This window comes from Aythya marila (genome assembly GCF_965140915.1).
Source record: "Aythya marila genome assembly, chromosome: 2".
Lineage (NCBI taxonomy): Eukaryota > Metazoa > Chordata > Aves > Anseriformes > Anatidae > Aythya > Aythya marila.
Window position 1 is genome coordinate 94,601,533 of NC_139043.1, and position 144,179 is coordinate 94,745,711.

Genomic DNA, 144,179 nt, shown 5'->3' on the forward strand with positions numbered 1-144,179 from the left:
AATCATTGAATAAGTTTAAATAAAGTTTTTTCTGTTACTACTTACATGGAAGAAAGAGAACGTTGCTGAAGCAGTTGAAAAACATAGGTGTACAAATGAAAATTACTAGAGAACACCTGATCATTCAATCAAAACATATGTACAGAAGTCCATGGGACCAAGAATTTAAAGGAATCAGCAAATGTCATTGTGAAGCCACTGTGCCATCTTTGAGAGCTTAATGGCGACTGAGGAAGGTTAATAAGAACTTGAATATGAGAACTAGAACAAGGTTAACAAGAACCTCTAGAAATTCAACGGGAGTGAATGTAAAGTCTTGTGCCTGGTACAGAATAACCCACACACACCTGTGTAGGATGGGGGCCAACTGTCTGGTAAATAGCTCTGCAGAAAAGAATCTGGAGGTCACAGTGGGCAGCAAATTGAACATAAATCACCAGTACAGAAGCAAAGATGCAGCACAGAAGACCAGCTACATCCTGGGCTGTATTAGAAAGAGTGCAGACAGCAGAAGCAGAGAAGTGATACTACCCCCATTATTTGTTATTTGTTAAGAATGTAACTAGAGTACTTTACTGAGTTCTGGTCTCCCCAGTACAATAAAATTGTTGACTTAATGGAACCAGTCTGTTGGAGGGCTAGAGCATGGGACAGATGAGGAGAGGCTAAGAGAATTGTGTCTGCCCAGCCTGAAGAAGAGTAGATTAAAGGGAGACTTTAGTGTAATCTGTAACTACCTCAATCAGAGGATACACAGAAAAGAGCAAAATTTCCTCAGAGGTGCACCATGACAGTCCACAGGCCAAAGACACAAGCTGAAACATGGAAAAATCTGATTAGGTATAAGGAAAGAATATTTTATTTTTAGGGAGGTTAAATGCTGGAACAGGGTGCCAGGAGGGGCTGTGGAGTATCCTTCCTCGTAGGTGTTCAAGACTCAACAGAATATGGTCCTGAGCAACCTATACCAAATTAGACCTGCTCTGAGCAGGCAGCTGGATTAGGTAACCTCTGGAGGTCCCTACTAACTTAAATTATTCTATGATTCTAAAGCTATATTTGAAATAACAAGGACACCATTTCAAGCACAAGGTTACATATTCAGAATCATCAATGAACTAGTTGTTAGTCCCATCACAAATTTTCTAAACCCTTCATAGATTTATAGATACAATCCCTATCCTTCTCATAACTTGATGATAGGTCCAAGGATGATTATCTGGCCAACTCTTTTTGATGAAATTAGAAATATTGACACCACAGTCATGTGACCGTGCTCATTCTCCAGAAATCTCAGTTTTCCCATTAACTGTTCATAATATTCATTCTGCTCATTTCATTTCAGTTTTATATTAATGTCACTAAAGAGGCCATGAATGTGAAGTATAAGATTAGAACTTAGAAAATATATACCCTGGTCCAGCTCTGTAACTGATTTGTCTGTGACTTCTTCCAACTCACAACATATTACTTGTTCACCTAACCTGAAAAAAAAAAAAAATATATATATATACTGCTTATCCACTTTTAAGCTATAATTATATATATTATATATTTATATAATATATAGGTATATATAATGTATAATATATATTATATAATATATAATATCTTATATATGTGTAAATATATACATATATATGTATTTATATATTTTAATATACATGTAATATATATATTGTTATGTATATTGTTATTTACAATATGTTATTGTAAATATATGTATTTATGTATATTTTAATATATTATATATATATATTGAGATCTAGTGGTGATTTTTTCAAGTTTTTGAAATATTTTTATTGTTTATAGACAACAAGAAAAAGGATACACATGTGAAGATGCTATTGTCACAACCAGTCTGTGACTTTGCCTCTCGAAGTATTCAAAAATAAGTATAAAAGGCACATGTAAGTCAAGATGAAGTTTTAGACAAAGACATACACGTGACTACCTATACACACAAAACAAAATAGTTCCTAAATTCTTAAATGCTGCATTCCTTTGATAGCATAACCATAGTTAATGTTGTGTCAGGCTTTCCACTATAAACCCTCTCTTTTATAACTAAGCAATAAAATTTTACCCCAGGCATGAAGTACCAGGTCTCAGTACAGTGGCTGACATTTTTATATACATACATTTTCACACACTTAAAAAAAAAAACAAAAAAAAAAAAACAGTTTAGCTACTTTAATACGTGCAGGTATAGTACAAGTATAAAAAAGTTTAGGATTTGTGTTGAAAATATATAATAGACGCACACACACATGCATGTTTATGTTTATGTGTATATAGCTCAAAACGGTTTCTCCTTGTAATTGAAAGGATAGTGGAGAAAGATAATAAAGAATCTTCAACTAAGAAACATGCATTCAGGACTTATACCTAAAGAAATAATTGTATATGACCAGATATTTGATTGAAAGTCACTTCGTTCAAGGAAACACACAAGCCCTACCACATGGCTCTGCCCCCCACGCCAACAGCAGTCCCCTCACCCCCAACATGATACACTTCATTAAACACAGAAGTGCTTTGTTGCATTAGGGGCTTTAAGGGAAGTGGAAAGGTAGGCTCCCTGCACTTCCTATGAGAAATGAGCATTGACTTCCTCTAAAGAAAATGTAAATGGATTTGCTTAATTGGACTTGGGGCACTGGAGCAATTAATAATAGATTGTGTCATAGTAAGGGCTTTGTTTATATTTAAAGCAATAAATTACAAGTATTAAGTTTATATTTATTCCAAGTTAAACTCATTTGTAATTGACATGTTACTTAGCCCAAGGCTTTTAAGATCTCTTAGTATAATTAAATTAATAGAGAGTTATAGATCACTGCATGATAAACAAACAGCACAGACTTTAATATGACAGATATACAGAGAACAGGCCATGTAAGTAGATCATTATTATCGGTTTTACCTTCAGCAAAAATACAACTGAAACTGCAGTAAAAGATTCAGTGCAAACAATGGTAAGCACAAGGATGGTTTGTAATAAATCTTTTCCTTTCCTAACTTGATGGTTAACAAACACATTTACTTGTGCAAGGGAATGAGTAAGTAAAGTGAACTTCTGAAAACTGTGTTGCTATCCCAGGTTTATTGGCAGGTTTATTGGCAACTTATTTCAACATCTAATAATCCTTTTTTTTTTTTTTTTTTTTTTTTTTTTTTAATCTAACCAAAATTACTTGGTAAATAGAGTCTGTTTCTTCCTGGTCTGTTCACAGAGAATAAGGAGAACATACAATTCTGTTTCTCTTCCAATGGCCTATTAAGGTATGATTCAAAAGCTCTCCCTATCTTTTTATTTTGTGAAAACACACAGAACAGTGGATTATTCAGCCCATCCACACAGGAGCTGCTTTTCAGATCTCTTGACCACTCTCTTTCTCTCCTACGGATTTCTCTTTAACGTCACCCTCAACTCCACTGAAGTGCCCACAGAAGCACACAGTGCTGTTCCTGATCTCTTACAAATGCAAAGAAAAGCAAAAAGATATACCATATGTATATCTTTTATTCACTTTACCCCTTTTTATTCACTTTACCCCTTTTAATCTGCCCAGGACTGCATTTATCTTTTTCTCAGTGGCATGACATTATTGTGTTCCACCTGTGATCTACCTTTAAATTCCCATCTCCTGGCCAGTTGTTTAGACAGTTTTTCAAGATCCTGAATTTGTGCAGGTGATCAGGCCTGTCTGTGCTGTGTTCCTTGTACCTTTCGAATTGCATTTCGGTTTGCTTCAGACTCTTGTCTCAATTTGTCAAGATCCTTTTGAATTCGAATCATGGCCATCAATACAGTGCCTTCTACCCCAGTGTAGATATATTTTGGAGCAGATTCTTTATTTAGGAAACTATTTGTCACCATGTTTTATAGATCAAATGGAGACAAAGAAGTTAGATTTGTCAGTGTTTGCATAAATCTCTGCTCCTTGGTAAAGCAAAGAATTCAACCATTGTCCTGAAGATGTCTTCCCTTCCAAGAATTAACAAAATGTTGTTTTCTCTTCTTGTTCTTCTTGTTCTTCTTGTTCTTCTTCTTCTTGTTTATGAGCCTTTCTCCTTTCCAGCTTCTCTCACTTTTTCTAACTGAAAGATATCTTATTCCACATTGACCAAAAAAAAAATAAATATATATATATATATGGATTACCAAATTCATTCTTATGTATATATGTATGTTTATTAAAATATATATTTTATGTGTAAATGTACAGGTTACATGCATATATACATATATTGACTTACATATATACTAATATAAATTATTTTGTTGTCCTGTTTTGCTATTATGAACACCCCTTTGTACAGCTAGTACCATGTGAATAGTTCTTTATTTGATTTTTCTACTGTGGAGCACAGTTTAATTATGCTGTGGTCACCGTGTAAGTACATCATTTTGTGAATTAATCCCAGAACTGAGAAAGTCCTTGTCTTTTTTGGTACTTTCTGTCCCAAGTAGTGATAATTCAAGGAAGGGAAAACTACCTTTCTGTGTTATTTTTCTTTCCGATCAGTTAATCAATTCCTAAGAAGAGAAATTACATATAATTACTTTTACAACAGCTTCATTTGTCTAGATCTTTGCTCTATGCCTTTTGTATTATTATTATTTTCTTTTGTCATAGTTGTTGTCACTGTGTTTTGCAGTTTTTGTTTTTAATTATTAGTAGTATTAAATAGCTGTCTAATGATACATTTATACAAATCTTTTGTGTAGTCTTCTCTGGTCATATTTTTTAACCCAGACCCACTGAAATTTTATCAGTATTACATAATATATAGGTTATATAGATATATTACATTATAGACATGTGTGATTTAAAATCCAATTCCTACTACATTTAGAACTAGGTATTATAGTACCTTATTGATTTTTGTTATTGATATTTGTCATTGACAATAGTATAATAAGGTGTTCCATCCTCAGACATTATAGTATTCTGAGTGTGAAATTTTTAATATTACAAAACAGATTTGAGAATGTTTGATCAAAAATTCATAGCAGTGACAGACTGTGAACTCAGAGCCTATTTTAAATATATAATCATTATTCAATCACTTTATTTTGGGGTAAAAATGGAAAAAGACTAAAAGTTCAGAATATCAATAACTTGCTCTGTGAGAAGATGCAAAACAAGCAGGTAAAATACCTACACTCTGTGACTAGGCAATAATAGAACAGAATTTTTATTTATTTTTTTTTTTTAATGTAAAGTGTCTTTGCTATCATAGGTTTCTCTTACAACACTTACAACATTACTGAAAGTGAATGTCTGAATATTCTTTATTCTTTTTTCTTTGTTTACACAGCTTTACTTGCAAAGGTGAGAAAAAAAAAAAAAAAAAAAAAAAAAAAAGGGACTTGGAAGTAACGAGAATTATCCTGGTAGATTTGTCAGCTCCACTCGTCATGTTGAACATCCATGTGCACTTTTAATTTTCTTACGCATGATAGCTTTCCTGCACATGAGGTCTCTAAATATTACCAGCACAGAGAATAAGTACCCCCTTCTGGGATACACTTACAACATTCCATCATAGATTGTTGTCACATGCAATAATTTCATATAATGAAATTCACACAGAAATTACAGATTAAATTAATTACTTCACTTGTGCCATAGACACAAGTGTAAATTAAATAACTTCTGAATAAAAAGAAACCTAGCTTTTTAAAAAGAAAATCCAGTAATAACAAATTGCACTTGTCATACTCAGAAGTAAAGATAATTTTTCTGCTCACTCAGTCCCAAATTTTTTTAATTTCTTTACCTGCTATGCTTAAGGCATTTATGTCACTGAAATATTCTCCAGGCAATCCTTTATTTTCAAATCAAGAGAGCTGATAACTGATATGAGCATCAGTCTAGAATTTTCTTCCATCATCACCTCTTTAAGAGACAAGTACTGCAAATACTTCCTAGTATTTAATTTGTCCAAGCAACTACTGTATTTTGTCTGTTTGGCTAGCTAACCTTTCCTGTATCTTTTAGGCAGTTAAATAATTATTTTAGATGAATCTCACTTTAGACTCAAAGAAAGACTCAACTCAGTCTTTCACTGATATAGGTTTAAAAGCAAGCTGTGGCTCATTTGGTACCTAAATATGCATTTAATGCTTGATTTTGATATCTCAAATTTGAAAACTGTAATCTAAATGACTTTTCCATCCTTATCTTATGATAATTGTTATCTTCCAGCCTTACTAGAAATAGAATAGGAAGAAAAAAAATAAAAATTAAAAATAAAAAAAAAATAAAGCTATCTCAGTATCGCTATATGATAAGTACTGACATGTCTTGTGACTGGTAACTGTGTAAAATCAGTATCATAACTTAAATTAGTTTCAGGGGAAATCCTGATCCCTTCAAAGATAATGAGAGTTTTGCCCTTTTTATTTCTTGTGGATAACAACAGCTCATTCTGACTCTCTGAAATGGAGATGTAGACAGAGTTATGTTTTTCAAAAATTTGTCAAGAGCACATGCTCTATCTCCATTCTCAAAATGATCTTGTCTAAAGACAGGTTCTGACATCAGCCATCATACAGGCCATGAATTAAATTTTTCAAAATGTCATTAATAGCATCAGAAATGTCTTCTCTTTTCTGCATTGGAGTAACCTAAGAAATACCAGATAACTTGATTTAGGAACCTGTGACTTAAAGACGTAATCATCATTCTCAGCTCAGCTCCATTCTCATGATATTGTCTATAAAATTTTGATAGAAACAAAGCCAAGGAAAATGTTTCAGCTGTGATGTTATACATCACTGTCTTCAGCTGGAAATATTTGCATTCATGAAAAATTCCATGTACAACATTACAGGATTACAGTAGTCTACAAAACTCATGTAGTAAATGCTCATTCTTGCACTGAAGTTGCTACATCAAATTTTCTGTTAATATTTTCCCACTAATGTTTTTAATGAAAAGATATTTTTAAAAGCAAGCAGAGAACAAACAAGATGATTTTTCAAAGTGTTGCCAGTATGCTTCTGACTCCATCTTGCAGCAATTTAGTTTTCTAAACAATTTCAGTTGATGTACTCTTTGGAGCAAAACCCTGCAGAGAACAATGGGGTTGATTGTTTTGTTGACTGCAATTGTTTTATGTGTGGGTTGTTTCTCAAACCTCAGTTCTGGGCAGGGAAAGGAGTGGTTCAGAGAATCCCTTCTAATGAATGGGTAACAGATGACTGTAAACCGCAGGTATTAGACCTTTTCAGCATGGAGCTTTAGTGACTCAAAATTAAAAAAAAAAAAAAAAAAAGACAAGAAAAACTGCGAACATGTCCTCAAAGCCCAATGAACTCATTGTCTCAAATTAGGCAATTTGTGGCCAACCTCAGTTTGGATTTTTAACATTTTTGAAAATGTCACTGATTTGCTGTACACAAATAACTATACAATCTAATGTTAAATGCATTTTAATGTTTTTAAGAAGATTCAACTTGCTATGGGGCTAATGAATAGCACAGAATATCAGGATATATGATGATGATTGTAGCATTTGTAGAATTTTACCCATCACTTCCAGTAGCAAAAAAAGTAACTGATAAAACAATAAAAGTTAATTAACATAAGGAGGAACACATTGCAATTAAAGAGTTGCATTAACTCTTAAATGCATCCACTTCTATTCAAAGCTATGCTCAAACTACCTCTTTTGCTTGATTTTCTTGCAGCATGTCCTTACTGGTGTAACCTCATGTGGTAAAGCATTTAATGAAATTCATGCAATTCAACATGATCATGGAAGAGTTTATCCAAATATAGTTCCAAATATACAAATTATAGTTTCAAATATAGTTAGAAATAACGTATCTTCTCTAGTCAGTTACTACCACCCCTGAAACAAATAAACAAACAAAAATACAACAGAACTTTATAGTCACTGCTACTGCTTGAAAATGTCACCTGGGATGGTACTGCCTTTTTGGAACTCTGTTCACAGTTTAGAACTAGTTAGTTTCTACTCTGAAATTGTGTTTCTTTGGCAAGCATGTATATTTCATACTGCTAGAGTATGAAAATCTTAGATTAAAATATTTGGGACAATTGTCCCATCCTACGCATGGGTGTGGAAGCAAGCTCACATTTGGAAGGTCCACATTTACTTTTCTTTCAGACCTTGAAAACCTCATGAGACCAACAATCCATAAAAATGCCACACCTTATTAGCAGACCTGTACATGCAAAATTATTTTTCTTTTTTGTTCATTAAATTCAGAAATACTGAAACGAAGTTTCACTTCAGAAATCAAGGTAATTTATTTTGCAAATCTTGAAACAAAATCTGGGGATTTAAGTTTCTTTCTTTCTTTCTTTCTTTCTTTCTTTCTTTCTTTCTTTCTTTCTTTCTTTCTTTCTTTCTTTCTTTCTCTCTCTCTCTCTCTCTCTCTCTCTCTTCCTCTCTTCCTCTCTTCCTCTCTTCCTCTCTTCCTCTCTTCCTCTCTTTCTTTCCTGTAATTTTCATCAAATAAACAAAGAACCCAAAGAAACCTTTCTCAGTATCTAACATCTAACATCTGTGTCAATCACAGAAAACCCTCTTATGGTTCTTTGCATGGAAGGAAGCATACCCTATCCCCTTCCTAGCTTCAGTGATTAATGAAGTGACTAAAATGTTCAAACATCTTAAGGAATTTGGACACCTAATCTCTAGTTATTTTAAGTCAACTGATATGCCCACAAGGGAGCTTTCAGTTCCCTACATGGTCATAACTTACACATGATCCTTTCCATGTTTTTCTTGATTTCTTTTCCCTGTGAAAACAGAAAGACTAATACCTGGAGAAAACAGCAGGATTTATAGTGCACTGTTTGAAAGGCTACAGCACTACAAGTGTTTCTTTTCTGCTTTACCCTGTTACTGGCTCATAATTGATCAATGGCAGTTTCTGACCCAGTCTCTCTTTGCCTGGCTGCTGTTCTGCCACTTCCCAGGGATTCTGATGTGAACTGCAAAATGTCTGTGGATGAGCTTACAGCCCATTTAAAGTACCCTAATTTTCTCACTGCAAAGTGCACAGTCATTAATTTTTGCAGATCTGAGCTTTATTTTTCATCTTCTGCATTCTCTTGTTGTTTGCAGTATGTCAGTGGTGATTTCTGCACCCAGGCTCACAGCATTCTCTCCAGCGAAGCTGTTTCCCCCATTCCAGAATGACCATGTCAGTGTTTAGCTCCATTCAGCAGAAGTCCACATGTACCTGTGGACCTCATGAATTTGCTTCAGCAACACAGGAAGGTCTCTGTTGCATTTTTAAAGCATGTATACAAAATATACTAAGGCATCTCTTTGCCTCTGTTGATGAATATTTGGCAGGATGACCACTGAAATCTTTGTTTATCATTTCACCTTTTGCGACATATAGGATTTATACATCCATTGAGTGTTCGCTTCTGAGTGGTTTATATACAGGGATATGATCCTAATTCAAAGCTTCCTCCCTTTTTCTTCCACTTTTTCCTTCCTTCTGTTCCCCTTTACCTCACATCTCCACACAATCATACCAAATCTTGCCTTACACAATTAATATATCATTAGCTTAAAATTATTTCCCTTTGAAATTATTATGTCTTTAATTCTCACATCCTGTACTTTAGAAGAAAATAATGTTCTAACTCCTGAGTCTTTAAACAAAAGGGATATCAGTGCTCTGTGGAAGCAGAAATAGAAACTCCACATCCTAAATCTTAATTACAGATTTTATTTGTACAACTAAGTATGATTTCATCATTCCTCTATTTGTTCAGAATCTCTTTATACAGGTTTTCACAGCAAATTAATTTGTATAACACAGGAGGATTTTGCTACAGTTGTGACTAGACTAATGTCATTTTGGATAATCTTCATAATGTCTAAAACATCAATATATCCCTGAGCAGCAGAAGCAGCAGGAAAAAGAGAAACCTCTCTCCCCTGTGGCTTATGGAGTTCTTTTCACTGGTCATATTATGCATTGCAAATAATTTATTTGGTGAAATTAGCCCTTTCTGTTCAAAAGATCAGAAGAGATCACTTTCATGTTTATGGTCTTGTGTTTAGGATGCTGTTCCATAAGTGAAGGATTGGTTAAAAAGGTTTAAATAGAGGGAAAAACAAGAAGTGCACAATTTGGCAAAGCATTTTGAAAATAATATACTGTAAACAGACATTACGGTCTGGATCAGTTACATATCAAGTAGCTTATAGAATGATGGTCCATACTAAGAACTCATTTGACGGGTTAAGTTATACATTTTGTTTATTAATGAGATAACCTAACCTTGACCAATTAATTCCACTTTCAGCTGAATTAAATAACTGGAGCCAAAGGAAACATTACCAATATTTATAAAACCACTAAGATATACTTTGACTGGATTCTGGTGAAATGTTTCAGCTTTTTTTTTTTTTTTTTTTTTTTTTTTTATCAGTTGCTGGTATCTGGTTGGAGTGTCTATCAATTTCATGACCTATTCTGCTCTGAGCACAAATTTGGATTATAATCCTCGTAAGGTTCCTCCAGCACGAATTACACTATGATATTATGAGCTTGTAATAGAATAATATTCTATAATAGTTAATGTATAATATAATATTTTTATAAAGATTAAATGTATCATATCATAGTTACTATTCTGTATTCATGTTTTTTTCTTACTGTTGTTCACAGATTCTGCAGCATTCATGAAAAATAACTATGAAAATAAGCCTCTAATCAGCAGACTTCATTCCCTATACAAAGGTTTTTATCCATACTAAGAATGTGTTAGAGGCCTGCAAGAAGGTTTTAACATAATGAATTATATCAGTCCTGTAGCTTTTAAAAGAAATGTCTGGTAATTGCTTGAGGATTTAAATAGCTTGTTAGGATATCAAGATTTTTAAAGACTGTGGAAATAACCTTCTGCACCCAAATACTGCAATATCATTTATTTTTAAATACATATAATTGGGGTCCACATGAGAAGAGCTCTGTCTACTAGGGACTTCTCAATCCCTCTGAGATTGGTGGCTAAGGAAGACATTTACTGAAAATTAAGTCTAAATCATCAAGATCCTTTTAGAAGTTGTTTCAACGTTGGCCTCTCATTCCTATCTATTACTGATTATTTGGTTTAAGCAATTTTTGTCTTTGAGAGGGAATAGTGATACTGCAATTTTATTCAGAAAGTTCCAAAGCACTGAAGTCCTTTTCAAAGCCACAAAGCTATTTTTATTTTATTTTATTTTATTTTATTTTATTTTATTTTATTTTATTTTATTTTATTTTATTTTATTTTATTTTATTTTATTTTTTCAATCTAAAAAGCTATTCATCTTTTCCTTCTTCTTCTTTTCTCTTCTGGCCCATATCCTCTGCAGTAGCTCCAGTGACTGGGCTGAAGTTAGAAGAATTTAACTAACAGAGTTCAACAAGTTTATGGTGTTAACAACAGGAAACCGCTGAACTAATCTACAGATTGCCTGCCTTTGCATACAGGGCTATTCATGAATTTGTGCTGCTGTTTTCCTTCATTTCAGAACTTCCATTGTTTTATATGGGAGCTTGGAGGCTGGTTTAATTAAAGTGATCTGAATAGAAGTACAGTATGCCAGATGTATGTTATAAATATAGAGTGGGTTATGTAATGGTAAGCCATCAGGAAATATATGGGAATGGTTTGTAACTCATTGTTAACTAAATATAAATCCTAATTTATTTCACTGTTTTAGACTTTTTTTTTTCTTTTTTTTTTTTTTTTTTGAACTAGCACAAATGAACTTTCTTTGTATTTTTTTACTTTTTCCTTTTTTACTACAGATCTCCCATGAGGGAAATCTGCTTCAAATTAGTTCATTCTGGTGAACAGGTACTATTCAGTGTGAATAAGGACTGTAGCATTTAGGCTAGATCCACAAAGAAACTAAGACAGCATTTGGTGCTGCCATTGCTTCTCTCCACAATGAACACATCTTAAAACATGATTCAGCTGCCATCTAATTGGCACAAAGACAGGAAGTACTTTGTTTCGAAATTTAAATTCCCAAGGTATTCAAAGGATATATGTTTGCTCCAAAACATCCACTTTTCATTATGTTGAGCTGTTCAATTCTATTAACTCATGATTCACCAGTTAAGTATCATCCTCTTAATTTATTTATGTGGCCTGATTGATTAAGCATTTTCAACATCCTCTTGACAGCAGAGGCAAGGATAGTGAAGTTCTCATTCTTACTTCTTTTTGTCTTATACTTTCTTTGCTGAAGAGTGCCCTAAAACCATAGTTTTGTTCTCACTTTCCCTTTCTGAAATGGGTCTCTGCATTCAGGGGGATCATCATCCCTTCATGAGATGCCTCTACATCCCAAAGACAAAAAGCTCTGTGCAAGTTTGGCTCAGGACATACAGTACTAGCTTTCACTGGGTTAAAAGGTAGAATGAAAGTATATGTTCTTCAACTACCTATATACTACCGTATAAGCATCTTTGACCCATCATGTCAGTTACCATGTTAGTCATGGGTGCAGGTGCATGTTTCACATATGATTTATTTTTGTCTTTGACAGCCTGTGAGCAACTCATTTAAGTTAAACATTTTCAAATTTGTGAAAATGCTAATTCCTAAACTATGATACCTTTTACACTTGCTTTTAGACCATTTGCTCCACTTTACTAGCAAAGAGGTTTTAAATGTTGAAGTAACTCTTTTTAAGCCACACTTCATATGAAAACTGAAATATTCCTGACAAGAAACATGCTTCTACATATTCATTCAGTGTTTTTCTTGTTTTTCACCTAATTAACAGTTTCACCCGATAGACATATTCAAAGCTGACTGGGCAGGAAGTATAGTGCAGACAAATCCCACTTTTTGCTAATTAATTTCTCTCTTCTTAAGATCACTAAAGGAAAAATCAATGGTCATCTAACATGTGTTCTTTATAACCTGCCAGTAGTTTAACATAATTTGTTGAAAGATTACCTAAACACTATTTGAAAAGAGGTAAAGGTATTTCCTATTAAAAAATCATTTTCATTACAAGCAGAATAGTAAATATTACAAATATCTAAGAGTGGTGTTCAGAATAGTAAATATTACAAATATCTAAGAGTGGTGTTTTCTTTCAGAAGAATTTACACTTCAAAGCAAATGCATAGTCTAGAATTCTGTTGAGAGTTTCCTAATTTTACCCTGCCTTTCAAGGACTTTCTGCATCAAACAGAACCTCCGACTTGCTTGGTGGAGTGAAAATGAAACACAACTCCTCCAGCTTCTCCACCAAATTTACCCCATGATTCCACTTGTTGTAATGAGATAAACTAGAACAAACTGGAATAATAAATCAGCATGGCACGTCTGAGCTGTCTCTCTAAATCCACAACATGACTGAACGTGACTCAAAGTATGATCCAATGGGTATGTTTGGGCAGTGATTTTCAAGTTTCAGATGTCTCTCTACATCATCACCCACACATCTGGTGCCGCTTACTGCAAGAGATTTTGATGTATGATTTTAAATATTTTTCACTAGCTTTGAAAAAACAGCGAAGGATTCTGAAATTAGGCTTAAGAGTTTGCTTTTATTTACATACAGTCTTTTAATACTATGTATGTCCAATTTCCTTAGGCACTTAAATATATATTTATGTCTTTTTTCTTTTATCTGCATATTTTCAATTTTAAGGGGTGGGATGCCTCCATGCATCATAACAGATACAGTGTATGTTGTTTTAAAGTCTTCAGTGAAGCATGGCTGTTCTTTTTGTTTCCTCACAGGCACTTAGCAAAAAGGGAACAAGTGAAGAATTTGATTTTCACAAAACTATAAACATGCTGTTTTAGATAAAGACTGTTTCAGTCATGACTCAAGGCAACTTCAAGGTGGGTTGCAACAGCTCTGCCAAAACAGGACACAGCAAGTTATACCAGCCAAATTCTAAAGGTGTTGACAAATGGGGAATGATGGCCAAGTCTTTCCTGTTCTTCTTATAGCTTTTCATGCCTGGTACTTAGTGCATACACAGGAGGTTGCAGAATAGGAACCTGATAATGTTTATGAGACAGGAAAGGAACATCACCTTCTGGCTACATGATTACTATTATTTTGAATATGGTGTTCATACATAGTAACACATTGAAAATAAATCAGAGATCATTGTGCCATGCGACAGGACACATGGATAGTTCTCAATATGTGTTATCTTGGTGTGTTAGGGACCTTCAGCTACTCAGGTAATGACTGAAGACAGCAGCTGACTCACATTTGTCAGACTCATTCAAATCTTGCCTTAAATATTTTGTCATTTCAAATTAATCCTGGATTTCATCTTTTCTGGCCAGAAAATAAAAAGAATCAATGCTTGGAGAGTGGGAGTCACCTTCTAGGTCCTGGAAGTAGTGTGCAGGAGTCTTACACTCATGTATGACCACACAAGATTCTTGTATTGAGAAAAAGTCAGCCACTTCCACAATGAAATTCTTTACAAGGTAGGAACTGTACTAAGCCTTTCCTCTGCAAACAGGAAGAGAAAGCACACTCCCCAAACTGCTGAAAACTGATTGGAAGTACAGTCATTAGAGATCATGGAGATCTATTCTCTAATGTGCAATCTCTCTGTTTTAGACAACAGACACGAATCTGCAACCTGAGGGTGTACTGTAGGCACTGGCCACTCTGGCAATGTTCTCTGTCACATTGCATAAGTATTTCAACATTCACTGGGACCATGAGGAAAGCCATAATCTCCACAGCCTTCTAAACTGGATCCCACAACTGGAATGAGAGAAACTAGACCTTGAATCCTTACTTTCCAGATATTCATTGAAGTACCATACCCTCTGCAGAAGACCTATAATCTTGGCTATGGTATTCACCTGGTAATGAATAGTCAAGTCTGTGCTCCTATCATCCCATCCTACCAGGGGCACAGGGGCCTGCTTTGGTACTTTGATATCTTTTGAATAGTCAGTTACCTGGCAGAACGGTTCTCTGAGCAAGATCAGATCCAAAGATGCATCCCGAAAATTTTAATTTGATTCCTGCAGAAGTCTGGTTTCCCAGACCAGGCTTCAATGAATCCAAACACATTCAATGTCAGAGATTAAAATCTCACCAGTTCCTCCAAGCTCTGTAGTGGCTGGGGTAAATTACTGTAGCCTAAGTAGCACACAAAACTTCTGAGAACTAGAGAGAGATGCACATTTAAGAGTTGGAGTTTGAAACTCTCTGGTTCTAATATCTGTAAAAGGACTCTGTGGTTATTATCCTCCTTCTCTGAAATCCATGGATTAAAAAGCTATCTAAAATGTAATGATAAATATTAATGAATAATACCAAATGTAAATTGAAGCTGTGAAAAGGCAACCAGGACATACTGTCAATTTAGCAGATGAAAAAGGAATACACATAGCCAAAAGTATTATGTTGCTAGCACTGTTAGAATACTAGTATATATTCTATTTTGTAATTATTGAGCTTTGAATTCCAGATCCCACAAGTTTTTGGAGCAAGTTACACCCACCCTACAATTTTTAATTGAAGAAAAAAGAAGGAAAAAGGCAGTGGTTGTACCCCCAGTACTGTCCACTCTATGATGTGATTGCACAGTCTCATGTCTCACCTACAGCCTCAATATTTGTTCCTCACAGAGGGACAGCAACCAGTTAGAGGTACCTCGTGGGTATGATTGTTGTTAGGTGCATACATCTTCTCAGGAAGGTCACAGGATTATCATACATGTCATCATTTGATTTCGACAGGCACACCACTCCTCCTATAATTAGGAGCTTTGAATATGAATTTCCCAAATTCCCGCATCATCAAGAGGATGAAATTTAATCTCCTTCTATGTTGCAGTGGACTGCATCTGGGATTTGATATGTTAGGAGAATGCTGGACCTTGTGTATTTATAGGCAGAAGGAAATGGCAACATTTCAGTGTAACACTGTACTATGCTTGCCCCTCAGTGGAGGGTTTATATAAAGAGTTTTTCAGTAGCGGAGGGTCATTTTTGAAACTGACAGGGCATTGCTTTCTTTCAGGTCACAGCATCTAGCAAGACCCCAAAGACAGCAGTGAGTCAGTCTCTGATGCTCAGGAACAAAAGACTGCTGGACCAAATCTAGTGACTAGCGGCTGGGGGCAGAAGAAAGGCAACGAGCTAGCAGGATACCCAGCCAGGTGAAAACCTATTGCCTGAGACTAACTATCAGACTCCCAGTTGTCTGCTGTGAAATTGAGGGCTGCAGATTTAAGTAGGAGCAAAAATGAGGGAAGTTAAAGGGAGACATTTCTCGGTTCCATAATAGGGAACTGCTGTCACAATGAAAATAAAAGATACTGAAAAATTGGAGCTCTTATTAACAACTTTTATTAACAACCTCTAATAAGGTGAACTTTTTGTAATTTAACAGGAAAAAAAGTATTCAATTTCATGAACTTTCGAGAGGAAAGTCAGGGTGGGTATTTAACCTGTACTTTGTCAACTCTCTCTACAGAAATTATCTTTCTTCTTTGGGGAGTGAACACTTCGCAGTAGTAAATGACCATGCTATCTTTTTCCACAGTCACATATGTGAAATAGCTATATTTTGCAGATGATTAATGAGATAAGTTCAAATAAAGGTTATGTATTTAACTAAACCTCAGCAGCAGAGTTATGAGACACACATTTAATATTTTTTTCATCAGAAGCTACATGCTGTTCTAATTTGCTGATTGCCACATTATGTCATCCAGCTACAGAATTTTTTTTGTTGATATGCAGGACTACAGAGATGTCTTATTTAAATAGCAAGATAGAGAGAAACTATGTAATATAAAGGAAAAACAATGATCTAAACTACAAAATATGGTTATCAGACATTGCCAATAAATCCCCCTCTTAACTGAATAAATATGATCTGAGGCTACCCATATCATTCTTATATGTAGGACCACAGTTAAATTAATAAATCTCTTACTGGTATAGATTTACTGCATAAACAGGCAGTAGGCTAGAGAGGTTATACAATCTTCACCTTTTTGCTTTATTTGGGAGAACAGTGCATGGGAAGAAACTGTTTCTACTTTTTCTTCTCATTTACTCTCCTTCTTTTTCTCTCTCACACCAGTAGAAAGAGATAACCCAGTCATTTCAATTTTTTGAAAGGCTTGTCAACTCATGTCATTTGTTCAGACATCTTGCTACCAGCTGTAGAATGGATACAATTAAAATATGAGGGGAGTGATAAAACTTTCCCTAAAGAGACTGGAATGCAGTACAAAGGAATCAGCTGAGGGTTTTATGATAATATTTTTTGGCTTATGCCTGCACTGCAGTCTGCAGAGCTGTACAAAGTTACAAGATTTATGTGAAGCTATTGAGCCATGGAAGTACCAAGCCTTGTGGGGGCAAGGTGATAGCAACTCTCTCTCACTCCACACATTGTCCATAACTATATGGAATGTTTCTGGCAGGGCTTCAGTAGGAATTTCAAAAAGCTGGAAAGAGGCTGATGATCCCTTTTCTCACATATTTATGTTTCCCTTTGCTTCTGAAGAAGGGGTGGATTGCAGAGTCCATGGATTTCATGGGTTGCATCAGGCAAGCCATAAATGAAAACAGTATGAACCACAGTCAATAAATGGACAATTATACATTTTGTATATTTGTGTGCATTTGTGTTTTGCACTGCACATTCCTGTGAGCTAAGTATGTTTTGTTTTGTTGTGGTCACAGCCTGTTTAAAGCAAGAAAATTCTGCTTGCTCCATGCAATCCAGAGTCAGAGCTCGGGAATGTGGAAGAAGGATGACTGAAGAGCATCTTAATGTCACTCAGAAAACTTCATGACAGATGAACTGTTTAGGAAGAATGGAGAAATTTGCATCTAATACAAACTTTTCAACCTTGAATCCTTAGGTTTTAAGCACAGAAAATGATATTGGAAGAAACAAAGATGCTTGAAAATACTCTATAAGGTCAGCACAGAAAGCACAGAAAGTATGGTCCTGAAAGACTAAATCAGAAACTTATTTTTTGTTCTTTTTCTCTGATTTCTGATTTTCTCTTGACAAAACTGAACACAATAAAATTCTGAGCACTTTTTAAAATGTGTTGTCTTTTTTCATATCTTTGCATGGAGGGGCATTTGGCACTTAACAAATCTGACTATTCAGCACAGATATTTTAAAACTCAGAAGCCTGAACAATAAAAACCAGAATAACTGCTTTGAAATACTGTGTCGTGCACTGTTTTGTAATCTGTATGTAGTTTGCTAAGCAAGATTTTGTGCTTTTTTATTATTATTTTTTTTAATAACTGTCTTTCCTGTGCAGTAAAGTTTCATAACAAACATTTGCTTCATTACAGGTCAATATGTCTAAACCCAAATCTCAAACATAGTTGAGCAACTGCAACTGTTTGCAATATTGTCATAAAAACTTCATGGAATAACAACCTGAAGACAAAATGTAATAGAATTTTTAAAAATGTCATGCGATGCAATGCTATAAATATTCTATCATTCCTCAGAATATTGATATTTAAAAAGGCATACATAGTCCTCTGAACAAATACAAAATATTTTGTAAACCTATAAACATCATATTAAGTTGTGCCATGCTAGAAATATCCAGCACAATATTTTCACCAAAGCAGGAAAATTAATGACTCAGCTAAAGGCAAAGAGGGAGATGTACACTTGTTAGCTCATATTTCAAATACAAAACTTCAACAGATAGACACATTAAGGATACAATTCCATATATATGTATATAAAACCTTAAATGTCGATTTTCATTATTAGGCATTGTCAGCTCTCAAATGCTTTGTCTAGCTTCTTTTGTCAGTCCCTGCTCACTACTCTTTGAGTATGGAAACAGAAGAAAAACATAGTCATTACACAAGAGCTTAACTTGACAACGGTACTATTCCCATGCATAAAACTGTTAGAATTCCTATTAAACACTGGACTTATTACAAAAACACAGGGCTATGGATTAGCTCAGGGCTTGCATGAAAACAATCATGCACTAATATGTAATTTCTGAAGAAAGAGGAAGCTAAATTAGATTTTTTTTTTCTAGAGAAAATCCTTCACACACACACAAAATAACACGACTTGAAAAAATGTCACATTATCTATTGGAGTAATGAAATTCATTAAGTTTCAAACAACTTCCCCATAAATTTAAATAATCATTGTTCATACAAATGAACAATTTGTATGAAAAAAATCTATTTCAAAATGAAAAAAATCTACTTCAAGTGTATTAACGCAGGTAGCACCATGAAGAACTTATCCCATGTGATTGCTTGAGCAAATATGGGTGAAGCACACTGTGGGTGTGGTTTTTAATTTTATACAACAAAATTTTGTAATATTATGTTATTGTGATGAATGAAAGAGAAAAGGAGCAAAAAAATCCAAGATTAATCTCACTTCACAATTTCATTTGAGTGTAAATAAAAACATGAGTGTGGCAAAGGAATTCTGTGTTTGGTGTTACAGATCAGAAAAAACTTGCTATGACCTATACATTAATTTAGCCTTTTAAACACCTCTCTATAATTTTAATAAAAATTTCTGATTTCTCTTGTTATACACAGGCACATTTTAAGAGATAAAATATTGAAGCAATTTCAATTGAAACTTGATTGAGACATTTGAAAGGGAAGGAGGGAGCTTTAAACTACTAGTTTGGATTGATGTAAATTGATTTGTCCAAGGTTATTTGTTTAGATAATAAAGGTAATAGAAGGAAAGCCCTGTGTCTCACAGAAGTGATGCTCTGAGACGTCCCATCCTGTCATCATGTTCAAAGCAGGTTCACAACAGGGCATACTCCATTTAGGCAGGGAAAATTCAATTAGGATTCTGTGCCATCATTCTGTGGACTTAAGGATCCCAGTGGGGATCAGGATAGGCAATATTCAGATTTCATTGTCTCACTACAATATATGCCAATGAAAGACTTTTTTTTGCTCTGCTTTGTGCTTCCCCTTGCATTTTCCCAAACAGTGTTATTACGATTTTGGTATCAGAAAATAATAATAATAATAATAATAATAATAATAATAATAATAATAATAATAATAATAATAATAATAATATATAATATATAATATATAATAATAATATATAATATATAATAATATATAATATATAATAATATATAATAATAAATAATAATAAATAATATTTATTATTATTATTATTATGGTATATTTTATTAATAAAAATAATTTTTAAATGACCATAATTAACAAAAGACTTGCCAAAACTGTGGAAAATTCTGATTTTGGCACTGCATAATGCCAAAATAAATAAATAAATAAATAAATAAATAAATAATTCCACATACACATAAATGCAAAATAATTAAGGAAGAAGCATCATTAACAAAATGAAACAAATAGTTTAACAAAGTATGTATGTCAGTACAGGTCTGAAAGTCATAGCAATAACTTAGAAAAGCTGGGAAACATTTTAAAAAGACCGTGATTTTAAATAAGCAAGTACGAGAACTGACAACCCTAAAATTCCAAAATCATGACTCAGACATCCAAAATTATGAGACTGGCTAAATAACTGATTAAACGTGTTACTGTTTTTGATCTGTCCTTGTGATTTTTAATGTCTTTATACCCCCAATGTCACTGTTATAGAAATGTCAGTTGTCCAAAACATAAATAAGCTGGTCTTGGTCCACAGAGCAAGAGCTGTTGTAGCCCAATAATCCAGTTCATCTGCTTTTCCTCAATATCAGAATGTTATTAATCAGTCATTACCCCTTGGTCATACTAATACCATTTTCTTATCCAGAATTATTTTCTACCACTGGACATCTTTTCCACAAAAGGATCACACAGGAACAGCAAAGGTATGTATTCAGAGCATCCTTCCTTGAGGTAAAACCCAAATTCATGTGAATCCTATTAGCTCTGTGGTAAAATTCTATGGAGACTTATAAGATGCTGTACTGAACATAACAGATGAAAATTAAAAACACAAAGACAGAGAAGAAAAAGCTTGAAGGACAAATTCCAAGGCATAAAATTAATAAATTCTATTTTAAACACATCAGGAGCAGGAAACTTGCCAAAGCAGATGTAGGGCCAATAAGTACAAAGGTATAGAAGAAACATTCATAAAAGATAAAGTTACAGTAGGAAAGCTCAACAAATGTTTTTCATCTGTGGTCCCTATGGGAAGCATGGGAAGGATTCTCCCAAAGATCCCTTTTTCTATGCAAGATTTATCAGGGTCTTTGTTATACTGTACTGCTGGAAGAAAATGGAACAAAAAGACAAGATTTAAAATAACTTAACTCTACATGCTGCAGAGTTCTAGGAACTCAGGTCTCTGTGCTTCACTCACCTATAGGACTACTTTAAAAAAATGAGGATGATCACTTTATAATAAGGAAATCTGTACAGTATAATCTATCTGGATTTCCAAATCGTCTAAAAGTTGCTAAAGAAATGAAACAGATATTGGGCAATGTGAAGGTCCTAATCTGTGTAAGTAGCAGGTTAAAAATAGATAACACAGGAGGATAGGAGAAAACGAAAATTTTCACAGTGAAGAGAGGTAACCAGTACAGGTCTACAAGAATAAGTGTCAGGATTTGTCCTTAGAGACCCTGTCTCTAAAGAACAAAAAGAAAGATATTATGAGACTGACTGACAACAGTGTAAAAAGGTAAGTGGCATATGAAATTCAAAGTATATAAATGTAATGTGATAGACAAAAAGTGAGAAACTCTAAGAAGGTTTCACTTGGATCTGGTAATTAAGGCAGTTCCATGGAAACTTTAGCTCAATAATGATGCAAACAGAAATTTGGATATTATAATTTTTTAGGAATCAAACAAATAACAAAACAGAGAACATCAATATGGCATTGTACAAATCTTTAGTGTACACACATCTAGAGTATGACTCCAATATTCCAGTGCTCCCAATAAGGAACCAGTAAAATACCACAGATACAAGTGAAATCAAATCTATGGAAAGGATTCTCTACGTAGAACAACTGGAAAGTAGTGGAACAATAGAAAGTAGAAAAACAGTAGAAAAATTAGAAAAGTGGCTGCAGGCTTGAAAAAGAGACAGCTAAAAATCTGTATGCTAGACACTTATGAAATTCTGAGTAGCATGGAGAACAAAATCTGTGAATCAATTGTTTATTGTCTTTTCCAGAGCAAGAAATTGGAGATATCATGGATAGTAAACTAAAAACAAACAGAAAGGGCATTTCTTCAGGCAATGTTTAAATAAACTGTGGAGTTCCACATAGCGTGTTCTTGATGCTAAAGGCTTATATGTGTTCAAAAAGCTGCTGAACAAAATCATTGGAAGATATATCTATCAAAGGCTATTACATGGAGAAATATCACCTCTAGATCCAACAGTTCCTGAGTCACAGATTTCTGGACACTGGGCAAGTATGGTTGTTTTGTCCATAATGTTTTCCTGAGCATTTGGCATTGAGCAAAGTTCAAGACAGGATGCTGGCGTAAGCAAGCATTTTATCTGGCAAATATTCACCTTCATCTGTTTAAAACGTCTGTCATGGAGAATTCAAGAGATCTCTGGTAAGTTCCAGTCATTGTTTATAGGTATGAAATCTATTAAATTTTGTTTAATACTGGTTCATACCTATAGTTTGAGCTTGTCAGAAGACTGGATGCTCTCTAAGTCCTAAAAAAAAATGTATCATCAGATAGGTCTCAGAAATAGACTCCCACGTCAAAACAGAAGAGGTGTGGATTTACTGGGCTCAGGGATGAAAGGCAGTCAGGAAAGCTTTCATCTCAGTCTCTGCATCTGTGCACTGCTGCATCACATCATAAGGTCATGGCTCTGCAGGCCTGTCAATCAGGCAGGCCAGTGTCTGACTTTACCACACACCTCAAGCATGTAGATATGCATTCTACCCAATGGTGGAAACTCTTTATTTTGCCTTTCCCCGAGCCAACAGCTTCCTCCTCAGTTCTGAATTCATAGAATCATAGAATATCCTGAGTTGGAAGGGACCCACAAGGAACATCAAGTCCAGCTCTTGGCTCCACACAGAATCACCCTCAAATCAGACCATACATCTGAGAGTGTTTTCCAAACACTTCCTGAACTCCAGTAGGCTTGGTGCCATGACCACTTCCCTGAGGAGCCTGTCCTAATTGTTTCTCTTGGCTCTCCAGCCAACTGCAGAAGCAACTAACCACGTACTCAGTACTCTTCCTATTTCTATCTGCCTCCAGCTACGTTCCTAAACGCCATCTGCCATTTAACATGCAAATTCTGTCGAAGAACTCTGATAGGACCACAGATGTTTGTATTGCAAACACAATACATAAATCCTGTATTCCTGTATCAGACAGGTCTGCAGAGCCATTAATGGCAGCAAGCAGTGCTTTGATATATGATTCATCATCAACACTAACCCTCTGTCCCCAGATATGCAACACAACACATATAAAAGTAAGGCAAAATATATAAAAATAGAAAATAAAATAGAAAAATATATCTATGCTTTCTTCATAGCTGTAGTTTGCCAGTTTATCATTCAGTTATAAATAAGAATAAAGATGAAGAGTAATCTCTAATACCTCATCTACCTTGTCATTACCATATCCCATTGTTTTTCAAAATGTCATTTGGTAGCTATGGTTTTACCTTAGATTTGTTTAAGTCCATTGATCTACCCTTTGGGAGGACTTTCAAAACACACCAAGATACATTATTCTCTATAATTTAAATGCTTTCAAGCTACATTTTAAGAAGACACCTTAAGTTCTCTGATAGGAGTCTGCACTTGTGATAAAGGTAGGAGCCTTTACTATATAGGTTTCATTCCTGGATGTTGGGTTAATAAGTGAAGAGAACAGAGATAGAGCAGGCAGATAACATTTTGTTTCTGTCAGTATATTGGACCAGCTGGCTGCATAGCAGACTTTGACAAATAAAGAAAACACATTTTGTCCATTGCATTTTAATTATCTGGGAACTAAGAACTGGTCAATATCTCCAACCTGAAGCTTTGCATTCCTCCACCCATACTTGCTTATTTCACAGGATGCTACTTACATGTTTTCTTGTCCTTTGCTTTCATTTTGGAATTTCATTCTAATTTTATTATCTACATATCTTGCTTTAGCAGTCCCAGCTTTCACACTGACTGATTATTGTATGGAGGGATCTCCATACAAGAAGTAAAGATTACCACAATATCATAGGCTTACTCTCTATCAGTTGAAGACATATATACAAAAACACAAATAGAAATACAGTTGCATCTAATTCTTTGCAAGGAAAATTTGTATGAATATATAGTTATATGTACGTGCAGTTAAAATGTACTAATAGTAGTGTGTGCATAATAATAATTCCATGTCCTTTATAGGAATTTGAAATAGTTTTTTCTTTGGCCATGTAAAAATTGGTTGACCTTGGAAGTTACACAGATGTGAATTTTGTGTGCACAGTGGTGCATCATCCTGATTGCATGGACAAATATTTGCATCTGCTGAAAAGAGAAGGAATTTGTGTGACAACACAATGTGGAGTTCCAAAAGGGTGGATAACTGAAAATAAGAAGTCACAGACAGAGTTAATGTAAATAACTGTAAATAAAAATATATATATAAAAAAAAAATGTAAATTATAATAAAAAATGTAAATTGTAAATAAAATGTGGCCACTTCAGAAGGAAGTCAGTAAGAATGAATGAGATGACTGCAATTATTTAATTCAGAGCAAAAATGAATAAAATGGAACAAAATAAGGAATAGTTTAAAAGAGACATACAGGGCACCTCTGTGCAGCCTTTTTCATAATATAAGACCAAGGAGATATTAATTTTTCAACTGAAGATATTTTTAAGTATGACAAATTTGAAGATGAGAAATGGTATTATATTTCCATGGAACATTATTAACTGATGAAATGCAGCCATATGTCAGAAGCTTCACAGTGTACAAAACCATTTATGTGAACAAGCGAATGATGATAAAATGATTTAAACACACGCACACAAAATCCCAATTTCTAAGTTGTTATTCTTACACTGGGTGTTTCTCTTTTGATCATTTTAAATTCTTCATACAATGATAAACCAATCCTGCATTTCTGTATATTTTTTTGAAAAAATAATAATAATAATCTGGAGCTCAGCATGCTAGATGGCATAAGAATTCAAGTAGGTAGACCTGTTTTCTGATCAGTTGTGGCATTCAGAAATCAGGAAAATGGTCTTCAGAGTTACCTGTAGCTTTTTTTCAGTTTGACCCATGATATCTAGGAGGAACCCTTGTTTCTGTTTCTTTCCCCTAGGAACACAACTATGTTTATGTAACCCCAGTTCATTTGTTTATGTGTCTATGGTTAAGATCTCTCACTTTCATAAGACTTTATTCCAACATATCTCTGTCAGTGATATCGGAGATAAAAGTGCAAATATTGAGTGCAGTATGAGGAGATGGGGTTGTTTTACTTTTTTAATTGTTTTACTTTTTTTGTGGGAACAACTGGTGCTTTTTTTCCCCCTCCCTATTAATGTCTTTGATAGGAGAAAAGCAGGTGTGGGGTTCACCCATTTCTGGAGAATTAGAAATTAGCCAAGGCTGTAGAAAAGATAAAACAGTATGCACAACTCCACCTACTTGTATTTGTCTAGTATAGGAACACTTCTGAAATATATATCTAATTCCATGACTGCTTTTCAATGTACAGGACCAAGTATGTATTTTCAGTGTCCTAAGTGATCCCACACCTATGGCTCTCAAGCCCATGTGTGGGCTTGAACAATTGATCCAAATTCAATGCCCATGACAGATAGATTTAAAAAAAAAAATCTTCAAAATAAATAATCAACTCAAATGAATGAAACTCCTCAGTTCTCTGAAGGTAAGTTTATTTGACAATACTATTAGAACAGTATTAGAATTACACAGCATTAGAACTATCCAAGCAATTGGTGAGGAAAAATAATTGACCCCCTGGTGTATTGTCCTGAGCATTTTCTGTTTTGAAGTTGTTTTGCAGCTATGCTTAGTGGTAGTAGCATAGCAAACAGCAGAAGATCAGCGTTCATGATACACTATTCTTTTTTTACTTTAGACAGTCAATATGTTTAATCTTACTTGTTAGAAAATTATGCCTCTATGACTGCCCTGCCTGTTTGTACACCTGGCAAACACTTGTGCCTCCCTCTACAATAAGTTTTGAACCAATTGGCCAAACATTGGACAATTTTAGTCAAATTCAACTCAGAAGTTAAGTCCTCAAAGAATAAATTCCTCCAAATTTCATGAAAACAGACAGAAAATGCAAAGACAAAAACCTAAATTAGTAACATCATCAAAGGAAAAAGTGCACTGTGAGCTGAAATGTTTTGTTTGAGAACATGGAATGCATTTCAGATAGAACTGAAGGAAAGTAGGAAAGTAGGAAAGAAGGAAAGCATAAGTTTAAAAAAAAAAAAAAAAAAAAAGGTTTATCTTGAGAGTCATTTTGTATATGAATTTTAATATTGTCAATAACATAAGGTACATGATGTTTCACATCTAATTCAGACTTTAATTATTGATACTTTCTACAGGGATAATTGCAAATTTGCAACATTTTTGCAATAAGATATTTTTTCATACCCTATACAAACCAATAATGTTCATTTTCTTAATTACATATACAGGTATATAGAGAATTAAGGCATGATGTAGATGCATTTTCTTTGATGAATAAATAATTTGTTATTTGATTAATAAATAATATATTTTTCTTACTGTTTTTCTCAAGCATATAAAAATAAAATAAAATAAAATAAAATAAAATAAAATAAAATAAAATAAAATAAAATAAAATAAAATATAGTAAATAAATAAATAAATAAGGCCTTCCCTGACATTTTTTTCTTGGATATTACCTAACAGCATTCTTTTGGGTTTCAAAAATATTTTTGCCTAAATTTTTCAGCTGGAAAAAGAGGGGCACATGCAAATTTAGAAATATATTTTGCCTCCCTGGTCTCTCTCCTGCAAGTTTCTGTGCATTTTTAGACATGGCGAATAAAAAAAAGAGTAAAGGGAAGGATGCCCAAAATATGAGCATTTGCTTTTTTCCAGGAATGGATTTTTCCAGACAGATTTTATGCATGTAACTGCTGCATTTTGTGATTGTCATTGAGTCATGGCAGCACTACCACAGATGCAAATTTTACTTACAAACAATATTGACGATATGGAAAATCTGACTAGAAGAATCATTGGCAATAATCACTTTCATTGTGCATAGACTGGTGGTCAGGTAATCTCCAGTGCCTCAAGAAAGAGGTCATCTGGAGTCTACCATGACTTCCCTTATGCTCCTTATGACTTGTTTTCCTTCCTACAGTAACTAGGTATTACTGGGGGAGTGCGTAGGGAGACAGTGCAGCCCCAGATATTTCCTTCAAGGTACCATATGTTGTTTACAGTCAGTAAGCAACAAGAATAAAACTTCATTGATGTCTTGTCTTTCATTTTGGTTTGTTTAATTTGTTCCTTAGTCACTGAATTACCTTGCCTTCCTTTTATTGTCTCAGCTCCTCCTAATTTTCCTGACGGTGGTTTTAGAAAGACACCTCTGAAGATGGATTACCATCTTTCCAAATCCTTATAATTTTGAGAAGGAGATATTCTGGAGTTAACTGTAACTGAAATAGAGAAAAATAAATGAGAGTCTTAAATGTCAAAAGATTTACTGAACAGCACAAAAAACTTAGCTTTCGAATAACTCAGAAGAAGCCAGACAGTTAAAAAGCAGCACCTGTTCTTACTCAATTTCTAAATTTATTGACTCAGGATAAGTAAAACAAACAAAAAAAAAAAAACTCCACAAGGATTTTTATTAGACTTAAGTTCTCCTTGGGTTGATATTTGTAAAATTGCTTCATTAGTGAATATACCTTGATCACCCATTTTTTTGCCAGAAATGCTGTTTTGGGGAATTTTAGGAAAGGATCTCAAATTAAAGATGAATACAGTAGCTCCTACTTGTGGAAGGAATGAGTCTGACAGTGTCTTCCATTAAACAGTACTATAAACAAGGCAATGGTTTGATGCTATACTGCTGCTAAATGTTTATAGAACTTCTCACATTGTGAACACCTCAGATACAGGAGATCTTCCATAAACAGAAGCTCTGATAGTGCCTTGCTTAAATGATAATCATAGCATGCAACAAATGGCTTTATTAAACTGCATTAAAAAGCTTTTCTGAACACATTGTTTGAATTCTTCAGCCTTGCTGTGGCTGCTAGAACCTTTACATAATGTCTTTAAATGCAATATTAGAATAAAATAGAAATTTTTCTACAGATCTCAACACAATGAACACAACTTGCATAGCACAAGCAGCTTATATCTTTATTAAAATTGACTACAAATTGTCACAGAAAGCAGTTGTGGATCTTGCTATTGGAGACAGAAATTTAAAGATCTTTAGAAATATTATTTTATTTCTAATATTATATGTGCATTTCAAGCTTCAGCAATACTTTCACTAATTTTAAGCAAACTATTTCAACTACTGCCTGAAATCAGTCTCATGGCAGCAGTATGGAGTTCCATGAAGGCTGATTTACTTTGCCTTGCTAAAGTGTACAGTGCAGGTATAACTTTACTTTTCTGAAGTTTTGGGTACATGATTAAAAAAATATCGTATGCATGTGTGTGTTTATATGCTACTATGTGTATAGCATCATGGTTAAATGTCAGAAAAGTTGCACAGAGTTAGAATTTTGAATAAGATATCTTGCATCAAAAGTGCATTTCCACAGAGAGAAATTATTTTTTTGTTTGTTTATTTCTTTTTGGTAAAGTTTTACAAGCTGCAACAACGAAAGTTCAGCACATAAGGAAATGCAAGAACGCTACCAACACACAAGTGTGTTAATGCAGGGTGTAGTGTTGCTGCTACTATTTGTTTCCTGTCCAATAAACAGGTCACTTCAGAATGGTGATGCAATGCAGTAATATTATTTAAAGAGTAAGGATATGTCATAATTTGATAAATTTAGGGATATCTGAACACCGAATTGTTTGCATAGCACATTTTAAACTTGCATTTTAGAATCACTGTGGGCAGTAACTAGCTGGGAGCAATGTTACTTTGTGTGTAATTCTCAGGAAAAAAAAAAAAAAAAAAGCTGAACTCATTAATTGAGCTACAAAAAAAAAAAAAAAAACAAAAAAAAAACAGCTGCCTTGTGTTTTTTTTTTTAGTATTTTCATAGTAGATTTTCAAAAAGTGTTGACAGTACAGGACTGAATGGCAATATTAATTTCATATTACTGTAAATTTTAACTGATACTATAGAGGACACAACAAAAATGTGCTGAGATTAGACCCAAATTGAAGGGTTTTGAAAGGGTAGGAAAACACCACACTGGTGTGTAGTTTGATTATTTTGCTGTTCAGAGAGAAAAAAAAAAAAAAAAAAAAAAAAAAAGGAGAAAACACCACACCATTCCCAATGAATCCCAACTATTTTCCAGGAGTACTGGAGAGTACATTTGGGAAAATTTGTGAGGGATAAAAACTGAACCTACCAAAATCTAGGACTAACTAATAAAAATAAATAAATGGTTTGCTGGAACAAATAACATCGAATATTATATTAAATATTATTAAATACATACTAATTATCATTAAATATTTTAAATCATATGTAATACATTATTTAAATATAATTAATAAATATATAAATATTAATATATAAATATAAATTTGTGGTAATATATTTACATATTTAATAATATTTAAAGTATTATTAAATACATATTAAAATAAAATGTATGCATTTCCATAATTTTCCGTTCTTAGTATTTGCTGGTATTTTCTAATGCTGGTTTAATAGAACAAATACACTTCAGAAATTCTCAAAGAGCTAATGTGGAGAAAACACCATCAGCAGAAACAGCCTTTCTACTCTTCAGTATCTTTCTTTTACTTTTACTTTTACTTGGTGACTACTAAGATTTTAAAGAGCTGAGATGAGCTAGGCATGTTTTTAGCAGCCAGAAACAACAGCATGGAACTGAAACACTAACAGGTAAAAACAGAAAAAGAAATCATTATCATGTGATTATAGACCAAAAGCTCACATTACTGCCAGACAAACTGTGCCCATGTATTTGTTCTCCTGCTTTCCTCCTGTGTTCATCAGAGCAACCACAATACTAGAAAAAAAAAATCTAATTAATATAAGATTTCCTTGCTCCTGATAATATTTATTCCGTCATCTTTGATCCCTATTGTGCTATGTCATTTCTCTATTTATATTGGATACTCTGATAGAAGAAGTTTCTCCTTTATGTTTGCAGAATGTCGAGTAAAGGCTGGGGGAAGGGGAAGGTAAATTCTTTAAAACAAAAACATTAACAAAGTTGGTATCTCCATTATTTGGTCACAAGAAAAGAAGGAAATTTTTCAAATGAGCTTTCTGTCTTCAACCTATTATTTCTAACCATACTAGTTTCCAAATACAAAACAAAGCCCATTTATGTTTTTCTGTTAACCCTCTTTTGACTAGTGCTTGAATTAATAGGCATATAGTAGTAATATAACACTGGTTACTCTGCAGCTGTGATATTGAGAAAGAAAACAGGAAAAGGTGTGGAATTGCCTGTAAAATAAATAAATAAATAAATAAATAAATAAAACTTTTGGTTTCTTTGAATAGAGAGAAACTCACAACTAAACAGAGAACTGATGGCTCCAAAATTGTCAGTCTCTGTGTCAACCATAGCATCTTCTCAAGCTATGAAAAACATGTAAGTAAACTTTAATGTTAATACTCTGAGTAGTCCCTAAATCATTGATATCCTCCTTCATTGGACCTGACTCTGCACTGAATACCCTTTCTTTTAGAACAGTAACCTGCAGTTTTCCTAGACAATATCTTCCTTTGAAGCTGAGTTACAGGATGGAGCCATGCAAATGTCAGCCCAAAATAATGCTTTCCATCCAAGGACAAGCACAAGCATGGTGTACACAAACTTGGAGCTTCTCAAGGTCATTTATGATCACAAGTATTACTATGTAATTATAACACCTTTCCATCTTTACTATTTTAACACTTAACAGTTATAGTTGAATAAATGTTCACTATTCATGCATACACTATCAGATCTTTCTTCCTTCTTTAATTTTATTTATAATCTAGCATTAGATAAAAGGATTTAAGTAATGACATAATGATATTTGATAGGTCAGAAGGGACACAGCTCAAAGTTTAACTTTTACATCTTTGCTTTGGTTTGTAAGCATCACAGTTTGAAACATTTTCTTTTCCTTCCTGACAGACAAACTTGATCTGACATTTACATAACATGATTAACTTGGAACTGTTTGTTACCATTTTTACAAGGTCACTTTTAGGGTATATCCATACTTTTCTTTAGAATGAACTGCAAGCAGGAGGATGGATATCATATAGTATCTCAAACAAATTAAAAGCATAAAAAGTATAGTTAGAAGTACTATGAGAACATTTTCACAACCAGGAGAGAAACCTTGCATGAGAGGTTCTGAGATACGTTCGTGTGTAAAGACGGAAGTTACAGAGGGGAAAAAAAAATGCTACACTTTTCTTTGTTTTATTTATTACAGTTTTGAATCCTCTAGTTAATAATATTTGATTTTCTTTCTCTCTCCTCCCTACACTCCTTCCTCCCTTTCATCCCCTTCAACTAAATTCAGGCTGCCTGATCAAAACAAATTACAGGACAGCCTTATAAATTAGTTACAGTAGACTAATGTCTAATGGTGACATGTCTGTTTTGCCATGGTGATGCTCATCCTCTAGAGGTAATGTCACCTAGGTTGTCAGACAAGCAACAGCATTTTCATAAATAATCCATGTGATGCTAATACAGGATGATTTGTGATGCGTTATAAAAAGTTTGGTTGGGTTTGATTGAGTTTCTTTCAAGGTACTGTATAGTTAACACTGTGACCTGATCTGACTTGGCTGACTGATTTCTGAAAAGGCTACTCTGAAATATTGGTGTGTAACATGAAGGCACTATGTCAACCAGACACAGATATGAAGATAATACACATAAGACTGTAATATTTGGCATGTATCTCTGATTAGATCAAAAATTCACAAATGCATTAAAATAGAGAATAAAAAAATAAAAATCTGTCTGACATTTTTCAAGCATAGATTAACTAGGTGAGGAGAGAAAACAAAGGGAGTTGAATCTCTTCCCCCCAATTACCATGGCCTAATACAGTTTGCATGCTTCATCTCACATGATCTGTCATTCCACTGCACAGACCTCTCTCACCCTTCCTGCCCAACCAGAAGATGGTTTATCTGGCCCCAGTTTTACCTTTTAAAAATGCAAACATCCAAGTTGGTATCTAAACATCAGCTAAAAAACAGAGAAAAAGAACATAATTCATTTTTGTTAATGTAATGGGGTTATATACCTTATTTGTAGAATAGCACCTCCTTTTCAACTAAAAAGGGCAAAAGTACAAACACACGACTGTCATATAAATGAGTCCTTAACTGCAGTTTACAAATAAGAGATACTCAGTAATATTTGAAAAATGTCAGGATGTTCCACCAGAGATGCTGAACTGGAAACCACCACCAAACTACCCATATTTCCATGCAATGGTTTTTAGTTCTACTGGATGACTGGCTACTTCTAGTTAAGGGCAGCCTGGACTTTTCACATGTGCTGCATTTACTTCTCCCGTTTGTTTAAAAGGGGATGTTCTGCCACATCTTGACATACATCCTGGGAAATTACACCAGCTTCATGCAGAGCTGACCAAACCTGTGAAAACAATGTTGTTCTTGTTTTGAAGAGAGTATTAACCACAAATGTGGTGTTTCTGCAGCACTTTTGAGTATTACTGAGGTGTGGTATGGTTTGACACAACAAATGTAAAGACATTCACTAGGTCTTTAAAAGCCATGACATATTTTCTTGAGGGTCAGAGTGAATGTGTGCATGTGCATGTGAAAATGGAGACACAAACTGAGATGAAAGAAAGAAAGAATGAAGGAAGACAGAGGACTTGAGAACAGAGAGCTCTGTTTAAGAGGAAGAACTTAGTATGGATCAGGTATACCAAGAAATGTGAACTTCACTTGTCAGATTTCCTATATTCTCTGTTTTTCACAAAGTAGTTTATGATGCAAATACTATAGTACTCCCATATAGAAATCAAAAGGCTTATTGAAAAAAAAAAAAAATAATAATAAAATAAATAAATAAATAAAAGGGGGTGGGGAAAATAAAAAGCTCCTCCAGCAGATATGCTCCAGCATACCCCTCACTATATGATCAAAGGCAAAAATATAATGTCAAAATAAGACAATAATTCAATACTGAGATCAAGCTATAGAATAACATCCAAGGATGCAAGGATCAGCACAGCTGTCTATTTAATAAGAAGAGAAAGAGAGTTTTGATATTGTTTCAATTTGATCTCTTGGGCATACTGCTTCCCATGTTAGTAGCATACTTAAGTTCCAGTGCTTCAGTCATGTAATTGCAATTGTTCTGTTTTAGCTCTTACACTCTGCACTAAGCTGGCAGCTCTATCAACTGACAAGCATTTCTGGAGAAATGGAGACTCTCCAAACTGGAACACCTTTGTGTTGGTGACATTTCTTCTCTGAAAACACCAGTGCTTTTTAGAGTCCATGATATTTTTCTCCCAAATGTTTCTGCAGAGATTTGTGGAAACAAATGAAGCCATCTTGGCAAATAAAGTGGATTCCAGTTTTCAAAATTTGGGCTCCATCATGCCTCCTTTATGACATTATTAAGTCATGTGCTCCAAGAGTGCTTACATTTCACAAGGCAATTCACAGGTGAAATCAAAGCAGTTCTGCTCTGCAAAGGGTCACTTCAAATAGACAACATCCACCTCAAAATTAGACTATTAGACGACTTGACTTCTGGTAATTATCCCAAAGGATTAATATAGACACCTACACAGGCTGTTAAGCACACTGTACCTCCAGTTATCAGAGCGTATCTTCAGATTTCAATTAGGACATGTTTATGGCCATAGTGGGAGAGGTCCACAATATACAGGTTGCTCAGGACAGTTTTTGGCACATCAGGAAGCTTCTCTTTCACAGAAGCACAGAATGGCTGCAGAGGGGTTTAGAGCAGCAGTCCTTGGTTTAAGCAATATCTGATACTGTCCCTGCTCATTCATCTAAAGCCACTTATTCTCGGATGACACACTGGCACAACAGAAGAACAGCTGCCAAAGTTTCTTATTTGCCCTCTGTGGTCATGCAGGCTTTAGTTCTTTTATTCACTGGGCTGTTTCACAGCTGTAGACCTCAGTTCTGTTTAGAGGTTTTGAGATACCAGCTTCAAGAGACTGACTGATTTTTCATTAACTGCACATTTGCAATAATAACTTCTCTCTCAAACTCACAATTTGGTACAGCCTGTAACTGCTTCTCCAAACATCATTCCCAGATGGATGTTTGTGGTTTAAGACATTTCAACAAGCACACTGCTGTGGTCCTTTATTCATAAGAGGTTTATTAATATGAAGACCTCATGAAACTGAAATCCTAGTTTGAACTGCTTGAAGAGAAATATTATGCACTAATTAAAGGTATTTTTGAAACTAGATGTGCCCATGTGCCATCCCTGTTCTAGTACAGGTATCTGACTACTACAGGGAAAACAGGTGTCCCATAAATGTCTCATTCTATGATCTTTTAAATGATATCCACCTCTAGGGCAACTACAATGCAAATGGTGAATAACCTGGCAAGATCTCACATTCCACGTACAGTGTCAGACCTCTGACTGTCCCACCTCTGCCCACAGTGGAGAACCAACCCTATTTCAGCTCCTCCCCTGGCACCATAAGTCCCAGCTTTAGCTATGCTGTAGGTGTGCTTTGGAGCTCCATCGCAGCCCCACCTCTGTCTGGCCACAGGTGCCACTGACTCAAACCCTGACACATGGACTGACTTCCTGGCTTGACCTTGGACCTGCCTCATCACCATGGAAGATCTGGATTCTGTGCTGCCCCGGCTATTCCCCAGCCTTCCCTGCTCCCTGGTGGCACGGTGGAACAGGCTGTGGCTCATGAGGTCTAGCCCTACCCACATGCATGGAGACCCCACCACCACTCTCAGCCCCTGGCCACAGGCTCCCACAGGGTGCAGACACAGAGATTTTAATTTCAGTGGAATATTTTGGATCATCTACAGTAGCTGATCTTTAATAGTCACCAGTGTAAGTCTTATACTATAAGCTCTTTCAAATTATTTGGAAACCCAACCAAATATCAAAGCAACAGTTTAAGACTATGATGAAGATACAAAAGTGTTGTCTACAGAGTCATTGTGGCATATATGCCATTAAGCTGAATCAGTAAACTCTGTCTCCCAAAAACAGAACATTAGTTAACTTCTAGAGAAAGAACTGGAGCTCTAGTAAGAAAGGATTTGGGGGATACAAGTCTCAGGGTAGGCTTATTTTCCTGGCAGTAATATACCATAGCTGCTTAGGACCAGAAACTGGAAATTAAGGAAGCACTGTTTCTACAGCAGAAAAAATACGTACCAATATCTGTAACTGGACAACACAGCAACATAGGCAGCAATAGCAATTAACAGGCAGCGTAGCTGTTCTTCTCTAATCAGTGGTTATTGGTAACGGATTGTCTCCCTTATCACATTTTTTTTTTTATTAAAGAAAAGTTAGATATGTTTTCAATGGAATTGTTCAACAGTTCTGCCCTTCATTAGCACCTGTTGATGAGATGCATATTTGCATGTCTCAATATTAGCTCTACCGTGATAAATGCATCAAGTTTCTGTTTTTCCCTGACATAATTTAAATACATGCTAAAGAGCTACTGATATCTTTAAAAAAAAAAAGCTTCAAAAAAGCCTTTCTTGACAACTAATTTAGTGTGCTAGATAGAAGTAAATTGGGATTTTTCTGCATGGCATGTGTATGACATATCCACAGATTTACTCAGATCTTCTTTTTTCCATATCTGGATTACTTTGGATGGGATACTGTTTTCTGATAAACACTTTTTTTTTTTTTTTCAGGCCTTTTTAGGCTGCATTGAATATAAAGGTCCAAGGCACATGAATTATCCAAGAAGTTCATGTCTTTAGAGGAAACACAGAATGTAATTAAGGTACGGTTTACTCAGGAAGAGAATACTGCCTATGTTTCACAGGAAATTCCACTTCAGTAAATTTTATTTTAATTACCTGGTTTCATTTTTTTATGTGAAATGACAGCTGTTCTACAACTAGGAAAGAAAAGCAGAGACGATCCATCAGAGAGTTGGCTAATACAAAACTGCTCAGTTTGGGGAAGAATATAAAGAATCATGTCTTTAGCAGTTCAGTGCTTCAGAAAGCACTGCAGCTAAAATTTCTGAATATTCCCATTCAATTCTGGGACCAGAGACACCCATCGCTGCATTTTACTGATGTTTAGGTGTGAAGATGAATGACTTGTTCTCTTCCTACTAGAGAAGTGAAACCAGTAGTCCTGGATTTTCAAAACACTTTTCTAAGTGGTTCTAAGTGGCTGGGAATGCCAACTTTATGATCATTTTTAAAACTATCAAGCTACACTGCATCTTTTTGTAAGAAATCAAATCAAAATTGAAGAGACATACTGTATTTATTATTTACTTCCTGAGAGGAAAAGAGTTTGATAAACATAAAGGAAATAAACACTAGTTTTTCTTAAATGACATTTTAACCAATCAGAATGTATCCCCTGAACATGGGTTATGACTAGATAAAATTGCTCCAGGCTTCAGGGTTATTGTCATTTGAGAAAGCAACAATAGAAGCCTATTTTCAGTCCGTTGTGAGCCAGTGGTTGTTTCAATGATGTAACCGTATCTTCTATATTCATGAACAAAGATAACTACAGAACATTCCTAATCCTTTAGTGAAAAATATAATATTGCAGTCTCCCTCGTTGTTTTTGTTCATCCCTGCACAAAGGCAGCTACCCCTCAACTATAAGAAGTACAATCTTGTTGTGTTCCTTTTGCATTACAGATGCATTACAGCTCTGCTTAGGCTTCATAATTGAGTTATAGCAGTCATCCACATATTAGATTCTACGCTGAGCTTTGGCAAGACTAAATAATAGATTGAAAAATACAATTATTGCTTACCTACAGAATTCCTTTGCTTGGGAGGTAAAGCATATATATCAGAAAAGTTTTTTTTTCTTTTCCCCAGGCCTATTCAATAAATGAACGTTACACCAGGATTCTTACACAGAGTATCTTTGAAATGGGTTTTGTATTGATTTTTGTAACTACCCTGTTAGATGACGTTATCCCTTAGTGTGTCATGTTTAGATGGGTCTGCCCGGAGCAGGTCACTGAGGTGATAACTGTCATTTGGAGGGACAGAAAAGCAATCATAGCTTTTTCATTACTTACTGTTTTCCCCCTGCAAGTGTGGGATCATTTGACATATTATGGCTTCTGTGATTTAAGCTGCATTCTGAAATTAAGTGCTAGAATATCAAGCTGTGGGTTTAGAAAAATAAACTTCATGTCAGAGGAACCACATGCCCTGTAGGTCATAACTATGATCCAGAAGAAGTAAGAGTCTTCAGCAAAAAGAAAAGGAAAAGAAAAAGGAAAAGAAAAGGAAAAAGGAGAGAAGGGAAAAAAAAAAAAAAAAAAAAGGAAAAGGAAAAGGAACAAATATGTTTTGTAAGAGGCAAAAGGATCCAAAATTGTTAAACTAATTGTTGTGTGGACTGTGCTTCCTGTAGTAAATAAATAAATAAATAAATAAATAAAATATAAGGAATTTATAACCTGAATCTCTTGATTCTCCAAGCTAAAACAAAAACATTGTGAAAACATCACCAGATTTTTAAATAAAACTCAACAAGCCAGTTGAATACTAGGTTACAAAAAGAAGGCAAAGAACTTGCTTTACCAGCCTTCAAAAAAGCTACTGTACTTCCATAGTCTGCAAAGCTTTTCTGAGTATGACCAGCTGTCTAGGAAAACCTAAGGTGAGTTTTAAACCAATCTAAACTCATTATAAAAAAAATCTAAATGCATAGCGTCTGACAGAAAATGCAGAATACGGAAGATATTAACTCGTTCTGATATAGAGCACGGATACTTACTAAACTTAGACTGAACTTTTGTATTTTTTTTAAAATTGATCAGATAAATTCAAAATCATGTTTGTACAAGAATAAATTAATCCTCTATTACAGGTAAATTTTTATATACAATTTTTACAACGTGACATATTTTAAAAAATAAGGCACAAAAACAATTTATCCTTCCCCCAATTAATCTTGTAATTTTCAATGTAAGAACTGTTCATGCCTTTCTGAGATAGCCCTTAAACTCTAAGATTTAAAAAATAAATTAATTTTAAAAAAATAATCATATTTTCAGATCAAAATCACATTTAATTCACAAGTTAGATCATATACATTACATGAAATTTATTTTTGCCATTCTCAGCCTATACTTGTCTGAAAACTCCCCCTACTACAAAACTTTATTACAGAAATGTTTATATATTATATGGTCACTTATGTGGTCACTGGGTAGACTGCACAAACAATCCTGGAAGCAAAGACTAGAAGACAGTGTTGCAAAATATCCCACATATATGCCAAGTTGCAGAATTTGCTCTGACGTATTTTCTCACTCTTTAAACCTGTGAGTATTGAAGATTTTGACATACTGAGAAACAGTTTCAGCCCAAGGCAAGGACTGTAGTCTGGTGTAATATGGTACCCTCTAGGAGCAGAATGTCTTGACCTAAACAACTTTAGGCTGAAGAATCTAGGCCACACCCAAGCTGTGTGAAGGTTTTAACCATGAAGTTATGCTCTTCTACTGTGTTTCAAAGAGTAAGTGTAATCTATTTCTCCAGAAGAAAAAAAAAAAAAAAAAAAAAAAAAAAAAAAGTTTATAATTCTCTTTTATGATTCCAGAGTAGATGAGGTCCCTAGACTCTGGAGAAAGAAACACATATGGTTATGCTCAAGCTTGTCTGTCTAGGCTAGTTCTTAGTAGCTATTGCATTAGTAGTCAATTCGAATCTCATGCTGAAATGTTTAAATTGCCCTACTATCCATGGGGACCACTAAAATGTTGAATACTACCAGACAGGGATAAAATCGTCAACAGGTTAAGAACAAGATTAGTAAATCACACCACCATTCCTCTACGCTTTCACTTTCCCCAAAGTAAGCTAAAAAACTAACATAGCAACAAATTATTTTTTGAAAAAGTAGACAATTATCACATTCATCAGTACTGAAGTAGATATGGATATTTCCTTTCTAAACTCAAAAGTTCAAAAACTGAAAGTCATAAAGCATTCAGTTAGTCTTCATCTATCTTAAAATGTCCCACGATAGATTTTCTATCTAGAAGCTAAAAATAAATGTTTTAATACATGGCATTTTACATGTAGGTCTTGTAAATGATGTTTCTATAAAATTCCTATCTCATCTAGTTAGAAAAAAACTTACCATAAATAAAATCAAGCATTTTCCAAATATGTTCAAAGTACTCTGCTTAGTTGGTGCTAATTAAACATAACTGGCCAGCTGAAAAGAGCCATAAAATATAAGGTGTTCAAGTTACATATTTCTCTTTTTGTTGGATACTTGACTGTTTAAATAACAACAGTATATAAAATCAAAATAATGGATTCTTCCTGAATTGAAAAGTGACCATTTCACAGATCTCATAACCAAAGATATTGAGAAAGAAATTGGTGGAATTAATAGTGAATGCCACCAGTCAATGTATTCAGTAATTCATAAGAACATAAAACTGATGAAGTTTATAGATGACACAAAGATTGATGGACTCAAAAATAATGGTGAGAACAGGTCTCTTATTCATAGAACTCCAGATCATATGGCACCATGGGTACACTCAAGTAATGTGCATTTTAATATATATTTGATACAGTTAGTATTCAGCCAGAGGCATGTTTTGAGAAAGTGCAAACCCAGGTTTCTGATGGAATGCTAGTCACAATCTTATTAATTATAAATTTATTTTTCATTCATATGACAGCTTAAAATTTAACTATTTAAGATTTAAAAGAATTTTGGAATTTCTTTTTCATATTTACAAAAATAACAACTCACCAACAATTACTCAAAAACAGTTGTTTTCATTTAGTGTTTTTATTATTATTATTATTTTATTTTGTATTGATATGCCAAGCCTTATGTTTTCTGGTTGTCATAGAATTCAAGCTGCTGGTACACATTTTTTTCTTGGAAAAAAATGAAATCATTTTAACATTGATTAGTGCACTCATTCTCCAAGATTCTTGAGGAGTTCTGATAATCTAAACTTTTTCAAATTATTTAAATAAACCCTACTAGAAATATCCAATGTTAACTATCAGGAATTAATAAAAGATGCATACTATTCTTTTCAACATTAATATGCTTCCTAATAAAAAAGTAATAGAAAGTAATAGAGTATTGTGAAGGAAACTTTATTGTTCCTACAGAAAGCTATAACTGTGGGTTAACTGTCAAGGAAGTATGACAATACTATCCTTTTCTCACTGACATTATATTGTGAAAACACAGAATATTAAATCAGGATACTATCAGTTATTCTTCCTTACTTAAATTCAAGCTACAAAAGGTAGTGAAAATTGAGTGAAATTGACATTTTTGAACTTCGCAAATCTCTTTAATTATAAAACGAGCCACTCTTTAAATTATTATTATTATTATTTTTATCATCATCATCATCATCATCATCATCATCATCATTCACACTTTCCTTTCTACTTTACTATCATAGACTTGCCAAATAACTTTACATTGTATCATCTTACATATGCATTATTGCCTATCATGTCAACTTATAGAGATATAATTCCAAAACTGTAATAAGGTTATTTAAAATCCATGCATATAATTCCAATATAGAAACACTCTAAGAATCCATTGTAAAAAAAAATCAATTCAACCACAATGTATTTATAGCTTGTCACAGACTATTAATATGCATCATCCCAACAAAGACTCTTATTGTTCCAAACTGAAAGTGGAAGAACTGAGTGAAGCTGGGAGGATTCTTGATCCACAGGCTTCTGTTATTCATTCTTAAGCTAGCATGGCTTCTTTTTCATGGATATACTTATTTACTTTGTCTTCTTTCAGGAATGTAAAAGGAGTTTAAAGTAGCTTTAGCTGGGCTGCAAGATTGGGTTAATAAGATTATAACAAATCTTTTCAATTCTTCAGTCGTCTTGCCTTAGGTTTGAGTATGTGGTCTGAGGAAGCCTTTGAGCCGCTGCTGGAACAACTTTCACATTTCTCAATATGCAAACTTCTTTTTTAACTGCAATCTTCATTAACAGAAGCTAACATTTAGACAGACATTGTATATTCACCATAAAATTATTGCAGATACTTTGCAAGTCTACTCTAGCAGCATGACATATACTGACCAGATGACCCTATTATCTCTAACTGGGTCAAGAAAGAGGCCAGACAGGAAGCATCAGCACAATGTGCTCACATATTTCTATATGTTCCATAAGCTGAAATGGAACTACTTCTGGGAGCCTTGGGCAAAGGTTAAGCCATGCATTTCTTCTTCCTCATGTCCACACGGTGTCTGGCTTACTACCTAATTTGACGTAGCTCCAACCATGTCCCATGCTTTTTCCGCTCCTTGTCAGAAAAATTCTACAATTTTTGACAAAGCACCTGCCCTTTTTAAACATAAACAGACCTTTAAAAAAAGATGAAATATTTTGAGGAAATTAAGTACTTTTACATCATGTTTACCTGACACTGCCAAAGAGGCAAAACTGCCCAATAACCCATAAAGAAAAAAAAATATTATAGAGACCTCTTCAATTTCTAAAGAACACCTCTCTATAATACAGAGACATGTAATTTCTATAAGGTCTTCTATTATAAAAAAAAAAAAAAAAAAGATATTTATTTTATTCTCTCTACACTTTTATTGACAAGACTTTCGACAGAGGGTGCTGGTTTAATGCATGACTTTTTGTAATTAAAACGTTACATTTTAGGAAAAAAAAAAAAAAAAAGATTTGATATAAATAAATGGCATTCAATGCACTCAATAGAAAGGCAAGAAATTAAATTGCCAGGAAGTCAGTAGCAGCCATTCCAAACATTGATTTACACATCTGTTCTTAGCTTATGTTAGTTTTGTCAATAGTTGTGATCCATAATACCAATTTCTAAACAGTATAACTGTTTGTAAACACTATATATATAAATATATATATATATATATATATATATATATATATATATATATGGCCTAAGTGGAGGGAAGGATCTGGAGAACTTCAGATCATGACATACAGTAGTAAAACTGTAAAAAGTGTAAAAGAACAAAAACAGACACAAAAATACATATAATTCAACAAGGAAGAAATAAACTGGAATTCATACAGAAGGTCTGTGCTTACAGTTTATTTCTGATCTCTGTAGGACTGAAGGAGAATATTAGTGAGCACATCTGTTTGACATAATATATTTGGATTTTTAAAAAGTTATCTGCCACATCCTTTGTGATAGGCTACAAAAAAAAAATTAGAATTCCAAGATAAAAGACAAACACCTATTTGTATAACATGAAACAAAGAGGTAGGATAAATAGTGACTCTGTAGAGGTAGGTCAACAACAGAGTCTTGTAGGAACCTGTACTATCATCTGCAATGTTCAGAATTTGCTAATGTTACTAAGTTATTCAAGGAAATTCCTAGTTAGCCATTAAATGTTTCCTCTATTAAGAGGAAAACAGAGAATCAAATAGAACATACTAAAATTTCATTATCCTCCGACTACAGGTGCAGTTCTGGTCCCATAGTGGGTAAAACAGAACAAGAAAAGGTACAGAGAAGATGTGTGACACAGTGTCTACACAAAGAACAGTTATAGAGAGTAAGTTCTACCACCTAGAATAAAGATAAGAAGGATCCATAAATAGATTCATGAGAAAGTAATATAAAACCAAAAGTGGCTCTGGGTGAATCAAAATCATGAAATGGTAGGCTAAAAAGAGGCAGTATTTTTTCATATAATGAACACAAAAAGGAAAAGCAATGACTCCCAGGTATGTTTATGGAAGAAAAATCAGAAAGATACTGCCTCTGACTCACCAAGTCCACATATTGCTTGCAGTCAGAAGGGTACACAGAGGGAATTATCACTGTATGCTTCCCTTGGCTTCTGCTGCTAGTCACCAATGAAGAAAAGAAACTGGGATAAGATGGACTCTTTCATCTGATCCAGCATGGCAGAACTAATGTTTTTATTCAGGAGCCCCTGGCATTACAGAGGCAGAACAATGTTAAATGGCTGATTAGCAGTATCTTGCAACAGGGAAAAACAGATGCTCTTAAACAAAATTGCTTTATTTGGAACGCATACAGAATGAAAGCAGAAGTTCCCACAGAGATCCTGCAAACAGTCCAAATGCAGTGCTTTCACCACAACTCTGTGTCCATCTCGGGAAGGATGAAAGTCAGGATGAGGGAGGGCCGGAGAGGTTATCACATATCTTTTTGATATACCCATCCATACTCTCTGTAGGAGCATCTATTTTATAAGCAAAGCAACCATACAATCCTGGTATTGCTTTTTCTTCTAATTTACTGACACCAAAACCACAAGCTTTTTGAGATCAAGTCTGTCTAACACTTTATAAATGAGAAACAGACAAATGTCAATGTCCACCTCTGTTGCTTTACTGGCTTTAGTAATGTCCTTCATTTATGTTTTTTGTAATTGTAAAAATACTGCTATCCTGCAGAAAAAGCCTCTCACAATCAGATTCAATACGGATCTCCCCTTAGTTATGAAGAAGAGATAATCAGTCAGGAAGAACTAAAAGGAGACAGAAGGAATATAATGACTTTAAAAAAAAAAAAAAAAAAAAACAAACTTTTAAATATAACTTTTATTGCCAGAGCTAGTACTCTATAATCATAAGGTTTGGCTCACTGCCAAGCATCATCAGAGATCAAAGGTGAAGTCTTTGGGGAGGTTGGTACTCCCATATTTTTGGTTTTCTCTTAAATGCAACTTAGCTCTGAATTTCTTTGGTATTTTTACATTATCACTATAATGTTTTATTACCATTAAATGACATGTTCACTTTCAGCTGTAATTGACATTTTCTTGTGTGGTAATGTAGGGTCTGGTTATAGGACTTTAGCTAAGAGCCACAGTTTGTAATTCATAGAGTACTTTAAGATTTGCAAAAAGAGTCTCATAAATCAATTTAAAGAATAATAATGGAAGGCAATGGAATTAAGTTATTAACATTACATTTACACTCACTTTCACTTCAACTGACTTTTCCTTGACATATAAATATGAAGTTCTACAGAAGAGGAAGCTTTTTTCATTGCTTCAGCAAGTAACTGACTGGTATTACAGGCAAAACTTAATATTCCTTATAGAGATTGTGCTAAATGGTGAGTTCTAATCATCTATCTTCTTTGTTGCATTAAGGCATAATCAAGTGGAATAGGAAAGGAAACGTGCTGCATGGGAGTTGTACAAGATGCACTATAATTTAAAGATTACCTCTCAGAGGTCCCCATTGTAAACTGAACACACTTACTGCTGAAGCTCATTATTGTCATGTTCTGTCCAGTTTTGCAATAGTCTCCACAAGACAACTCCTTAAACCAGGAATCACAACATCATCACACAGAAAAATATCCATGTCCAAGAGACATTACCATCTCATGGCCAGATACTGAAATGAATAAAGCTTTTAAAATACTGTTTCTTTTTCTAGTATTCCAGTTCTGCTCCATTGACTAAAAAGAAAATAGAAATTTAGGCTTGCCCCATCATTTCCTTCTGCTATTATAGCTATCATTGGCCCACAGTGGATGAAGCTTTTCCTGTATGAAGAGAAGAGAGACCACAATTCTCCTAGGACCTTGGATAGGAGAGGACATCAGAAAGAGAGGTTTATTCTTTCTTTTGCACTTATGTAAGAATTAGGGGAAACTATACCCAAAGGTGTCAGCAATATACAAAATATATCCCATATTGGTTCAATTTTGAGATTCAAAACCTTTTTTTAACAAAAATAAAACTAAAGCATTTTTCGCACTTCACAACATATTGCAAGCATAGATGGTCCATTTTTAAAGTTAAAAAACATGTAGCCAATGATCTTTTCATCATTAACATGAGTAAAACACTCTGTTTGCACCACTAGCTCTGAATTGTAGAGGCCTGATACTTTCCTGAATCACAGAGCTGGAACGTTGGAATAGAGGGCTACAAGCTTTACAGGAGAGACACGCAGGGAAGGAAGGGTGAGGCTGTTGCCCCCAATGTTAAGAAATTGATAGATTGTGAAAAGTTCCCTCTAAGAAACAGCCAAGAACAGATTGAAAGACTGTGGGTAAAAGTTAAGGACTGGACAAACAAAGGACACCTTGTGCTTGGAGTCTGCTACAGGTTGCCTCTTCAAGAGGAGCCTGTTGATGAGGCCTTCTTGTTCCAACTACAGGAAGCATCAACTACAGGAAGCATAACCATACCCTGGTTGAGTTTGTAATCTCGAGGAATATGGGCCTAGCTAAGAGCATAGTCAGGACCCTGAACTTCAGAAGAGACAACTTCCACCTGTTCAAAGAATTAGTGGATCAGATCCCATGGGACACAATCCTTAGGGAGAGAGGATCTGATCAGAGCTGGCAATTTCGAGGGTAGGAAACCAGCATGGTTGAACAAGGACCTGCTGGTCAAACATGGTAGAAACAATACTATGTGCCTGAGAATAGTACAGAAATGCTGTCCACATGTTCAGGGATGGATTCAGGAAAGCCAAGGCTATGACAGAACTAAACTTAGCTGGGGATGCAAAGAATAACAAGAAGGGGTTCTACAGGTACATTGGCCACAAAAGGAAGACTAAGGAGAGTGAATAACCTGTGTCAAATGAAGATGGGGAATTGGTAATGACAGACGTGGAGAAGGCAGAGGTACTTAACAACTTCTTTACCTCTGTTTTCACTAGTGGTCAGGCTTCCCACACCTCTTGAGTCCACGAACCTCTAGATGGGGGCTTTGATAATCAACAGAACACAGTACTATACATAAGACATCTACAGCTTGTTTTGTTTTGTTCAGAAATAAACCTAAAACTTTTTAAGGTAAAATAATTCTGTATAATTAATAGGTTTTACACATCAGATGCAGTATGTGAATTGCTTACACGTCAAAATGGACAACATTTGGCAACAATTATTATTTACAGTTAATAATCCAACACTTTGAACAACCAGTGTTATTATGGTTTAGGATAAACTCTTGCCATGTCTTAATATTTTTTTTTACTGTCTGCATGTTTTTATCTTATCAATTAAAAATTCTGGCATTCACTTCATTGAGACTGACTTTCCCTAAATTTACAAAAATACCTAGGTACCTAGAGTATCTAGTTGCTATACAACATATACACCTGCCTTTGTTTATTCGTAGCCTCAGAATCAATTTTAACTTATTATCCACTTTTATGCAGTACATAATAATTGTATTTTTACCGTACCCTATTCAGTGCGTTTGCTTTATTACTCATTCCTATACTGCAGTTTCTTTTCATTATATAGTAGGCATTTGAGTTATGAAAAACCACTGCTTGCTTTATTCTTTGCCTAAAGTGGATTCACAGAAATTACATAAATTGCCTTATATTATTCTTCATTATCTTTAGCAGTACAGGTTCCTACTAATCCACTTCACGGATCACTGAAAATGCAGAGGACAGGTGGAATATCCAAAGGACAGTGAAATATCTACTCTGTAGGTGAAAATTCATTCAGTCTCCTCTGTGTTCAGTTCAGTTTTGCTTTACTTCTGATCATACTTCAGATAAAAACAAAAAGTGATTGTCTCTTTGAAACTGACCCTATGTGTGGAATGCTATCATGTATAAAATATATTGTAGGAAGATTCTTATTGATGAGCTTGTTTCACAGTATGCCTTCAGCTTAGTAGAAAATAAGACTAGTTTCAGGCTATTTTGTTTTGTTTTTCATACCAGGCAGCATTATTTCAGTAATGAATTAAGCTAGAGATTCTACAAATAATGGTAATTGCAATTATGATCATGTTAGGTGAAAGCTAACAATTACCAGCTTTTCTGATTATAACCACTGACCATGCTCTCCAGCTTTCTGCTCACCTGTTTTCAGGTTGTATTTATCTCACATAGGAGTCCTTCTAATTTCCCAACCAAATTCTTCTCCAAAGACCTTCTGGGTATTAGAAATGACATTACACTTATGAAAATGTGAATGGTGTAAAATATCAGCTAGCTCAGCAAACCATTCTGTGAACAACTTTTTGTTTTATTTGTAGGGGATATCTATAGACAGAAATACCGAAATAGAATGGAGACAAGCAGGGCATTAGTGACCAAATGACTCTGTTCTGCAGAAATTAGATCTTAGAACTGTTCAGAATATTTTTAGTAGAAATTCATGTCAGAATTAGAGTGACTCTCACCTGAATAGTGAGAACCAAGAACACTGTTATCCAATGCTCAGGAGAGGCCTATGTATGAACCAGTCCCATAGCACAGCTCCTTGTGTGCAGCCAATAGATAGCACATTTTGTACAACAGTGAACAAAGGATAGACCAGAAACCTTTCTGTGTCTAGCATACGCTTTCTTAGCTATGGTGACAATGTGCCGTGCAGCATGGTACCCAGGAGCCACAGGAGAAACTGTCCATTCGTCGTTAGACTCTTGGACCCATACGAAGCTGCAGGAGGATGCAGCTTTGCAAGTCTTGAGCTATAGGGAGTGCCCGGAACCTCTTGATGAGACTGGATCGCATGGTTTTCTAGCCTGCAGGAGGTGTGCAGTTGTTAAGGAGCTGTGCTACCAAGTGAAAGAGTTGCAGGCAAAGTGGCAAGATAGACCAATGGGATGAGAAAGAGATCAACTGAATGTTCTCTGAGACCGAACAGCTTCAAGAGCCTGAGTCTTCAGTTGTAGCAGAGAGACAAGAGCCTGTCCCCGTGAAGTTGGAAAGTGGAAACTTTTTATCATGACAAAATGGGGTAACTGATGACTTCTCACACTAGGAGGAATGCTCATGCTTTACCTGAAGGCTTGCAGTTACAGAATAGGTTTAGTGTCCTTATAGCTGTGAGTGTTATTAAATGGAACATCTTTGGCAGCTGAGCCTGATCTACTCAGGACCACTAGGAAGAACTGGTGAATGATAGTGACAGCAGACTCCCAACTGTGGGGGACAGAAAGCCCCATCTATTGACCAGAGCTGCCTTCTATGGAGATGTGCTGCTTGTGGGGGCCTTGCATTCACTATGTCGTGGAGAGGCTACAAAAGATCATCTGGCCCTCTGACAAGTACCCTTGCTGTTCTTCCATGTAGGCACCAGTCATGATGTTAAGGGTGACTTGGAAAGTCAAGTGTGACTACATGGCTCTGGTGGTCAAGAGCATGGAGGCCCAAGCTGTGTTCTCCTCAATTCTGCCAATGTAAGGGGTAGCCTGACTAGAACTGGATGGATCTTGTGACCATGGAACACCCTTCAAAGGTCAACAATTGCTTGGTATAGACAGGATCCACCTGACTAAGTGGGATTAAAGTATGCTTGCCAACTGGCTGGACAACCTGTGAGGACAGCTTTGAACTAGAAATGATGGAGAAGAGATTCCTCAACAAACAAGTGAGGATGGAGTAAACAAGCCAAGGGCTGGATATGATGGAACTGCAAGACAACAATCTTCAAAACAAGGACAAAGTGAAATCACTTCAAATGTACTCATGTAAAAAAAAATTGCCCCTGGAACAAATTTATGGTGAAAACTCTCAAGCCTATTCTGGGGAATAAGCACACTTGGATGTCTCTCTGAACTGCCTGTACGCAAATCATAGACTCATAGAATCATAGATTCATTAAGGTTGGAAAAGACCTCCAAGATCATCTGGTGCAACCATGCCTCTACTACCACTATCACACCCTAAGTACCACATCCAACCTTACCTTAAACACCCCTCTGGTTTGGAGTGTTTTGTGGTGAAAACTGCCCTCAGGTAGGCAGAGTGAAAATCTGAATCTTTGTTTCACACATCCAAGGCCAGCCTGGTAAGATACATCAGATTGTCTTGAAAGTTTTACTGTTGTTGTTGTTTTACTTCACAACTGTGTTACCTTTCCAGCAATTGCTTCAGGGTAATAATTTTGAAACATTAGAACTTAATGCAAACTGAATCACTGTGTCAGGTCAAAGTAGATTTTGCACAAATAAGATGAGCACCACATCACTTTAGAATCTGCACCATTACAGACCAGATTTATCCCTTGCAATTTTTCCTCTTTTCTTTTTAATCTACATCAACATTTCTTGACCTTCTTACTATAGGTAATTTTTCTACTGTTTTTCCTCTTTCCCTTCTGTAACAATCATCCTAGTTCTTTATGCTGTCTCCAGTCATTTCAAGAAAATTGTCCATGAGAGACCATCCAAAGCATTCATTCTACTTAAACTAAGAAAAAACTACTATGACTATCACAGTCTGACTAAAAATGCTAAAGCATAGTACTATATTTTGTCACTGCATATTTCAATATAAGTGCCTTGTAATTTGGGGGCAACGATACATTTACAAAACATCTTTTGGATTAAAAATACTTTCCTCATATTTTTTCACAGTAATGATGTAGTGGTGAAGACTGCCCAAAACAGTGCACTGAATCATATACCTCAGACACATCAAAAAAAGAAGAGCTTCAACATTATCTACAAATGATGCCAGCACAAAAAGCTTCCCGTAACTGTTTTTCATTTCTGCTAGGAATGCTAAAAAATACTGCTGTCAAACTCCATTTTATTTGATGTATGATGACAGTTTCAAGAAGTACACTAATTTCTCCAAATAAATTAGATTACCACCATATTTAATGAAAAACAAGTCTCTGCTGAAGTTCCTAAAGACAACCTATTGAATAAAGTACCAGCACTGGCTCACATTGTTATCTGCAGCACAGTTTATGAACTGTAAGACAAGAATAAGTTAATCATATCTCTGTTGCCTCAGTAATATGAACTAATCAGGTGTTGAATGGATTGTGAAAGTGAATTTATTCTATTGAAATCACATAATATGTTTGCATGAAAAAGACTGAGAGTCTACTTTTGAAGCCAAAAACAAATTAAAGTTTTAATAACAAAATGCACTGTGGCATCAATCCAATTTAGCATGTAAAATAAATAATCACAGCATACTTTTAAATACGAACCATAACTGTTGCAATACAGTCACCTCTAGACTAGCTGCTGCTCTTCTCTTCTCTTTTCTCTTCTCTTCTCTTCTCTTCTCTTCTCTTCTCTTCTCTTCTCTTCTCTTCTCTTCTCTTCTCTTCTCTTCTCTTCTCTTCTCTTCTCTTCTCTTCTCTTCTCTTCTCTTCTCTTCTCTTCTCTTCTCTTCTCTTCTCTTCTCTTCTCTTCTCTACGCTAATTATCTAGATCAACAGGCGTGCATATGTAGATGTTTGAACTTACTAAATGCACAAACACATATATAAACTAAAGTCAAATGGGATAGTCTGAATTAATTTTAAAAATGGACAGTAGTGAGAAGCAATTTAAAACAGTCTTTTTAAGAGTACGAAGTATATTTTGGAAGCAGAATGGGTAAAATGGCATTAACACAAATGGGAAAGTGTAATGAACCATTAGATGCACAGTGAACAGATTACAGAGTTAAAGACCAGAAGAGTTTGTCAAATTTTCTAGTAGCCTAGATTCTTAAACAAGACAGTTACTTCTGTTATAATCTCCATAGTTTTCATTTTTCACTCATATTCAGTCATCTATGCAAATAGTCTCTTTTTTAAACCAATGTACCTGTTTCATAATACAGCAGTGGTACTATACATTTCCTCAGCAGTTTTTATCTAGTAATGTTCATTTATCTATAATACCTTTTGGTCACATCTAAACACTGTTATTTATCTCCAATATATTACCTTCAGTATTTCACTAGTGATGTTTGCCACTACAAAACAAGTAAATATATATGCCATTACAGGATATAGATTTACAGGCGGGTTCACTTCACCACGTAGAAATAAATTGGCCTATGGCATAGATTTGTTGCAAATTCAGAAATACACTGCTTTCACTTTCTATACTTCACTTAAACAAACAAACAAACAAACAAACAAACAAACAAACTTTAAATTGTTTCATATCAAATCAAGTCTTAATACAAAATTACAATATAGCAAACCATGATTTACATTCAAAGTGGAGTTTGCAGGGATTCCTGCAAGGGAAGTCACTCTGACATAACATGAGACTCATACACATGCTTTTCCCTAAACCCTGTTCATTTGCTAAGAGACAGTTGTATCCAAGCATCTGCAGTATGTTGACATTTTTTATTTTCACTCATTTCAGAATCCATTTACTACAGAGATATAAGCATCTATTTCGATTTTAAGTCATATCAGCTGTATTTGTCCAAATGGGCATATATAAATTCATTTTGTATTATTACTATTAAAATACACATTCTTTTAATTATAATTATACTTCATATATATAATACATGTATATATCTATATTTATATATAGATATATTTAATATGTATACTTTATATATAGAAATATATATCAATATATAATATGTATATACTTTTTATATTATATATAAATATAAAATAATATATAGATTTATATATATTATATATTCATATTTTATATATATTATAATTATATACTTAAAAGAATTCTTACAAGTATTCTTTTATTTAGCTATATCCATAGCCTCCTGCTTCTACTGATGTCACTTTAAAAATCATCTTTGTCAACCACTGGACATAGTAGAACAATAAAATGTTTAAATTCCTTCAGAAATAGGAACTGTTTCTAATTATAGTTAACAGATACTTGTTACGATCAAAATGTCATTTCTGTAATCTTCACCTATAAAAACAGTCATTATTAACTAATAAAATACAGAACAAACATATTTTTCATTGCATGTTTTCATTTATAGGATTAATTTGATTACTCATCTGTATGCAGTGAAAAGTTTATGCAGCCTAATTTGTATTGGGAGTAACTAAGGATCACATTTTGACTTGTCTATACAACATTTATCTTGCATGATAATGACTCAGCTTCCCAACTGAGTAACTGAAGTTTCATAGGCAGATGATTAATATAGAAACAACAGTAATACCTGCATCTGTCCAAAGAACAGTAATTCTCTACAAAACAATATGAACAAAATCTGTGTTGCAGAAATGCCATCATGATCTGACCACTTCACAGTCTTGTGAAAAAGAGCTGTTCATCTGGAAGAGAGTGGTAGACTAGCAACTACTTACTCACCACTTGCCTGAGAACTACAACTTTTTCATCTCCCTATGTGAAGCTGTGAACTCCAGTGGAGAAGTGCCACATGTGTGTTAAGTATTCATTGATTTACATCTACTTACAAAATTAATAAAAATTTGTTTTGAGCAGAGGATGGAAGAGTATCACTTTCTATTCCCCTAATCTGGGATTTACTTTAACAACATTTGCATATTTCTTACATATAGACTACATGGAATTTACCAAAAATCTTTTATCAAATCCTCTGTAGCTCAGTGGTCTGACTCGCATATTAATCCTGCAGTCCCTGTTCCCAGGCAGACACTTCTGAGCAACTTTCCTGTGGTCCCCTTTGAAAGGAAACCCAGGGATGTGTATGAGAAAGGAGTCATTTCAGCTCTCCAATCTGGATGGTCCACAGACAGATGTGCAGTACATGGCATGGTTATCAGCACCACAGTGTACACACGAGTACACAGATACAGCTCTCACTTAATGTTGATGACCAAATGGAAGAAAGAAAAAGTAGACACTGTTTTGCTCTGTACACATTCCAAGATGGTTAGACACAAACTGAAACCCTACGAGTGTATTCAGGTTTCTCTGTAGTCTTACTACACTTTCAGCAGACTGTCTTAGCTCAGATATAGTATGTGGAAACCCTAGAGTCTGGAAGTGGCTGGTGTCAAATAATAGTATAGTATAGTATAGTATAGTATAGTATAGTATAGTATAGTATAGTATAGTATAGTATAGTATATATAACATATATATATGCTTCATTTTTATCAATCAAGCATTTGATTGATAGCAATAAGAATTCCGTTAATGTTTAGCTTCTGTTTGCTTCTAAAAAAGTCATTTTCTTTGAAAAATCATGCATATGAGTAATGAAGCTGACAGGAGATATGCAGCTTTAAACTAGATAAGAAAAAAAAAGTATCCAAAACTAAAAATGCCTCTTCTGATATGCCATTTGCACAGCTGTCCATAATACTTTATTTTCTACACTGTTCTGTCATTATATATAGGCACAGGCACAGATACACACACACAAACAGCTATGTGGATAAATTTCTGATGAGGTATCTTGTGCCTTTACTTTTGATCAAAAGCAATGATGGACACAGTTGATTTTGAGATATGTGCTTTCAGGAAGCATAATGGAAATAACTTTGAGAACATTTTCTTTTTCTTTTTCTACTAATAAAGGAAAAGATTCAAGCCACATCTGTAATGCTGTGTTTCTGAACTAGGTGTGCTTGTTCTACCAAGGATATACCAATAATTCAAGGTAATCAGCAGGGTACATTACAGAGGAAACTCTGAACCAACAAGCTGTACAAACAAAATAGCAATCAGAAGATTTAATGCATTTCTGATGTACGTTTAAGGCATTGACACTGGGCCACAGATGTACATGTGTTGTGTTTTATCTTGTTGAGATATGGCCTGTGAGAACCTATTATAGCACATCATCACCCACAACTACTGGGCCCAGCAAAGGAAAAATTCCATCACACATTACTCCTGCAGATATATTAGAGAAACAAATTGTACTTGGAATTGAAAAGTCACAGGCTTATTCTGTCTTAATAAATTCCTGCCAAAAGGCTAAGTGTAAAACCAGAAATACTTCCCAAATGTTGTTACTGTATTATCATCTTTGACATCTCAAGGGCTGCTCAGAGGATCATCTAGATATCATTTCAGAGTTCTCACAATAAATCTGCTTTTTTTAACCTGTGCTTGGTTTTATGTAGCTCTTTTGAGTTTGCTATACTTGAAATTTAACATCCCCTGAACCAAAAGACAAAGGCTGTTTTATAACAAGAGCTCTGGCACTTTGGTGATCTGATGATACTATACACTTTTCAAAATCATAGATACAACTTCAAATGTTACTTTAACTTTTCCAAAGAGATAGCATAAAATCCTTTAATGCATATGAACAATCTTTATGGATCTGATAGCGTCCCGCACTGCAACCTTTTCTAAATTATGCATTATATTTTGATCATTTTTTATTCTGTTTACAATACTTACCAACACTGTTGAGTGTTTCCTATCACACACACCTTGTAACTTTTCCATATCTCATTGTAGGGTATAGCAATATAGTGAACATCTCAAAAGCATCTATTATTTCTATCTTCTTTTATGTTTTTAATTCTATCTATTATTTCTATCTTCTTTTATGTTTTTAATTCTCTACTTCTATTTAAATACATGAGGAGTTTAAAATATATCAGTATGACAATGACAACATTAAATAGAATGTACTAGGAAAAAGCATAAAAAAGCATATATGCAAAATTATTCCAAGAAAAGCAGTCTTTTATGTCAACCAGCAAAAACATTTTGTCCCATTTTATTTCTGCTTCATCTAAGCAAGGGAAAAAAAAAAAAAAAAAAAAAAAAAAAAAAAAAGGATGTGCCTATGCTGTTTGTTTAATTATACTGTTTCATTTAGAGCTTTTTTTTTTTTTTCCCTTTTTTGACATGCCACACTTCAGACCTGCCAGATATCCTGGGATGGAACAAAGAGGTCTTTAGGCAGAACCCAGGCCTGGTGGAAAATTTAAGTAGGCAGGTACAGGGGCTAGACAGCTTGCTCCTTTGCACAGACCAGTCTGCCAGTCTTATATCCAAAATCATATTCTTACAACCCTCTCTACACATAGTAAATACCCTCAGTATTGTGCTATTAAAACTATTAAATATGGAGTGATGAAAGCCATCCCTGTGATCATCTTGGTTCCAATATAAATACTCATTCTTAAAGACCCTGAAACAAATTTTCTAAGTATCCTAATCCCAGCAAAGAAGAACACTCTAGAAGAAGAAAGTGCCTCAACAAGTGCTTCTTGCTGTCCCAGATGTGGAGCTAGAAACTAGTGCTTCTGAATGTACCCAGGTGGTATGAGAAGATGGTAACATGCTCTCTTAAGGGTGTTTCATGCTCTCATCAGGTTGTTTCACACTGAGGTTTATAAACAGTGCAACCCCAAGTTAAAAATCTCCAAGTGGCTTCCATTCATGTTAGAGTTAGTAAGATCATTAAAGAAAACAGACACATGCAGCAAGTGTGCCATGAGTACACCAGAGAGTCCTACCAGTGTAGATTCAAAGGCCTTTGAAACAGATATCACACAAGAAATTCCCCAGATGTTCCAATGCAGATCAGTCAGACCACTGTTGGAGGAGCTGGCTGTGAGTGGTATGGATGCCAATCACCCTCACTCAGCATACCAGGGAAATTGAATGACTTTGAAGCAATCATAATCATATGGGGGTAGCCAAACAGCAGAAACAACCTCTCATCTGCCTATGCTAAATCTGACAAGGGTCATGAAAGCAAAAGCTGGTGATCTGACATGGCTGCTGTCCCCTTACAGGCAATGCTACCTCACATCTTTCCCACCAGTCATTCATTTTCATCCTTGTCCATGTCTTCATACATTCTTTTGGAGGTGAAGAATTAGAAGGCTACAGCAAGTACTCTGGGTGACCAGTATGCCTTTCCCAGAATCTTGTCTGGGGGATGTCTTTCCTCCTTTCCTTTTGCACAGGTGTCATTTTTCTAACAGCATTAAAGTCAATATGGCTACTACTACTGAGGTTTACATGAGCTCACATGTAGTGTTTCAATGGAGCTTCAAACCTCCCCTTCTGACACCACGCTTAAGGTGTCAGAACACAGTGATCAAAAATTTCTGTCTTTGCTTCAGTGTTTGGCAAAATCAGAACAGCAGATTGCTGCTTGCTGTGTATAGGCTCCTCTGCACAACTTTTTTACATTAGCTATAAACAGGTAGGCTTAGCCAACCACAGATCAAATAGCAACTTGTCATTTCCACTGTGATGAAAGTGATCAAGTGTGGTGTGAGATATGAAAGTGCACTGCAAAGAATGATGTTCCCATTTTTCTGGCATCCAAGCAAGACAAAGAAGACAACTGGGTTTCACAGTTGTGCATCAGTGCCTCGTAGTTTAAAACTTGTTAATATTACCAGGCTCTGGTAAATGAATGAAAAGCAAATTGATCATTAAATGTGTGATAAAATGTACAAACAAGACATCCAGATACCAGGAGCTTTCTACATACTGGATGTACCAGCCCTATAAGCAACAAGCCTACAGTGTACACCTGCAGACCCCACTAAATTGTTTAGATTGCACTCTTTACTGTAGGTCAGGGCTGTTAATCACCAGAACGCCCCAGGGCAGCCACATACAGCCTTATTTATGGGCAAATCAAGAAACTGAAATACTGAACCGTGCCTGATTAGCTGCACTAATATGCTACTTGTGGCTAATTTCTGAGCTGCTTAATTCGCAGGTGTTTGCCCCAGCCAATAAATCATGCTTTCTACCTCCTCTTTGCACTCATGGACCTGCCATGCATATGTGGAGCCTGTTTAAGTGACAAGCAGGAAATAATTGATGGTGCATTAAATCACTCTAGTGTTTAGTGAACTGGTTCCCCTTTGAAACAAGCCTTGCTACGTTCCCACTCCCAGGCTCATTTCAGATGTTATTGTAACCCAAGTCTTCTGTGCCACTGCTTGCAACCTTTCAAAGGTACAATGTGTACATTTCCTCGTTTTTATTTGTTTTACTTGTAGAGCACACTATTTGCATAAGACATCGCTATTAAATTTTCCACAACAGCTAGTCGTCAATGCAGTGAAGCAGAACAAAATTGTACTGACTGAGAAGTTGAAAGGAAATATACCAGGAGCCCTAGCAGCTCCAGCCCTGCAGTTTCCCTTTAAACTTTCTGAAATGAAGCTGTCAATAAATAAGGGTTCTTAGACATGTTTTATATTGATCATCATTAACTTGCTAGTTTTTATTATATTTTTTCTCTGCATTAATGTTTCAAGCAAAAGAAAGTAATCTGAAAGTTGAACTCATGGAAACTCTGAACTCGTAATTCAAAGTCAAAATTGGGTAGATTCATGTTGTTTCTTGTACTTTGACGCAAAGCTGTAGTTTTCTCAAGGGCTGCACAGAGAAGCAGGACAATTTCAAGACTTCAACTGAAAATGCTGTCTACTGTATACTGGAAGGCCTGAAGGGAAGGCCTCACACTTCTTCGTCTGTCTTGCAAGATTTTGCTACATCCCATATTAATATGTGGTTGCCTAAAGCAATTTCTATTGTAGTGGAATCTCCGTTTTTCAGCTTGCATTGTAACCGAGATGGGCACAGTTCCTCAGGGAATTCTGGATGAGTTTCACATATCTTTTTTATATGGATTATGGAGAACCTTTTGGAGCAAAGGATAAGAGCCAGGACCCAACCACTTCTTTCCATTCCAAGGAGTCTGTTATCAATGTCCATGATAGAATTCTTTTGTCAGTATTCTGGGGTCTAAGTAAAATAATCTAAATTAAAATTAATCTAAAGTAAAATAAGTAAAGAATTTCAGCAAATAAGTAAAGATTCTATTTTTATTTTTTTTTTTTTTTAACATTTTTACTGGCTACTTATGCCTTATTCTGAGAACAAACAAATTGAAACATGTGAAATGAGGTTGTCTTCTTATTAGTGTATCACTCAAAAAGAATATATGTGTCCTGCAAGCCAGTGTTTCCAAGTTTTATGGTTATTGCTAAAAGTGGGGATTCCTGTAGAAATGTTTTCTGAAAAGTGATAATATTAACTTAGCAGAATGTCACAGTGTCTGAGGCACATTTACCTCAGGCTTTCTGTCTAGCTGCTGTTAAGAACAGCACTAAAATTTCAGCTTTCCAAAATCAAGGCAGCTAGATAAAATTAAAAGAAATAGCAAAAAGTATAAAATTGCTACAAGTGGTACAGAAAGTTTTTAAAGGGAATGTATTACACTTTCATGACAAATAAGAATCATGCCTGCCATCAAAAAAAAGTGTTTCTCATAGCTCCAGAGGAAACCATATTGTTGAGTAGAAAAGGTAAAGGAGACAATGAAAAATCTGAAATATATACACAGTTAGACATATCACAGTTAGACATATCAAAAGAGTTTTAGGACTAACTTCCTTAAACCATAAAAAAAAAAAAAAAAAAAAAAAAACTGTTTTGTTTTGTTTTGCTTTGTTTCAAAGCAAGAACAAACATGAAGCTTGATATGTAATCTATAAACAGAAGGTCAAAGTTTATAAAGAGAGCTTAAATGCCCTGTACTAGTCACTGGTGAAGATGCAGTACTGATTACGTGGCCTTTTAGCCTGACCTAATAAAATAATTTTATGCTCTTATCATCTGAGGTGATAAAATGAGGTTATAAAATTATTCTGCTGTCAGAGTGCTCATTCTTGTTTTTCCCCACTTTCCTTGGATACCAAGAACAGGATCTGTGAGCTTCTAGAGAAGCTGTAAAGTCATGTTTTGCCATAGACATTCAAAATGGTTAGGTTATGAAATGGATTATAAGACATTTTTTAATACTTTTGTAAATTTTAAATCCAGAATGAGCCAATATGGTTACCCAAAGTATTTTCCTTTGCTATACAGTTATAACATTTTTCCTAATTTTTTCCTGAAATCAAAGGAATTGTTCTTTTCCATTAAGAATTTGTTTAGATTCAGAAACTAGAAACAGTTTGGGATATAAGATTTTTGTTGTTGTTGTTGTTTTTTAATTTGGCATACTTTTTGTTTGTTTGTTTGTTTGTTTGTTTGTTTTTAATTTGGCATTTTTTTTTAGTGGTAATTCAGTTGTAAGAATTATGTGTGAGAATTTGCATTTCAATTTATCTCAGGCACATTAAGAGGTTATTAAAAAGAGTTTCTAACAAACAAAGGTGAGTCATAATGTTTGACCTGAAAAATTTAGGTTGAGATTTTCAAGGTTTTTCTATTTTCATAAACCAGACAGCCAGCCCCAGTTTAAGGAAGCATAAATTTCAGTGAGGGGGAATGAGATTTTTCACCTATTCATTACTCGAGTTTTTTGCTTTCTTTTTAATATCTAGATTGCAAAGATGGATACTCAAGAAAAATAAAATGCATGCATTTAAATTTCAATTAATATCATTTCTATATAACAGAATTATATTTTTGACTAAAAAAAAAAAAAGTATTTTTGGAAGTTTTTGACTCAAAAAAAAAAATCATGGAAGTGAATGTTTTGGTGTTTGTTTGCTTGTTTTTTTTTTTTTTTTAGTTAAAATTGGCTTTTCACTTGTTTATTTAATTTCTTGAAAATTTCACTATCTTTTACTAAGGACTTTTAAAGTGTTTTTTTAGGGATTAGGTTATTGAAACTCATCATCAATACCACACTTTTATGAGAAAGTGTCCTTTTCTATGACATTCAGTGGATACTGAAGGTAAATAGTACTGTTGAATTGAATGACATTTGAAAAAAAAAAAAAAAAGGTACAACAAATTTAAACTTGATAATAATGTCACAAATAAATAACAGTATGACTAAAACAAAGAGAATAAATCTTTACAGAGCTTCAGCTCTTCATTTAGAACTGTTGAAAGAATTTCTAGGAATAACAAATTACCTTTGGGCCAGCTAAAGACCATGAGAAAACTGCAACTCCATTAAATGAGGACAGGGAAAAAATACACATACTCATTGCCAGTATTTCAAATCTGACTTGATATTTTGAATATCTTAATAGTTTTTATGTCAATCTAGAGTAATACTCTAGCTTAATTCTCATTGATGCAGTTCTGAGTACTTTTTAACATCCAAGACCTTGATCACATGATAAACTGAGTACTGAAAGCAGTTCCTGAAACCTAATCTGTATATAGATTTAGTTTTAGGTTCTTGTAAGTAATAAATTCACTAATTTTTAAGGAAAACTACTGAAATATTCGTCAAGATTTTCACATAAGGCTCAGCTCAGGATAATAAATTCACTTAGAAATATCTTTAGACTATCTTGATTTTTAGTTCAGTATAGAGATTCCTCTTAATTTCAAGGGTTATTGAAGACTCCCAAGCCTAAATTACTAAGTATTCACTTTAATGACATTCCAATGTAAAAATAAATAAATAAATAAAAGTTGAAAGAATGTCCTCTAAACAAATATTTCTTAAAATAAAAAGGTTGTGTTTTACAATTGCAAACATTCCAAAAGAATATAAATTCCAAAATTGGATTATTGGATTCCATCTTCAAAAAAAATAAAATAAAATAAAATAAGCACATTCAGGAGTAGAAATCAGAGTTAAGATCATCCAGAAAGCCTTACCCACAAGTATAAGCAGAAAATAAAACAAGCTCCTACTTTAGAAGCTGGTGAGGGGCCTGGAGAACAAGTCCTACGAGGAGCGGCTGAGGGAGCTGGGCTTGTTCAGCCTGGAGAAGAGGAGGCTCAGGGGCGACCTTATCGCTCTTTTTAGGTACCTCAAGGGAGGCTGTAGCGAGGTGGGGGTTGGCCTGTTCTCCCACGTGCCTGGTGACAGGACGAGGGGGAATGGGCTTAAGTTGAGCCAGGGGAGTTTTAGGCTAGATGTTAGGAAGAACTTCTTCACTGAAAGGGTTGTGAGGCACTGGAACAGGCTGCCCAGGGAAGTGGTGGAGTCACCATCCCTGGAAGTCTTCAAAAGACGTTTAGATGTAGAGCTTAGGGATATGGTTTAGTGGAGGGCTGTTAGCGTTAGGTTGAAGGTTGGACTCGATGACCTTGAGGTCTCTTCCAACCTAGAAATTCTGTGATTCTGTGATTTATGCAGTCTTAGAGAGGTTTATTAGGATAAGGAGTAACATTGGCTTGTGATCTTGTGATCACTCCTAGCATTCTGGTCAAGTTCTCTGAAGTTTCACTACGATTCTGAAATAGTGGTGAGGAAAAAGTTAATATTGTTTGGGTTCTCTTAGTTATTCCTCTCCATATTCACGATGCACTGAGTGTTTTACAAAATGAAACCAAACCATGTCATTTTCATGATTTTTGAGAATAATTCTGAGAATACACTCTGAAGAGATCTGTGCTGGAAACAACCAAAAGATATTTGACATTTAAATGCATATTAACAATAATACCTCTTACTATTGAATTTGACTTTTGTTTCCTTCATTCACCTTGAATTATTCTCCCAGCTGAAAACCCACTGTGTATTTCATCACATTCTGGATACACAGCAAAGGAATAATGTATGACAATTCAGGAAAAAAAAAAAAAAAAAAAAAAAGGAAAACAAAAATATATAATGCAACTTAGTAATGCTATGTAATTGTCATATTGATGAAATGTAAGCATTGAAGAAGAATATAGGGACATCAAAAAGTGCAGTTTCTGTATTTAAGAATTAAAGGTGTGCCTGCCCTTACTGTCAGAATACACTTTCAGGAGGCAGCAATGAAAGTTTATATTACAAAGGTCACTCAGAGAAGAAGAATGTCACAAAGTTAAGTATATCCAGGGAAGATCAGATAATAGGGAATATGTTTTTCAAAGCTAAAATGATAGATTGCAAGAATAGTAAAATAGAGCACATGGCAGATAGAAAGGGAAATCAAGACAAGAATAAAATAAAATAAAATAAAATAAAATAAAATAAAATAAAATAAAATAAAATAAAATAAAATAAAATAAAATAAAATAAAATAAAATAAAATAAAATAAAATAAAATAAAATAAAATAGAAGGGTAATACAATATAAGTGAATCTGTAGAAATCATAAAAGAAATGCCTGGAAACAAGAGAGAAACTTATTGAATAAAATAAAATTTATTCAGAGTATTCAGATGGCAAGATTCAGAAAAATAACCAGCAGAGTGGCATCTTAGCTGATTGCAAGATGCTTGACGAATACGTTTTTAAAAAATTGTCATGTGTTTTCATATAACACCATATGAATAATTTAACACCAATGCCAAGATTTATGAAACGAGTATTATCAGTGAAATGTTAATGCCTGAGACAAGAAATTGTGGGGGCTTAGGGTAACTATACAGTTCTAATTTATAAAAACTTACAGCATTAACTACTAACACTAGGACAAGATCTTTTTGGATTACCACAATATTAACAATGATGAAAGCTTGATGATATTTGGAAATTCTATGATAGTTATCATTTAATAAAATATTTGGCAACCAAATATTTTATTAAATATTATTAAATATTATTAAATATTTTATTAATATAAATATTATTAAATATTTTTTGACAGAATAATACTGTCAAAGCAATATTTATAGCAAATAGCAAGCCTAATTATTTTTACTTAACATTCCACTTCCTTTGATGAGCCCATCTTAAAAAAAGTTTCTTTGTGCTGAACAAGAAATTTTATGATGTCATTAAAATGTTACAGACACAGTCATTATGTAATGCCCTTGGAAAATCTGTAAGAAAGGACATGTGCAAACTGATTGATTTGCTCACTTGCATGCCTGGCCACAACATGAGAAAGGCAAAGTATGTTCATTTACTGTGGATGGCATTTGTTGCATCTAGATAATAATAATAATAATAAAAATAATAATAATGATCACCATGTTAGGTTTTCCTGTTACCCATACTATCTGGCCGTGGTCTGGACCATGGGACACCTCCAGTTACAGAAATGAAAAATGTGTCAGCCCAAGAAAATACATCTTGCTGTAGAAATGTTGAATCCCAAATGTTTGAAGATTTTGGGGTCAATGCATCACACCGTAGAAGTGTGAATGTTAGTGTAACAATTGATACTATGCAGGGAGGAACACTGAAACATTACTGTTTTTGTGTTTTTCAGACTGCTGTATATCAGGCTTGACTACCAGTAATAGTCATCTCTGTTTTTCTCTTTCTTTTTCTCTCTCTTTTTTTTTTTTTTTTTTTTTTTTTGGTGGCTTTGAAAAGCAGCTCTTATTTTGAAACAGCAAAGAGATGAAAACTGGTAATAAAAAATAGATAACATATTAATATGTTAGACTTAAACATCACAGTGCAGTATTGGCATACGACAGTAAGGGTGAGATTCAGAGTGATTATCTTATTCTTTGCACTAGTGTGGTATAAACTTAAAACCCCCCCACACACACACACGCATGCACACAATATAATTAGTCTGCAAGGGTTTTTTTTTCTTCTCTGTCTATGACTAGTATTCTAATTTCAGTAGTCATGATTTATTCTCATGATAAAGGAAAATCTGCTGATTTGTTAGCCACAGATTTACTTGGCCATCTGTTCCATAAAGTAATAGGAAAAGGGAAAGGAGGTTGTTTACATAGTCATCTTATTCTTCCACCTGCCCAGGGCCACCTCTGCTTTCATCATTCCTGACAGACACTTGTTAGAAGTCATTTTAAAACTCACATGATGAAGATCCCACAACCTCCATGGCAGAACAATGCACTTGTTACTTTAAGAGAAGTATTTATTTGTTTGTTTTAAAGAATAATGTATATGTCTTTTGGTGAAAAGGAAAAAAAGTTAATTCCCTTCATATACAAAACCAAAGCTATCGTGCTTCTCTTTCTCTAAGCCAAACACAGCTTCAACCAACCCTTACTTATAGGTCATATTTTCTGTATTTCTGATCTTCCCATTCCTCTACTAATTTGATCTACCTCTTTCTAAAAGCATAGTGTTAACAAATCGAATGTGGTATTCCAGCCGGGACCATTCCAACACTGAAAAAGGTAGAAGCATTAGGTCACAGGTCTTTCAGGATATATTCTTGACAGCCCACAGTGGTAGCTGTCTTTTTGCAACACCGTTGACATTATTGACTCAGGATGAGGTCCTCTTACATACACTTCTCCTGACTAGGCAGCTTGTTTTTGTGCAACTCTTTATTCTTATCTAAGCACAGTGTTCTGATTATCTTTATCTTTTCAATTTGTCATAATATATATATATATTAATTCTAATCATGCCAACAACACACTTCAAGCCTAAGCATATATACAAATTCCTTAAATATCCTCTCAAGTCCCAAAGGACACTGTCAATTTCTTCTCTGCTTTCTGCAAGTCTTTTCACTTATCATGTATTTGTTTTGGTATTTGTTTCTCACCATTTCTTGTTGGGTGTTTGTTCTTCTCTGTTATCAATTCTTTGACTATTTGGTGCATTTTTTTTTTCTAGGAACTAAGTTACTGTAACCAGCATATATTTCCTACTTCTTCTTCCTTTTCTTGTTTGCCTCTAAAGACCTGCTTTGCAATTTTCTCTTCTTCTGGAGCTTCTAAAAGGTGTCGGAGAAAATGGCTACTGCCTTGCTTCAGTCAGATCTAGAGTGTCACAGGGTGAAATTTCCTCTGGCTCACATAATTTACACTGCCTGCAGAACTGCTCTCTCACCTGCTCTTTCCCTACTGTTGTCTGATTTTTTTTGCACCCTGACTGTGATAACTGTGTGGTCATAGTCATTACTTGTACTAAAGGTAGTAAGCTGCTGTACTTCCCAGTAGCCTTTGTGTTACAGCACATCCATAATTATTGAAGAGGTAAAAGAATTGCAACAGAGTGAACTGTTGCCAAACTAGCAGACTATGTTTCTCTTTGATTGACAAGCATGTTCTTTTACATTACTGTTTCCTATCTTTTGCCTGATATATTTCTTACAGATAAAGGAAAGCTCTCTCCTCTATCTCTTTCCATAAGTCTGTGTTCTTCCTTTACTTCTTGATCTCTGTCTGTTACTGGGAGTTACAGATCTTGCATGATCTAATGAGATGAATGTTATAAAGTGAGAATGGGAAGCTGTGTGCTTTCACTGAACTAATCTCTACCCTGGTCTAAGGGGCTTATTTGCAGCTGAAAGTCCTGGCAGTCTAGAAGTAAATGCCTCATAAAGAATTATTTAATTTAGTTATTAATGTTTGAATCAAGTCATTCTTCATTTTCCATAAAACTAGAATAGGCTAGAAGTAATTAAATTATTTTTACAAGTACTAATGAATAAAGTAAATGTGTAATTTCCAATAAATTACATAGTTACTTGTGGTGTGAAAAATTGTGCACTCAAAACAAGTAAAAAATGTGTCACTTTTACTTTTATAGTATGTCCTTTAGAAGAGATATTAAAGTACTGTTTACTTTATCCCATGGTACTCTATAGAAAACTGTAGATTAATTTTCCCTCAGAGAAGCCATACAGTATTTCAACCTTGAAAGAAAAAAAAAAAATGCCTCAGAGAGAATCATTCAGGTACCTTGTATAAATTCTTCGGTAATAAGAAATAGGTATTTATGCACTTCACACATAGCCTGTATCTGTTGAGGAAACATATTCTTGCCCCATTAAAGGAAAGATTTGGATTTTTTTCTGAGTCTTTTTGCCCCAGTTCTAATTAAAATGCAAACTGAGGCATAATACTGCCCTCTCAAACAGTGTTTTTCTGTTCTGAAGCATGTGGTTAGACTTTCTTTTCTCTGGGCAATGGATAGGACAGAGGAGTCATGAAAGGAAAACAGGGAATGAAATACCACTCCTGCCATGCACTTCCTTTCTCTCCTGTTTTCCTTCCAAAGCTCAAGAGAATCTCTATGTGTTCATGGAAATGACAGAAGAATTGATTTCATATTCACAAATATAAAAAGAGGCAACTTAAAAGAGTACAGTATTTATAAAAATGTGACTTACTGCAAGCTGGGATCCCTCTTGGCATACGTGCATGCAAGTGCTGTCTGTGAGTAATGCACCCACTGATTGTGCTGGTACACTGGGGGGAAGAGGAAAATACAGAGATTCAGAAAATATGTATCCCAGTAACCATAAATGAAGCAAATCTACTTTAGCTTTACTGTGACCTCCAGGAAGCAGAGCATGAACTACTTTGATTTATCACAAAACTGGAGCTTGCATCCAGAAATGTAAGTGTGAGATCATTTACTTAAAAGCTGTAGTCACCCCCGTAATCTTTAAGGAGCCAGATCCTGAGGCAAGCTGCTGATGTGCTAAGGCCTAGAAAGCAAGTCAGGCTTCCAGGATGCTTTACAAATATGGCAATATTGACAGGCTGTAAATTGGTTTCTTTGTGCATGTTTCCTAGCCAAACAACCCTTAAGGAAAGCATGATAATAGCACAAATCACCAAACACATTTCACTAGGCCTCTATGCCTGAAGATGTAAGTCTTCAGAATAAAATAAACCAGCTATGCTAGTTTTGAAGACAAGGTATTCTTACTTAGTTCTGAAATAAACCACCATGTGGCACAATACAGTCTCCTTCTCTGCAGGAGGCTTTGCCTACAAGACATGAAATCAGTTCCTTCATAGATAACACTAGCTCCAGTGTGGGAGGACAGGCATTGATTTAGTGAAGTACTGGCCACTGAGACAGACCAGAAAAAAACAGTGCCACACATTCAGATATAGACAGAAGGGCAATGGTTTCTAAGACCTCCGAGTTCTACATGTTTCTGTGTTGTAGAGGTGAACATAGTTTTTGCCAGAATTTCTGTAGGTGTAATGACCCTTTGGCCATAGCATTTGCACTTCTGGTAGAGAGAATTTAGATTGTGACCCTGGCCAGCTCCACTGACCATCACCTTTTTACCCATCAACTTTTCCAAGTACCTCTCATTACTGCATTCTCTGCCTTAAAGCAAAATTGCCCAGAGAACTGATAGTAAAACATTAAATAAATTGTTGAATAACTGTTCACATCTTACAATGAATCTCCAGTATCATTCTTTCACTAATCTAAAGACACATAAATTCAAAGCATGCAGTGAACCAGCTTTTACAAAGGAGGCAGGATAACTTAATAGTAAAATAATAATTATATATTTTAAAAAATAGTTTGTTTTTCAGCAACCTGACTCAGAACAGAATCTCCAAAACTAAATAACAAATTAGCAGGTTTTGCACAGTTATATACTAAGAGTCCATAAAATAGTGTTTCTTATTGTTAAAAATGCCTGGAGTACCTTATCTTCTGTAATATGCTAATGGCACATGCTGATTTCCAAAACAGTAACCAGTGTAGGCTAACTGCTGGAAGATACAAAAACATTTACATAGATGAACAAAACTGTGTGTGGTAATGTATTTGTAAATCTATCTTTCAGATGTCATTTCCAGACATACTTGCTCTGTAACTAGCTCTAATTAATTAGGACCCTAAAAAGCTATAACAAATTGCAATCAACATATTTGAAAGCACTTTAGAAAGATATTTCTGAAATTTTCACTCAATATAGAAATGTGATAATTCAGTTATTCATACTCCTCGGATTTGTTTCCATATGCTATATCTGAAATGAACTAAGAAATTATGTTTCCTTCTTAAAAATATCAGAGCTTTCCAAGTTTCCAGTACATATTTACTTTTTAATTTATTTTCCAATGGGGAGAGAAACAGAGCTCCACAGCAATTTTAAATTTATTTTTTCAAAAACCTACAGCAAAGTAAATCAAAATTGAACCACCCCAAACTAAAGGAGTCACTTGCATATCCTATATCCTGCGTATATAGCAAAACATTAAATATTTTGAAAGGAATTCACAAATACCAGAAACTGAACAAGGAAGAACTTGAAGTAGGCTGTAATAAATGGTGAGAAACAAGACAGTCGCAGTCCTGGGCAGAAGGCAGATGACTTCTGGGTACCCACCAGAAGGTTCCCAGCAATTCCCTTCTGCCAATACAGCTCTCTGACCCCTGATATGAAGTCATACACCCTCTTCTTTCCACTTTCTCCAAACCCAAGGATTTTGCATTCATGACTACTCTGTGGTCTGGCTTCAACAACAAAATGGAGAATCGGTCCTTCACGCACAGCCTCACAGAGACTTGGTGGTTATACTGCACATCTATGGGACATGAAAGGTGTGAGCCTGAACAGGCTGAGCCACTTTTTGATCTAGCTCAGTCACTTGTTGTGAAAGCTCAGCCAAGACAACTAAAACAGACCTGGTCAATATACAATAAACCTACGCATCTAAATCATCATACTATAATCTGCTCCTGAAAGGTGTTACTTCATTTCAAAGTGTTTTAGTGCTGAGTCATCTTTTCAGTACCTTTTTTCCTAATAGCAACATATATACAAAACAACGAGTCCCCAGCATCTGTGTTTTTAGAAGATGTTCTATAAATGTTTTCTCAGTTCCTCATATTATGTTCATAGAGCATAATATTTTAGTATGTTATTATTTTTGTTGACTTAAAGTTACAAACATGTAAGTGGCATTTCTGTTAAGTTTTGTGCAGATGTAAATCTTGGCAGGAAAAAGCACAACCAATATGAATGGAACAGTTTTAAACATTTGTTTGACTTTTTTAGAACACAGTTAACCCTAACTTATGAGTGCTTATGAAATCTGACAGTTCTGAATGGAGATACAGAGCAAAATTTCTTTTAGAATAAAGCCATTTTCTTATGGAAATTGGCTCTTTGTATTCCTGAGTTATTCCCTTGGCTTTTTTATGTGAAAGGTTTTTTTAAAAAGTCTTTTATTTTTCCTTTTCTTATGAAGTTGAAAGACTGCTTTGCAAACATTCTGTTTACAAAATCAAAACAACAACAACAAAACAAACAAACAAACAAATAACAACAAAGCTTTATGAACAATGGTCAGGAAAACAGATATGACCATAATTTCAACTCATTTTTTTCACCAAAACATGGTGTAGGCACTTTATTCACTTCAGCACATACCACTTTAGCTAGGGGGAACATAGGCTGAGGACATTTTGTCCAGTGTAGCAATGCCATACTTTGTCATAATATTTAGAAAACAAAAGACAAGCATTACGTAAAAAGCTTGAAAACTATGATATCCTGTTAGAAAGCAAACCAAGAGTCCTACCCACAGGTATGTTGGATGGAAATGGCACTTGGAAGCAGTTCTCACTCTCCTGTCCCCATGTCTGCTATACCCATCTCTCCAGGATTCCTACTTCTTCCACCTGCATGAGCTCTGAGCACCTCCCTCATAAGAAAGCTACATTTGCTGCTTTTGTACTGCTTGGTGAGAAATATTGATCAGAGCCATTAGCTGCACAAGAGTAGAAGAAACAACAGCTCCTAATGCTTCACCTGAAAAAAGAACAGTAGCTCAGTTACGCTACTCAGTGCCCACCTGAGTCAGTTTGGCAAGCAGATTGTTTGGTGATGCTGACTGAGGACTGCTGCCAGCAGGTCAAAGAAGATGATCCTTCTAATGAAGCGGCAATTGAAGTGGTGTGTCCAGTTCTGGGCTCCTCTGTACAAGAAAAATGGAGCCACTGGACAGGGTCCAGCAAAGAGCCACTAAGATGATTAAGGGCCTGAAGCATCTCCCTTTTGAGGAAAGGCTGAGAGAGCTGGGACTATTCAGCCTGGAGAAGCATATAAATACCTGAAGGGAGGGCGTGAAGAAGACAGAGACACACTCTTTTCAGTGCACAGTGACAGGACAAGAGGCAATGGGCACAAACTGGAACACAGAAATTCTGCCTGTGAGGATGAAAAAGCATGGCCACAGTTTGCCCAGAGAGGTATTAAAGAGTCTCCCTTCTTAGAAATATTCAAGTCATTTGGACCTGGTCATGGTCAAGCATCTCTAGGTGGACCTGCTTGAGCACGGGGTTGGACCAACTGGTCCAACCATCCAGAGATCACTCCCAACCTCAACCATTCTGTGATTCTGCAAAATATGCCCTGAGTCAGAAGTAGGGAAAGGTAGCAAAAGCCAAACATTGTAGGTATGTCTCTTGGACTTAGCCAGGAGGTCATCAGGTTATAACATACATGCATACATATATATGGGAAGGAGAGGGAGTGTATCCTCGATTCCCCCTCTCCTGAAGACTTTTCCACACAAGGTTATGTGTTCACTTAGCATTTGACAGAGTTCATTGTTTTATGTCCTTAACAAAGGGACTGTGCTCTCTAAAGACTTCCCTCTATTTCCGAAGGATGTCCCTTCTGAGTTGTTCATCTCATGAATGTCCCCCATGAATAATTTTTCCTCCTAAAGTCAGAATTCCCCCCAAAGGCTGATTCACGGCAAGAAAGTCTTCCTCAAGTTATGCTCTTCAGTGATTGAGGTCCCATGTTTATGGAAAAAAAAAAATCTTTTGAGAGTCTCAGGGCATTGATATCTTGAATCTCAGCAAATTGCCATGGGGTAGAGCATTCTGGTGTTATCTGTTAATACCAGAAGGTGCAGTCTTATAGATTTTTATGTTAAGATGCAAAACAGTGGCACCTGGCGATTCCAGTTCCTTGAACAGAAACAGTATTTTTGTACTGAGTCTGTTCCGTTCCTGTATTCATCAAGTCACTTTGCTGAGCAAGAACAGATCAGTTAATTTTTTGGCCCAGCTTGCTGCATAGCCATATTAATTGGAATTTTCCATGAAGGATTTATAGGGCACAGTTAAAATGAAATATACTTGCTAACACCTCTGCAGAGGAGTTTATATTAGAAAATAGATGAGGACTAACTGGGTTCCCTTTAGAAAACAAATGTACATGTATACACTGCACATTGCAAACCAAGTAACATACATTGTTCAGGGTATGAATTAAACACAGAGTAAAAAAAAAAAAAAAGGGGGGGGAATGAAAAGATCAAGAACTTATATTTTAGAAGCTTCCAGTTGTCTTTTCCCTTTTCTGGAAAAATAATAATGCAAAATATTTTTCTACTTGTTTTTTTTTGCCACAAACCAGCTACCTCTCAGCCACCGGGTGGTAAAGTTTCACTCTAAATAAAGCATTGATGGTATGAAAGAACAGCTGAAAAAAAAAATGACAGTCAATTCTGACTGTCAATCTACACATTTAATGAGAAACTCTGCTCAATTTAATGAATCCTGGTGCTTCAGTCTACCATCACTTTAAGTAGAACCTGCATACACAACTACATGGTGTCAATTTGGGGCACACATTATGGCAGTGCAATACACCTCTGAAAGGAGAACTTCATTTTCTGAACTATTAACCATATAAGCAACTGTTACTAATTTACTGTGAGAAATGTGTCTGAAAATGCATGTGTCCACATGATTGGCTTGGTGAGACAGATAGAAAATGTTTAATCAAGACCGCATAATTCCATGTCTACAGTAGCAGCTAGATTAAAAACAATCAAAAAAAAAAAAAAAAAAGAAAGAAAGAAAAAAGAAAAGCAGCACTATCACTTCACTAGCATGTCAGGGGTGAAAGTCTAATTGGTTTCTAGTTGAAGATAAACTAACTTTGCTGTGAACTGGCAGCAGGAGGGGAGTGTTCATCATCTTGAACTTTATCTTTGACTCCTGAGTCTGATAAAACTTGAAAAGGAGTACTGTTCTTTGGATTGTGTATTTGGGGGAAATGGGGGCACAACACGGAAGAGAATGAGAAAAAAAAAAAAGAAAAGAAAAAAAAAATCTTTTTCAAAGCTGCTATATTTCCTATCAGAACTAATAAGCTGGTAATAACGCCTAGTTCAGGACCTTTCACTCATTGCAACAATATGGGCATAAAGTCACTGGTAACAAACGCCTGAATTTTTGCTCATGTTTATCAGTGTTTATCAGCATAACCAAAACACTCAGCTTGTTTTAGGGAGCCCTCCAAAAGCCTGGCTTTGAAATTCCCCACAGAATCACTGACTTTAACAGTACCTGAGCACTGACTCTGGTGATTGCAGGCCATAAGCAAGCCTGAGCCTCTTCCCCTCCACCCGTGCTCCCTCGCACAAACCCATCCTTGCAGCCTCACAATGGGCTGCAGCCTGGTTCTTCTCTGCGTGAGGCTGAGAACTGGCCAATGCAAATACAAGCTGGAGAATTTAGGTTGTGTCACGTAGCAAAAAACTGTGAGTGGAACAAATGAGTCAAGCAGCTCGGAGAGCTGGAAATCTCTAATTACCAGACCCAGTCAGAGACAAACACTGAAGCTGGGGCGGACTATTTGCACCTAGTGCCACTCAACGAGGGCGACAAGGAATTTATGAAAGGTCAAAGAACTTTCCATATGTAAAACTTCCAGTGGGAACTCACTCGGCCAAGCTGCGAGGCTTTGGCAATGCTGCCACCTACCGACTTCTTGCTCTCTGCTGTTTATTTCAAGGCTCTGCTTTGCTTTTTACCACGCTTAGTTTTTCTGCAGGCAACTTAGGCTGGTTTTGTTCTCCTCACCTGACAGAATCTCCAGTTACTCATTGAGTTTATAAAATTTACTTGAAATTTTCTCTTTATGTCCTTGGGTTGTTGTGGCATTTTCTTCTCTGCCAAGCACCAACTATCCTGCATGCAACCGCAATGTCACCCATGGGAAAGATAAACATAAATATCAGACAGCTATTACTTGCCTTTGTTAAATATAGCCTCCTCTCTTAAACAAAGCTTTCACTCGTATCACTTATATAGCTGTGGACTATGGTATATTCCTTGTCAACATGACCCTTATTGCTTGATTATCTGACTGTTAAAAAACACTTTTCTTTTAAAAATGCCTCTTGCATAAATACAAAAAACAAAACAAACAAAAAAAAAAAACTTCCACATCAAACTCTGTTAACAAAACGTCTATATTAGCAATAAATCTGAGTTATAAAATTTACATAAAAATGGGTATAAATGTATACAAATGCACACATGCAGGGAAATAGGATTAATAAAATGAATTAGAGAAAGAGAGAGAGAGAAAAGGAGGTATAACCTGACCATATGGATGAAATATTTTCTCTGTGATTTGCTGCTTCTGCTTTCGGTGGACATCTAGTTCAATTTAAAAAGTGGTGGTGTTGGTGGTGGGGATAATAATAACAATAATAATAATAATAATAATAATAATAATAATAATAATAAACCACATTGCAACAGTATTCCCACTGCAGGCTACTGTATGTTTGTGTGTAGGATGAGACTCGAGCATCAAGGAGAGAAGACTGGAATTAAGGGACGAGCTGTTCCAGCATTTACTCTTGCTGCCCAGCTGTGTGAGAGAGCAAAGAGTCTGCTGCAACACTGTTGGCCTCACAGGGACATTTGAGAGCTGTGCCTGGACAGCAAGAGGGGCTGCAAGAGCCACTTGGTCAGCACGAGGCAGGAGTGCATCATCTCCATGCTTGTAGAGTCTCATTGTGAAAAACGATCTGATGTAAAAGTCCTTCCAAAGAACTATGTGTGTACTGCAGTCTGCAGCCGAACTCTCAAAATCAATTCAGCAACTGTGCCCTTAAGTGAATATTGCCCCCCTCCAACACACACACATTTTCAGATAGCTGTTGAGAAAATATCACAAGGGATTTTGGAGGAGAGTATGCAGGCCCTTCTCCCTCAAAATCCTTTTTTTTGTTTAATTGTGTGCAATTAATTTTGTTTAATTTATGTTTAATTGTGTGTGAGAGACTGTTTAGGACGATGGCATCCTGTTTTCATTTAGCTCTCTTCTCTGCACTTTCCTACAAATATGTCTGAATTTTCATGTTCATATGTTTCACACACCAGCATCACACTTGCTTGTGCTGCAATTGCATCTGGGCCAGAACCCAGCCACAGAGTGCTTTTGTCTCACAGGAACGGCAGGAGCCAACCCATCTGTGTATCATCGAGTTGGGAATCAACTGCTCTTTTCATCTTGCCCCATCCCAACACCAGCCATGGACCTACAGTGGTAACCCCATGGCCAAACCCTGGAGGCAGCACATACTGGTGGCAACAGCCTCTGACCTTAGGGTGAAACCACCAGCTCTTGAATGCAGGCAGCCCAACACAAGTGCAGTTTTTGTTTCTTTGTTCCCGATTAAGGAATCTGCACCTGAATTTTAATTGTGAGAAAATGTGCCCAATAAAGAGCAAGCGACAGAGAAGTGTGCCCTTGGAGGAACTCCGGCCACAATTATTTGGCCTAAACCCCTACATTTCTTACATTATGTTTAATCATTATAAGACAGATAAACTAAAGGTAATGACTGCAGCAGTGGACAAGCCCTGATGATTAGCTAAGGTACCTAAGGGTGTGCATTAAAATAAATAAATAAATAAATAAATTGCATAATGATGTGACTGTTTAAAAATTACATAACAGTACAATCAAACTGCCAGAGAATGGCACAGTCTAGCTGCCTCAGTTTAGCTGATGTGGTCCTGAATCCCTCCACCAGTTGCTTTCTTTTCTGAACTGCTTGTCCACTTGAAATGTAACAGCACACTTTTCCAAACTCCACCGGATCTCACAGTTTTCACTTACGTATAAAGCCTCTGGTGGGCTGCATGCTGTTTTCTCAGAGAAACAATTCATACCTGTAACACATACTAGCACCTTAAGAGTTACCCCCAAAGGAATATCAGCATTTACAGATCACCTTTATCTGCTGTTATGAAGTTGTAGACTAAATATGGCTCACAAATGTATGTGATAATACAGATTACATAAAGAAGTTTTCTCTTTAAAAAAATCAACACTGCCAACCACCTGCTAAACTCTCAATACATCTTAATGGTTTAATTGAACTGTGGGCTGGACTGTTAAAAAACTGTTACCGCTAATGTGCTCTGCACTTCAGCTTCAGCACTACTATTTATGATTTTAAATCTGCATTTAAATACCAGTCATTAATTATTCATCAATAAATAAAATTAAAGGAAGGCAAATGTAATCATCTACCCATGACTCATAGAATGGAAGATACTGAGCAGCCTGACCAACTCTAAACATTAGGCTTCCTGCAGTCAGTTAAGAGTTATGCAAGACCAATGACAAATGAATCACCAACCAGTGGAGTTCTTTAACAAAAAACTGCAAAAACATGAGGAATTGAGTAAATAAATGATTGTTTTCTAAACAAAAAGTGCTCAATTTCATCCCAGTTTCATTTTGCTAAAAAGAACTTTGCTACCATGAATTCTGAGCTGCTGCCAAGATTATTGTTATGTAGCAGTCATCATTTTGTATTGAAATTGATGTTTTTTCTAGAGAAGCTGCAGATTGGTTCATAAACATCCTTTTACTTTTCTGAACAAATGAATGCAGCTTCTATGACATGTAAGAGGAACATCTTACAATGGATGCATGACAAACTGTCCCTGAGGAGACTTTCTTCAAGCTAAAAAGATAAAGTGGTTCCCACTTGGCAAAAATTCACTATTGTTTTCAAGAAGCAAATGAAGAGGGGAAAATGTATTTTATATTTACTAACCATTTAGTAAAAGAAAATTCTTCTTCAGAAATAAGAAAATACATTACAAGCTGAAAAGCAACCCCCTTCCCCGGCACCACCACCAAGAAAACCAGCAGTTTTTGTTGAGAGTGACATGCCTTCAGCTTATTAGCAGGGTTTACACTATTTACTGTATTTATTACTTGCAAAGACAACAAAGGGAAGAAAGTATGGAGAAGTAGCCTTTTCTCCCAGTAAAACAAATTGTCTAAAGAACATCACTTTTCAGTAGAATGAATATGAAATAAATAGGTCCAGGGACTCCATTAGCATGTAAGCAGACATTTCACATGAAATTTGTGGTGGCAGGTAGATAGAAACACAGAAGAGAAGTATTTGCATTTTTTTAAATCCTGGAAAATAGAAGTATATTATAGCTATGTCATAACCACTGTAATACTACTTTCACACAATAATTTATAAACCAAGCTATTATTAAGTGATCTGTGAGTAGGCTGGTGTATTTTTTCTCAGTGTCAATGTAACTCTTTCCTGAGGAAATGTACATTGCAAATCTAAAATATTTTGTGAGTGAATGAATCACAAAGAATTCTTCGATGGCTGAGGCATACTTTTGCTTCCTCTCGTCTCACACATTTGGTATTTAATCTGTTCTTGAGCACATCAGCCTCATTTTCTCTGCCATGAAGTATCTGTGGAATCTGAAATATGCTGACTCCTCTTATACTTTAACTATGGTCCAATTAAGCTTCTGCTTCCGTAATATTTCCATGGGCCGGAAATTACAGGAAAGAATAGAATGGCATTGTCCCATGGCTCTAATGAGGATAAACACAGGGTAAGGAAGAAAAATACCTTTAGTTGTTAAGAAAAGTACTTCATTTTTTTTGCAAATTGATGTTGGATGCTAAGGACATAGAATGAAACAGATATAATGCTCTAACACACACACATGAAGATTTGTATGCACAATTATCACTCTGAACAACAGGAAGCATTTTAAGAAGGGTGTTTGAATGACTTTTATTCAAACTGAACCATATTATCCCTGTTGAGTAGACAGACTGGAGATAGGTAATTAAAAAGTAACAGTGTTTGAAACAGTTAAAAATGCAGCACTTAATTGTTCATCTCCAATGTATGTAAGGTCGTACCTTATGCGTGGTATCTATTTACTGATTAAAATAAGTTTAAAATAGTACTTTTCTGGAAAGTAGATACAAATGGATTAGTTCTGTTTTGCAGTTATCAAATGTGGGAAAATTAGCAATGATCAAAAATGTTCTTGTTCTGCAAAATACAATGACTTTTTGCAGTGTTTTAAAGTTTGTTTAAATATGCAATGCAAAGAAATCCTATGTATCAACACAGATCTTGCTTCCATTTGAGGTACTGCAAACCACTATTGATTTCAGTGGAGGCAGGATCAGGTTCTTAGAAATGATAACAAACCAATTCTGAATTCTCTTATATTTACCAAAGACGGTTGTCATCTTTGACAGAGATGCAGAAATGGCAAGAATATCTATTCATGTGCTTTAGACAGTGGCTTTTAGCAGCAGGAAAAAAAAGATATCAAAGGGGTCAGCTTTACAAGCATATGCAAGAGTCGTATTATAGATGACTTTTCTGAACAAAGGTTTGCAGGATCAGGCCAAATTACTTGTGAGACTTTCACCAAGCTTTCAGATAGTGAGGAAAAAGGAGAGAAATAGTTATTAAAATGGTATTTTTAAACTTGTTGCAGGGTGGTGACTGGGTTTAAATTAAAGTACAGTCATTAAATATCCTTGAATTAGTACTTTTTATTAACAGACAAAGAGCATTCCATGAAACTTCTGTTTCAAATCACACTATGTGTCACTAAACAATCAGAGCATGTTTTCTCTTTCTTTTGACCTTGGCAATTAACATATAAACTTTCAAAGCACTACACTCAGACCTCTGAAAAGAAATATGATACAGAACACAATTAGTGACATAAAGATGAAGGAGACAAATAAAGGGTATCTAAATATAAAGAAATTTCCTTAAAAGTCTTCCTGAAAATGAGACAGTGTTATTAGAGATTAGACAGTTTAAAGTGAAAAGACATCTGACATTTGCATTGATGCTGTAGTAGTGTAGCTCTGACTTACAGTAGGTGTAATTAGAGCACTCACTCTATGGAGGAAGAAAGGCCTGTCACTCTGCAGCAAAGCACCAAGCAAGGCTAACAATGTCTTGTCCTTAAATTACACTTCTGATTTGAAAAAAAAATAATAAAATAAAATAATAAAAAAATTAGAAAAACAAGGTTTGAATTGGATTGTGTAGTGTTAGTAACTGAACCTTTCTCTGCTTCTCTGTTACAGTAAGTTATTACATATTTTTGAAGCCCAGAGGACAGCTCAAGATTCATCTGCTTGAGCAAATTCACTGATAGGATTATGTTGGAAAAGCATGATGTAAGCAGACTTTTTCTAGTAGAATAAAACCCCTCAAGATACTCATAATTAAATTGATTAATTTGGCTTGTGAAGGTGCACTGTGTCATCTGATTTTGGAGGTAGACAAACATCCAAGAGTTAGAATATCACTGCCTTCTTGTCCCTCCTTTCTTTAGAGATAACATACTGCTGGCTAACATGGGAAACACCTAAGACAAAAGCTTCTTTTCAGCTGAGTTGATTGAACAGAGTTGTAAATTTTAGTTTTCTCAAGGCCTGGACAGGAAATAAGTTCCATGCATTGGAAATAGCTTTGAACATTCTAAAATACATGAAATGCAAACAGTTCAATCCCTGTTCAACCTTGAAGACATCCCCTGAAAACCCCACTGTCCATAAAAAATCACCTCTTCTAAGAGGAGTTTAAACAAAACAGATGAGGTTCTCACTCTTAGATGACCAGGCACAGAGTACATGATACCCACAATGATGCCTTCCTCTTTTCTTGCAACGCTATTGATTTTTCTGTCATCTGCCCTCAGAGATGCACTGGAACTATTTTGTCATTATGTTGCTTGCTGTGAGACATGCGAAGGACAACAAAAAATCTAATGCTGCTCTCTGAAATAGTAATCGTTTTACAAATTTCAAAATGGAAATTGAGACTCCTTGCCAGAGAGTTTCATGAAGGGTAGCTGACTTCCAGGCAATGGCCTCACACCTGCTTTTCAGGCAAGCCATGAAGGTTTTGTTTTCTAAGGATCCCTAAACATTCTCTATTTAGAAGGAGCAATACCTTTCCAAGGAAGTTGAAAACAAAACTAAAAATCATTGACAGTTACAATTTGTAAGGATCCTTTTGGCTATAGCCACAATGAAGAGAATGTTATGGGCTTCACTTGCCAAACTCAAGAAAATCCATAAATGAAATCTATGCCAGCAAATGAAATATAAGGCACATAAGCAAAAACAATACAATATAATGGAAAAATCAGAGCTACTTGGCCAGTAATCAATGTAAGACTACCAGGAAATAAAGCAAACTGGACTATCAAATAAGAGTTTCTGAATAGCTAACCTACTTCTGTTGAGTAGGCATTGCATTAAAGTTGATCGTCATTTGAACTACTTATGAATAATTGATTCAGGAATAATTTCACCAACAAAAATCTCCAAGTTCAATTTGCTACGGTTTGTGGAACATATTTATATCCATTTATAATAATGCTAATCGACAGCAATCCAGACTTTGGAACCCTTAAAAATTAATTGAACATCACAAACTCAAATACAGTCGATCAACATAATCTAATAGAGTGTCTTCAATAGATTACCTAACAAAGATCAATCATAATCACAGGACCCTCAACTATTTCTATTCTCCTGTGGTTATTAAAATAGATGGGATTTGCCAGTATGTCCAGAAGATTAATGAATCAGATTTCTGGTAGATCAGAATGGGAAACTAAATTAGGAACAGGTAGTTCTTCAGAAGAACCCTGATCTGCATGTGAGTCTGTCCTCACATGCAGTTTTTGTCAAGAGTTCCATTTGGAGTATTTGTTGATCACAATAACAGAAGCATGACCCCAAACTGCAGAATATTTAGCACTTCCTAGATTCCTGTAAGAGAACTGTGCCTACAGTTGCTCCCCAAGATGAAAATTAAAAAAAAAAAAAAAAAAAAAAAAAAAAAGTCAAAAGCAATCCTGAAATATTATGTCATCTTAATGAAATAATTTTAATTTTTAATTATTAATAATACTGTATTTATTATTAATTAATGAGATAATATATTTCATTTTTCTTTTTGAATTGATGAGTGAATGCTACAGAAGTAGACTTTTAAGGTCATATTAGTTATGGACATACAGACAGCTAAACAGAAATTGTATGTGCCCTGTAGTCCTACAATGAATGCCTACTTACATACAACAGGAAAGATGAAGCACATTTAACTCACTGCAACAAAAGAATGAAGAGTTATAAGATCTCTGGATTTCATGCATATTTACATGAGAGCACACTAAAAGCAGAGTGGCTTTTCACTTAATACTGTCTAACTTTTTGTTGGCTTGTTATCTATCTCCCTTCCCACCCCAAAGGAAATTACAATTATTTCATTATTATTTTTATTTACATTTACATTTACATGTTTATTACATTTTTATTTACAAGTGTATGTGCCTTGCTATGTAGGACAGCAGCACAATGAAAATAGCATCTCACTTGCAAATCCAGAATAAATATGAGACGAGTCTGCAGTAAACGAAGTGGTTACAGCACAACAAGCTCTGCACAATCAAGAAACATACCCTAGTGTACCTAAGTGATGATGTAGGGTACTACATCTTCTTTCACCTCATAGGTACAAGAGACACAATGTTCAATGACAGCAATGCTCTTCCTCCTCATAGGCCCTTAACATGACGATCAAATTGGTAGCTGGTATAGAGCACCTCTGGCATTGAGATTAAATTTTGGCTACAAAAATCTGACTCTTATAAAAAGTTTTCAAGAAAAGAAATAAATCCCAAAAGAGATATTATTAGAAAAAAAAATGTATTTTTATTCTACTTCTCTACTTCTGTTCAGTTTGCCTTCCTAACCAATTTTTCAGGTTTCCTACACAGCTTTATCCAAGAAACTGATGTTACAAAAAATGACCTGAAGAAAGTTGCCCTATAATCTAAGAAAGTGAAAGCAAGTATTTGGAGATTATGTAGCAAGAGACTAGACCTGCACCTTATAAACTACATAAACAAGGATCCTTAATTTTCCACTATCAATGCAAAGGGAAGACTCATATGTGTTGTGAAGCACACAGACCAGTCTTTCAACACTGAATTCTAATGGCCGTGGTGAGTGGCATCTAAGTAGTGCACTTTGCATTGAAGTAGATTTAGTGCATTGAGTAGAGTTAAGTGTGGTACCACTTTCTCCCCTGCAATGCAATGTCAGTTCCAGTGGAGAAGTAGTCTGGTTCTTGCTTCCTTCAGTGAGCATGCATCATCAGCTAGCAGATTAGTAAACCGCACTCTTCCAAGACTACTAAGGTTAAACCAAACTGTCAGAACAGATTGAGCATTAATTTGTGATATGAAGATACCAAGGAAAATTTGGAAGTTTGATCTTCAGATCCTTTTTTAAGATAGAACATCCTGAGTTCAGGCAAATAATGCTGTTTAGGACTAATACTGACTCAGACATGAGGTTTAAGAAGATTGCCTTTAAAATGACAATTGTATATTGTTGGTATTCTTCCTGTAAGGAGATTCACCATTTCCTTTGGTGATGCTTTGTCGTGGTTTAACCCAGCTGGCAGCTAAATACCACGCAGCCGTTCGCTCACCCTCCCCCCTCCCTCTCTGGGATGGGGGAGAGAAATGGAAAGTGAAGCCCGTGAGTTGAGATAAAGACAGTTTAATAAGACAGGAAAATAATAATAACAAAATAATAATAACAATAATAATAATAAAGTTACAATGGTAATAATAGGAAAGTAATAATAATATGTACAAACAAGTGATGCACAATGCAATTGCTCACCACCCGCTGACCGATGCCCAGTCTAACCCCGAGCAGTCCGGCCCCCTCCCCCCGGCTAGCCACCCCTATATATTGTTTAGCATGACGTCAGGTGGTATGGAATACCCCTTTGGCTAGTTTGGGTCACCTGTCCTGGGTCTGTCCCCTCCCAGCTCTTACTGCACCCCCAGCCTGCCTGTTGGCAGGACAGAGCAAAAGGCTGAGATGTCCTTGGCTTGGTATAAGCACTGCTCTGCAACAATTAAAACATCGGGGTGTTATCAGCACTCTTCTCATCCTAAGCCAAAACACAGCATTCCACCAGCTACTAGGAAGAAAATTAATTCTGTTCTAACTGAAACCAGGACATGCTTGAAATGAACTAGGATCTAGAACCACAACGCCCAGTAACAGAGTGTCGTGAAGCTATTGTATTTATAAAAATACATTTTCTACATACATAAAGAATGCATGACTCAGCACCTACATTTTCTCTTTCCTACTTCATACCACTTCCATTGTCAAGGTCTGGCATAATGGTCTGGTTTAGCAGAACACTGAGAAGGGACAGAGCAGCAGTGAGGTTCCCCCTTCCTAAGAAACTCCAGAGAAGCATCCTGTTGGGAAAAGCAAAATCATAGCAGCTGCTCAAACGTGGTCTGAGCAGAGGGGAGATCAAGCTCACTGGAAAGCAACCACCTCCTTAAGTAGTTCTACAGATAACATGTGAAGGACACACGTTGGAATTTTGCAGCCCCTCTTAAGGGGTCCTTTCCTCATAAATGAGTCTAATAAACAAACAAACAAATAAATAAATAAATAAATAAATAAATAAGAATGGGGCTGATACAGGCTGACAATGAAATATCTTTTTGTCATCTATTTCAAACTGTTCTCCAAAATATTTGGAAGTATATTTTATTTCATGTTCACTCAGTTTTTTTAATGTTATGACAGGCTATGCAGCATACTGGTAGGAGATTCATATTCTCTGTTCGGGGGGGGGGGGGGGGGGGGGTGAACATAGAACTGAACAAGTTACAAGACTTTTATTCAGGGAGTAATATGCATTGTCATTGGAATACCAGGAGAAGACTTGGATTATAGGTTTATCTGTCCCTTTTTATGGGTGACCTTGAAAATGCTTAGAGAAAGCTGGAGAGAAAAGCAATTACATTTTTGAAATTACACACCACTGTTCTCATTCATCTTGATAAGCACTTTTAAGGAATCCAAAAAAGGGCAGAATAATGCTTTTATAACAGTTACAGAGACCTTGGTTCTGCAGAGTCAGTTTTAAAACGAATTTAGATGTACAAAGATGAATTTTTATTTCCTTTGTGTTGCTAAATCGGCCACTAAAAAAAAAAAAAAAAAAAAAAAATGCAATTCTATACTGGGGCAGTTGGAAAGAAAAAAAAAAAAAAAAGTGAAAAAGTGTACAGGATTTTTTTCCTTGTTCTGCAAAGATATACAGCAACTTGTTTTATGTTGTGCAGCCATCCCTAATGCACCACAAGAACCTGCATTCAACCCTTTCTGTGTGTTTAGAATTGTGATTGAAGTGTTGATAGGAAGCTGCATTTATAGAAACAGGATGCTATGCAAACGATAGGCACAAGATCTTAGTTATTCTTATTCCTGCTGTTTAAGCCCCCCCGTGTTCATTTAGGCATGATCTGTCTTCGTGTCTCTTTTGCTCTCGTTATTATCTTGCCTTACCAATTAGGTAAGGTACTGAATGGCCTGTTATTCCAGCTTGGGAGGGCCGAGGGTCAGAAGGAGTCATGCTTAATGCTAAGTAGCTATGAAACGCTAAAGGCTGTAAATTTATCAGGGCAGTTGGCCTGGCCCACTGCAGGGCAATGGGTGTAAGTGCTTTTCTGCTTGAATTACGCATTGAACTGCGCTAGCTTTGAAATGCCAGCTTCCACGCTGAGCTCAGCGAATACTCCACAAGTGCAAAGCTCCAGCCTCTGCTCTAATAGCAGGAGCAATAGGGGTTATATTTGGAAGCTCTTGGCAGCAAGATAGAAAAGGAAACTTCAAAAATCATTCTGCTTCTTTACTGAGGACCCCCTTAGGAGTAGTACTGGGAGGAATTGTGTCGACCTGCCACCGTTAATAGTCACTCAGCAACCCAGCACAACCACCGCTCCAGAATCAATGCACTGCAGCTATTCAGTAGCAGTACCACATCTGATGCTTGAAAGGATGGAAAACACGATATGTGACAGCTGCTTATGAGTGATAGTGATAGTGAACAAAAAGCCTAATGGGTACTGGAGTCTTCCCACCCAGCATACAGAAAAGGCGAGGAAGGGAATGATGACTTTTCCTAGCACGGCTGCACTCTTCAGCAGGCACCGTCCTGTGTGCCAGATTGGCATCTCCAACAGCTCAGCAGCAATTATTCACATGCCACCTCTGAAGCTGTGACTTGCTGCTCTCATAATCTGCACTATATCACATACCAGACTGTACATCAAGAGGTTTTCGTTTCTTGGACAAGAGAATAGGAGACCAACGGACAAATCAGAAAAGGATCAAATCTGTTTGTCTAGATTTGTGCAAGGAAAGCCAGTGTTATATCATAACCAACATGCACAAGGTTAAAATCTAAGCAAAGCTAGGTTCGCTTTAGAAAGGTAGAAAGGTTTTCTGATACACCACAAAAATGGCCAGGCTTTATGATATGGTATTTTTATAACTGGCTTTGTTGGGAACGTGGTTTTATATGCCTTGGCCTGTTTGAAACTTTGTATTTTGAAATATCTAAATAATTTCTGGAATTGCTGATTGCTTCCTGAAATCCCATAATCCTCAAATTTTATGTACAGCAATGCATTTTCTGTGGTAGCTTTGCTTATGTCTACTATATGGCTTAGCATAACGAACTTTTAACTCCACATCTGAATAGATACTTGTTGCACCTTACTTCAGTGCACTTCACTCTTCACTGTGTGTGCATAACTATGATTGGTATTCAGGTAAAAATAGTCACTTGTTCTGAGAGGGAAGCACATTTGTTAACTTGACTGAAACTTTTCAAAACATGCCTTAAAACAAATGTCAGAAGTTATTCATTGTGACAAGTTCCTATAGAAAGTCTTTGGTGTAAAACAATAACACATTTCTAACATGCAGAATGGCATAGAAGGAAAAATATATATATATATATCATCAGGAGATAACCTATTTATTAAAGACATTATAAAAGCAGAGGTGACAATAAAGTTGGGGTAAAAAAATGAGTTTTATCAAAAGTCTAGGTCACTCACCTGTCTGTACAAGAAAATCCTACACACAGTTGTCAATAGCTCCTCTTAATCTTTTAAAAGTTCTAAGTAATATTTTGTAGATGTCAAATAGAAAGACTGCATTAATATTACCATGTGTGTTAATAACTAAGAACTATTTTTAGTAGGTATTTTTTAGTTGCCTTAGCAAATGCTTTCTGATATTATGCTCAAATTTTTGTACCATAGTAATTTCTTTTGGTTTAAAATACATAATCAGCTTTTCAAATATTTACATACCTCCAAGAAATACTATCAGGGCTACCTTTGACTGTGATTTTATCTTCATGCTAAGGAACAAAAAGGTTAAGATTTTAATCCACTGCAAGGGTTTTGCTGAATAAACCTCTTGTTTGTAAGAGTTGAATTAAGACAACACAGAGCCTACTTCACATAACTACAACACACTGAATCTTGTCAAGAAAATAAACTCTTTTGTTTATCCTTACTTATGCACAGGCCTACAAACAACTCTTATAACCAGCTAGTGGTCCTGCCTACGTTATCTTGTCTGCAAACATGTTCTGCATGCTGAAACAGCTGAAAGGAACATACAGGATTAGGAAAACACACAGAAGCTGAAAACAGGTTTTAACTCAACTATGGGAGAAAAAAATCCCCTGTGCCAGGTGATGAGCTTTATAGTCTCTCTGATCTCCCCTCATCCTCACACATTGTCCAGAATTGCCCCACTTTGTGAGAGAAAAGCTATGATGAAAAGCTCCTTAGAATGATCCAGACAGAAGGAATACATCTACTTCAGTTTTCCTAAGAACAAATAAATCAGTATATAGAGAGCTGCTTTTATACTATGTTTTTCAAAAGGTATGCTAGCACTGGTTAGAAAAAATGTTAGATCTGAGCATGTAAAACAGAGACCCCAAATTGTTTGGAAATCTGAAAAACACTGCTTAAAGTGAGTTTTAACTTTTGTGTTTTAGCCCAGGATGTCCCATGCATGTTATAAACTTCATCAGTTGTCCTTTTGCCATTAATCATGGTTGACAGTATCAGCTGGAGAAGTAGTGAGCTATTTGTTTAAGGACACCATCTAGCATTAGCCTGTAAAGAGCACCTGCTTAACAACATAAAGGAACATTACACAGCAATGTAGGACAGTTCTTCTGGTTTCCTGACAGGAAATGACCCAAAATGGAATTGTGCCAGAACTCTACATTTGGTGAAATCTGCAGCATCTCAAGACTGTAACTGATCCAGTAGCTCTCTTCAAGAAGATTCTCTACCAGTGTCTGGGTACACCCTCTGTCACAGGACAAGCGACCTCAAGCATGTCCTCAACCCCTCTCAGGGTCTACAGGCCTCTGTTTATCAAGTGGAATGAACATAAAGCCCTTGGTATTTTACTATGATAGTATTTGACTTGCATTATGAACATTACCAGCACCTCTGCTTTTGTAATTGAGGTCGAAGACTGTAGCTGTGGCACAAAACAGTTGCTAATACCAGCATTTTAAAACCTGGATTTGTTACTGAATCTGTCCAAAGTGAGATTCTCTGCTCTCTTGTAGCAGAGAAGCCTAATAACTTGTGCTGATGTTATGGATATAGAGCAGCCTCTACCCATGCTTTAGCAGTGGAAGCAACCATGGCCTGAGATACAGGTCCTATAAGGACTTACTGCCACACACAAAAAAAGAGAGATATTTTCCAAGGTTTACACTCAGCAAAACCCTCTCATCAAATCTGAAGTGACCCTGTTTTTTCCTACCTTGAGACTGTACTTTTGCCTGACTGAACATCTGCTGATGACAGGAGGAATTATAAGATGATGTCTTGCCTTCTCAAGGATAAAGAGTACTTGCAAGCAAGAGGAAAAATGCCCATCTGCAGGTCACCCCAAATTATTTGGCTTGTTTGCCATTCTGAGGGGAAGAAGGAGGGCATTGCCAGAAAAGGAAAATCTGCTCAACAGGGCAAATAGGTCAGTTTCAATAAACTTCATGATCCACATGAAAGGAACTCTGATTTTCTGACTGCTGCTTTCCAGCCATGAAGCTCTTAGGCCCCAACCTAACCATAACTCTCTACAGGCTCATGGCAAGCTCAGGGCCTGCAAAACTGCAGAACTGCCACCAAGCCAGGACTTCAGTTTATCTAAAAACATGATGAATTTCTATTTTAGAAAACACATATTACTTTTCACATGAGATTTTAAGTTGATGTTATCATTTCAGAAAAAAATGGGGTTATTTCAGATTTTTAATTTTTCTAGGAAAAACGGCATCTATTCTTGACCAGCTGGACAGACAGACACACACACACACACACACACACCATTTTATGATATTACTCAGAGAACCAATCAGTAAATCATAACTCATGATATAGGCAAGAGAAGATAAGGTATTCACTTCATAAAAGGAAGCCTCAACTACAACTCACAGGTAAGAGTGTCAGGTAGGTGTGTTTCTCTGAACAAAGCCTTTAAAGTTCTAGAGTACTCTGTTTATAAGTAGTTGAGTCAGAAAAGCAGACACAACTGTTTTTCCAGCTTAATGTCGTCACATGCCTACAGTTATTTTTTCCATCCTTTTTGTTTGGTTAGGTCATTTGTGACCAGAAATATAAGCTGCGGTCCTTCACTCATAGTTTGAATGCTACTACTGGCATTTCTGATGAAAACAGTCAGCTCTACTTCAAGGCTGTACCACAGGGAAGAAAGTCTGGCACAGTCTATCTTTAAATCCAGTGGTACTATTCCAATTTTATGATGTCACAGAATCACAGAATCACAGGATTGTCTAGGTTGGAAGAGACCTCAAGATCATCAAGTCCAACCTCTGACCTAACACTAACAAGTCCTCCACTAAACCATATCGCTAAGTTCAACATCTAAACGTCTTTTAAAGACCTCCAGGGATGGTGACTCCACCACTTCCCTGGGCAGCCCATTCCAATGCCTCACAACCCACTCAGTAAAGAAGTTCTTCCTAATATCCAACATAAAACACCCCTGGTGCAATTTCATGTGATTAAGTTTAAGTAGCATGGGACATATCACAGATCAGAGTCCTCTGCATAACAATTTTTTCCTTTGGCAATTGGCAAAATGTTGATATTACTGCACCATTACATCCTCTAAAATATTGCTTTTACCAGAAAGGAGTACAGCAATGAAGTACATTTGATTAAAATCACCAATTGAAACTAGAAATGTTCACCTGCCACAGACTGCAGAACCAACAGTAGAAATAAGTTTAATAATACAAGTGCACATGAGCATCTTAACAGCACTGTTGAACTACAAGATTTAAAAGCCTAGTCCTTTCTTTCTTAACTTTATCTTATAGAAAAAGTGGCAAATGGGCAAAAATGCCACAGACTTGAATTTCTGTGTATTAAGGAAGTGATTCCTCTTTTCTCCTTCATTGGAGAAATCTGAGCGTCCTATAAGCAGCCCAAGAATCTGGTGCATATACAGTATCTGTCTAATACCTGATATATTATGTGCCAACAAACAATAGATGTGCTAAAGTGCTATCCTTTCCTTGGAGTTCATTTTATAACACATATAAAATTAAATGATAACATTCCTAAATACTATTGTGTTTGTACATGATTACAAGAAAAGCTATGTTTTTCCCTGCTTCAAGTTAAACACTAATGAGACCCAGCAGAGCAGTTGCATGTGGAATGATAAAAAACAAGGACAGAAAAGCAAAGACCAATCACACAATCTTCAAAACAGACAGAAGAAAACAGGAACTAGAGACAGAATTTAATGCTGCTAGTACTTTCTGATAATTTGGTCCATTTTTCTTCATACACAAAGAAATATTAGAGGTCCAAGAAAGTCTTCCGGAAATATCATATATTTCATTCACCACATTTCTTTTGACATAAAACCTCAGGCCATAACTGAAGCACAGACTGACAGAATTTTGGCTCTAATGAAAAAGAAAGGTTCGGAAACAGATACATAACTGTTACTCATCGCAATGGAAAAAGTATTATAGTTCCATGTAAGTACTGCACTGTGCCAAATGCACAGGGTACATTTCTTGTCTCAAGCGGACCACTGAATTTGGCTTTTTGCCAAATTCAATCACAAAATCAACTGAGAAACAGATTTTTTTTTCCATTCATTGTCTAAAAACAATCCCAGTGGGTATGATTTTGTAAAAGTTAGTTAAAATTCCTATACGATGTTGTGTTGGAGAAAGACTAGGTAAGATACAGAAGAAATTCTACTTGCAAAGGACAAATATTTAAGTTGCTGCCTGGACTTAAAAATCTGATTGAAGACACTAGACAAAGATGAGTCTAGTATGTTCTTCAAATTTTCTTTTCAGATTCAAAAGAATCCAGCTAATGGAAAATGCGAATTACTCCAGTGACACAATACTTCATATGTGGTCCTGCACACTACTGGCCAGTTTCAAGTAAATTTGAAAGTGAGGCAGAAGTCCCAAATATAGTCACTTTCCTACAAGCAACGTAACAGAACATGTAGAACTCTGCCATTTGACATTCTTTTTGTTTGCAACAGTGAATGCAGGTCAGCTAATCTCTGCAACTATCGCAAAAGGGGGGCACAAATCTGCTCTCTCCAGGCTGTTGAGTGACTCCAAGGAAATGGTCATGCTATGGAGTCAGTTAGGATTAGGCAAATGAGGCTAGATAACAACAACAACAGAAAGTTCCATTAGATTCCTTAGAACACCATTCAGAGACAAATTTGGTTTTGCTTTTTTTTTTTTCTCATTTACAAGTAAAACAACAAAAAAGTAAACAAAAGCATGGCGTTCATGTTGCAAATAAAGGCAGTAAACTTGCTTTTCCTTATGTGTTCTTTAAAGCACTACATGACATTAAGTTGTTTAAGTGTCGCTCTTGCATTATACATTTGGAGGTATGCAGATTTGTCTGGTAACAAAGCATATTTTATTATTTAATTTTATTTAAGTTTTATTTCTATTCTACAATAAAAAGGAAAACTTGCTTTCTTCTTGTCACCTGCAAACTAACAGAAGAGATAATTAAAATGAGTACTTGTTGTACAAATTGGGATATTCCAGTCAGTTAATTTGATTTTCTACAGGAAGCGTAGCTTTCTGGATTTCCATAATGTCTCCATTTACTCTTTCACTGAGTAGGAATTTCTAAACACAATATCCCCATGGCATGGTTTAAGGACAACTTCCACAGTAATACATTTTTTTCCATTATATATATGAAATAAACATATGGGTATAAAACACCACCATTTCTTTCAGCAGCAGTGGTGGTAAAAGGAACAAATAGTGAGCACAGCAAGTGGACCTTAAGCAAGTTTTTACAATTCTTTGTCAGGAGTTTTCATTGTCTGGTGAGAAACATCAGCTACTTTTCAGTAAATTTATCAGTAAAGATGTAAAGAAGGGAACTCTGCTTAGTAGTCATTGATGCTTCTGTAATTAAAAATATAGCTCAGATTTATTCATAAAGTAAAGAACACATTCACTCAGTATATGTGTTCATTTTTTTCCTTCAAATAGGTTCACAGGATCAGGAGTCTACGCTCATAAAAAATCTTCCACTCTTAATAAAATGGAGAAAAAATATATACTGGTGAAGAAACACACAGTACACAAAGATGAATCACTATATATGTTGGTTAATAATGTCTCAATTTAAAACAATATAAGTCCTGGAAATGGTGTATCATCTGAGCATTATTTATATGGCTTTGTCAGTAATTACCAGAAGAAAACACATACATTTAAATCCTTGGTCCTAAAACTTGCATGTAGGCATGCACTACTCAAAAACTAGATTCATAGCTAACAGCAATATAAATGTTAATCTATTTCTAATCCTGTAGAGGGCTGTTTTCTCTAACAGTTATGGAAATGGAAATGATGTCAAAAATGAACATACCACATTTCGTGCATTGTACATATATATTCTGTGCAATACATATTTGGGACATAAAAATGTAAGCATCCTAAACAGAATGCCATAATATATTAAAGATCTTATAAATCACAATAGTGGATGTTCTTTGAGAATAGCAGAAACAGGATCTCTGCTCCCTTGGACCACTGATTTGGGAATACATATGTTCTAATCTTTCACAGAATCACAGAATCACAGAATTTCTAGGTTGGAAGAGACCTCAAGATCATCGAGTCCAACCTTCAACCTAACGCTAACAGCCCTCCACTAAACCATATCCCTAAGCTCTACATCTAAACGTCTTTTGAAGACTTCCAGGGATGGTGACTCCACCACTTCCCTGGGCAGCCTGTTCCAGTGCCTCACAACCCTTTCAGTGAAGAAGTTCTTCCTAACATCTAGCCTAAAACTCCCCTGGCTCAACTTAAACCCATTCCCCCTCGTCCTGTCACCAGGCACGTGGGAGAACAGGCCAACCCCCACCTCGCTACAGCCTCCCTTGAGGTACCTAAAAAGAGCGATAAGGTCGCCCCTGAGCCTCCTCTTCTCCAGGCTGAACAAGCCCAGCTCCCTCAGCCGCTCCTCGTAGGACTTGTTCTCCAGGCCCCTCACCAGCTTCGTCGCCCTTCTCTGGACCCGCTCAAGCACCTCGATGTCCTTCTTGTAGCGAGGGGCCCAAAACTGAACACAGTACTCGAGGTGCGGCCTCACCAGAGCTGAGTACAGGGGGACGATCACCTCCCTAGCCCTGCTGGTCACGCTGTTCCTGATACAAGCCAGGATGCCGTTGGCCTTCTTGGCCACCTGAGCACACTGCTGGCTCATATTCAGCCGACTGTCCACCATCACTCCCAGGTCCTTCTCTGCCTGGCAGCTTTCCAACCATTCCTCTCCCAGTCTGTAGCTCTGCTTGGGGTTATTGCGCCCCAGGTGCAGGACCCGGCACTTGGCCTTGTTGAACTTCATGCAGTTGACCTCAGCCCATCGGTGCAGCCTATCCAGATCCTCCTGCAGAGCTTTCCTACCCTCAAGCAGATCGACACACGCACCTAACTTGGTGTCATCTGCAAACTTACTGAGGGTGCACTCGATGCCCTCGTCCAGATCATCGATGAAGATATTAAAGAGGACCGGCCCCAGCACCGAGCCCTGGGGGACGCCACTAGTGACTGGCCTCCAACTGGACTTGGCTCCATTCACCACGACTCTTTGGGCCCGGCTATCCAGCCAGTTTCTAACCCAACGAAGCGTGCGCCAGTCCAAGCCAAGAGCAGCCAGTTTCTTGAGGAGAATGCTGTGGGAGACGGTGTCAAAAGCCTTGCTGAAGTCAAGGTAGACCACATCCACAGCCTTTCCCTCATCCACCCAGCGCGTCACTCTGTCATAGAAGGAGATCAGGTTCGTCAGGCATGACCTGCCTTTCATAAAGCCATGCTGACTGGGCCTGATCGCCTGCTTCCCCTTCAAGTGCTGCATGATGACTCTCAGGAGGATCTGCTCCATGAGCTTCCCTGGCACTGAGGTCAAACTGACAGGCCTGTAGTTTCCCGGGTCTGCCCTCCGGCCCTTCTATACTTATATATTATACTTATTCTATAATATTCACTGTCTGGATTGGCAAGTAATCCATTTGACATTGACAAAAGAGCTATGGAGAAGTCTTTTAGAGTAAAGTCCTGCATCTGCTAGCTTCAGGAGAGGTAGCATTTTCGCTCATATCTCCCATTTACTACAAAACTAATATGGTTCCACAGGAAGAGATGCAACAAATACAACCTAATCTATTTCTATATCTGCCTTCCTATACTCATGCCCTAAATCTGGTGATATTTTTCCTTAAATGTATGACTCCTCTCCTCTTCCCAAAATCCTACTGCTCTTGTCTGCATGAATGTACTGAAGACATATTTGGTACCTAACTGAGGAAGATCAATTTCAATCTAAATGGTTGGGGAAAAGGAATGAAAAGTCACAGAACAGGGGGGGTGGGAGGGGACAGAAAATGAGCGGGAGAAGGAGGAATGTATTATAAAAATAACATCTTTTTGCCTAAAGCCGTATTGAACAGTTTGTTGACTTATTTATACACAATGATTTATAGATAGGGTACATAAGAACTATATTCAGTTATGAAATGTCCATTGTGTCAAACTTTCCAATTCCCTGGGGAAAAAAAAAAAAAAAAAAAAAGAAAAGAAAAAAAAAATCTACTCTCTGAATATTTTTTCTGTGTCATTTATTTAAAAAAATACACACAAAAATATGTACTGTTGTTCTAATTCATGGATGGCTGCAGTACAAGGTTTCATGTTATCACTCAGAGAAAAAGGGATGTCAAACTTAGAGCAACATCTAGATGCCCAACAGAATTCCTTTGAATTCCTTCACCTCATCTGTCTTTGCTGTCCCTTCTGAAAGAGATGAAATGCATGTATCTGGGCAGTGTCCATCTACTAGGCTCATACTTCTTGCAACAGAGTCAGAGAAGTCACACAGTGTTCTCCCTTCCTTCTTCCAGTCCTGACATTTGTTTCTGTCTGAAAAGGCACTGAAGTATCCTTCTGCAAAGTCTGAAGATGCAGTCCAGCCCTATAGAAGACCTTCATTTGAATATCAAATCAAAAAGAGCCTTTCTTCACAGGAAAGCTGTGGGTCAGAAAAAGTCACCATAAATGAAATGTGGTCTTCAAAACGCTCATTTTTATGAACAGTGCTGTTATCTGAACAGAAGTGCATTTTACCTGTGACCTTCAATCAAAACGTCTCTGCGATCTACTCCATGGCAGTGTTTCAGCAGAGTTTCATGTTGTCCTGACTCAGCAGCCTGCACCTTTCCAAGCCAGCAATGGTGATGAAGTCTAATATCTGGGTTCCATTTGTGTGCAAATACTTCAAAGACACAAATAAATTCCACTGCTTATTTATGAAACACTTCAGAGCTGTGGCAATGGACAGATATTAATGTACAGCTAGGGACTTCTTAGTTTCAACTGAAGTTCCAATGCCAACAATAAGGAAGTATTTGTAGCAAAACTGAGATGCTCACTGAAGTCAGAGACTTGAGAAAATGAATTTAACTCTGAACTTTAAAACTTCACAAAATGCATTTTTTTCTGTCAATCTAAAAATGTGTTTTTTATTCTTGTTTTCCTAAACTCACTGTCTATTGTCCAGTGTTGGAAAGCTGAAGGATTGGAACGAGGGGCAAGAACCAAAAATCAAGGAAGCTTTCTCAAAAGATAGCTCATCTACCTATTCTGATGTCCCATTTCAGATTTTGAAGGTGTGAATTGCTCCAATAATCTGAGACAAATTCCTGGCTATAGCTCAACCAGTTGCTTCAAAATATGAAAACTATCTCTGAAATATCCCACAACTTTCATTCTTCACTCTTGCCTAAAACCTCTCTGTAAGCCTCAATAACTTTCTGCTTTCTTTGTCAAGGCAGCCGTTCCTGAAAGACAACCCAAACCATCTTTTGACAAAGGATGGAGAAATATTAGTACTTCAGCCTAAGTCAATCTATTAATTGATAACAGCACCCACAGGAAATCATCCTTGCCCATCAGGCTTCAGTACTCAGAAACAAAGCACCCAACATCTCTTCCCTACTGACACTTCGATTCATTTTTCCTGTACTTGTTGCTTAACCTTAGAGGGTGTTACATCTGAATTTAGATAAAAGTCAGGTCCTGCATTACCTTTCAGTATTTGTGCTTTGCCATGTAACATCACCACATAAGGAAATAAGGTGCTCTGGTTCTTGGGCTGCATGTTCATGAGTGGAAAGAGAAAGAGAGAATGTGTATTAGGAACAGAGCAAAACTGGGCAGATCCAGTAAAGCTGTAGCTTCTTCTACCTTTGCATCTACCAATATGCTGAATGTGACCATGAACTCTAGTAGATATTTGATGTGGGATTAAAATAAAATGGCAAAAGTCACCATTCCTTGTGATCCATGCCACATTTACCACCCCAAATGCAAGGACATTTTTGCACTGTCCATCAGCAGTAACAGTCATAGGCTTGGTAATATTAATATAAAAGTTGAGGTGAAAACTGTGACGGTTTGGGGAGAAAGGATTTCTTTGCCACAAGAACAGCAGATAACTGGAGAAGATACTGGGACTGTATAGCTCCAGCTTTCCTGGTTGTTTGTGCAGTTCCTGTGCTACAAGTTTTATTCCAGAATGGAAATGCAAATGCACTGTACACATGAAAATGACCCAGATGATATCAGTTCACAAATATTGTCCTCCAAAAAGTTTACTGGTACCTTATATGATTAAACTCTAAGACATCTACATTGAACATAAAAGTAGTATGATCAAACTTTACCTTCCAGTCCTGACCTTCTCCTTCATTACTTTTGGTTATGTTTCTAGATATTACTATTTAAAGCTTTTCTGTGATTTATAGCACATTACTCCACACTTTCTTTGGTTTCCAGTGCCAGGCCCTAAATAAAGGCCAAAAAGCACATCAAACAACTTAATCCTTCCTAGAAAAGGCTGTTAGCATTCAAAGATGACATTACATCAAAAGCAAAGGTTAAACTCCAGAATGCATTCTTTGAATGAAGTAACAAAAGCTCCAGTATATCCTTTGATCACTTGAGCTCACCTGTAGGAAATGTTACACCTTTTTATTAAACTGTTGAATTGTCTTTGCTGTACAAGCTAGAGACATTCTTGACAGGCTTAAAGTCATTAACACCTCTGAGGAATGCTCAGCAGAGCCTATAATACTCTCTCATGTCTATTCATGTTCCTACACCAACTCTATAGTTTCCTAACATCCCAGGCACTCTTTTCTCATGGTATTTGTGTAACAAATTTATTGAAATGAGTGAAATAATAGCATATTGGCAAAATTCTCTATGACACAGATGTGCCCAGTAAAATATTTGATGGTTACAAATAAAAAAACCCTAGCACTAAATTAGCAAATTTATTGGGTTACCAGGACACATTTTAAAAATAAATCACTAGTTAATTACTGTCAAAAATAAAACTTTGTGGCTTTTATTAGTATCTGGCCAGTGCATTTACCACTGCCCATTACCAACTACTGTGCACACAGTCAACCCATCTTACATTTACATAGCATATATTCACATTCTCACACAAATTGACACATACAACTGATGCACACTTTGTCTCTCTTTACATACATAGACATATCTAGTTTATAAGATGCAAATACGGTCTATTAAAATAAGAATAAAAATCAATGCTGCCTCTTTAGATTCTCTTCTTTTAAAGATTTTGTTAGACACTTATTTAGTTTTAGAAGTATAGCCCACTATAAACATACCTTCTCATATATTAAAAAAAAAATAAAAATAAAAAAAAATAAAAAGGTTTATAAGACATTTCTGGCAATCCAGACTGCTATTTAGTTTTAATATCTTCAGCAATGAACAGCTGAAAGTTATTTTCTTCCAGCCTCTGTGGGTCCTTTGTTTCCTTTTAGTTCTCTGGTTCTTTTGCAGAGCTCATCTCTTCATGCTTAAACAATATTTATATGAAATCCTAGCATGCCTGCATTGGCACACTCTTTCAGACATATTAAGGACTCAGAGCTGATTCTCCTTTTCACCTCAAGTTCTACACACATTATTTCCTACATGTCACAGGGCTTTTGAATATTTCTAATACACCTTACACTTCAGGTTCTGAGCTTTCTTCTGCTGAATAAGCACTCATGCATAAAAGCTAACTACTAGGCCATCACTACTTACATATACAAAAAGAATTCTAACATAGGAATAAATGCTATGAGACAACTAAAAAAACACAGCACAGACAAAAACGAAGTATGAACACCAGTACATTTTCAAAAGAATAAATATCTTTTAATAAAGGAATGCACATGCTATCTGTGTTGTAGGCACAGCTCTACACACAAGCTAATGTAATCACTAAAAATTAAGTTTATATCCTTCTTTCAACCTTGACCTATGATTTTCCTAGAGAACTTCTGACTTACTCATGCTTCTATTCTTGGCCTATTTAGAGATAACTATTCAGTAGAGGCTTACAGTGAGCTTCTGGATCTTAATCCTGTTGTCTTGATTAGTCTCTCTAATGATTACACAGTCTGACTGCCTCAGAGGGAGGAGGAGAAGAATGGGGTAGAGGGATGGGAGCAGTTTATATAGTCCCCATTAGCTTTTGATTACAGGGAAAACAAGATAGTGTCATGTTGGCAGAGTTCTGTAGGGAGGAAGGCAACGTGCCTTGGAAAAATTCTGCACAATCAAGAGATTAGTAGGATTAACTCTAACCAAACCTTTCCTAAAACAGAAGGATACGCAATATGTTTTTAAATGGTAAACACCGCCTCAATTGTTGACTCATTTGTGAACCTACTAGCACAGTGACAATGGAAGTAAGAATACAGCAGCTGCCTTTACGTGTTTCTCTCTGCTGAATCAGATTTTAGATCACTGTACCTATCTGACTTTTTTCACTGAAGATTTATGTATCTCTTCAACCTTCAAATCCATTGGGCAATAAAATGTGACTCATTTCTAAAACTACAATTTTTTCTGTACATGTGGGTAACCAGAATGAATGAGTAAAAGCTACCTCACTTGGAAAATGTTTTCATTGGCACTTTCCACAGGCTTTGAGTGATTTAGAGCTTGTTTTTCATAAAACTTGAAAATAGATTTCATAACAATTAACCTAGAAAAAAAAAAAAAAAAAGGTAATTTCCTTTGAAAATTTATAGGATGTAAAAATGAACTCAATAGACTTTTCCTTTTTAATTTTTGATCCCTTCTTAAGTTAACAATTTTTTTTTCCTTTTCTCATTTTATGAAAATACCTCATTATTTGCAGTGACATATGGAAAATTCCTCTACTTCAAATGTCCTCAGTTTCCAGAGAATAATTTCATTTTTTCCATAATCCTATTGCTGTCTCATGCAGAAAGCAAGCTTCATGCTGCCCAGAAAAGCCTTGTTCAGTCCCAGCAAGGACTCTATTACCAGAAAGAATATTCACACCAGTGAAAAAACATACTCATACCATCCTCTCCTAAAAGCCCATCTGTGGTGATGACTCTCACTGGAGACAGCAGCTTCTATGACTAGAAAAAAATATGTCACTTCCTCACCAAGCACTTCAGGCTGTGCTGCTAAGTTTTTAAGTCATCCATCGCTGCTCATGTCAGCCTGCTCATCTGTCCGAGTCACTATATTTAGCTGAGAGGGCTAATTATAGTGAAGTATGCAAGATACATGATCCTAAAGGCCATGAAAAGTTGTACTAATTCCGTCTTATATGTGCAGAAACCAGAAGAGTAGAGGAGCTTTGGCCTGTCAGGTGCTGTTCTTGCAACATTAAAATAAAGATGTTAAACAAGACTTTATTTTATGTAATAGGCTTAAGACTACTTATTGTGTCAACAGAAATTGGTAGGTCAATAACTGTAAGGAGAGAGAATATCTTTTATGAGGTCAGGTGATATAGCTATAAAAAAAAAAAAAAAAAAATCTGAAGTCCTTCCTCAAGTGAAATACTCTTGGTTTCCAAGTATGAGTTAGCCCATATAACTCCATTTCCAGCCAACCTGAGGATCTAAAAATGAAGGTAGTGGCATAAGAGAACTGAAAGTCTACAGCTCATGTAGGTATATGGGCTGAAACTCACAACAAACTCAAGCATAGCCTAGAAAAAAAAATAAATAATAACAATTTCCTTTAGCTTCAGATAATTGGTTTTTATTACTCCTTGGGATGAGCATCAGATTAGCATTCCCATAAATATGAAGTAAGCAATGTTCTTTACATGGACATTTCAACAATACCTAAACCAGAGAGCAGTCAGTATCATTCTTTTTCTGTTAGGAATCAGAATCCAAGCTTTACACAGATTGTGGTAGAGAATAAGGTGAGTAAAAAAATGGGGGGGAGGGGGGGAGGGGGGAGGGAGGGGAGAAGGGGAGTGTTGTTCACTTTCTCAGGACTAAGATGCACTGCCCACCTCTGGTAGTTCAGACTCATTTGGGGAAAAATAATAATAATAATAATCTTGTTTTGGAAAAATATAAGGAAGCTGAATAAAATAATCTGAAAGATCAGGTTAAGATGGATTTTTTAACAAAAGGAAAGTGATGATTTCCAAATAGCCACCTCAAAGTTGGATTATTTTCCAGATCATTTATTCAGCAACCTTTGTAATCAGTAATGGAGTTTAGGGATTCTTTTGACACACTATTCACCACAAGCAGAAACTAGAAAGTCATTCATAATACTAAAAAAAAAAAAAAAAAAAAAAAAAGGTTTGTTGCCCTAGGCATGTTTTAGCTTACTGTCAGCTCCGTCTGTTCTAGTGATTCACCTGTAATAGTTCCCTTGCTGAACTTATGACTAATAACAATAAAATATTAACAGAATAGTTTTGCTTGCTGGCGACTCTAGAGATAGGAATGAAAGCTGTCGTGTTCTTTGTTTTGTTGCAAGTCTGACAGCTACTTTTGCTCCCATTACTGCTGTATCATTTCAGTACCAAAAGTATCATTGACAGCAGTAGCACCATATTCCTCACCGGTGTAAAAATAAACAGGAGAACAGTAAGTTCTCCTCACCTTAGAGAGAATTTGTTTTCTTGTAGCGACTCTTCTTCCTCAACAAACTCCACATCCTCCGGTTCTCTCCAGCTTTTCCAGTTCCTTCCTGCTATTCCCAGAAAGCATTGCAATGTTTTTCCTCTTTGAGCAGCCTTGTTTCCTGTGTTGAGCTCCCTTTCACCTCCTCCAGCTCTTTCTGCTGTTTTTTCCAGCCTGACTCCTTACAGCTGCTATAATTCACATTCCCCAGTGCAATGTTTTTGTCAAAAGCCGGCCTTCTCCCACTCTGTACATCTCTCTCCCTCTTTCATAGCTGGTGGATGTGAAAGGTTTGCCAGTTCTCACAAAGCTCTCCTATAAAATCATCCCAAAATATCTCATAGGTTAAATTTGAAATTTATACACACACACACACACACACACACACATATATATATTTGAATGCAATTACCTTTTACCTATAATCTTGCCTACGGGCCCAAGGTGAGAGATTTGGTACCATCTCTTCCCATAGTAATAAACAGCCCTCAATGCAGTTTTTAGTTAATCAGTTGTTTACTAATCAGACCAAAGATAAAGGAAGCAGATACTATAATTTGGAATATCACATATCACTTGAAGCTACGTAAGCTTCTTTAAAATCTTTGGCAAAGGCAGCAATGCTTTCAGGTAGTACTATGAGCTATCATTTTAGGTTTAGTGTCTATTGTTTCCAGCAACTTGCTGTATGATTCCCACCTTGTTACCACAAAGTAGCATGTGTTGTTTTTGACATGGTCAAACAGTATGGTGTTTGAAGGCTTGTGAACTTTAAGATGCCTGGAGGGTTTGCAAGCTAGTTTGACATAACTGGGACTGAAGTGGAATCTGAGTCAGCTTGAGGGGGACAACCACACATAAGTGGATAACACCAATATCCCTAAATTCTAAGCCAGAATATTTCTGTGATTAAAGTAAAAAAAAAAATAAATAAAAAAAAAATAAATAAAATAAATAAAATAAAATAAAATAAAATAAAATAAAATAAAATAAAATAAAATAAAATAAAATAAAATAAAATAAAATAAAAATAAATCTAGATACATGGAAGCTTTTATCTACTATGAAAATTTCTATACATCTAGGTGCACTAAGCACTACATATGTCACAATACTCTGCTTTTGGAATTTGTCTTCTCCAGGTATTTCCTTTTTCTATACTATAGTCCCCATGCTTTGCCCCATCTCCTATTCTTTGCTACTGCCCACTCACATTCTGCCAATGGGAATGTGTCTGTAGACTACCAGCAGAAGCAGAGGAAGGACAGATCTACTGGGGGATCAGGGAATAAATCAGCTTTGGTTTTCATGCCAACATGTGATATATGCTCTTTGCTTTAATTTCTTGGGCCAGATACCTTTACTAAACCAACCTTTTGAACTTCCCCAAGAATGCTGAACAAATGACATTGGATATGACCACATTATTGTTATACATAAATTGCTAGAACTGAGTTAGAATTGTTAGAATTGAGCCTGGCTTTCGATGAGACCAAACACACTTTTTTCATTGAAGGCATCTCCAGCAAGAGAGGCCAGAAGGGTGATGTTCATTATTGTTTAAATATCTGCCAAACTGCAGTTTTAATATTAATAGCTCATTCAGGTCATGCCATTTTTTAATGTTTTTGGTATCATCCTCTATGATATTTATGCTAATTGCCAAATGCATTCAGTGAACCTAATTTCCAGCTTCAGTGAAATAACTTCTACACAGCTAATTTAAAAAATAGAACACTTAATTTAAACAGAACATACATAAAGGGTTTTTTCTCTCTCTCTTTTGCCTTATAGTGCTATTGTTAAGCCTGAATCAGATATGAAATCTAAGCTTGTTAGTGGAAAAAAAGTCCATTCACATTCAAAGTTTAATGTTACTCATATTTCCATACAATCACTGCAATAACACTCCATCTGCCTATTATGAGTGTCCTTGACAGAACATTCACAGAGCTAATCTTCCACAGAGAAAAAAAAAAAAAAAAAAATCAAAAATGAGAGTGATAGGGTATATATATACTTTTATATACATAAATATATATAAATGTGTATTTGTGCACATACAGAGGTGTATATACACTTGGAATGTTATCTATAAAGGAACTCTTTTTTGCTCTGGATATTTGCAACTAATCACTGAAACCAAAAGAAGTTATAACCCAAGCAGGGAAATTAGGGTTTCTGTGTTCAGTTATGTTTTTAAATTCTTGCAATGACATAAATTGTCCTGAAATTCTCATAATAACTACCATTGTTGCATGCAGCTTCACTACCTGTAATAAACAAAATATTGCTGTCAAAAATAATACTATTCAGTGTTTGTAGTGAAATCATAGACCCAAGCAACAAAAAGTTTCAGAAAGTTATGACTCCATTCAACTATTTACAGCTGCTGGCCTAATATACATTCTGGTACAACTTCTTTTTTAACCTCTTAATGAAATCTAATACTGCAGATCACAGTCTAGCTCCTTAAAACTGCAGCTTGCATGATACCTTTGTGGTGCATTAATCTTTAAGCCCCTTGAGGCACACTGAACATCAATTACACAGCACTGTTGCCCAGAGGTGAGATATGTGAGATGGAGCTGAAGACAGACTACAGCAGCGGCATCTTATACACAGATCATGAACAATCCATCTTCTTCAGGGTGTGGGGGCAGAAGAACTTCAGAAAGCCATCAGTGCATAATACGGTATTTGAGTGTATTTGCAGCTAAAACTAACTTGTCGCACAAGGAAGAGCTCGCAAATCATCCTCACCTTCCTGACCCCATGCAATCTGTGCTGAGGAGCACAGGCTGTTAAAGAGCCTTGCAAGGTCCGTACAAAAGGAGCAAAAAGAGACTTTTATAACTACCTTGAATTTCTCAGAGCAGACAGCTTAGCAGGAGGGTGGAAGGCAAATATCAGCACCAAAATTAAGAATTACTGGTTTTGCTTAAAGACAGACAAGTCCAGTCTCAGATTAAAGGGAAGACCCAGTTCAAAAAATTTGAAATTAACTCCATGCTACTGAGATTTTCTAGCAGTTCTAAATCTTAAAAAGTGTGTCTGTAATCATTTTTCCTACAAAATAAGGCTTCTGTGGAAACTACAATAACTATAGGCCTCCTCTATATGTTCTTCCAGGTGCTATGTTTGGTCTTAAGGTATTTGCAGATTAAGATAGTAGGATTCTCATTGTCTGAAGAAGTACAAATCAAAAACATACCAAGTAGTTCTTATGAACATCACCTTGCTTAGATAGAAATGGTAGATAGATAGAAATCGCACCATCACCTTCAAGGTCATCCAGTGTTTCCTGTTATAAGCCTAGCTGCTTGTGACATAGCTATATATATACCCTTTACGAGCAGCTACCTGCAATTTCATCAAGGCTTGCCTTGATGCTATGACATGCAACCTCTTTGAAAATTAACCAAAGCAGCCAGTTCAAGAAAACTCTAAAACACTGAATAATTAATGTATTTACTTATTCAGCTTATAACACCAAATAAGGATATATTTATAAGTTATTAAATATATTATATATATATATATTTCTATTAGAGTAACATGAAAGTAAAAAAAAGTTTGCACCCATCTGAGTTCAAATATTGCACATATCTTGATACCTACTGCACAGCTAATGAACTATCAAAATCAGTACATATCACTGGATGATTCCTTTCTTCAGAAAATACTGGGTACACATCTTGTTGCAAATATACATATTTTTTTTAAGTTAGTATTTACTACCTTCTCAATTCCTTCCATGAACAGGCTTACTCTGAACTCCTTAGTAATTTTTGTTTCATCTGACATTACTATCTTCTGTGTTTCAAGAACCTTTCCCATTTTAGAGATATATTTTGCTGTAAATAATGTTCAATGCTAGCTGAATGTGTAAAGGCATAAATATTTCTCAAGTAATCAGATAGAAAAGCCACTACTGTAAAAGTTCATTAACTCCTTCTGTTTGCGTGTCACAAGTCTGACTATTGTCTGTGGCAGCCTAAGTCAAACAAGAAGTCTGCTCCTGCTCATAGTGATCAGTACACTTCACAGGAGGCAGAAGTTTTGAGAAACCACAAAGAAGACCATTGATTTCTGGGTCTGCCCAAAGTTTCTCAGTAGCATAGGCAAAATTCAATTTATCACCTTTAAGATAAGAGAAAAGTAACTTACTTTGCTTTCATGCATGGGATAGTAAAGTTCATTTTTTTATTGCAGCAAAATAGGTGCTGCCTTCTACTTGTGCTCAGTCTCTGCTTAAAGATGGCCTCTGTTATCCCCGCTTGTCTACCTTTTCTACTTCTGTCATAATTTGCAGACTATCAGTGTTTTATGTAACTAAATAAAAGCAGGAAATTTTAGGCATTTGCTTGAACTGTATAAACAAATAATTAAATGCTGTAAATACTCAATTCTGTAAAGAACAGACATTATATAGATTATATCTCTTCCTAGATTCAGTCTTGCTTTCAGTATGTTGCTCCTGCAAAAGCTTGCTGTGCTTGTAAATTAGCTTCACACAACCACAACCTTTGTTCAAGAAGAACAAAACCTAGATTGAAGTTGGATGTTTTGCAGACACATAAACAGACTTGAATCTGACAGCAGCTGCGCTGGTCTTGATGAACTTTGTGGAGTCATTGGTTTTAGTAGGGCCAGGGTCTCATTCCCTCTTTTTTATTAAATATCTGGGAGGTTTGGAAGTATCTTTCAGTAATAGAGCAGCAGAGGAGATCTTGAGGTCCATGAGATCTTTAACTTCTAGACAGCTAAAGCTAATCTAAAATAGGCTTCCACTATAGTTAATAGATGTAGATAGACATCTCCAGAGAGTGTTTCATCCCACCTAGTTTTGATGTATACCGTTGAAGAACTGCCCTCAGGAGATGCATGCTTTTCTGTGCTGATTACAGAGAGAATACAAATCACTAGCATGTTTAGATCTCTAGCTTTCAGATAGCTAACTTTACATTAAACAAATACCACTCTCAATAGATATTTACAGGTAGATATTTTATAAAATCTTGTGATCTTATTTCCAAAATAAAAGTAAAAATGATGAATAAAGAAGTTCTGTAAAGTTCTATATTAAAATTATTATACAGATGTATGCAAAGAAAATAATAGGTCTCTCCCCAAACCATTAACTTTTCCTTAACATGCTAGACAATTCATATTTCTTTGGCCAATATGAGAACAACATTTCTATGTTACATTATATCCGTAGCATCACATAGCTATAATAATATTCAGTGCCTTTATATAAAAGCATTTGCAAAAAGTACGTTCTGTATGTAGATCTCAGAATGTCTTAAAAACACTAACAAATTTAGCTTCCCTGTGACCTAAGTAGTATTATTCCTATCTAACTGTTGAAACTAGATCAGCACACGTGGGATGGATTCTAATGCTTGAGAACTACACTTTTTCATTTAATATTCACCCAATTTTTTGTATAAAACAAAAAATTTTGAAAGCTGCCTTCTGGAGGAAATGGTGTTTGGCTGCAGTGCCAAAATTACAACTGTCTCTCTTTTTGTACAACCTGTGATTGACGATTATCATATAACAAAGGATTAAAATCAGACATGCTGAGATACTTTAAAATCTTATGAAATGAAGGAATATATTTCTAACACAGTTTGGAGGAAAGCTATACTTATTACTAGGTATATTATTTTCCATCACAGTACACTATGCATAGTATGTTGAGAGTGTATCACAAGAGTAGTCTGAAAACAGGTACTGCCATTATTTTTAAAATGTTTACTTCTTGAACACAGTGTTTGCTCTGTATTAAAATAAAAATCAAAAATATTCCTGAAATCTTTTTTTTTTTTAATACTATACTTGTACTCCTGAGAAAATGTAATTGAATTTCAGTTGTCACAAATAACTTATACCTGCATAGTTATAGGTAAGCATGTATTCTATTCATTATGCAATGTTATGAGTATAAATTTATACATATATTCACAGAGATATATTCACATTGGAAACTGCTAAAATTTTCAGGGGATTTTCTTTTATTATTTTGATAAGTGACAAATGTTTCCAGTAACTTTCTATTAGCATATAGACCTCACTGGAAAAAAAAAAATAAAAATATCTTCAATGACTATTTTCTAAACTTGTGTCTTTGAGTATCACAAGTTCTTTGTATTTTGAAAAAGAGATTTATTCATAATAATATTGCTTAGCCTGGAATGCTTTATTTATTCAATAAAAATATAAGATAATTCAGTCATTTAGCTGTTCAATCCTTTCGTATTCTTGATCATTAAAAGGATCACTCTTTAATGAAAGTAGCCAGCTAGTCATTTTTCATGCATATCCTTTATATATATATATATACAACTATATGTACACGTATACACATACACAAGCATGGAAATTACAATGTCTCTGCAGTATCTTTCAATCTGTTAATCACTGGTGAAGAGTAGACAATGATGAATAATTCCATCATTATCTACTCCAACTGTCAGAACATTTGCATCCTTAGGAGCACATTAACTGTCCATTAGCTGTGGAGACACAAAAGCATTACATAATTTGCTTCTAAAGGTCCTTTGTGGTCCAGATCAAAATCCAGGGTCATCCAGAGATCAATGTTAACTGTTTGGCGTCATCTATCTTAGTAGCAGTAATTTCCCTGGCAGGCTAGCTACTACCAAAATAATACTGTTGGGTCTGTATATAGCATGGTATTCCTGGTCCCCATTTCCAATAAGTACCATGGACTAGAAGTTATTTATAGCTAACTTCGATCAGTTTGTCTGCTCCCTCACCTTACTCTGTCCAAGATACCTCTCTCAAGGTCTTCAGTGTATTGCTTTTTTTTATTATTATTTTTTTATTATTATTATTGTTTTATTTTTTCCCAGCAAGAAGCAACTAGTTAACATAAGGCTGCTCTTTCTCTGAATGTGACATTTCTTGCCTTCCAGCTCATGAAAGAAGAATAGATAACACTGGCTGAAGACTCAAGACAAAGAACACTGAACATCTGAAACATGCAAGGAGTTACGATATATGGCATTTCTCCCTCAAGTTAGCAGTCTGTTGCAGCCACAGGGCTTTTCTCATAAGATGAGCTTACCTGATTTTGGATCTCAGTGCCAGAAATACTTTAAAAAGTATCTACTAATTATCTGATAAATGTGTTTGTTCATGTCTGAAGTGCAGCTTATCTAATTGCCAGTGCCCTTCCTATTTTCCTCCAAGGGGTGGGTTTAGTTGAGAATTCTCCCAAAGAGCTTGCTTTTCATGTAAGTAATTATGCGCTTTGCTTGCTTGGAAGGGCTATTAGCTCATCTGCCAACGGCAGCAAGCAATAAAAAACTATTCTCAAGGAAGATTCAAATCTAAAATAAAGCAGAAGCAAAGAATTTTGGATTTGTGGCTTTAGACTTTATTAAAACTCCAACTGTGAGGCTTGCTAGAAAGTAATAGCAGATCTGTGTTACTGAAAGTGCTGTCTTAAGGGCATAAACTTGTAAGGCCAAGTTACAAACCAGCTTTGTACTTGTGAGCCAGGAGACTGAAAAGTTAATAAAAACAATCAAACAAACAAGAAAAAATTAGGTGTTATTAAGAGAGTAAACTCAGTTCCTCTTGGCAATTGCTTCTACACTTGAGCTTCCCATTACTGGCTAGGTCCTACCAACCCAACTTCCAGGCCCAGATGTACCTTTCTTTATGTTTTGCAGATGTTTTCCTGCAAGAGGCAGGATATGATTCAGCTTATTATTAGGTTTCTTAGGCTTGAACAAGAGAAGGAGGACTCAAGAATCCTGCTTGTAGGATATATTCTAAACATTACCTTCAATGTTTCTTTCTGAGGTTATAAGTACATACATAAAACTCCAACCCAACTAATCTTGCTCAGAAATTGAAAGTTCTATTCCAAGGCAATTTAAAATACATATATATATATCTTCCTAATCAGAAAGAAAAATTCAAATGTATAGATCCTGCATGCAACAGAAATCCTGAATGCTTTAATTCATGTTTATGAAAGCAAACCCTTGCAATAAACTAAAACTATCTCATTTCAAAAAAAATAGAAAGCATTAATCTTGATAATACTGAAATATTTGAAACAAATTGTGACAGGTATCTTTTGCATATAAAACTTAAAAATGTTAACATTTGTCATTAGAATAAGCATTTGGGTGAAGGAGAATAAGCTAATGCAACACACAGATTTATAGACAGTTATATAGGTTCATTTTACGATGTCCTTCACCAAAGGCTTTTAAAGGGTCTAAAATACCGTGGGACAATATGCACACAGAACTGAGTAACAGTAAAAGACAGAAAACAATGAACAGTTTTCACTGTTTCAAGTGGTTATAACTGAAATCCCACAGAGATGTAGGCCATAGGTTGTGTTATGCAATGTAAATGTTCCATAAAAGAGATGAGGAGACAAAATTTATTGTTGCTCATGAAAGCTGACAGCTAAGCACTACAGACCAACCTCATCAGACTCAGTGATAGAATGGCAGATAAAATTCAAGATAGATTAATGTAAATAAAAGGGGCAGAAAGAACTTTCCTTATTCACAGACATAGGGATGGTCTCTTAACTTATTGTTACCTCAAGATAAAAAGTCTTGAGGCTACACCAGGAACTTTATGAAAGTACAAACTCAGTGGTAAAATACACTTTGTGAGCAAAAACAATATCCAGACTAGGACACTTCACCTTGGAAAAAGAAAAAAAGAAAAGAAAAAAAAAAAAGGAAAAGAAAAAAAGACTGAAAGGGATATATTAGAGGCCTATAAAATCAAAAGTGACAGAAGATGATGAGGTGAGAACAGTTGTTCACCATTTCCTAACAATACAGGAATGAGGGGCAAGAAATGCGATTAGTAGATTGCGTATTCAAAATAGCAACAACAACAAAAAAAAGGAGACTTCTTCGAACAGCTCTTGTTAAGTTGTATGTCTGTTTGCCAGACAATTTTGTGGCTGCTAAAATTCATGTGGATGCAAAAGAATGACAGAAAAAAAATCGTGGAAAATAAGGTTGTCATATATTGTTACAGAGTAAACAATTTGTATTGTAACTAGTAAAAATAGGAAGGTGTTGTGACATAATTTGTTGGATGGTGGGTTAATAGACCTAATAAAAAACATCTCACACCTTCTTCTTACACTATTGCTTATGCTTCATCTGTTGTGAACTTACATTCTGTAGTTAGAACCAAAATACAGGACAAGAAGGAACCAGGTTTGACTATCGAAGATATCAAATCTACTAAAATGATATCATGTAATTTCTTGCAAAAGATGAACAACTTCTACTCTGAAATGTGCCTAATGGCTAGCCTCCACTACCCTTACAAAATCTTACTTATCCAAAAATTAGAAGCTTCATTTTAATATTAAGTTATTTCAAGAAAATTTGTAAGCAGTTTTTATAGCTACCACTGTATCCTAAAAGCTCTTTGTCCCCTCATTGTTGACTGTTGTTCCTTGGTCTTCCCTTCAACCTTAACATGCAAAAGAGGCAGAACAATCATACCTCCCTCCAGCCTTCATTTTGCTGGTTTAAGAAAAAAGACAACCTGTTTATGAAATGAAACTTTTGGACTTGATGAAACTTAGCAAACTGACATTATTTTATACACTTTTTTTAAAGCAAGAAATATTTCATTTTGATAACAATGCCTTTTACACTGATTGGGTCCTTCAGCCCTTAAAAGGTTATGCAGTATCCAAGTATGCAGTCTGGCTGCACCAATGCTGCTTGGGAACCTCTAAATCTTGACCACCCAAATAAAAATATCAGTAAAGCCAGTTTCATAAGGGACAAAAAGGAGATCATATTTGATTGATTTTTCTGTTGTGCTTGTTGTCTTGTCTTTGGAATTAATTATGGCACCCTGAGTGGAAACAAACGAACAAAAAAATGTAAAGAGAAAATGGAAATACAGCAGCACAAGAAATAACAATAAAAATATCATTACAAAAGCACTCCAAAAAGTCAAAATGGATTAGCAGCTAGTTAGATAATAGCTTGTTGAACAACAGTTTTAAGGATCTGTATAAAATGGAGTATACAAGTAGTGTACAAGGGTTGTTGAAGACAATGTTCCTGTAGTCTGAAGATCACAGTGGGGGGCATAATACAACAGATATAAAATATGTTTCTGTTTGTGCAATAGTGGAGATAACTTAGCTTTTCATTTCCTTTTTTTCAATGTCTTTATGTCCTGTTCAGAATGTGTGCAATAACTTTTCCAAGGCATGCAAAAAATGTTAGGTATTAGTAAATACTAGAAGTGGGTTCAATATTCTGCATATATCTATATCCTTATGGTTTAATATTATTTTAGTAATGATAGTCTTTCATCTTGAACATCCTTCTCATCCAGCTAGATATATATACCTCTTCCATCAGTATATATGAAACAGCTTCATCTTAGCAAAACACATTATAATTCACTATCATTTCACTGAGGGAAAAATCACAAGATTGATAAAATTCACAGAAGACAAGCAATGATAGGAGATCAATGAATCATTTTTTTTTATTATTTTTTTATCATCTCCCAGCAAGTATCCTCACACATCCAAAAGAAAAATGGACAAAAAAGAAGTAAAACAAAAGTATGGAAGTGTGTCCAACACATCTTAATAACCAAGAAGTAAATCTGTGTTTCTCAGTGGACTAGATTTATGCCAACTCTCAAATACCCTAATCTGACTATAAATTTACCCTTCCTGCACTTTATCACTCTCTATATTATTTTTTTCTCTGAATAGACTAGTACTAATATTGTTGGCTGCAAACCCCACCAAAGTATGAAATTCAATTAAATAAGTGTCTATTGCTATGAGTACTGCAAAGACCTGCTATTCCTATAGGAATATATTTTCAGCAAGATAGTGCAATTTGATGTGGCTGTCTTATTTAGAAATGTGCAATTTAACCATGGAAGTCAAGTATCCCTGGTTGATTGGAAATATCTACATCTATGTCATTTTGATATGTTATCTGTATCACAGCAGCTGTCTCACAGCAATTTACCATGCAAGTGCTGTCTTGTGAAAGGGGATGCCAATACTGAAGCACAGAGAGGTGCCAGCTCACAAGGGTACAGACCTTCAGTAATACACCTGCAGTGTCCAGTCGTTGTAGTAACTTAGTAAGTAGGGTCTTTTGTTTTTTTGTGAAAAGTGTGTGTCTTTCTTCCATAAAAAGAAAGAAGGAAGGAAGGAAGGAAGGAAGGAAGGAAGGAAGGAAGGAAGGAAGGAAGGAAGGAAGGAAGGAAGGAAGGAAGGAAGGAAGGAAGGAAGGAAGGAAGGAAGGAAGGGAGAGGAAAGAGAGAGAGAGAGAGAGAGAGAGAGAGAGAGAGAGAGAGAGAGAGAGAGAGAGAGAGAGAGAGAAAGAAAGAAAGAAAGAAAGAAAGAAAGAAAGAAAGAAAGAAAGAAAGAAAGAAAGAAAGAAAGAAAGAGAGAAAGAGAGAAAGAAAGAAAGAAAGAGAGAAAGAGAGAAAGAGAGAAAGAGAGAAAGAGAGAAAGAAAAGAAAGAGAGAAGAGAGAAAGAGAGAAAGAAAGAGAGAAAGAAAGAGAGAAAGAAAAGAGAGAAAGAAAGAGAGAAAGAGAGAAAGAAAGAGAGAAAGAAAGAGAGAAAGAAAGAGAGAAAGAGAAGAAAGAGAGAAAGAGAGAAAGAAAGAAAGAGAAGAAAGAGAGAAAGAGAGAAAGAAAGAGAGAAAGAAAGAGAGAAAGAAAAGAAAGAAAGAAAGAAAGAAAGAAAGAAAGAAAGAAAGAAAGAAAGAAAGAAAGAAAGAAAGAAGAAGAAAGAAAGAAAGAAAGAAAGAAAGAAAGAAAGAGAGAGAAGAAACTGCCATGAACTACTGCACTGTTACTACAAATAGAAAAGAAGATGGAGACAGGCTCCTATCAGTGGTGTTCAGTGGCAGGACAAGAAGCATGGGGCACAAACTGAAACACAAGACATTCCATCTGAACACCAGGAATCAATTCCGAACTGACAGAGCAATGGCACAGATTGACCAGAAAGGCTGTGGAGTCTCCCTCCTTGGAGACCTTCAAAAGCTACCTGGCTGTGGTCCTGGGCAGCCTGCTCTGGGTGGCCCTCCTTGAGAAGGGGATTTGGACCAGATGGACTCCACGAGTTTCTCCCAATCTTTACCAATCTTTGATTCTGCTTCACACAATCTCACACTCCTTTCCAAAATGAGGTAGTGCAAAAGCCAGATTACTTTTCTCTGAAGTGCAATAGAGAAAAGTGTAAGCAATAATGCACATTAATAATTCTTTGATGTACCAGGAAAGAAGTAAGAAGTGTGAGGAGCCAGTAGGAAGCTCAGGGAGAGGGATGTTTGAAGTTCCATGATACTGTTATGAAAAAAGTATGCTTCTGCAAAATACTTTTTGATTCAGTGTTGGATCTGTAAAGAAACATAGGCTTCAAATCAGCCTAAAAGGAACTGCAAAGAAACCTCCCTTTCCTCTTCTTTCCTGCCCTATTCCCCTCCCTGCCTCTATTTTCTGTTCACCATCCTGCTCTTCTATAGAATCATAGAATCACAGAACGTCTTGGTTTGGAAGGGTCCTTAAAGACCATCTAGCTCCAGCCCCCCTGCCATAGGCAGGGATGCCACCCACTAGGTCAGGTTGGCCAAAGTCCCATCCAGCCTGGCCCTGAACACCTCCAGGGATGGGGCACCCACAGCTTCTCTAGGTAACCTATGCCAGTGCCTCACCGCCCTCACAGTGAAGAATTTATTCCTAATGTCTAATATAAATCTATCCTCTTCTAGTTTAAGACCATCCCCCCTTGTCCTATCATTACCTACCCAAATAAAGAGTTCTCCATCCTTTATGTAGGCCTTTTTGTAAACTTAAGTATCGAAAGGCTAAGGATAAGGGCTCCCTGGAGCCTTCTCTTCTACTACTTCATTCAGCCACTATTCAGTTCAGTTTCAATTAGACCTTCTAGTTTGACTGGGAAACTAATAAAGTGCTCAATAAAGTGCTCATGGTTGATTTTGGTATGGGACTTGAATATTTTTGCCTTTTAAAAATGATTTTGACTCTATTACTTTGGTTTATCATTTCTTGATTTATCCTATTTTAAAATCATTCACCTAACCAACATAAACATGGTATATAGCCACTGTATTAGAATTTCTGTTCTGATTGATTAATTGAGCCCATATTTCAATGCAAATAAAACACATTTGTGAGAAACATCCTGAAGGACAAGTAATTCCTAATTGCAGTTATTTTACTAGCACATCTTACCACAGCTACTTTGTTGTTTTTAACACAAGGAAGAAAATTGGGTTATCACATGAGAATTGTCACCTCTACTTTCAGAGCAGAATTCAAAGTCTGGTCCCAATCTATTGTACTGATTTTCAAACACTTTGATAAATTTACCAAGTATATTTATGAGCTTAAATGCAATTTCAGCTCCTTTGAAAGTTGGGACCTGAAGGCTTAATGCTGCACAATGCTGAATTACATGTGTAATATTTCCATGATCTTTTTCTCTTCTACTGCCTTCAAAGTAAATCTTCGCTACCAATACAAAACAGACTTCCATATTCACACACAAACACAAACAGACGCACACACGAAGTTCCTTCTGTTTTTCTGTACTTTCTCTTTCCTCAAACCCTTCTACATATTCCTTTCCTTTAACATACTTCTGGTACTCCCTTCTAAAAGAAAGTTCAAAGACTAAGTAGTTTAGCACTATTTGGATAAGCATGAAATTCTAGTTGCTTATCCAAATTACACAAAACCCCTAAGTCTTTTGAACTTTCCCTCAGAAGGGAGCACGCAAAATTTTATGCTTATCCAGGACACCTGGATTTTCAAACCTGAGAAGGAATTTTATGAGAACAGTATTTCTCCCATGGGGCAGTACATGTACTGGAGTGAACACATGAATAAAAATTGAAAAACATGGATTTATAATCCTGAATTTACTACAGTTTTTTGAGACTGACCATCATCTAGTCTTCTTCTCTTTTCAATAAACTGAAACAAATAAAATAACCTTGCCATCACAAAGTAGCTCGTGAGACTTTTAAATCATATCATATTTTATAGGCATTACTTTACAGAATGAACATAATGTGCTGTTACCTCTTAATGCATTTCAGCACCAGAAGTTCCAGACTTCTGACAGTGCAGAACAAAGAAAAATATTGTAAGGAATCAAAAAACTTTTTTGGTTATGGTAACAGCAGCAAAATCTATATTTAGGTTTGCGTATATTTAATATATCCCTTTCAGCTCATCATGTAAGTTCTGGCATCATAACATGACATTCAAGTGCCCCTTTATGACTTTGCAGGTTGATCAACATCTTTGAGACAATGGTGTCTTTTAGTTTGAAAATGTCCTATTTCTCAGCTATATCATCAGAACGGCTGAGCGCTTCAGTTAAAGCTTTCTTTTCTATAGTTATTTCTGTCCACAAAAGTATGATTCTGAGAATGGCATTAGAGAATACTATTGCAATGCATGAATGAGAGGTCTGATTATTGCCCCACAAGAATGGAGTGATGGAGACAGAAAGGCATCTGCCCTTCTTGTGGGACCTGTGACAGGCATCTTAGCCGAGTTTCTTTCTGTGTCTTTAGTTGTGACAATACCATCAGAAAAATTTATGTTTCATACCTGTCGTTCTTATAAGAGTGCAGCAGAGACAGTAAAATAATGAAAGTGGCATTATTAACATTAAGTGTCATAACACTTGACAGCTTCATGTAAATGAGGACCTTACTGAGAAGAAAAAAGAAAGAAAGAAAGAAAGAAAGAAAGAAAGAAAGAAAGAAAGAAAGAAAGAAAGAAAGAAAGAAAGAAAGAAAGAAAATTGAATAAGAATAAGAATAAGAATAAGAATAAGAATAAGAATAAGAATAAGAATAAGAATAAGAATAAGAATAAGAATAAGAATAAGAATAAGAATAAGAATAAGAATAAGAATAAGAATAAGAATAAGAATAAGAATAAGAATAAGAATAAATGAAGCTTTTTCTTTAAAGTGGATTCAGGACTAAAATAACAGCTGATCCAGGCTACAATACAGGAATTCAGTGTGTCTGACACACACAAACACAAATTAGCTTCTCTCACTCCCTCTTCTTTTTCAGTCAGGAAAGGGTAATTTGCCTATTTCAACATGAGCTGCTTATTTCTTAGCAAAGCCTTCTGCTATTTTACCCTTTCTTCGGCAGTTAGGAAGGGAGGGGAAAGAGAAAGGCATGAAGGAGCAGAGGGGCAGAGAGAGATGCAGGCTTGACTGAGCAACAGCACAGGAGAGGACCAGTGGTGCCGGGTGCCCACCCTCTCTCTCTCCCTCTGTCAGACACACACGAACGGAGCAAGTCGGAGCATCCCTCCCCTGTTGTCACAACAGACTTAGCAGGTCCTTCTGATGTGGCTTCCAGCATTCTCATCACTTTGCCTTGTCAGAAGGTTGCTATCGTTTAGAAAGGCACATGGTAGTTTGAAAGGATTAGGGGATAAAACACAACTCAATCCTTTATGAAAGAGAGACAGAGAAGGGAAGGGGAAAAGCAGTGTCAGGTGCTACAGAGGGACTGGACAAGAACAATGTACACAAATAAAAATACCAAATTGCTGGAATTCCTGTTCCTGTGAAGCAGGGGCAGAAATAAATGACATATGACAAATATTTACTGCAAGAACAAAACAAGAGGAGTGAAATGTAGATTATGACATTGTATGAAGGTAGAGGACCAGATGACACCAGCAAGGATGAATACACTCCCACACAGAAACTCATTTTTCACATCAGGGAAAAAAAAATATCACTAGTTTGGCAGTTATGTTATATATATAGTGGATGCTTGGGCTTTACAATAATCATATTAGCTACAGATATTTACTGAAATGGCAAAAAATAATGCTCATTATTGTACTAGCAAAGCCTGCCATGTTTCTTTTCCTTTTTCTTGGGTTTTTCTCTTAAACTGAGTATGAGGAAATCCTCTTAAATATTCAGGCTGTCCATACCTCTTTCCTCCCAAAAAAAAAAAAAAAATGTGTTGGAGGCTTGGAGATTTTTCTTCTATTCTGTTTCACAAACTGTTAATCTTCTCATGAACCTGACACGTTTTAATTGGTTGTACTGATGAATGACTGCTCACTCCATTCTTAACAAATACTATTAACAGATTAAACACCTGTAACTTCATTGGATATTTAGAACAAACACTAGCAGCATTATGAATGATACCTAGTCTCTTATGAAAGTCAGAATTTGATTATGATTTGGCAATAACAGTTTCTAATACAAAACACTGAAACACACCACTTATTTAGAGAAAGTGATATTTTAAAAATTGCTTTTTTCAGCACCTCAGTATATTTCTTCTTGATTTCCACGGCAAATCAAAATTGAGAGACAACGGTTTATAGTACTCTGTTTACCAAAGAGAACATTTTACTTGTTTCCCCTTAAGTGAATGCAAGTACTGTTAATGGCAATATTTATAGTCACAAAAAAACCTGATCAATCACAGCTAACCAGTTCAGAGAAGCCTTCTCTTCTCTGAAGATATAAAACAGATTTCATCAGTATCTTCTGCCAAGATATATCTAATTTACTTCTCCATTACTTTCTCCATTTCTTACTCTTCTTTCACCATTACAGTACTTTTGTTTAGAGATCAGAGGTTACTTAAGTAAGCCAGTACGTAAGTAATCACCTGTGTATATAGATTCTGAAATGTGATACATAACAAAAATTTTACTATTGCAAAACTGTCCCAACAGGTTTTGCTAAAGTCTGCATACTGACCAGCCAAACCATTGACAAATGTGAGGCTTCTGCAAGTGTGGTTTCCTTGTGGCACAGGAAGAAGTCCAGGTTATTTTGAATTGCTTCCAATCACCTTAAATGTTTAAGAGACCTGACAAGCCTGCTCCATTGCTTTAAACAATTATTTTTGTTAAGAAAAAAAATCCAATTCATAATAAAAAGGCATATAGCAAAGAGACATTTTTGCTTTCTTATGTTCTGAATATTTAGGGTGTCTACAAAGAGCCTATTTTGCATCAGCACTAAAACATGATTTCTGACTTTTAAAATGTATTGACATACTTATTACAATAAAAAATATATTGCAATACTTATTTTTGTAAAAATACCTTATAAGTATTTTTATTTATTTATTTATTTATTTATTTATTTATTTTCTTAGTAGAATTGGTCATATTCATAATCTTACTATAATTGTTTGTGTGGTACTGGATGTTAGTACCACATGTTTACCTCTATCACACAACATCTCTTGCATGCTGTAAGAGATGCTGTATTCATATTTTTCTTTTTAAAATGATTGGTAATGGCACTAACATGGCATCTCTCTAGATTGTATTTAAATTTTCTTGCTGATCTGGACAAGGAATAAATTAAAGTAACTATGCCTATTCATGCCCTGGCTTAGCTGGTTATTAGGTAAATGTCTCTGTTCATTTCCTGCCACTTGTGGCCTTCCCCTAGACACCTGCAGGCCAGACAAAACAGACATACACTGACCCTGTAAATTAAATTCTTCCTGATAACAAGAACTTTGTAGAACAAACTTGTAAATAAAAGAGATGGTAATATAGGCCTAATCCAGAGTCCTGCTGGCAGAAAGATTTCTTTCAGTCACTAAAGATCTGAAAATTGAAGAAAAATGACATATTCAAAGGAAGTATTGTCTTTTCCATTAGGATGTGCAATAAGGAAGAGATTAATTATGTACTTTTCTTTTTTGGATGGAGCTTAGTGGTTACATTGCTCCAGCAATGTATTTGTATAAATGTATGCATATATGTATATATATATATAAACATATATTTAGAAAATCGGGTCAGCAATTAGATGGATGAAGAAGTTCATTAGACTACGTTTGCAGTAGAGTTTATAAAAGAAGTACCATATAAGTGCTATACTCTTTTCAGTAGCCCAATGTGCAGGAAGAAGATCCTGAAAGAGAACAATAGCAATGAACTTAGTCATGCAGGAACAGTAATTGTCTCTGCCCAAGGGCATTTGTGACTGATAGAGTAACCACTGAGGTCACTGTATTCTGGTTGCCCACATTTCATTCTTATTTGTAAAATAAATAAATAAATAAATAAATAAATAAAAAATCTGCCCTGTCCTCTTGGTTGGCTTGCTGTCTGGCCTCGCCTGAAAATGAGAGGTTCGCATCAAAACTCATAAATGAGGGTAGCAGTGTATTATTGTCTTCTTTTATTTTCCCTGCTAGTCAATGGAGAAGGACCAAGAGAATTATTCAGTGCATTTTAACAAACACCAGGAAACACTATGGTGTGTGATTCAGTTTGAAGAAGCTCCAACTAAGGGGAAGATGGAGTGAGAAGATCCTGAACCATAAACCATAACCCTTGGAGATACCATGAAGGCATAGCAGAACACAAATTCCAGTTAAGCTGCCAAACAAGACAAAGCCATTAGTTTGAAGAGAAATAGTATCTTTCATTTCAGATCCCACACTGGACAGCCTCCCCATTGTCACTGGGCTTCAATTAAATATATATATATATATATATATATATATATATATACACATACATATACATAAAGAATTAACATTCCAAGTCAAGTGACACACAGGTTTTATCTTTAACTTGTGTTATTTTTGTTTTTACTTTTTCCTATTTTTTTAAGTTTTACTTTTGTTTAATCACTCATCTAATTCACAAAACAAAGAAAAAGCAATTTTTCTTAATCCTTTCTAATTTTTGCTCCTCTGCTTGTAGATGATGATGAATCCTGGCTGACAGCAAACACCATTGTAACATCCTCGGCAAAGCCGGGGATGGGCTCCACTGAAACCAGTCAATTTGTTAATTGCTTAAAGGAACTTGACTTAATGTGACAATGGCTGCCCTCAATCAAAAGTTTCAAAGGATTTTGTGTTACTAAATGGCTGTTTTGGAAAGGATATTACCTGACTCAGAAACTACAGCAGGATGTTGGCAAGCTTTAAGTTCCCTGGGCAGTACTTCAGCAGTCAAGCTAGAGACTTTTCTACTCTTTCTCAGCATCTACTTGGCTACAACACAATCCCATTTATCCTGAAATACCAGAACCAGAGCACACCAGACTAGACAAAAGGAGAGAAAATAGCAAGCCAACTACTGTAAGTGCATGTAGCTCCTTAAATTGCTGCGGTCTGTCCTGAACGTGATTCATGTCAAATATATGGAGTCTGTGGACAGAAAGTTAAGTTCAAAGTTATCTACAACTGTATGACATACCACAGATCTGAAAATTAAAGGGAAAAGTCCAAGTATATGAATTCAAAATATATTTATAGCTATTTAAATGTTTTATTCTATTTTCATTCTACTTACAACTCTTCTACTTAAAACTACTACATTTAAAACATGCTATTAGATCACTGTCTTAATTAAGAAAAATAACACCAGTTACCATACAAAATAATAAGGACATGATAATATGACAGATAAGTTGGCTATAATCAAATGTAAGTAAAGCCTGGGCAGTAATGTATACAGGGAGAGTTCAAAAAAATACCCATAGACTTCCCTGACATTTAAGTCAGTCATTGCACTGCCTTGCCACCTTCATTGTGTATTTTTCTCTCTGAAATTAATGACTAGCTCGCTTTCAAAAAAAAAAAAATAATAATAATAAATGAATAATAATAATTGTGCATAATTAGTAATGTTATTATCCAGATTAAGCATGCCCCACTTCTGTTTGTCTGCTTTGGAATAAATGGCTTACAAACCAACTGAATTTGAAGGGTTGGTTGTTGTTACTTTCTGACTGTTCTTCATTGTCATCCATTGTCAAGGGGCTAGTGATTTACAAACTGCAGTAATTCTCTGTTCAGTGGCTGTGGAAAGTTTTAGAAATAAATCTTTGCTATAAGCTGCGTAGACAGAAATTCTGAGCTATTGGAGAAATTAACCCTTCAGATCATTTCTCATCATTAGTGATGTGCCAGCCATTACCACCCCTCTACCAAAAACATTATGGTGTGCATGAAATAAACTCTTCTTCTGTGGTGGAGAGTGACAGCCAGTCAGTGCATAGTACATTTCAGGATAAGACAAGGAAAATCGGTCAAAGATACCCAGATTCTACTTTTTACAAAATGAGATTTATAATGAGGTTGCAATCTTCAAGCAGAGCTGGGCAGGATCTCAGTCTATGAGGCTTTGTCCTAAAACTCATACAGAGAAATTCAAAACAAATTTGAAAAGTCTGCAGAATTAAAGGTCTATAAACTGACACGCAATGGATAGTGCTTAGCATACATCAAATGTATGTCAGTAATAAGGACTGCCAGTCAAGAAAGAAATTTTGCTGGACGTTGCAGGTTGTCATCTTTAAGGCTGCAGTTCTGATGCAGACAGCTCATCTATTATGCTCCACAAGTCTTCAGTTTGGGGATATCTTAGTACAGAACTATCCAATTAATTGCTTAAAGCTGTAGTAATGTTATGCATGACAAGCAGGAAAATTGCTCTGATTAGGCAAAAGTGCAGAGTCAGACAATGCAGTTGTATTTCCTTGTGAATATACAAGACAGAAAAATCAAGACAGCTCTTCTCTTTGAGTGGATATGAAATATGTACTTGATGCTTTCATTAAAAATCAAGTAAATGGCATTTTTATATCATCACTGTCACAGAGGGCCAACAGACCTCTTTTACTGAGAGAAAGATCTGTCTTTCAGTGGCATGCTTGGAACAATATCTCTTACTCTTTCCATTGGAACATAAACAAAAATTTTCTCGATTAGAAAAACATGAACAAAAGCAAACATACTTCAGCAAGGATACTGCAAATATATTGCCATTTCTTTTTCTTCTACCACTGAGAATGCCTTCCCTTTTCCTAGGAATCCCTCCAGATATTTTGGCAATGGAGACACAACACTCTGCACTCTGACCACTTCTGGAGAGCACAAGTTCCAGCTGGGCTGCAAGAAGGGCATTAAAAATGAAGTCAGTGAATAGTTAAATACCACAGACACAAAAAACAACAACAACAACAACAAAATCAGCAAAGTGTCCTATGTTAAGAAAAAAAAAAAAAAAAACTCGGAGCAAAACTCGGAGCAAGCTTGGACATTCCATTGACCAAGAAAAAAAGACATAAATAATATATCTAGAGCTATAGTTTCACAAGTGAGTGGTGTATGTTCACAAGTCAACTTGGAATGCAAAGACAGTTAAAATAAGAAATTAATGAAAGAATATAAGAGAAATATCAGTAATAACTGATGAACTTCAGTAAACATCAGGAAGAAATAACATGCAAATGATGAAATGTGGCTCCCTGTATTTTGGAAATCCTTTTAGGTGAAGGCCATTAACACCATGAAATCTGAAAGTAAATGACCTGAATAAGCTGAAAAGACCTAGTTAAAGCAGTAATCTCCAGGAATATTGTAATACTCATTTCTCACAGTCCTTGCAAACTAATCATTTATTTATGTTACTGTATCGCTTTGCAGGATACACCACGGTCTGAAAGGTATGTTGATGTATGCCTATTCACTAAAAATGTACAGTGACATTCTAATATTTTTCTGGACCAAGTACCTATTCAATGAACATTGTTCAATATATAAATATATATATTTAAAAAAAAAAAAACACTACACATAATTAGTATATGAACAAGAAATATGAAGAACAACTGAAATGAAACACAACCTAACTCTGAGGTTAGACCTGCTTTGAACAGGCAGTTAGACCATACAATTAAAACAAGATAAAAATGAGACAGATTTTCTTTGGCAAATGTTGAAAAAAGCAGAAGAAATCCAAATTTAAAAACTACAGGTAGAAATGGCTATAGTGCTTGGACTGAGTAACAAAAGTTAAGGATGATAAACAGAAAGAATTGAAAACAGATCTCAAACAAAACAAAACAAAACAAAAACAAAACAAAACAAATAAACAAAACTTTAGTGTTCATATGTTTGGGTGCCAAATCATGTTTCTTCAGTTACCAGTTTATTATACAGACAAAGTGCTCAAAATTATGGAGACTGTACACCAGGTTTTTCAAAGCAGTAATGGGAGTTAAACAGCATGTTAATCACAAAACAGCATGTTGATCTCATCTGTTCTGTAAACATAGCATTTTAGTTCCATTCATCCTAAGAGCAATTCCAAGTGAAGTGTTGGGTTCACATTCATACTTGGCCTAGCTGAACCCTTTATTTGAACGTTTTTCTACTGCCCCATGCCAAACAAGCAAATATGCTCCATGTGGACACAGAAGAGCTGTCACAAATGTCATGTAGAGATTAGTGCACGTCTCTTGCTGAAACCCTGCATTAGGACCCAAAGCAGCCGAAAAACTCAGACAAGAGTCGACAGCAGGCCCGGAGTAATCCTGACCCTCTGCTGAAGTCACTTTAACTACATTTGGGTTTGCAAGACAGAGGATGAGAAAGTACCAAGACAGCTAGCCTGGGGACAGGCTTCAGGTTATTAAGACAGCTACGGGGTTAGCCAGGAGGGATACAAACTTCGGTGAATTTTCCTGAGGGGAAGTGGGGAAAATGGGAGTGAAGACCAACTGAGTAGCCTGCCTTGGTAGCAACAGTTATACGATGGCAGCCTTCAGCTAGCCAGAGGCGTCCATGAAAACTGCACAGAATCAGTTCTAAAATCCAACTGTAATGTCCATTTGTTGTAAAAATTAATTCCCCAAAGAAGAGAGCAAAGGAAAAAAAATCAAACATAGCAAATTTTTCTGACATTACAAAATGAAGTGCAAGTCTATACCCTTCTCAACATAGCATCTCTGTTAAAATAAGTACTTCCTTGACAGTTCATTTCTCATGACAGCCAAATCCCCAAATATTAGTATCATGAAGCATTATTAGATATTGAACCACTAAAGAAATACAGTAGTAAAATAAATAGCTGTGCTGTTCTAGTTCTTTGAACTAGACTTCTGAAACAAGGTGTGGGTCTTTCTGATAGCTATACAGGTGTGACAGACAAACAGTATGACTGAATAATGAAATAAAATGTTTCTTTGTTAAATACATTAAACCAGTTTATCAGGATGATGAATAGGTACTGCTCACTGGCTTTCCAGTACCATTGGCTTACAAATTATTTGTGGGAGGATGTTAAATTCTCTCTTTGGTATGGATCCAGCAAAACTACTGCCAGATCACACCTCCTGGGAAATGTGGGACTTGGCATGGGATTTGGCACAGGACTTTACAAATGTCAGCTTTCCTGTAAAAACATCAGGTCTGTTGTCAAGAAAACATCAGCTATGAGTAATTTCTTTTCTTAATATTACTAGCCAATACAAATAGAGATGGGATGAGATGTCAGTCATGTGCAGCCATGCACCCAGAACTGGATTTTTGTAACACAATTTACCAGAAGAGCAATGTGTAGAATTTCAGTTTTTAAAATGGATGTCCACACTTTGGATCAGTACATGTTGTTTTTAAAAGTGTATCTATGCTGTACTTCAAAATACTTGTCATTAGGACAACATAGGAGGGAAACAGAAAACAGTATGAGCTCAGTAATGTTATTCAACCCAGAGTTACTGGGGTATCACTCTATTTCATTTTCTTTACAGACATTTTTCCTTGAAGAGTATGGACTTTATTTTTATTTTTATTTAATGAATAAGCCCCAAGAATATAATGCACTGGCAAAAATCTAGGATTTGAATGGGACAGTCATGGAAATAAATTCAATTGTCTGTGATAGCATTTTTCCCAGTCTGGCAAGTGATGAGCTGCACGAATGTTTTGCTGAATCAGAACGCATAAACTAAGCAGCTGGCAGGTCCAAGACTTTAAGTGTTTAATTAGTACCTCATTTCTAACATAGTGCTTAATCTGTGGGAAAGTAGAGAATACCTGCTCCAAGCAAATGAAAGTAAATAATTTTTGGAAGACAACTAGTAAGCTCAAGAAGCCAGAAAACACTTTTTGTCTGAATGGACATCTTACTCAACACGGATATTCAATAGATTTTAGTCATTTCTATATGTATCAACTTGACAATTCAGCCCCTTGAGTCATACATTGTGTTTGCACTGGGATCCCCTCAGAAATCTCACACTGATGGCAACAGCATTTACATCTGAACCTTAAGAAAAAACACTGCTGAAGATCCCCAAATTAAGCTCTAGCCATTACATAATCTTTTCTTAAACTCCCCTCTTAATACAAAATTAATTTGAATCTGTATTTATATCTAGCACTTGTGTAAAACAATTATGCAGGAAGAAGTACACAGACCAAAGCTTAGAGGTAAAAGCTTTACTACTGGACTAGTGTCAAAGTAGGTCAATTTTTAGGAGTAACAACCTTGACAGTGTCCCTTTAATATGTTGATCTGTTTCTGTAAAGCACATTAAGAAAAGTTTAGCGTGAAAGAGGCTACAAATGTGTTTGATATGATATGGCAATAAGTGTACATTTTGAGCATACTGAAGCTGCCAAAGTACTTTTAAACAGCTTTTCTTTGCTAGCTAAGGGCCCAGTTCAATGAAAGTAAAATAAAATAAAATAAAATCCAGACTTGTGTACACTGAGAGCTGCAGAAAATCTGTTTTTCTCTGTGACATCTGTAACCCACTGTATGTATTTTCAAGGTTGAATCTATATCTTTCTTTGTGAGAGAATGAAAGTTTATTTACCTACCATTTGTCTGTTTGGATCACTGAAAAACTTCAAATGAGATCTGGTCTGGATGTTGTCTGGATAGTGAGTAAAAAGTCACTTGCCTTGAGGATTTACAAGCTCTGAGTACTTTGTTTTCAAGAATACTGCTGAATCACCTCATCTGCTGCATTGTGTTATGACTGACTTGCTCATGATACCCGTCGCACACATCTGAATCTATCTATTTGAAGAGAGTTTGGTGCTGCAAAAGATAGACAGTCTGCATCACCTTTACAGGGACTGTTAAGAAAAGCCATGCTTGCCACAGGGAGTTCTTTTAAGAAGAGATCTTACCACTTTGTTTGGTTTTCTGCATTGATTAAAGATGTTAATTCAGGAGTCAATGCATGCAGAAAATGTGTTAATAGTACAGATAGTTCAGGATACAGGTCTCTGTAAAATGGGCACCATTTAAAAGGCAGTCTCAAATTTTATAAAGAACCATTCCTAAATAAACTTCAGTTAGGAAATTACAAGCTGCCTTTATTTTTGAAATGCTTTGCACAACCCTTATCTAAATACTCTATTATGAATTATTACTCTTACGAAACACTTACTGATGTTTATGATTACATCATGGCTCCCACTGTTGCCCACTATTAAAATAAGCTAGAAGTACATTCAGTATATTTGTTTTATTTCTTTCCTTTTAAACAAGTTATTCTATAGCAGTCACCATTTTTGTATCATCAGCAGTAAAAGGTATAGTAACCACAGTCTCTGTTTTAGTATCTGATATTACACTAGCAGATGCAGTTGAAAAAGCAGACAGGTTTTCAAGTACATAAGTCTTTCTTCAGGTTTGAAATGGAAGCAGCCAGACTTTAAAGCACACAGGTTATACAAACATACAAGCCTGTTACGTGAACACTGTTAAATAAATTTATTTGAGTAGCACTCCATTCAAACTATTTTCTAGGCAAACTATTTTCTCAGCAAACCTGGTTAGAAAGAAGGCACCAGTACCTATCAACACCGAGCATTTAAGTTTTTGTTTGTTTGTTTGTTTGTTTGTTTTCCCCTCTTAAAACTATAGTTATTAGCAATATATCCCTGCGTTGTTTCAATATTCTTTACAGAAACTTGCCTTTACAGAAAGCTGCCTAATTGCCTGATCTTTCCCTAATATCAGACCACAGTGCACAAAAGCATTGTCAGACCAGAATACTGTGCTACTGCAATTAATGCAGGGTAAAGAAAGCCAGTGTCTCATTTTGCAACAAAAATCCTTCTGCACTGAACATCTTCGATAAGAAACTTTCATAAGCAATGAGTCTATATATAAATATATATTTAAATCTTGTCCTAGAGGTATCTCACTGACTTTTCTGCAGAACAAAAAGCTCTAAAACAGAATTAAGAAGTTCCCTGAGACACTGTTGGCATGTAAGAGACAGTCCTGAAACTGAGCTTTTCAGTGAAAAAAAAACTACAAGGCTACAGCAACAGTATGTTGCGTACACCTCTTCCCTACAGATTTGTTAACGTGCAGCCAAGCCAAAAATCATAAATCAGCTCTGCCTCCCTGGAGAGCCTAGCTTTACATATGGCTGCATCCAAAGACTGGCAAGGTGCAGTCAGAATAGACTCAACAGTGGGAGAAACAACTTGAATGGACAATGCATCCAACAACATACCCACCAAAGCAGAAACAGAGCTGCAATACTGACAGGCAGCCGGGGATGGAACAGGGAGGAGGAAGCCACAGACAAGCGTTGTGTAATTAATAATGCCAAAGAGAGATCTGAAGTGTTTCTACCTTCTTTTTCTTTGCTAGTAACCAAATACTGGCAGAGCTAAAGTTTAATGCAGACATTTATAAATGAGGTACAACGAGGCAGATGGCTTAGGATTCAGGTAGGGCTCTAGTCTAGTGAGTCTAGTCAGTCTAGTGGCTGGGCAATCTTGCTCCAGGGACAATAATCCCCTTCATCCTGCACAGGAAATTCTATGTGCACAGTCTGAAGTCATGTTTTAGCACAAGACATGAATGTAATAGGTCTTGTTGGGTGCTGAAATCACGTGAATCAGTGTAAAAACAGCTGTGTACATGTGACAGCTAAGAAAAAGAGAATTACATGAGAATTACTAAGTGCATCTTACCAGATAGAGCCAAGTAAGCAACAATCACTAGAACACTTTCTATTATTTCTCAGAACCATTTAGAAATAACTAAGTTAACTACTGTGTTAACTTCACCATTCATTCAGGACAAAGTTAATTCATCCATATAATTTAAACAGGGAATAAGCTTCCTACAAAGCAGATCAGACAGACTCTACATGTTTTCTACCTGCCACTCCAATCCCATACAAGATGAGAGAAATAAATGTGTTTCTTACATTATATTGTACCTTGTGAGCAAAAAGCATATCACTGAGCCTGGGCAGACAAGAAAACAATCCCTCCTTCAGGGCGTTGCATTGCAGAGTTTCAAGCACTGAAGAAACAGCATAATGTAAAAAGAAAGCTCCTGAGAAGTACAGCTATCACAGAACCCAATACTGAGTGCACACACAAGTACAAATAGGAAAACAAACAAACAAACAAACAAACAAAACAAAAACAGGGTGGTTGAAGTAGCCTTTAACAGAATTAAAAAAAAAAAAAAAAAAAAAAACTTGTAGTGAAAGCAGCACCAAAGGAGTGGCAAAGACTAAGGCACTGAAAGAAACCTTTTCCATTTATAGCCAAATTTATATGAAGACAAAATATTTAGGATTAGAGAAGATAAAAGATCAAAAGACTGGAATTATGTTTGTTTAACTGGCTTTATGAAAGGGAATATTAAGAGGTGAGCTGCACAAACAAATTAAGTTTATGTAGTTTTGACAGATTCAACAAGGGGAAATGAAAACCACAGCTACCACTGGGAAGTAACAGCAGGTAACAAGCTCCTGGAAGGGTGTGGTCAGGAGATGAGCAAAAGATCTGTTGATAAAAAGAGCAAAGCCCTAATGTGCTGTATCTTTTGATATTTCAGATTTCAGCCTTGTCATGGTTTACTATTATTAAAACGCAGGTAACAACAAGACGCAGAAATGGAAAGTAAGCCGGAGGGTATTTTCACCTGAGACAGTGGAGCTGCCAACATGTTAATTGCTGAGAACTATTTGGCCTCCAGAACTTATCTGTCCTCTTTTCACTCCAGGAGCTAACAAGACAAATAAAAATCACTCAGGCTCCAACCAGGTGTCTGGAGGTACCAACCTAAGTCGAGGCTGCAAATATTCGGTAACTATATCTTCTTGCACCACTGTAACTACCTGAACACCCCTCCTGTGCCATCCTCTCTCTCCCTCTCTCTCACACACATGTACACCCCAAGTGATAATTCACTTGCCTGAAATATATATATATATATATATTTTTTTTTTTTCTACGAATAGATGAAAATCCTTCAGTTCACCTCCCCAGTTACTGGTCAAGTGTATTGCTGAAGAGATCCCAGTGTGAGCTAAATGTTACGTTAGCTAATGCACTGTTTCATACACTACATTTAAGAATACCACTGCATCGCTCCATAATATTACAAAACTTTCTTGATAAAAGCTCACACACACTTTCACCTGTAGATTGATTCAGTGGTGTAAGCTGTACTTATTTTCTGGTATTTAAATGCACTTCCACTGACTTCCTGGCATGCTCTGTGAAGTTTTTGGAGATTAACCAAGTGCTCTTTAAAATCCATTTATATTACTGGTTAAGGAATGGATGTCTGTCACATGAAAACTTGCAATAACTTTGTCTACATGGAACTGTTTTGTCATTAGACTGAACTCACTCACCCAGTAATCGACCACAAAACTACCTAGATTTCCAAAGTTTTGTGTTTTGTTTTGTTTTGTTTTGTTTTTTTAGCAAATAAAGTCACTACACATACCCAGTGGGTGCTGGAGGTAGTACAGTCATGTAGCACAAACATGGAGAGCATTCAGCCAGGAAAGGAAAAAATGGAGAGAATGGGACCATTTCCCTTTCAGTGGCTGCAGATCAAATGAAACAAATAAGTGAGTGTACCTAAACAAGTAGGGTAATTAGTGCAAAACATAATGTACTTTCCGTCAGCCAGTGAATGTATCTGAATAATAAATATCACAATACCGTGAGAAAATATACTACTACTTTTAGTTTTGTGTATAAACGTAGGTGTATAAACCCCCATGTATATATTAGATTTGTAAAATGCTTATACAGACAGTATATATAATGTTTTTATTTATACCATATAGCAAATGTTTCATTTGAATGGAAATAAATACATAAAAAAACTTATATATGTATATGTATATATATTTATTTATTTATTTATTTACATATGTAAAGGCTCCTTTCCCTGAGGATGCATGAAAAAAAAAAAAAAAAAAAAAGTGATTTTGGGAAACAGAAGCAGATTTTTGGCAGTATACATAATTTTCATAAAGAACTGTACTATGACTAAGAGTTTCCCTGAAGACAAGTGACAGTGAAGTGAACAGAAGTTGTACAATTCCAAGCAATAACTCCAACATACCACCACAGCAGCAATAAAACAAACTATCAACTCCCTTTCTAAATTTGCTTCATCATCTTGCTGGATAAGCATATATCCAGTAGCTGGCAGAGAACTAATTCGCACATCTCCAGAAAGACAGAATTAGTGAAGAGGTTTATGGAAATGGCAGCTACTTGGAGCCATTAGAAAAACTGAGACTGGACTAGCTGAACTAAAGAGATATGTATTATTATTATCATTACAGAATCACAGAATTTCTAGGTTGGAAGAGACCTCAAGATCATCGAGTCCAACCTCTGACCTAACACCAGCAGTGCCCACTAAACCATATCCCTAAGCTCTACATCTAAACGTCTTTTAAAGACCTTCAAGGATGGTGACTCCACCACTTCCCTGGGCAGCCCGTTCCAATGTCTAACAACCCTTTCGGTAAAGAAGTTCTTCCTAACATCTAACCTAAAACTCCCCTGGTGCAACTTAAGCCCATTCCCCCTCATCCTGTCACCAGGCATGTGGGAGAACAGACCAACCCCCACCTCACTACAGCCTCCTTTAAGGTACCTATAGAGAGCAATAAGGTCACCCCTGAGCCTCCTCTTCTCCAGGCTGAACAAGCCCAGCTCCCTCAGCCACTCCTCACAGGACTTGTTCTCCAGACGCCTCACCAGCTTCATTGCCCTTCTCTGGACTCGCTCAAGCACCTCGATGTCCTTCTTGTAGCGAGGGGCCCAAAACTGAACACAGTACTCGAGGTGCAGCCTCACCAGAGCTGAGTACAGGGGGACGATCACCTCCCTAGCCCTGCTGGCCACACTGCTTCTTATACAAGCCAGGATGCTGTTGGCCTTCTTGGCCACCTGAGCACACTGCTGGCTCATATTCAGCCAACTATCAACCAATACTCCCAGGTCCTTCTCCACCAGGCAGCTTTCCAACCATTCCTCTCCCAGCCTGTAGCTCTGCTTGGGGTTATTGCACCCCAGGTGCAGGACCCGGGACTTGGCCTTGTTGAACTTCATGCAGTTGACCTCAGCCCATCAGTCCAGCCTATCCAGATCCTCCTGCAGAGCCTTTCTACCCTCGAGCAGATCGATACACGCACCTAACTTGGTGTCATCTGCGAACTTACTGAGGGTGCTCTCAATGCCCTCATCCAGATCATCGAAGATATTAAAGAGGACCAGCCCCAGCACCGAGCCCTGGGGAATGCCACTAGTGACTGGCCTCCAATTAGATTTGACTTCATTCACCACGACTCTTTGGGCCTGGCTATCCAGCCAGTTTCTAACCCAACGAAACGTGCGCCAGTCCAAGCCAAGAGCAGCCAGTTTCTTGAGGAGAATGCTGTGGGAAACGGTGTCAAAAGCCTTGCTGAAGTCAAGGTAGATCACTTCCACAGCCTTTCCCTCATCCACTAAGTGTGTCACTTTGTCATAGAAATTAATGATAATTATTATCATTATTATTATTTTACTTTTTTTATTGTAAAGGTAGAAGTTGTGTATGAAGAAACAGCCCAGAGAGAACTGAATCTGGTAGAGGATAAACATCAAACTGGCTGGGCAAAACAACCTGGATGAGAAAGAAAAGGTGTGAGTACATGGCTTGATACGGAATGTGATGAGAAAGATGAGAACTATTGATCCAGTGAAGCGAATGACAGTTATTAAAAAGGGAGAAGAAGCACAAGGTTAATTGGTTAAAGACAATGGAATGGTTATAGGATGTCTATAAGATGTCTCAGGTCTTAAGCATCAAGCTCTAACTGGGGAAATGAGGTCCAGGAAAATAAATCTTGCATGAGAAGCCTAGGAACTAGAAACCAGAATCTGGTTATCAAGAGAATACTTACTTGTACCTAAATCTCCACCACTAAAACAGCATAGATTTGCAGTACAATTTTTGCCGACAAAAAGGCCCCAGCTTGGTCTGATAAAAACTAGAAGCATATAGCATAACTATAAAAGAAAGTGTGAGTACAAAGCTATTATGTAATATACACAAAGGACAGAATTTTTGGCCTATTAATGTTTAGGGTATTTTGAGTAGTTTAACAGCACACCATCTCTTTTTCTGCTGTTGAACACAACGTCATGGATATGGCAGGAGTTGTGACTGTGCCATATTTATGCTCCCTTCAAATTTTTCATTCATGTTTCTGTTTATTCATTTGCTTTGTAATAGAAAATTCTACAATCTTTCCAAGAGTTCAACATTACAATGCTTCGGTATTGCTAGAGCAAACATTTTTATAAGCAGAGATCATGGAGATGACTGCACCATTACATTCTGTGTTTTCACACAACCATGAATTATTAAAAATGGCCTGAACACTGCAGCTCTGATTACAGCTTCTGGATATGTAATTAATATTTTCAGTAGAAATAAGAGAAATTATATTTATTACATTAATATCAGCAACTGACTGATACTCTCCAATCAGAGACTAATCCTTTAGAGATTGAGAAAGGAGGCTAGAGACAGTAGGGGGAAAGGAAGGTATAAACATATCTTTGTTCTGCATACCCTCCATGAGATAAGATGGCAAATTTCTGTTAAGAAATGGAGCACTCGATGTGGAAGTATGTTAAACCTGAGATTCAGTAAAAAGTGTTTATTTCTGTTTTGAATATGCTACAGAATTTAGCTGCCAGCTGTACAAAATATCTTGGTGTGTTCTAAGATCTGTTTTATATTTACTTCGCACAGTATTATGAGGTTTTAGCTTTCTGGTTGGAAATAACTTACTCTTTGAAAAACAAAGTATGACAAAAAATCTTTTGGTATCACAATGGCTTCTGAGGGTTAATATTAATCTTGGAATTGCAGAAGAAGAAAGAAACGGGCATGAAAGAACTATTAATTGTTGGTGATATAGTTTTACTGCTTAGGAGAACTGCAATAAATCACACCAGAAGTTCTAGTTGCAGGATTATTTTTTTCTCAGACTTTGTTTAACTCTCTTAAACAATGAGTTTGTTTGATAATTTTTTCCTTGTCAAATTTCCGATACAAGAAAGATCATTAAAGAGTAAATGTTTGTGTCTTTTTTTTTTTTTTTCATTGACCATATGGTCACCTCAGAGATTTAGGAATTTTGTTTAGGCCCCATCTGTGCCAGTAAGAGTTTACTGGCAATGTCAAGAACTCCATGCTGTACAGAAGTGGACACATAGCAGACAAAACCTAAATCTGAGGTGACATGGTGCCACAGACAGTTTGTGTTTAGATCTGATCTCAGATGCTCAAATTCTGCCGTGGATCATACACGTAAAGAATGACATATAATGGAAAAATAAAAAAATTAAAAAATCATAACTTTTACAAAGTAAGCAGAGAACTTTTAATGCATACAAAAATTATATAGCACTATCTGCTGAAAAGGATGGTTCTCTAACAGTCTGAGGCTTCAAAGCAGAAAATCTGAACTCATACCTTTGCAGCATCTTGAGATTCAAATCACAAAAACTGTCTTCTAAAACCAAGGCCCTGCAGTAAAAACCATAGGACAGGAAACTTTCTAAAGGAAGACAAAAAACCGGGTGGTTACCTAAAATCACTAAACTAGAAATTTACACTGAATGGTTGGATTTCTTCTTGAAGCTGGCACTGAAGGAAGTGATTAGGAATAATCTTTGGAAATAACACACAGAACCTTCGTTCTAACTGATTAGGTTTGTAAATAAGGATGCATGTTTCTTACAGACATATTCCTTTTGCAAAATTCTCCACTTGTTCATGCTCTTCATTACCAGGACAGAAGCTAAATACTCTCTGTGTTGTTCATGATTGTTTTCACTGATTCTTGGCTGGGATGAAAGTGAAAAGTAAAATGTAAGAAGTACGGTTTTGTCCTTCGAGGGTCAACAAAAAGATTGGCATTAGTTTGTTCAAAGTAGTTCATAAATGGGTGGAGAATAAAATTGCAAACATCTCAGTTTTTCTCTCCCCCTTCATCTCCCACCCCCACCCTGGTAACACTGGGAAAATGTGTATTTTAAAAATTTAATGAAAAATTAGTCAAATCACAAGTAAAGAATTTCCTTTATCAGCTACTCCTTTTAGATAACATTGTGAATTGTAAATGAAAGACTCCCTAAACACAATCAGTAACATTTCATAATGAAATGTATCAGACAAGGTATTAAGGGCAAGATTTTGAAGAAAGTGACTGTAAGTTCCAAGTTCCAAAGCATTTCATAAGGGTGACCAAATGTAAGGAGCATTGTCACTAGGATTCTTGTCACAGGTATAGTACTAGTAGCATGGTAAGAGCAATAGCAATAGTTTAGTCTCTAGTAGTACCAGAGTTACTAGCATTCATTAAAGAGTAGACTACTACTTCCCTGTATGACATACCTTGCCTGAAATACATTGTGACACTAACAAAACTAACTAGATTGATGTGGTGTAAATTAGTACAGCAATTAGCCATTCCGTATTATATATATTTAATGAGAACTAGCTGTTTACAGACTCAACAGATCCCTTACAAAGAGATATTAAAGGGCAATAGAAATTGGGGGGGAAAAAAAGTGTCATGCTGCCTTTTCAATCTTTATGGCTCAGTTACCACCTACAGTCCTCACCAGAGAAACGGGGACAGTGGTCTAGGCCAAGCCCCCTTCTCTAAATCCCTTTTGAAATACAGCAATGGAGCACAACCAGGCTCACTTCAGTCCCTAAAGCAAAAGGTCTGTATGCTTCTTGCAAAAGCATTAAGAGTGGATAGTGTGAGTGCATATGTTTATATACAATATTTTCCTAATATTCAAAGAACAAATGCAAATGTAAAATATGCTGCAATGTTATACTCAGAGAAAAGTACTCCAGAGTTACACGGCATATGCATTTAAAGATTATTTCAAGAGGATTATCTCAGTGTTCTGCAACAATAGGCTGTAAGGTTTTGAGTTTTAGATGTGGCTGACCAGACTGACTTTTACATGATCTCCTTGTCATCACACATCACACTTAAGACTAAATAAATAAATAAATAAATAAACAATCCACCCACGAAGTCAGAAGTAGGGTTTTGTCTCTTTTTTTCAAATTTTCAAATATATATATATATATTCATGCCATGTGCATTCTGACAGCTGAAACATCAACCACTAAGAAACAGTAAACAAAGAAAAAGCAGAAAAGCAGTGTGCAAATAAGTTTGGACCAGCTCTAAAATTGTAGTAATTTAAATGTGCTGTCAAAATGCATAGGGATGCCCTGCTTCAAAAGACAACAAATAAAACAATAGGGACCCATAAGAATTGATGGTAATACTTAGTTGAAGGTTCAGAAGTGGACCAGTGATCTTGGCTGACTTGGGAGCTGACTTTATTGCACTTTTATATGAACCATTGACCTGGAGAAAGGTTGTTAAAGTTATTATTGTTATTTTTATTATTGTTAATTTGTCTAGCCAGCCACAGTGCTGGAGTAGAGCGATAAAGCCACACCTATGGTTGGAAAGAGTAGCCTGCAAAACTTGCATTTATTTCTATTCATGAAAGAAGGAGCATATCCCAAGAGGGAGAAGTTCTTTGTCTCCATCTTCTTTAGGAATGACAGTAAAGATATCGTTAGATTTTCTGATACCATGAAAGCCCTAGAAGATGTGCTGAAACAACACAACTTTTAACTGCCTGTTTGTTACATTATTTTTTCCAGTCATTTTATGATTGTATCTCCAATGCCCTTCACGTGAGTCCCTAACTTCAACCGTAAGAGTCCAACTGATTGTGATTCAGTGATCAGAAACTCTCTCACCTACATTTTTCAAGACTTTTTTATTACACAGTAGTACCAAGTACTACTGAAAATAAATATGTGCAAGACAACTTGTATGACCTATCATGTGTCTGAATGTTTTGCAGACAGTGTGAGCCTGTGGTCTACACTCCTTCACTGGACAATAATAGGTTTATCTCAGGTATTTTTGACCCCTTCCTGGAAAAAATCACACTCTGTCTCCTGATTACAGAAAGAGCTTAGTGAACTTAAACTTGGCACAGGACCTTAAAATACATTAGACAAGTCCCACCCATGCATGGTAGTTTTCCTTCTCAAATTCTGGATTGTATTCCAGATTCAGTTTGCCAAGGCTGTTACACAGTAAATTTCATATCCTGGGCACAACGCTCCAGGGCTTTTATGTCAAACATCTTGAGAAGAAAAGACAGAGGAACAGCCATACTTCCTTTATTCATACCATACATACAAATAAAGACAAGTTAAGATGATCTTATCATTTTAACAAATGAAAACAGACCTCAGCTACACTAGAGCAAATTAAGAAAACAGTCTTTCCTTTTGATGAAGCAATATACTTTAGGCAATATACTTGAGGCAAGTTTTTGAGGGCATGTGTAACGTTTTGAGACTGTGTGATGAAAAGTTGTTCAAGATCTTAGGCTCCATTGAGGTAGGTGCTGGACAAATACTGACAACTCCATAACTCAGAAAAGGGACCATACAGTCTAACCTGTAATGAGATTCAATTGCAATACAACTGTACATGGAAAGTGAACAGAAGTTCCAGAAGTTCCTCTTTTAAACATTGTTAAGAATGTTTAAATCATTTTCAATTTGTAAAACCATTCTGTTTTGCCAGCTTTCACCTATATATATTTTTTTTTTTGGGGGGGGGGAGGGGGGAATAGAGATGGTAGCTATCATCCTTTTTGAACATCCTTGTTGAATGCTATGGTTGATACATCTCTTCTTTTAGTCCTCCTCGGTTTTGAAGAGTATATGCATGTACAAGTTTGGTCTTAAGGTACCCTAAATGTAATTCTATAGTACAATCAGTCCAAACCTATACATCCTACTGCTAGCATAGCTTCAGTTTTCTTTGGTAAAAAGGTTCATACCCAAAGCCAGATTCACTACCGTAGGAAGCTGCCTACAAAACAAATATGAGAATTTCCCAACCTTATTTTTAAAGTATTAGATAATGGCTCCTTTTTGCGTCTTAATGAGCTGATGTAGAGATGACACAAAAAAAAAGCTTTCTCCAAAGCTACACAGACTTTGTTCATCATGTGTGTGGGGAAGCAATGTGTTTCGGTATCCTCCCTTTCCTGCTGAAGCTTTGTTAAATTACATGAAACTTTTTTTTTTTTTTCAGCTTCTTCCTGCCTTCAGTAGAAGAAAAATGCTAAAAGATGCTGAAAGAAAAAGAAATGGAATTTTATTTGTCTCCACAAATAATAAACATGTGAAAGATTGTCAAGGCTGTGTTTCTTTTACTTATATACCTATCTTACTGAACAGGGTACAAGACAGTGAGATAAAAGAACAAGGTGGTACTTGACTACATATATTCCTCATAAATCTATAGAGGGGCTGCTCAAAATGGCAGGTTTTGCACTCCATGTGCTCTGTTATCATAGCTTCTGTTCATTTTTGCTTCCTTCAGAGAGCAGACAGAAAATACATGTACATGGGGAGCACATGCCTATAGCAGAGCAGTTTCACGTCTTGTTTGCCACTAAGGCTAAGCACAAAACATGAAAAGAAACTTTGAAGCAGTCTGGGCTACCCACTCCTACCTGCCAGAACCTCATCTGCTCTTCAAGGCAACAAGGTTCTTCTAAAGCCCTCCTTTATCTGAAAGCACAACCTGAAAAATGCACTAAAAATTCAAACGGTCCTGATGTGACTCATTTCACGTCTTGTACCCCTCCCCAGCTATGTAAATTATGGAAGCAGTTCTTAATTTCTGCTATACAAGAAGCTGTGAAGACTAGTCACTAGTCATATTTAAATTCAGGGTTGCAAAGAAATTGAGTTTCTGTATTAAAATCAGTCTTGAATATCTACTTCCCTATAGGACATAACTTGGCTGTAACAAAGAGATGCAGTGAAATAACCCTCAATGCACTGAAATACTATGACCCAGTAACATATCAGTGGAAATATTCTTTGGTGCAGTCCCAAACTAGTCAATTCATAATGGAAGAGAGAGAGAGGGGAGGAGAGAAGAGGGAAGGGGACCCTCTTCTTCTCTAGTTATGTACAGTACAGATGCAAACAGATTCCACAAAGAATATCTAATTAGCTGAATAATGCTTAGGAAACTGAAAGACTCCACCAGATGGGCTGCAGGACCCACTGCAGGCTTTGATCAACCCCTGAATAACCAGTGGTAGATTTTCTAGTTTAACCATCAGGTTTTAAAGTTTAGGTTTCAGGCATGTCTAAACTAAGAGGAACAGTATTTGTTTTTAAAATGAAAGCTTAATTTTGGTGTGGAAGGCACCTCACATTCTGTCACCATTCACTACGAAGTTTTAGAGGAGTCAGGAAAATGAACCCCAGACTTTGCACTGAGAAATACACCATTAGGAACTGTGCTGTTACTAATACTGCAATTTAAATTGTAAGATTTGATGTGACCCAATCTTTTCTCCTATTTCTGAGAGAAAAAAAAAAAAAAAATCCTCTAGTAATAGGTAAACTGTTTCTTCAGTTGAAAAGTGTTATAGGTCCCTGACTCTTTAATCCAAATATCCAGCCACTTTGTCACTCATATTTAAACAGACAAAATGAGCACTCCAATACATCAACACTACATTTTTCCATGAACATTTCTACTTACTATTTCTATGCATTTGTTCTTAGAAAGTATTTACTGATTTGTAAACATTTTTGACAGAAATTAATTTCCACAATTATTAATTAATGTGCTAGAAAGTAATTTCCGATTAATATTAAGTGGCTTTCAGGTGTCACTGGTCATATGGAAGTACACTGTACTAATAATTTTAAATTTACTGTGCAATATACAATTAAATAAGATTGAAATGAAAGATAAAAATCTTGGGGCAAAATATGTTCTAATGAACTTCTGGCAATTAGTTTTAAATTAGTACTTGTTCTTGAACTGACAGGAGGAAGACAGGTAGATGGAATTAGGTCACCCCTGGTTCCACTAGCAATTGTTATCTGTTTTCCTTTCCTCTTTATTTACTCAGAAAATTAACATTAAAAAATTGTAGTAAACAGACCATAAAATTATTAAATTTACCCTCTTCTAATGAACATCAAAGTGCACAATAAAACCAAATAACATACATACAGATGCAGGAGTAATGAAATGCTACTAAAAACTCTGTTTCAGTGCCCTACGTTAACAGGTACAGTATTGCAGTAAGGGTGTCCTTTCTTAACACAAAGATTACCAAGAACTTTTAAGCCTTATATCCAAAGTCCTGAGATCTGAGGAGAAAATAAACCAGACTAATCTTGTTTTCTATTGCTTTAATGTATCGCTTTCTGCTAATTGAATTAACAACAGTAAGTTTATCTTCTCTAAGTCTGCCAGCTTTGTTTCCATTTGAAGTGATAAGGCCTCTTGGTTTTGAAAAATTCATTACCTTACAGTTTCAGACATTGAGAAAGTCTTGCAGAACTCACCACCACTGCAACACTAAAAAGCTTTAAAAACCTTGATCTTTATGAGTGACATATTGCCAAGCAAGGCTGAGAAATGACAAGCCTGGCAATCATATGCAAAGCAGAGGTTCAAGCAATGGTCACCCAAAGAACAGTGTATAGCTGAGTGATGCGCTTGTTTTCTTTAGTCACAAAACTCAAGGAAGAAATACAATTTCAGAAAGATTTGGTTTTCACACAGCTTTAAAAGGAATTTCTAGCAAAGCAATTCTCCTATTCTTTGGGGCTTCATTCAAGCTTTGACATCTTATTATGAATTATTACTTAATATAGCTGTGAATTTCTACTGAGGAAGCAGAATACCCATTCTCAGCACCTCAGGCTGCATGCCAAAGCAAGTACGTAAGAAAACACAACTGATGGAGAACTGCCTGTGCACATCATTGTTGTTTTTGTTTTTTTTCCCCACCCTTGATGCTCCACCTAATTCACCTCTGGCTAGGTTACTGCCGTGGAAAAACCAAACAAACAAACAAAAAAACACATAAATATGCAGTCTATCATAGTAGCAGGGCTAGATGCATCCCTCTTCCCTTCCTTACTTGTCTAAACATATCTTGCCCTCTCCAAGGATATAGTTCTCCAATCTACCCCCTTTGGATGGACAGTTGCGCAGCATGTGCATGCCTCCCTCCTCTGCCTGTGCTCTGAGCTGGCTGGACACAAACAGATCAGATCCAGAAGCTGGACAGGCAGCAGTAGAGCACTGGGCCTCTGTTGGTAAGCCCCACTGAGAGACTGGCTCACGTCCACACGAGCAGATACCTCAGGTTCACCTCAGTGTACAGCAGTCTGTGCTTCAGCTGCTACTGTACAGCCCATTAAGCTGATGTTGGCACATGTGAAATTTCTGTTAAGAAATCTATGATTAGCACTAAATAAATCAGACAGACCACCTTATTATTTTAATACCTTGACATAGAAGAGTAAATTTTGTATAACAGATCTGAAAACAAGAGCTTACATTCAACTCCACCATAATTCAAGCCTTTATGTTCTTGCAGTGAATAGTACAGCAAGCTTCTTTGGGTGCCTCAGATTATATCTGTACAAAAGCCTGGTTCTTCCCCAAAATGCCCCCCATCATAAATTGCTGCAGCTCTCCCGGTCATCTGGTTTCAAAATCTAAGATCTACCCTTGGAAATCAGCCTCTGCATGGCTTAGAGAAGAGCTAACAGTACACTCAGTTCTAGGTTTTAGGGGGGGTAGATACCTAAAATGTGGCTCTGAGAGTCTACCTGTCAATAGCATGATTGACACTAGCAACAGGAATGGATTTCAGTAAGAGAACTGTCATGCTGCATATCATAACTAGCTTCATATATGAATTGCTTTTATGAATCCAAGCTCTGGACTGATCAGCTGTGTTCAAATATTTCACTGCTCTGGAGGAAGCAGATCTGGTTAGCTGACTTTAGTCACAGTTCAAACTGACAGCAAGGTGTTGTAGAACAACAAGAGAGTCACAATAAGCTCCCCCAGGTAACATTGTAAGCACTTCAGCTAAATGTCAAAGAGACCATCCCATGTCTTAAATTAAAACTTGTTACATATCAGTCAAATTTCATCAGGTGCTACTCCGTTGAGGAGATTTTATTTCAGAGGGAAAAAGTCATACAACTTGTCAATGCTCCTAATGGCCTAAAGAACCCAAAGAAAAAGATGGAAGATGCATTAAAAAGAAAAATATATATATATATATATATATGCTAGTGCATTATTGCATATGATCAGTCCACTGTGCATTGCTGATCCTGCTCAACATTCAAAACCAACAGCACCACATTTTGCCCATCACTGAGGCCCTAGACAGGACGACTCAGTAGGGGTGGGGTTATCATGGAATAATCACACCCTTGGGTATCAGGTATGCAACCACATCTCAAATCTCGTAACACCCCAGAGGTGTGATTATCTGCTGTCATGCTTTAATTCTTAATTAAAACAAGAGCTGCAGCTCACATAAGATCTGTGAGAGGATTATGGTCACTCTTGGTTAGACAAGGGGGAACATGTATCTTTGGAATTAAAATTCAGGTGCTTGGGTGAACTCTGCAACGCTGAGCTGTTCTTGAATCCAGCTCGTATTAGTTTTCCCTTTGATATGATTTAACCAGGAGGCAGCACACACAAAAAGCTGCAGTCCCCAGGAACCAAACACTGAGCAGCCCCATAAACTGCACAGAGCTGCCACCATTTGAACATTCTTGCACTTCTCTAACTTCTACATTTTGACTTAAAAACACCCTGTAAACTTAAAGTGTGCTTCTAATGATGCGAAAAAGACTGATTCTTGTTACTAAACATTAATACAAGCCACAGCAGCCATAAAAACACTGGAGGAATGTCATGATGAAATGTGTACTAAACTACTCAACTTGCAAATATAAAGATGGATATACGGCCCGAGAAAAAATGAAAATAAAGCACTTTTGTGATTTTCTTAAACTTAATTTTATTTTTAACAAATATTAACCCAACTTAAGGTCTCTTTTAAAGGTTACATTTGCATTTACAAAGAACTTTCAAGCAATTTAACTACAATGAATTTTAACAAGGCAGCTTCCTGTCCTCGCTCTTTACCTATTTTTAAATTTTATGAGACTCTTCTGGCAGAGTTTTGTAGCTGTTAAGATGAAAGCCTGGATGCATGCATACTTTAAAAGTGGAGGAGGAAGAAAAAGAAGAATAAAAAGAAGAAAGGAAAATAATCAATTTGGTATCAAATTTATTCCAAAGCCGAAAAGTGCATTTTTTTTTTCTGATTGTGAAAGAAGACATGCAGGGAGGTCAAAGGTCAAGCAAAGAGGAGACAGTATTGTGTAGGAACTGTCACGCATCACCACCTATTTTGACATGCACAGGGCCGTTTGTTGTCTGTCGAACATGCAAATTAAGTGCCTGCTGTCATAGCTAGCCGATATCTGAAAGTGGAAAATGAGACCACCTGTAACCAGTGAATGGAGTGATGGACAAGCATTCAGAGCTCGTCATTTCCAACGCCATTCACACCACCTCCGAATTGCATATGACATGTAAAAATCTTTTCTTAATATTCACAACCGGGAAGTTTGGGGAATTATGGAGGCTTCAACTGCTGCATCTAATGGGTTCTCCAAGCAGACAGCTGTGACTGTGAGCTGGCTTGATAATTAGGTGTCCAGGAAGATTTTATGCTATGAATCAGTTAAAAGGGAGAAAAGAAAAAGAAAATAATGGCAAGCAAAACTCGCTGGAATGGAAATCATATTAACCCTTGCATGCCTTCCTCAGCACTCGGCTTTACAACTCCTGTGAAGCAAGATTTGCAGAAATCAGACACATAATGATTTGTCTTCTGTCGCTGAGCAGCACTCTCTTCCTACTCAGAAAATTGCATTCCAACCCTGTTTGATGCTTTGTTTTCCTGAAGAGATCTTAGAAGCATTAAATCTAAATATGCCATTTCCTATTCTGTATGAAAGCAAAGGCAAGCCTTAATTTGAATTTCTAGTTAATAATGGTGCACAGAATTTTAAGAAACAGATCTATTGTACTAAAGTCATGTCCTGTCATGTGCCTGTACATATGAAAATCAAATAGTTTAGCTGGCTCTTCTGTAATCCTTTGTATGTTATCCCCACTGTTGTATGCATATCTGTCTTTGTGCATGGGATGCCATAAACACTGCATGCAGTATAATGACAAGAAAAAAATGGGATCTTTCCCATTTTTACTTCTGCTTGATAAATATAGCTACTCTAAAACATTTAAGATAGGAGCGTTTAGATATGTCAAGCAGCACAATAAGCTCACAAAGCTTGATATTTTATGCAGGGCCTAACTAATTAATGCCAGTGTTCATTCCTAAATAAAAAAATAATACTAATAATCTCTTCAGTGTGCAACTCCTGTGCTGCGTTCTGAAAGCCATTCTGGCTGGGTTTCCTCACAAACATAAACAAGACATGCATATGTACAGCAGACAGCCAGCATTCATAAGAGTTATCCAACCCGCTGAGGATGTCAGAATTCAGCCATGGAATATTACCCACAAATGTTTCCAAGAATAACTAGAGAGTTTGTGGACCCCTTCCTGCTGCACAAAGATTGCAGCCCAGCTCCAGAGTCCCAGAGAGTGAAGCCAGGTTCTCAAAACCAGATGCAAGCGATAGTTACTAGTACAGGCTGCTCTCAGTCATGCGATAGAAAACTCGTATTTTAAAATCTGTCTTCATTTTTAAAAAGCATTATACCTTTTTTAAAAAAAAATTGTGTTGTGCCAAACTTTAAAATGTGGTAGCTGTCCCACCATTCTCCATGACTGGTGTTCACTGCTTTTCTGATTTAGGTCTCTGGTGCTTCTCTCTTCCGTCAGTCAGGGAGAGCTTAGAGAAGCTGAAATGGGACTCACTCACCCCTCATATGGGGCATGGAGGAGAAATCATAAAAGGAAGGAACAAAGAGAACTAGTGAGTAGATACTCAAGGGAAAAGAGAGCAGAAGATACACTGGACAAAGATAGATAATAGCTGCACAATAATCCTACCTGTTCAAAAGCCATCCCTATCCCATCTTGAATAACATGGCTGCCCTGTCTATTCTTCTCTATTCTTGTCACACTTATTTTAGAAGTGCAAGCTTCTTGGAAGAGCTATTTCCCTTAAGTTTCCATATGCTCTGTAGAAAAGAAAAAGACAAGCATTTCAAGGAGTCCTGTTTCCCAGTCACATGCCAACAACCCCCGTTGATCGTTTACATCTCGAAGACTGTTGGGAAACAAAGCCGGATAGCCTGAATCTGATACCACTTTGTACTACACTGCCAGGCACAGCTGAGAATCTGCAAAGGCAAACCTAAACACAACCCTGAAATGCTAGCACTCTGTGTCCTTGTTGCCCCAAAACACCTTAGTTTGCTGCTGGGCAGACTGAAGTGAAAAAGACAAAAAACTGGCAAGCTCTTTCATCCCTCACTCCCACCCCAGAGAATGAGTTTGTTTCTCTGTGCCTGAAATCAACATCCACAGGAGGCCTGAAGAAGGCAGCAGGAGGGTGGTGTCTTGCTAATCAAATTCTAATCTACACACAATAGAAAATCTAAAACACCAACAGTTAAAACCATCCAAGAGCCACATTTCCACAATATAGAGTGCTTGGCAACAATGTCAGATTAAAGATTTCTTCTTCAAAAGACCTCACAATTACTATCCACTTGCAACACACAAACATGCCCCAGCAGTGCCTTTGCAACTGCCAGACTGTCAGTGTGACCTGGGTTGAAGATATCCCTCTTCTTTGAGCATATTCCAGCCTCTTATCTTGTTTAACTCACTGTAAAATGATGAGAAGAATAAGCATAAGCCTCACTGACTGTTTTCTGATGTGTCCCTGAGCCAGCTCACTGCCTGCAACATCTGTGCTGGCACAAGCAGGACAGCAGAACACTGCCATGCAAAAACAAAAACCTGCAGATCCAAGTAGGACTTAAACTGGCATTGTTGCTGAAGGACTCTGTTGTATAGATCTGAAATCTGGGGCACAGTGTTCATCTGCTTACTAGGAAGATAAGTGGGAGGCCAAAAAGTTGGGCTCCACTTCCCGGCGTGGCCTTACGTAGTCAGTTCACCCTCAGGAGTATGGGAATACCAGGGCCCTCATGGCTGCTCTTAATGACAGTCATTAATAATGTCTTCTTACATGCGTTTTACTTTGTTTCTATTTTACAAATTAAAGCTTTGTTTCCTACATATGAAGTAGTAGGATATGACTACAACATTCAACGTTTGCCAATGTACTCCTCAATGTGGATTGCTCAAGTTTCAAGTAAAAGCTAATCATTTTCAGACATGATAAAACTGGAAGTCAGGTAACACCAGGTTGCTATATCCATTACACAAGAAGTCAGAAAGAGATCAAGGTCTGTCAGAAAGCTGTTATACAGGCAAGGAGGGAGATGTGACCATCACCTCCCTTCAAGTCAAACCAAGGAGGGACTTGTACACTGCAGTCAGGTGACAGCAGTGAGACAACCATGTCTCATTCAGGCCAGATCTCTTAGCCGACCGACACATTTCCTAAATTTTAATTTCAGGTGAAAGGCTTCAAACAGGTCACAAGCTGTCACTAAATGCTTTACCAGTACAGGTCTAAGTATCAGGAGAAAGGGCGGGATTTTTTAAAGAGAATTCTAAGCATTTCCTAACTACGTATTGCAATTCCAGGAATACAAAACAATCAGATCTGAAATGTCTGCCTGCATGCTGTCACGTTGCCACTCTTCCCATGCAATAAGCAACATGCCAAGCA